General features: G+C 32.6%; 8 protein-coding genes across 9 annotated transcripts in view; 3 read left to right on the plus strand and 5 right to left on the minus strand.

Moving 5' to 3' along the window:
- LOC134229881 (GTP-binding protein GEM-like) overlaps positions 1 to 13,806 on the minus strand; it is an 18,187-nt gene extending 4,381 nt beyond the window's left edge. Inside the window, exons 1-3 of the mRNA XM_062711663.1 lie at positions 13,017 to 13,806; positions 361 to 443; positions 63 to 258 (exon numbers count right to left, since the gene is read on the minus strand). Coding sequence (XP_062567647.1) covers positions 63 to 258; positions 361 to 443; positions 13,017 to 13,566 — 829 coding nt within the window. The 5' untranslated portion in view covers positions 13,567 to 13,806. The remainder of the gene's footprint in view (positions 1 to 62; positions 259 to 360; positions 444 to 13,016) is intronic.
- An 18,394-nt stretch (positions 13,807 to 32,200) lies between these two features.
- On the minus strand, positions 32,201 to 48,823 carry LOC134229882 (high-affinity choline transporter 1-like). The gene is made up of 7 exons (XM_062711664.1): positions 48,658 to 48,823; positions 40,701 to 40,808; positions 40,026 to 40,181; positions 39,705 to 39,853; positions 35,253 to 35,535; positions 34,709 to 34,938; positions 32,201 to 34,406 (listed from the first exon to the last, which is right to left on the minus strand). Exons 1-7 carry the CDS (start codon positions 48,821 to 48,823, stop codon positions 33,858 to 33,860), a joined length of 1,641 nt encoding a protein of 546 aa, XP_062567648.1. The 3' UTR covers positions 32,201 to 33,857.
- A 4,365-nt stretch (positions 48,824 to 53,188) lies between these two features.
- On the minus strand, positions 53,189 to 66,755 carry LOC134229883 (high-affinity choline transporter 1-like). Its single transcript, XM_062711665.1, has 7 exons — positions 66,553 to 66,755; positions 59,536 to 59,643; positions 58,823 to 58,978; positions 58,458 to 58,606; positions 55,634 to 55,916; positions 54,423 to 54,652; positions 53,189 to 53,771 (listed from the first exon to the last, which is right to left on the minus strand). The coding sequence occupies exons 1-7, from the start codon at positions 66,716 to 66,718 to the stop codon at positions 53,223 to 53,225; spliced, it is 1,641 nt and encodes a 546-aa protein (XP_062567649.1). The 5' UTR covers positions 66,719 to 66,755; the 3' UTR covers positions 53,189 to 53,222.
- Positions 66,756 to 74,773: 8,018 nt separating this feature from the next.
- On the minus strand, positions 74,774 to 77,852 carry LOC134229885 (uncharacterized). The gene is made up of 8 exons (XM_062711666.1): positions 77,781 to 77,852; positions 77,333 to 77,528; positions 76,807 to 76,981; positions 76,391 to 76,662; positions 76,226 to 76,292; positions 75,799 to 75,957; positions 75,379 to 75,536; positions 74,774 to 74,954 (listed from the first exon to the last, which is right to left on the minus strand). The coding sequence occupies exons 2-8, from the start codon at positions 77,519 to 77,521 to the stop codon at positions 74,853 to 74,855; spliced, it is 1,122 nt and encodes a 373-aa protein (XP_062567650.1). The 5' UTR covers positions 77,522 to 77,528; positions 77,781 to 77,852; the 3' UTR covers positions 74,774 to 74,852.
- An 817-nt stretch (positions 77,853 to 78,669) lies between these two features.
- On the minus strand, positions 78,670 to 84,639 carry LOC134229886 (U6 snRNA phosphodiesterase 1-like). The gene is made up of 7 exons (XM_062711667.1): positions 84,471 to 84,639; positions 83,085 to 83,233; positions 81,123 to 81,300; positions 80,942 to 80,995; positions 79,585 to 79,690; positions 79,346 to 79,429; positions 78,670 to 79,193 (listed from the first exon to the last, which is right to left on the minus strand). Exons 1-7 carry the CDS (start codon positions 84,608 to 84,610, stop codon positions 79,074 to 79,076), a joined length of 831 nt encoding a protein of 276 aa, XP_062567651.1. The 5' UTR covers positions 84,611 to 84,639; the 3' UTR covers positions 78,670 to 79,073.
- Positions 84,640 to 84,728: 89 nt separating this feature from the next.
- Positions 84,729 to 102,792, plus strand: LOC134229905 (F-box/LRR-repeat protein 8-like). Of its 2 annotated transcripts, XM_062711690.1 has the most exons (3): positions 84,729 to 84,991; positions 85,389 to 86,590; positions 102,760 to 102,792. In XM_062711690.1, exon 2 carries the CDS (start codon positions 85,393 to 85,395, stop codon positions 86,587 to 86,589), a length of 1,197 nt encoding a protein of 398 aa, XP_062567674.1. In that variant the 5' UTR covers positions 84,729 to 84,991; positions 85,389 to 85,392; the 3' UTR covers position 86,590; positions 102,760 to 102,792. The 2 variants fall into 2 exon arrangements, with proteins under 2 accessions (XP_062567674.1, XP_062567672.1); XM_062711688.1 differs by lacking the exon at positions 102,760 to 102,792 and having other exon boundaries at positions 85,389 to 87,163.
- Positions 91,875 to 97,437, plus strand: LOC134229892 (uncharacterized). The gene is made up of 12 exons (XM_062711674.1): positions 91,875 to 92,121; positions 92,551 to 92,637; positions 92,788 to 93,171; positions 93,305 to 93,454; positions 93,731 to 93,937; positions 94,453 to 94,658; positions 94,743 to 94,811; positions 94,900 to 95,173; positions 95,296 to 95,445; positions 96,742 to 96,931; positions 97,067 to 97,251; positions 97,342 to 97,437. The coding sequence occupies exons 1-12, from the start codon at positions 91,915 to 91,917 to the stop codon at positions 97,435 to 97,437; spliced, it is 2,205 nt and encodes a 734-aa protein (XP_062567658.1). The 5' UTR covers positions 91,875 to 91,914.
- LOC134229887 (uncharacterized) lies at positions 99,296 to 100,592 on the plus strand. The gene is made up of 4 exons (XM_062711668.1): positions 99,296 to 99,488; positions 99,592 to 99,625; positions 99,744 to 99,840; positions 99,927 to 100,592. Exons 1-4 carry the CDS (start codon positions 99,363 to 99,365, stop codon positions 100,204 to 100,206), a joined length of 537 nt encoding a protein of 178 aa, XP_062567652.1. The 5' UTR covers positions 99,296 to 99,362; the 3' UTR covers positions 100,207 to 100,592.
- Positions 102,793 to 122,649: the final 19,857 nt, after the last annotated feature.

Raw genomic sequence — 122,649 nt, forward strand, 5'->3', positions numbered from 1 at the left:
TAAAGGAGTTGAAGAACAAATTCAAAACTAAAACATTAGATCCGTATTTAAACAAAGATTACCTTCAGAGGTGATGAGTCTTGATCTGGCAAGTTCACATTTATTGGCCACCAAGATAATCGCCGAATCACTGTGCTCTTCCTTCCGTAAGTTGTAAAGAATATCGACGGCCCGATCAAACGATGATCGATCATCAATACAGTAGACAACTACATAAGCATCGATGCAAGAACAGTTCGGAGCACATCTTGGCTTTACCTATGAACAATAAAAAGCACAATTGATGATATTTTAAGAGTTTCATTGTAGTACAGTGATATTCTATAGTCTTTGGGATTAAAAGCTGTTTATTGCACTTACGTTTTCAGTGTCGGGGTCTATGAAGGACAAGACGGACTCCTCGCCGTTCAGTAATACTGACACCACCTTCTCCTCCTCGCCATCTGAAAACGACAAATACAGACCTCATTACCAGCAAAAACTTCTTGTCATTTCACTATTTTCGATTATGAATCAAAGTTCAATTGCATTTGTCTGATGTCTAATGTATTTAAAACATCACAGAGCCTTTAATTAATATTAATGAAACATACGGAGATAACGAACAGTATTCAAAATCAAAAATCCTTAAAACAATATAAAACAGGTGCAGAGCAAACATGGACCTCCAAAACATCAGAGGTGGGATCAGGAGCCGACGGGTCACACCAGCCGTGTGCACCTTGTCATAATGGGGAATAATGGAAAAATCCGTCGTCAATTCAGTATATAAATAATGGACTAACAATCAGCATGAAAAACATCAGTCAGCATTTTACTTAATGGTATTTGCTGACAAGGTCATTGTATCGACTATAGAACTTACGAAATGATAAACATTCAAAAAGGTTTTAATATATTATTTTAAAGAAGCATATATCACATTAAAGTGAACCTTCAAAAAAGTATACTTTATTCAAGTGACCCACAACCACCACCAACATCCTTCCATTAAAACGCGCATCAACATTTTAATTTTTTTTAATAAATCAATATCAATAAAGGAACAAAGAAATTGTACTTTAACAGTATAGTGATAAATAAACCTAAAATGTTTCAGACCCTAAACCAATTAACCCACGTCTCCGAGTGCCTTTGTTAATTCGTGACAGACTCCGACAGACATTTTACAAATGAATAAACCAAGCCTTATTTTGGTGGCAAATCGTTCAATACGCCATATGATCAAGGCAAATTAACACAATTACTTTAGGTTACGTTAAAGACATTTTTATGAAAAATTTATTGTCATCAGAGGTCGCAAAATATAAAGTAAATACGTTACCTGTAAAAGAAAAAAACCACAGTGGCTGAAGAACAATGGGGATTAATCAATCAGCGAGGGTTTAGATCTTATCATCTTTTGTTCATTTGGAAAGGAAGCATTTAGACGTAGAATAAAGAAAAGAATTTCCGCAACTCACATTTTCTACATGAATGTGCCAAACCGCCTTATCAAATCGAACGAAAGAAATCAATTTTGAAGTACTTAATCCCCAGCAATATTCAACATTTCAATACACGTAAAACATTGCATAGTGATGGAGATAATTCAGAGAAATGTCTGATAACGATACTCATTTTGGATCATCTTTTCCATCGGGATCAATTACTAGTCATTCTTTTTTCAATAAAAGCAATTACATGGTATTATCAACGGCACCTTAATATCCTTGATTCGATCTCAATGTCTCTCGAGCTTCTTTTTGGAGAAATCCAACATATCATTGTTTTGTTTTAGACTTCCAATGATATGTGGGACTCTGATGCGCTCTCAACGGCTTCTTTATTGGCCACAGTTTATGTTTCCTAACGAAGTCGATACGCTAAATACATGATCTACATATAATCAAATTTCAATAGGGACAAGCTGCTGACAGAGAAATTGATGTTACATGTATATGAATTTTCATAAAGTGATAGTGAGATCTTTGCAAATTTTACAGTGGTTACAATGATGAGCCTTAAACACATTATCAAACATTTTAAAGTAAGAAAATTCAAAGAGAACATTCAAATGAATTCTAACTATTTCACTTATCTTGACTTCGAATCTATAACATTTTAATTATGAATCTTTGATTCAACTCCTTACGAAGATATCCTTATATTGTGTTTTTAAGGTCAAACGACAAATTCCTCAAAAATATATAATTTTCCCTAGAATTTGTCATTGTGATTGAGGACACAAAGGGGAAAATTTTTGCATGACCCATGTTAATTTTGTTCAATTCCTAAAAATATTAGGTTTCAGAAACTTACAGGTGTCAGAACCTATAAATTTTAATTTTAAGGAGAAAAATAAAAGTAAAAATAAATTCAGTATGCCCCATAACGAAAATACTGCTTTATATTTCTTCCTCCATATTGTAGACGTGCGCAGGAAAGTTGAATAAGTGTCCATAGTTACCATGGTCTCAAGTATCCAAGAATGAATGTAAGTAGACAAAAATTTTGATGCAATCTTTTTAAAAAGTTGTTTAAAAATATTTCTCACTTTTTCATGCTCCAGTATAATGCTGTTTACAAGTATGAGCTAAAAATAAAAGTGGCCTGACCTTTACAAACACGGAAACAATGAAACGGTAGATACATTCTTTATTTTTCCTGCACTTAAATTGTGCAGTATTTTCTTGCAGTTTAATTGTTATATCTTAGCGATATACTCATAATGTTCATAAGTCTTTCTCTGTATGCGATATCTTAAAAGAAGCACATTAGATTGACTCATTGTGTTACTTTAAACAAGTTTCCTCACAAAAATTAAGGTACTTTACCAGGCATTTCGATACCATTGGCGGATATTTCTTATATATCCTTTATGGGTAATCTTCTGAATGGCTTATATCACAATTTTTGTGATCTTTTGTGAAAACAATGTAGAAATGACAATAGATTGACAATTTTGCATATTTTTTTTATATAATACCAAGATTTACAAAATATGTATTTGAGGAACGTGTCGTTTGACCTTAATAGACCAAAAACAAGTTGGAGGGAATTATATTATTTTGGTGTTTGAACTAAAACTGCTGGCTTTTTTGCTACACACCGTAACATGAAAAAATGACGTCTAACACTTGATTTATCATTTCAAAATGAATCAACATCCTTAGATTTAATTTTCACAGTTTATTTCATTCAAAATATTTAAGGAAACATTTGTTTGTTGAACGTTCCTTTAAAAAAATCACTCATGTTGAGAATCCATCACTTGCCGATGGAGAATGCCATATTTAAACATTCACTTGGTACTTACTGCACTTGGAAAATGAGGAAAACAAAACTGACATTACCATACTACTATAATACTTCAGCTTTGTCATGCTTATCGAACAGGGTTTGATTTAAAATTAACAAAAACTACTCTCCAAATAATGTCGCTAACAGTGGGTGAGACCGGTAAACAGCAGACGATCACTCCTATTTAGCCTGATCCAATCTCTACGCATGAACCCTTTCCAAAACGAGGTAAATTATTGACAAACAAATGAAAAAAACAAGAATATCAGCAGCCTCGTCTTTCGTATGCAGATGACCTTGCTTTAATATCTGACAACCAAATTGATTTGCAGAACAAACTAAATACATTGAATAAATACTGTAATAAGTGGTGTCTAGAAGTAAATTGTAACAAAACAAAAATAATAATTTTTAACAAAAGTCGTAAAGTTCTTTAGAGAAATTGAATCTGGGAATAGTACTATGTTCACCCGGCTCCTTTAAAGAAGCAAAAGAAACATTATTTAAAAAAGCTTTGAAAGCCTCCTTCAAAGTGCACAAAGATTTGAAATCATCAGAACCATCTATAAAAACTCAGCTACACCTCTTTGACCACCTAATCAAACCAATATCATTATACAGCTGTGAAGTTTGGGGCATGACAACTTGACATTTACACTATATACAAAGATTGGGATGCAGAGAAATTGAATATCACCAAATACAATTTATCATTGTGAGAGTGCAAAAAAATGACATCAATAACTGGTATGACACTGTCAAATTTTTATGTAACAAACGACCTTAATTTCTTAAACATACCAATTGTTTATCCAATATTATTTATACATGGTAAACTTGATAAATATTTTTTGTTGAATACTTTTGCCATTGAGAAATATTTACTATCTTTAAAGTCTTTTGAACAGAGGAAAATACTGTGTATTTGCACATGAATTAAGAATTGAACGTGGTAGATATGAATATACAAAAGATATGGGAAAAAGATCCCTCTAGAAAGAAGTCAACGGACATGTACTCTTAATTCAAATTGTATTGAAGATGAAATCCATTTCCTTACAAATTGTTCTTTATATAATGAAGAAAGGAAAGTTTTATTTAACTTTTTAAGTGACAATTATAAAAATTTCAACACTCTGTCCAACAATCAAAAATTTTTATGGATTATGGTGATCACAATATATTATTTAAACTATGTGACTTTTTATCCAAATCAGAAAAAATCTCATTAAAAAATGATAAAAGTAAAAATGCTATACCCCTCCTAATGTACTTTGGAACCTGTACATTAATTAATTGCCCACTTCAATTGATACATATGTATATATACATTGAAGAGGTCTATTTTATGTACATGTTTGTATAGGTTCATGTATGTCTAAATCTTTTGTTTTGCTGTCAACTATATATTAGGCCTTTCTTTTTTTTATTGTTGGGCACTGAATTAGGACTTTTTATTGTTCTATGTACTTTTGATCTTGAATACTGTTCGTTTTCTTTGTTTCATTCCAGGGTACATATTTTTGCACTGCTCATTATTCGTTATGTCTATTTGATTTATTAGATAAATAACTGTTCCTTATCTTCATATTTTATATACAATACAATAATTAGATGATCTATCAACAGAAACATTTCATTGATGCATTTCACAAATCATGACTTTTATTTCTAAATTATGAATGTAATTGCTCTCAGGAATTAATCCAATTCCAACTTTAAAATGCGACATTGTAGTGTCATTCGATATGTCTAGGGAGAATATGCAATTTTCTACATGACATTCATCAATTGCAGTACTTTAAATGAAAATTTTTAGGAACTCTTAACGTTTTTACCAAACATGCCTTAATATATAAATTTATTGATGTTATTCTCTCGGAGGAAAACTGATCTTTAGAATTGATATTCGCGTTGAAGTCAATTTGTAATTTTTGGCTTATATTATATGAAATGTCCTCCAATACTAAAACAGTTTTATGGAGGAACGTTAATGACTTTGAACGACAATAACCATTGTGTCAGGAGTGAAATCAACTACATAATTTTCATACAATCTCATGTATTCAGCAAAGGATTAATCTGAATGTGAAATACAATACTACTACGAGCAATTAAAACGTTCGGTCAAATTTACAAATAATTCAAATTACCAATAACAAGAGATGAAAAATAAATGGAAAAAGGTAATTACTCTTCTCAGATGCTGTTTTTGTAAATCTATAAATACTTTCAAGCAGATAATACAACTTCTGATTAGATAAAGACAAGATGTTTTCATAAGGCATGCACGCACGATTTTGCCTTAAAGTATACACTCATTTGTACCTTGTAAACTAGCAAATATGACACAATAGTAATTCTATAACTTTCATGAATATATTTGTAAAGTGGTCAATTTTATAAACTTATATAAAGTTTCAAAATTAGAGATTTTAAACAAGTTGTCAATTTGTTTAAATCCTTATTCCACGGCACAACTCCAATCATATACAAAGGGATTTTCTGATCTGGGAAAGTTTTTTTCTCAAAAATGCGTCATTCTCAAGCCTCGTTTTACTCCACCTGACTAAAAATTAAAAATCATGAACCTCACTTCACTTATAGACCCATGCGAGTTTTTCTCATGAAGCCTAGGGATAAGGGATCTAATTGGATTCTTGCTTACGTCACTCATTGACCTTTAGTACAACTTTTTAAAGGCGAATTCTAATTATCAAAGTAAATATAACGTAATTAAGATTGAGAAAATGTCTTCAAATACCCTCTTAGACTGAAAAGTAATCGCTTTCCATTGATTAGAAATTTTAAATAAAATCCATGTTTTCCCCCAAGGAAATGACGCCTTAGCTTCTCCGTGTTGAGACGTCTATTCTGATTTATCCCCTTGTTTCACATTTCATTTCCTTTTTTAACATTTAAAGACTTCTTCACTGAAAAAGTGAATTTTGAAACTATAAAAATGTAAATAATTTACCTCGTTTTGGAAATAGTGCATATGTAGAGCATGCTCTTGCAAATCGAATTAACTGAGATATATAAATACCGTATGCAGGTGATGAAGGTACATGTATATTGCTGCATAAGTAAGGGAAGCTGAGTATTGAAAAGTTATAGTCTTCACGTCTATTATAAAGCTTGGTTGTTAGATTACCATTAACGCCTTTTCAGGTAAAATATCCAAATATGACACAGATGTGTCAGACTCTGTGGTATTTTTATCTCAAGCTCGCAGGGATATATCGTATCGACATAAGAATGGGGGAAAACAATGTTAAATAGCAATATGTAGTCGATTTATCTAAATGTCTTTGATCTTTTCACGTATACGATTTTAGACAAAGCCTGCTTCATACGAATATATTATAGGTCTGCTAATAACGGGGCGCAATCGGTACCCATTGATAATAATAATATACTGTTCGAAGAAGACCTGGTCTCCAAAAACCCCCAAAGATATTGTCAATCAGAAATCAATTATGTTTTATGCAAACTTCAGAGTACTCATGTGTACAATCAGATGGTTTTTAACACAATAATACGTAACGTGTGTGTTTTATAAAAAGTATTTAACGTGTTCAAGTCTAATTGGGTGAAGGATTTTAAGAGCTAATTCAATATTTAGAATACAATTGCTGAAAATAAAATACCCTTCTTACTGCGAAATTCTATGATCAAGAGTTTATATAAATATTTATAAGTTCTTCCTGCACTTTGTGTTAACAATGATTGAGTAATGAGATACCGTGATACATGAAATCTAAGGAAAGTGTAAGGAAGAAATCAATATGTCTTGTTATTACTCGGTAAACGCTTCGAATGTAAATAAATCAATTCATTTGTCTTTATTACTTAAGTGTTATTGACAAGCATCAGTAAATAACATGATGACATTACCAGTATTTCTATCGAGCACGGAATACCGAATTTTCCATGTTCATGTTATACGAAGCTGTTCAAGGACCTTTTCGTATTGTTTGAGTCTTACGGAAGACCAACAAATTGTTGCATTAATGACGTTAAATTTGGTTTAAGGTATACTGTTTGTCCTATTTTGAGCATTATTCCTGTTTGTTAACTTCAAATTTCAGCACGAAAGCCGCCAATGCTTTTAATATACTTTTTTGTAAATATTGACGGAACGGTGTTTATATACATAAGGTGAAATCATACTCGTTTGACGTCATATTTCAAACTTAAATTAGGTAATACTACTTATACTTTCTAAAATATAACAACAGATCTTTACAACTTCTTCCATATCCTTAATTTATAGGTTTTTCTTACACATTAATTTGTCCACGGATATTTTGTCCTATCATGACAACGATCAAACAGCGTTTGTGACGGTCAACAGGTGAAACTTACTCTTCCATGGCACCTAATCCCAACTCTGAAGCTTTCCCGTGTTTGCGCTGTTCCTATTTGGCTTTGTTTTAACACACTTCTGAGCTGAAATGCAATTCATTATCTTCATATATAACCGATAGCGGTTTTTCTAATTATTAATAGTAACACTGTGGGTGTGACTGGTCAACAGGGGATGGATACCTGATCTCACCACTGAAATTTCAGAGGAGGCGTGCTTTATTCCATTTTTAGACCTGTATTGTTTGTACATTTGTTTCAAGATGGGTAGCTCTTTCTTATTTTGACTTTTTTTATTTTGCCTAACAAAAATGCTGACAAACATCCCCCAGAAGATATACAATATCAGTTGACCGTGTGACATGTAGATGTGCGCCAATCATCTTCATCAAACTAAGGAAAATTCAATTTCTGCCAAGTGCCTTCGGGAATATGGAACACGTAATTACATGTAACCAGCGTATGCAGATGCGATATACTGAAGAAATCTTTATGCTTTGATGTTATTTTGAGATTTTCGTAGGTTAATTAGTGCTCTCTCTCTCTCTTTTTTTTTCTTTTTTTTTTACTTTCTCTTCCATTTCAAATATCTATGTAAAGTAGACACTAAGTGCTTTTTTCTTTGATAAAGTTTCCTCTGATATTACAGGACTTAAAAAAAGGCTTTATGAAATAAAAGTGTTCTTAAATTTTGAAGAGAATGTGTATATAATGTACGAGTACCTTTCGCTAAGAATTGAATTAAAATCATACCACTTGATCAAAAATTAAGAATGTTTCATGATTTTCAGAAGCATTCAATTACATAATTGGCATATTTTGGATCCCAGGTTACGTTCTTAACTAAATGTTACCAAAACATTAAACTAAAGGCCAAGTTGAAGACTTGAGAAAAACGCAACTCATAATGCCTTTATGCAATACTAAAAAAGAGTATGATTTCCAAATATTCACAGGGCCAAAAAAGGACGAAAATGAATTTAGTCTTTCATAGTGATTTAATTATCACGCACATCTAGTGTTTAAGTACTATTCTCCAGCACTTTTGTATAAAAATGTTTTTTTATGCTGGTCAGCACGCAAGACTGTCCAAATAATATCAGACATATGTTACTTTTGAGAGATTTTGTAATGAAACCTCGCTCGTGATACAAATATGAAAATCTATTATGTTTTACGAGTTATGAAGTGGTAAATCCAATCGATAGATTCCTTACTTATATTCCGCTCAGGAAAGCCAGCTGTCAAAGATAGCGTGTTTCATCAAGTGGATTTGGAATCTGAGATTCCGGTATCATAAAAATTTTGTTTCAACCCACATTTTATCATATTACGATTATGTGGGTATGAATTTTATGAAAGATTCTATATGTTCTACCGGTTTGTGTGAGGAAGTAGAACTTTTTTTTCTTTTGACATTGAACATTTTCTGAAAAATCTTGTTATGGACATTTGCATTCGTTGTATTAATTTGTATCATTATTTCTTCAAAAATAGGAGATAAATCCGCATAAATTTCCCAGTAGAAAGGTTATCTGTAAACCACAGCTGATTATTTTATTTCTATCTGATGAATCAGTTACTATTTAATGACATGTAAAATCTGTGGATATTCTTGGAATTTTATCCAACTTTATTTAAGCTTTTCTCACATATATTTCAAATATGTGAAAACACAATCAAAAATATTTTCACCTAAAACAAAAACCACATCCTAAATCAATATTTATCACCTTAGTACTCTAACTTTGATTTTTCCGCTGGCGATGTAGGTTAAACAATGCATTGCCATTAGATGTTATTACAAAAGAATTCAATACTGCAACTGGAAAAAGCTAACAAAACTAACATCATCAGCGGTTCAGCTTAATTTGTGTTGTGTTCAGGTAAAGCAGATGCATAAAACATAAGAAATATACTTCAAATAAATGTGCATATGCAATTAATTCTTGAAACAAGAAAATACAAAAAGAAACGACAACAAGCAATTGCTATTTTTATTCATATGTCGATTTGAAAATGTTCCAGCGAACTTAGATAGAAGAAACCACATGCAGAGTCTGCCATGTCTCTTTCATATTGGGATGGTTAACTAACTATAGACAACAAAGACTAACAACTAAAAATATGACATCAGCTTGTCCGTCGTCAACATTCTTTACTTTGTAACGATATTGCATTATCACCTGTTTATGTTGTTTATGTCTCTTATACTCTCTGGTACTCAAAAGCATGCTCTGAGTTCGTTAAATGTTTTTGTTTTATTTCAAGGAATATAAGTATGGACCGAGCGTTTTAAATTTTCTGCTGACAAATGCACCTTTTCTTTCATGAAACATACGGAGATAACGAATAGTATTCAAGATCAAAAGTTCACAAAATAGGAGCAGAGGAAACACGGACCTCCAAAACATCAGAGGTGGGTTCAGGTGCCATGGAGGTGTGAAAATCCCCTGCCAACCGGCCACACCTGCCGTGTGCTCCTTGTCATGATCGGAAAAAAGGGGGAAATCCGTCGTTAATTCAGTGTATAAATAATAAACTAAAAATTAGTATGAAAACGCCAGTCAGCATTTGAGTCAATGATAAATTGTATTTGCCAACAAGGTCATTGTATCGACCAAAGAACTTACTTTAAACGAGACTGCTGGTATTATTGTTTCATCAACTTGTTTGTCAATAATTTACCTCGTTTTAAAAATGTTCATACGTAGAGCATCCTCTTGCGTGTCGAAGCAGCTGAGATAAATAAACTCCATATGCAGGTGATGAGGCTATATTGCTGCATAATTAAGGGAAGCTGACGATAGAAAAGTTAAAGTCATCACGTTTCAGATGTCAAAATTTTGAGTTAGATGGAAATTGAGTTTAAAGAATGAAAATCATGAAATTTTTGTGAGCATTATCTTTAATTTTGCTTTTATCTACAATCCTTTTTAGACCTTTTAAAATATTTAAACTCGCAGATTTTTTTTAATAAGTTCTATCGCATATTACTAGCAGTCTAGCACTCAATCAAAAAAGGAGGAAGATTTCCCATTTCCTTTTTCTTAAAAGTTGAAAAGGTATTGGAAAAGAATTCAAACTGGAACTGTTTTTCAATGAAAAAAAAAGAACCATGCAGTACATTAAAAAAAGGAAGCAAGTACATCTACTTTAATTGGTATTTTTTACAATCAAAAAATAATAATCAACTATAATGAATTCAGTTACGCTAGTACTGAAGCAGAATTGTAAATTGAATGAAATACGTAATTAGTTATCATTTAAAATGTATAAATGGCAGATTTGTAAAAAGTTCAGAAATTCAGATTCAAACGAAATTTTATGATAGGAGTAAAAAAAATTGCAAAATGAAGAGCACACACGTAGAATGTGCTATGAACGGAAATGATCAATGAATCATTTCTCTGCGTAGGCATGAAAATTATAAGCATCTTCTGTAAAGATTATCCCATTATTAATATCTATATTGATACCAACAATTAAAAAAAATATTTGAAGAGAAAAGAGGGTTGACACTGACGTTTTACACAGATGAAGTGCGAATTAGTAACTTCTTAGAAGTTAAAGTACATTCATTGATCACCATGCTTCAAGAAGAATGTTTAGGAAGGAATACCTGGCATTACATTTTTTTCGATATTTTTTCTCAAACGTTACACCATTTCTGTGTTAAACTCAACTCTCCAAGCTAACTTTCTTATGAAATGACTTAAACTGATCAAAAGAAACGAAAATGCAAAGTACTTTGGGGAAAACATTTTTTCCATATCATCGTGATTTTATGATTAATGTAATTTACTTTCTGTTCTCATGTCCTTTACTCCACTCCTTATTTGTTTCCTCTATTATTAACGCTAATAGCATACTTCACGCTGCTACCATGACCTTTCTGCACTGTCCCCAGTCCCTCTGGATCAGAGGTTTAATCTAATCACTCGCAAGACGCATTAAACAGGGATACTTTGTTTCATTAGAACCTCCAGGGAAAAAGGATCACCCAAAACTGAGAAAATTTTAGTAATAGACAATTATCATCCCACGTTATATTTTAGTCTGTGTGTCTTGATTAATTACCTTGAATGTAAACTCAGTAATTTAAAAGTGTAAATAACTAAGGATCGAATGAAATGCAATTAAAAGATGGTTTTACTTAATGTTGAAAAAGTCCTTACTCAAAATCAAGAGTAGGAAATAATTATGTCACTTGTTACAAACCAGTTGCCAAATATTTAGAGTATGTTAAAGTGCAAGCTAAATATTTGTCAAGAGAATAATTATTTTGTTTATATAATACAAATGCCAAGAAAATAAGACTAATTTTAACAACTTTATAACTATTATACATGCATGAGTAAAACGTAATTATCGTTTTTTAATGATAATTTGATAGTTTATTCGTATTTTTCACAAAATCAATTGTCTTTGTATGATTTAACAAGGGAAAGCTGAAAGCAATCTTAAACTAATAAGCTAATGAAGCCCCTTCTTTCCATTGTTCGGTGTTTGTTTCTGGGTGTTTTACCTAATTTCAAAAAGAACTGTGTAATGTATTCAAATTCACCTTTTCTTTATTTTCACGTTTACATTTACAATATGTAAAGTAGGTAACACGATCGTAAAGTGGCGCGCTCTGTTTGCGCTTCATACGACAAGGGCTGGGGAGTTTATGAATGTTCAGCAACATATGTATGGAATATTGATCGACACGTCTCCTGATGGTCCATGTTTGAAGGGGTGGTAATTGATTCCCTAGATCTTTTTATTACATCCGTTCTTTGTTTTCCCTCCTGTTATTTACACAGGTATTGCATAACATTATAAAGCGCACGCTATTTACATCGTCTCAAATTGATTAATTTATTGTTTACAGATATTATCTTGATGATAAATATTTCTAAAACTCGATTTTTATACTTGATATGAAAGTGCGACAACATTGAATTTTGCAAAGAGCGATCAAAATAGTAAATTTATCATAAGTATGATATACTGAACAAACAGTGATCAAAACACGACCAAGTTTGTATTGAGATAAACTAATGCGATGTTAATGAATTTCTGGAAAACCTGTTCACTTATTGAGAAGCATTGAAAAGAAATCTTGAATAAGTGTTTGAATTTGTTGTCTCTATGTTGCTTTAACTCTACAATCCCCTGAAATCCTCAACATTTGAGACTTTTAACAATATTATAATCGCATTTACTACATGTTACATTGATGCAAAACATGACCCGTTCTTGATTTTTATGCTCCTGATTACTTGGTTGCCAAACAAAATTTAACTTAAATTTGATTTTAAATTATCTCAAGTGTTACTACATGTATGCCAAAAGACTAACAGTAAATGAAGCAAGCTTACCAATGCTCGTATCAAAACCCCCGAGATATTCCGAGGTCATGAACTGTTGTGTTAAGGCCGTTTTCCCCACCCCCTGTGACCCCATCATGAGGATCCGGTAAGGTTTGTGATGCTCCGTGAGGCTTGTCTGTGATGCCGAGCTCGATGTTTGGGACAAAGCACCATATTCACTTTCCGAAGAAAAAATACTGTTATTACTCCTAGAAATTAAGGAGTCTCCTCGATTGACCAAACCTTTGGCCGTTCTCTCAAAGCTTCTGAGTCTGTACAAATCATGCTCACTGTCTTCGTATAAAATCCCCGCTGATTTGATTGCTAAAAGGTTGGGTTTCTTGTAGCTATTTTTGGAGGGCAGACTGCTGGTTCTAGGACGCATATCATCGAGCTCGAAGTCCTCGGGGGGTCTTACTTTGGGTTTTTTCATTGACGTAGATCGCACGCGCGGTCTTGGTGACACGTGCAGGGCTCTCATTGCGATCTCCGCCATGGCAGGACTGGGAATCTTTTTCTGTCTGTCGTTGTCGGTGATGCTTAATCCGTTCATTGGCATTGATTTTTTAGATCAAAACAAACACATTGGTTCCATCTTGTCGTAAATGCCGCTAAAGTTAATTGCCACACACTCTCCTAAAATTGTGTTTTATTAAAAGTTAGAAACATAAATCATCAAGCCCATGCTAATATGCCATTCTTTTTTGATAAAGCTCATTCATGAAAGCACAACTGCACTGTTATTTAAATTAAGAAATCAGATAAATTAAAGTATAAAGCATGGAAAAATATTTGCCCAAATAATAAACACTATCATAAAAACTCCATGAAATTGCGAGGTTATCATGACAGGCTTAGCTTATATTGCTTTCACGGCCGCGAAGAAACTGTATTGACAGCTGATTGGTCAATTTTCCATTGCAAACTTTTAATATAAAGGGGAGAAAATCAATACAAAAGGTTATAACCTCACGTTCCTTGTGTTTCATTTATAAATACGCAAACTTGTAGAAAGCGGGGTCACACTTAATTAGAGGAGACACCTGACCCGGAATCGATAGAAAACTGAAGCCTTTAATACTATGGAGGTAAGTAATTAGAAAAACACTGACGACATTGACAAGAGAAAACACAGGTACGGGCTTCCCAGGTAAACAAAAGACGAGGAGGCCAATATACTAATTAAATTTAAATGAATTACGCACCAATATGAGTATTGCCTTGTTTTCTTTTAAAATTAAATACGCATTTTCTTAATATTGATTATTAAAGCTTACGTCAACTTGTGTTTTCATAAGTGCGCTTTTTTAAAAGTAATATGAGAGTGTTTTTACTTTCAAATCAACAATATAAGCAATTGTTTACCAACAATGACGAATAGACATTACGGCATTAAAATAATAATTAATAATGAAATGTTTTGGAAAGCGTGCTTAGCAGCTTTTAAAAACAATCTTTCTGTCACAAGCTCCTCCTCAGCAAAACAGATTTCTGGCACTTTAACATACAACCCTACTTTCTTTTCAATGCATTAAACAAAACAAAATTTTTACGGCATGATTATACCCCAACATTTCCCCTTCTCTACCCTTGCTTTTTACGCAGCAAAGAACTAGAAACATGATACATGTATATTCCGAGAAGACCCCCTTAAGGCCGCCAAAGGAAAGTGACTACATTTCTATTTGAAATAGTAGTGATAAAACGAGTTTTCGAGAGGATCGGTACACGTATAGCTATCGAACAAAATTTGAGAATATTAGGTCATAACCATTGAGATATCTCTTCACAATGAAAGGATTTATGGGTTCTTATTCGTACTGGCACATGGATACATATAATATAACCCAAGCATATAGCAATCTTTTCTTCAAAGATAGAAAGTTTGCTAGAAAATTTCAATTGTTTAGATGGAACATATTAAGATAACGAACAGTATTTAAGATCAAAAGTCCATAAAACAATACAAAATAGGAGCAGAGCAAACACGGACCTCCAGAACATCAGAGGTAAGATCAGGTGCCATGGAGGAGTAAGCATCCCCTTCCTACCGGTCACACCCGCCGTGTGCTCCTTGTAATGATAGGGAAATAACTGGGAAATCTGTTGTCAATTCAGTGTATAAATAATGGAATAACTGAATCACAATAAAAAATTTCCATTGATTTTATCAAAAAATAGAGTGCAATAACGCGCATTGAAATGCAGTTGTTCCTGTCTGAATGAAGTATTTTTTACCTTTCCTTTGAAATTTGAAACATAAGGATTATTTCTTCAAATATATACACGAATTAAAATATTAACTTTTTTTAAAATGAAACTCACAATAACATGTATTTTTTATTCATAACATATTTTGCATAATAATGCACAATCAAGTTAATGATGTTGTAATAAAGGTGACAAATAAAATGCTTCAATATCCGTTTTAATTATTTGAAAAAAGAAAAAAAACTACATTTTAAATGACTATCTGATATGTATATCTAAAGGATTATAGTTTTTTAAACTCTAAGACTTGTCTATAAAATTATTAGATAATGTATATGGAGAAAAGCATCAGTATTCAAGAAAAAAAAAATACATTTAACATTTTGGAGCAGAGCATACACGGGCCTCGAAACATGAGTTGGTATCAGTTGTTATGGAGAGAAAAGCACCCCTTTAACTCCATGTCATGATGGGGAAATTACGAAAAAAGCGTTTTAGTGTTTAAATAATTGCATAACAAAAAGTATGAAAACCGTCAGTCAGCATTTGAGTTAATAATATACGAGAGTTGTCCCGTAAAATCGTGGACAAGTTGTCTAGTGTGAAAAATAAACATCACTGCATTCTGAAATTTTCACTATTAATTAGTACATGTTTTAGTAATATACACAGCAAAATTCAGATAAATATATGCATAAATAAACAAATTATGCGATTTTATGCCATGTATTGTATCACCTTACGGCGCATGGATTATAACGTCAAAGTGTCTAAAACAGGGTCACGTTTTATCTTTGCTGAAAATGAAGTTGGATGAGTCCGACTAAAATTTAGGGATTTCATTGATACACATTCTTTAGTCTCCATAAAAAGTCGAAGAACCAAATGGCACCCTCATGCGATCTTCTGAAGATTTATTAGTAAGTTACGGATAATATTCTCACCATCATTCAACTAATAGAAAATCTCATATCGGCGGTCTACTGTGACAGCGTCTTTTGCTATTACATTAGGAGTTTGTCCGTATGTTTTGTACTCCCCAGGGACTCGATCAAAAAAACTTCGCTAAGAAATCTCCTATTTCATTTGCATACTTAAGATATGGTGATATTTTTATGATCTTTTTTCTTCTATGGTCATTTCAAGTCTCTAAAGGTGTCAACATCGAAGGTTACAACATCGAAATAAAACTGAACTGTTCTCCGGTGCGCCGTAACGTCATAAAACGTCGCCATTTTTCGTGTGTTGTGTTTACCACTTTCCTATTTCGAATGCTCGAGAAATGCCAAAAATTAAGCAAATGCCTTAAAATTTTTACAAAGACTACAAAATTGATTGTGGAATTGAATTAGGATAATTTTAATCCAAATCTTATGTATTTAAAACTTTTATTTTGAATTCAAACTTGTGTATTCTTTAATAAAACCTTGGTTTTTTGACCGTGCGCCGTAGGACAATACCTCGTGCACATTCAAGCATAATAAAATGTCTATTTTTGCCTATATTATATCAAAAAAATTATCATGCACTTAAATATGATAAATAAACATTTACTGAAATTTTCAGCTTAATGCGCCTATTACTTTTCGAGAAAAACGCTTTGTCCACGATTTTACGGGACAACCCTCGTATTGCTAGTATATTTGCTGACTAAGTCATTGTATCGACTTTAAATCTTACAAAATGGGGACTTTTAACGAGACAGCTAATATTCTTGTTTTATGAACTTGTTTGTCAATAACTTACCTCGTTTAGAAACGGTTCTTATGTAGAGATTTCTACACCATATACAAATCAAGAACTGATAATATTGCTGCATAATAAATATAAAGGACTTTGATGATTCAAAAGATGAAATCATCATAAAACTTTGCTGATGAGCTACAATTAATGTCTTTTTCTGGTAAATTAGCCAAATATGAAACATAATTATATCAGAATCTGTAGTATATTTGTTTCAGCTCACTGGGATACGTGGTTTATGTAATAAGCATCAATAGCAATATATATTTTAGTGATAAAAACTATTCCATAAATATACTTGAAATTCCAAAAAAATATACGTGGCTTGTCGACATAACTGCTAAACTTAACAAATAGTATGATGGGGTGTTTTTTTTCTACAATAATTGCAATTATTTTCAATAAGGAGAGATAAAGTTTAGTGTCCAGTTGTAAAACAGTTTTGTTGCATGCCTGACTGCAGTACGATTTTATAATTCACTTTAAAATTTAATAATTAAAATGCATTAAAAATCTAACTTGTCTTTATTTCACAAATTATTTCCAATTATTTTACAAAATTTAATTAGATTACAGTAAGAAAAAAAAACACAGTAAGAAAATTTAAAATTTTTTAATTAATAATATGCCATTTTGAATTTATAGTAAATAAAACAATGGTCAATTCCATTCGTACAAAAGTGTTATACTGTATATCCTGGTGAGCTTGAGATTTCATGACACATCTGTTTTTTTACTTGAAAAAGCTTTTAATTATTATTACATAACTTTCGTCTTTGATTATATATTTTAGTATCTTTTCTTATAAAGGAAAATATCATTCATGTCTTTCATACTTATTGTTAGGATTATTTAAACATTTTTCTGTTAGTCATACATAATCCCACCTTTGAACGCTCCAATCTTGTATTGTTTTATATATATTTGTATTTTTTGATTTCATAATAAAATTGGTTGATTGTGTATACTGGTATTTTTTAAAATAAAGAAAACAAAATATATATATGATAAAAGTTTTTTTCCCGGTTTTGTATGCACAAAATTATTTATTTATCAATTAAAAGAAATTCAAATTGATGCTTATTAATCAAGTGAATCTAATTAGTATGAATAGAATTTATTCATCATTGCATTGACCTTGGATGGATCATAATAAATAAGTGAAACACTACTTGCCTTTCCCCCCGGAAAACTGGCCCTAGAGTAGACACCCCCCCCCCCCCGGAAAACTGGCTCTAACACAAGGACTACGGAAACACAAACAGATGCTGTGAATTATAAAACTGAAACGGTATACTACAAACAAACCTTAAAAATTATAATTTAAGTCCTTTTTAAACAGGTAAAATGAAAAAAATATATATGATAAAATATCAAAAAAATTGTTTTTGGTTACCGGTTGTGCATGCACAAACATTCAAAAATATACTCTCATTTTTTATGTCATTATGCGATTAATTTCTTTTGAAATCAATATTTGACACCTTTAAACGGAAAAAAGTAATTGTTTGCACATGGATAATTCTGCATTAACTTTTTGCACAAAATCATTTTTACAGGTGTAGTTCAGACATGGTTTTACAATTTTGAATTCCAGACTTTTTGACATCATAGACAGCTGCTTTGCCAAAATGAAAGGAAAAGCTCACTAATATTTTTATACATTGTCATTATTCATTCAATGAAACAAGAATATCAGCAGTCTCTTTAAAATCATTTTTTATGGACAATAAAATGACCTTTAAAGCAAATATACTTTATCAAAAATTCAAATGCTGACTGCTCATACAATTTATTAGGCCACTATTTACAAATTAATATAATGACGGATTTTTCCGTTTTATTTCCGATTATGGCAGGGAACACGGCGTATGACTGATCGGCAGGGGATGTTACCCCTCTATGGCACCTGATCCCACCTCTGATGTTTTGTAGGTCCGTGATTGCTCTGTTTCAAATTTCTACTGTTTAAGGACTATGAGCTTGAATAGTGTTCACCATACATTTATTGTATATGAGTACCGGTACTTTGGCATTCAACTCCACATTTAGATATAACGAGGGCATAATTATCAATTTAAAGAGGTTTTTTCTATTCGTATGTCGACTCGATTTATCCAGTAGGACATAAAATAAAAGCCTCGACGGGTTGAAACAACTGTCTTAGATATGGATATTTTATTTTTAAAAAAAGGATATTCCCTGGTAACCGAACAACACTTGGCGGGTGTGACCGGTCGGCAGGGGATTTTTACAGTCCAAGGTAACTGATCCCACTTCTGATGTTTTCGGGGGTCCGTGTATGCAGTACTCCAGATTTCTATAGACTGGACAGCGTGTGCTCCCGTGTATCAATATGGTGACTTCTGGAGTTTCAGTGACCAATTATGTGTTGCCTTATAAATTCTAATATCCATTTGTGTGCGATCCTTCATGTTTCGTTGTCTCTTTGTGTGTAATGTAATGAAATAATATGGCTTCTGTAAAGATAATTGATCTAAAAGGTACCTTATCCTCTAATCAAAGTACTTTGTGTAGGAAATTGGAATCTTTCAGCTTATGTATACAGAATTTTGTGATCTTGTTAAGTTTTATGAAGCATTGCAAATAAACCAATGTGAGTGAATGTAACAATTTACAAAAAAGGCCAGTGATTAATCCCATAATTAAAAAAACAACAAAATACCCCAAGAGTTCAAATAAAATTGTACACTTGACACATTTTCCCATCGTGAACAACTTGATTAAATAAGTTTGGGACATATTGCCCTGTACTATAGACAACAATGTCTGCAATACTGCATTTATCAGTAGATTTATATTATTAATTATCCAATAAAATGTATTTTATCAAGAACAAATTAAATAAAAAAGATCTTTTTTACAGAAAATCAATCACTAAGAGTCAGGAAAATTAATCTATGGACACAATTTCCTCCCTAAAGTAAGTGATAATAATGTAGGCGTACAAGTAATGCTAATCACACACCGGGCGAATGATTTGTTTCCTCGTGTTTGAATCAAAGCTCTCTCGTCCTGATGAAATCTACTGTTTGCAACGAATGACAAGATTTTATGAACATTAACTTCTCCCTAGATATAAGCATTCAGAGGTATATGGGCTTTAAAATGAATGTAGGTAAAGAAGGAAGACACATTAATTTTTTTGTTTTGATTTATTGATTCATTGACTAATTTGTACTATAAGATCCCGGAAATTTTATTATGTTAACAATTATTCTTAGCTCTAGAAAATGGTATATATACATGTATATTTGTTGCATTTCTAAGTGACTCTTTTTATCTTGAAAGAATTCGTTCGATTGAAGACAACTAGGTAACCAGATTCTTAATTTCGTTTTTTAAGAGAAGAAACAATGACTAGTTTATAATGTAACAATAACATTGTCTGAGTAGCTTGTCAATCTTTTGTAATATTATTGATAGCTTTTAGAATAAGGCAAATAGGATAAGTGACATTAATGATTTAAGAAGAACAACATTTTTCACTAAATATCTCGTTTAAACACATTAATCTGGTATACGGTTAAATATTCCAGTGTTGCTTTTCAAACCTCAAGTGTTTTAAACTGCTGTAATTTTCAATCTTTCAGAATTCATGTCTTTGATAAAGCAATACAATTTTCAAGCAAAGCAAACAAAGACCTCTTAAATTATCAGAAGTAAAAGCAGTTGTCATAAAGGAGTAAGCAACTCTGACGACAGGTCATGTCCGCTGAATACTATTTGTCTTAACGTCCCTCTCCAGAATTGTACACTCATATGGATTGATTGATTATTGTTCAACGCCCCTCTCGAGAATTTTTCACTAAAATGGAGATGCCACCACTTGCCGGTGGAGAGTTGCAAATTTTGTCCTTTACATGGCACTCAAAGCCATTAAGCAGGGAGGGATCTTTTTCGTGCCAGTACCTATTGCGACACGGAACTCATCCAAAGGACCGGTCTTCACGTCCTTCAGTGAGATTCAAACCCGCGAAATGAGAAAATCCTTACTTCGCGACTCTAGAGCAGACGCTCTTACCACTGCGCCACGCGGGCGACCACTCATACGGAGTAAAGAGATATAATTTGCAAGGATAATGCTAAAAAATAAGAAAATTTGGAAACGCTGAAATCACATCGGTTGTTTTAAAATTTAACTATTGATTTGCGCTTTTCGTCTAGAGCCATTTAACATCCACATCCAGCTTTCTTCTGATAAATTCACTAAGAATATTATAGCTCCTGGACTTTTGTGTATTTAAAAGAGTTAAATCAGGCACAATAACAGTGGTATTGGTTATTTATGTGTCAAAATATGGCATTATTAATATTAGTCCTGCACACATGTATCATATTTTGATTTTTTTTGGGGGGGGGGGGGCACGTCCCCTTACACTAGCATCCGCCAGTGCTACTGGCGCACAGTACAACAGTCAAATGCATCGTGATTGAAATAAAGGTGAAATTAAAGTGTTTTTTCTACGAAATACTATTACGAATGCTACATTTATTCTTGACGAAATCACTGTTTTTTTTGTCTTGTTAATTGTTCAGTGCTTCAGTCTGATGCCTTTTTCAATCTACAGAGACATTACAAAGCCTTGTTCAATTGACTTTACAAAAATATAAAAGTTCTCAATGATTTATTGATGAGACCCAGGGCTGATTAGAAAGAGAGTTATAAAAACTGGTAACTCGGGGAAATAAAGGCGGTATTGTTTTTCAATCTTTTAAGTGGTACCATAAGTAAGTGATAATGTGGGCCTGGTCCTAGCTAACAAAACAAATAAGAACATTGTATTTGTTTGTTGAGCTCATTTTTTATTATGTGGGAACAAGGTTACAATTCTTAAATTCTTCAAGTGGCAGTCTAATCTATACCCAAAGCTCCATTTCTATGAATTTGTTTAATCATATGTCAGTTTTGAATATTTTTACATCCCCTACAACCAACCATATCCTTGTTATTCCAAAACTCCATAAAAAACCTTACAAACAAGGATACATAACAGGTTCCAGAAAAAAATCTACCAAGTCTGTCTTTACTCTTCAATTAAATATCTATAGCAGTAAAGGAGAAAGTCTAAGAAGAATATTGTGCAACAACTTCTTCGAGAAGTGGTTGAATCAAAAGAAGTCCGGGTTTTTTGATATCATTAATGGTTTTTTAGAACAGTTTTTTAATGGAACTCGTTCAATTACTTTATATGTCATTTGCTAAATTTTTTTTTTTTGGTAAAAAAAAAATACATTCTGATTATACACACAAGTACTCTGTAGTTCATATTTAAAAAATACTTTTGTCTGAAATATCTATATCTGGATTTGGAGACAAAGTCTTCCAATAAAATGTGTGAATCTAATCAGCACTAATTGTGTCAGTTATTAGAAGACTTTTTCATTCATATGAACTAAAATTTAATCCAAATCCTACACATGAAAAATAACACTTGACAGACGGATGAACCGATATAATAGTATTCCTGTCCTTTCTACAGAAATAACATGTTGAGATAATCTTTGTCTCAATGTGTAAATAATTGTCTTACATTTAGTATGAAAAAAAGTAAGTCAGGATTTGATTAATGACATATTGTATTATGTTTTCAATTGTCTTTTTCTTTTTGTATATATACTACAGTCGTATGCAGAAATTATTCCTAAAGGCTTTACTGAATTCCAAAGGAAATTATCCAGGTCATTTATTTTATTTTTTCTATCTTCATAAAAGTTTGTCTTTTTTAAATTAATTTAGTCTAAGATTAAAAAGTTACATTTATCTATATTTCTTCTGATGTCAAGGAATATTGCAAAAATATTGCCTCATTTTTATACATAAAATATATCTTAAAAAATTAAGGAACATTTCGTGTGTAAAGGTAGGCTAATTAGTCTGTATGAAGATGATAAATAGCTCGGAAACAAGAAATCTTAAAGAAAATTCAATTATCTTTGGTTGTGTGGCATGCTATAAAATCAAAACTAGTTCTGTTGCATAAATATCCGATTTCTATAAAATATATAGAGATAACGAACAGTATTCAAGCTCAAAAGTCCATTAAACGTTACAAAAGAGGAACAAAGCAAACACGGACCTCCACAACATCAAAGGTTGGATCAGATTCCATTGAGGAGTGAGCATCCCTTGTCGACCGGTCACACCCGCCGTGTGCTCCTTGTCTTATAAAAACCCCTCGTCAATTCAGTGCATAAATAACTGACTAACGCTTAGTATAAAAACTTCAGTCAGCATTTGATTCAATGATAAATTGCATTTGCTGACAAGGTCATTGTATCGACCATAGAACTCACGAAATGATGACTTTAAACGCGACTGCTGATATCCATGTTTCATTATTTGGTTGTCAATTATTTACCTCGTTTTAAGAATTGTTCATACTATACATAGGGCATGCTCTTGTGTACGGAATGAACTGAGAGATATAAACCAAGTATGCAGGTTATGAAAGTATATTGCTGCATTAGTAACGGAACTTGACTGTCATAAAACTTGGTCATAAGATTACCATTAATTTTTTTTTCAAATAAAAGATCAAAATATGAAACAGATATGTCAGGCTCTTTAGTATCTTTTATTTCAAGCTAACCAGGATATATTGTATCGACATAAGAATAGAAATAACCATTGTTAATTGACAATGCGTTGTCGGTATATCGAAATGTCCAGTTGAAGACCAGGGCAAGTGTTTTCTTTTTTTTCATGCATAAGAATTTAGACAAATTCGCTTCATATGAATACAAAAATAGGCCTGGCAATAACGGGACGCATTCTCAAGATTTTTTCGCCTTACACCATCTCAAATGAAGAACTATTAGAAAGAACTAAGATACCTTCAATATCGCAAATAAGACGCTGTCGATGACTTGGTCATGTCCTGCGCATGCCTTCCAAGTGACTGCTAGGGGTAGTCCTTGGATAGACACCCCACGGAAAGAGAAACAGGGGTCGGCAAAAGGAGACATGGAGACAAACTGTCCTCAACGACACTAAGTGCAGAGGTCTAACCATGAAGACAGCACCATGAGCAGCTGCAATCTAGAAATCCGTTGTAGCTGACTCAAGTAAATGATGGCGCAGAGAGGATTTAATGAGTGAGTAAATATTGGGACGCAATTGGTTCCTATGGGGATTCCAATAGATTGCTGGAATACGTGGTCTCCAACAACTACATAGAGATTGTCAATCAGAAACTTAAACATTGTTTCAATATTAACTGCAGAGTACTTGTGTATACAATCAAAATGATTTTTTAACAAAATGAATTTAAAAATGACGAATGACAAGGTGAGTAAATTTCCCATTTAAAAATACATATTAAAAAACTATCTAACCTAGACGAAAACTCTCCAACAAATGGTCAGTTTTAGACATATATCTACATTGTAATGTCAACCTTTTCGTCGTATCTAAAGGAAAACACACAATGGATCAGTTACTTATAAACAAAAAACAAAAAAGGAATATTTTAGAAAAAATATGTATAGGTAAATTTACACATAAATATTCCAAAATAACTATATATTCAGCTTTGCAATCCCAAAACGATTTTTCTGGCATTTTTAAAAGAATTTTGTTTTGGCCTCATTTGACCTTATTTCTTAATTTTTTTTATGGATATAAAGTGTGTCCATTTATAAGTACACCTATTTATATATTTTTATGAATAAAAATTTATTTTAAATGCGAAGGAGAAAGCACTTACTTATGCCCTCTACTCGGCATTTAGATACATCGACAACATTATTAATCAACATTGTTATTTTCATTTATATTTCAACTATTTCTATCCCAGTGAATTTGAAATATTGATTAAAGATACCAAAGCCTGATACATCTGTCTTTTATTTTTATATTTAACTAGAATAGCACGTTAATGGTTTTCAAATAAAAAAAAAATGACTTCAGTTTTTCTAAATTAAAAAATTTCACTCTTATCACTTACACTTGGAATGTATGTCTACTAGTTGATTCTGCGGCTTCTGTAATCTTTCTCCTCTCTCTTTTTTTTAAACAATACTATTATTCAAGAAATGAAATAAAATATGTTGTTGATCGTCCTAATGATTAACGGCAACAAATGTAAAGTACGCCCTGAAGAGCAGTCTCATCTCAAAGTTTTACCTGTAACTCATATATTCTCAAAGTTTTACCTGTAACTCATATATTCTCAAAGTTTTACCTGTAACTCATATATTCTCAAAGTTTTACCTGTAACTCATATATTCTCAAAGTAACTTGTCTTTATCTGAGACGTTTATCATCTTTGTTTCAATTTTTCAAATAAATCACGTGTTTTGGGTTATTGACCAATCATGCTCCGCATTACAATCAATGTAACCCACAACTTTGTCCAAATTGTTCCTGTCTATTTTCAGTGCTATGTAGGAGGTTTTCTTTATATGTTAGCATGAATTCCAAAAAAAATTTTCATAAGACAAATATTTTTCAATCGCAATTTATTTCACTCTAATTAGTCCTGTCTGCAATTTTAACATCTTTGAAAGTAAGAAAAGCATTCCACTCGATAAATTTAAATCAATTTTCTGTCGCATATAGAATTTAATGATTGAATTATGGTCTTTAAAAAGTTTAGCTTTCCTTTGAACAGCGAAGTTCTAAAGGAAATTTTCAATCTGTTTTGTACATGCAAAGCATTATCTAATAGAATTAATGACAGTGTTATCGAACATAGATCTAATAAAGATACAATCTTGGTTTGAAAATAATATTGGGGAATGATTACTATTAATTAAAAACGTGTAAAACAACATCAATTAATATTATTGGTCTTTTGTATTAATGAATTTTCGAAAAATATCTTGTAATCTCGCACATAGTCAATGTGAGGGTGTATCATATAAATAAATTTCCCTGATATCAAGCAGTTTTCTTTTCTACACAATGGTGCAGTAAACATTTCAGTGATTTTTACATGTATATAATGTCAGCCACCTACCTTAAATTCTGATTTATACCAGAAAGAGAGGGGGATTGGATAACTTTAAGGCCGACATCCTCATAAATTTCACCGGAAGTTTGGTTTGATGCTGAGCAGTACAACCAGGCTGCCGCTGCTCACGTTCTTACAAATCACTTTTCTATGTCCCTTTTTTCTTTCTGCGTAGGTAATAATTTACGTCCTTGGTTTCACTTTAAAGTTTTTAGATTTATGATTTGTTTTTGGAAGTGATGGATTCCAACGCAAGGTCATAAATTTCTACATTCCACATAAAAACCTTGGGTAGGCAAAGGCTTATTTTTGGTTAAAATGAATATCTTTCGCTGAATTCTAATTTAAATGTCGAGAAATGTTTCAAGAACAACTGATACATATAGAAAATGAATGTTTGGATCGATAGATATTTTTGAACCTATTTTGATTGAAAATGAAGCGATTTTAAAAATAAAATACTTAAAAATAAATTGTAAATTATATGAGGTTCAAAGTTTTACTTTTTGCCATCATCCTAAGTAATAAAGCTGTAAGGATGTTTATCATTTTGCATGATATTGCAGAAAAATTAAAAGCTATTAATTTTACGTTTTTAAGCCTATCATAGATGTTATTTAAGTTTTTATTAGTTTATATGGATCGAAGACAAACTTTGAAGGTCATAGACACGTGTTGTTATGTTTGGTTCTACAAATATAATTGTAAGGGCGAAAATATTTTATAATTATTTTAGTAAATGCACCAACTCCATGAATGCTGTTCATTTAGCATTTTCATCAATAATGACTCAGCACGCCTCAATAACTTGGGCTAGATATTATGTTTACTATGTATATTTCTTAAGAATCAATATCTTTACTTGATTCAATTAAATGTGGACATTCTTATTCCAGTTATACAGTTCGGAGTGTTTTCTCTCGTTTTACGACACCCTTAATATTTAGAATATGCATTATTAATAATAATCTGCTAATTTCGAGGCGTTATACGGTGAATAATTAAACAACAATTGTCAATTAAGGAGCTAATCATTCGTGAAGAGGTAATAAATATGTAAAAATCACGTGGCTGACCTAGAGAACAAATCACGTGGCTGACCTAGAGAACAAATCACGTGGCTGACCTAGAGAACAAATCACGTGCGCTTTTATCTGTGTTTCCACGGAAGTGCATCAAGTTCATGATATCTTGGAACATCAACACCTGCATGCACTACCCTATAGCACACGTACTCCTCGATACTCAAGAGTGTACACGTCTGTTCTGCAGGGAAAACAAGGACTTCTTAAACCTAACAGGTGGGATCAGGTGCCAAGGAGGAGTGATCACCGCCTGCCGACCGGTCACAACAGCCGAGTGATCCTTGGTATGACTGTCGGCAAATGACGGGAAAATACGTCGTTAATTCAGTGTATAAATAATGACTTTATTTGACAATTAACTTACATATATGTATCTCCTGACAGAAATTGTTCAAACGCTGAGAGTGCTCTAGCGTATAGAATCAACTGAAAAATATAAACTCTGTATGCAGGTGATGAAGGTATATTGCTGCATAATTAAAGGAAGTAAGAGTAAACCCTTGTAATTCAACTGTAATCCTGTTAAATATACGTCGAAAGTGTTAAAATTATTAATGTTAGAGTGTTTCGTGAATTTGAATTTAGCACATGCTCAAATTGATTTCTTCGTTTTCCTCATTCTTACCCTATTTGATGCTGTAAAACGTCTGTAGCTTAATATCGAACAATAAGATCTGTAGGACCATTAATGCAGTAATACATGGGCTTTACGATACATTCCTAGCCTTTACTTCAGTTAATTTAGTTAGTTTTTGTAGCTTTTTCTCTCTGTGGGCTATTTTCCCTAGATTAAGCTGGTAATTACGAATCCTTTAATAAGAGTCTTCGATAAAATGTATTATCCGCGCTACCGCATAAGTGTCAATTAATTCTAAACTTGTACATTTTTATTTTGTTTTCAAGATTCAACAAAAACCTTAATGGTCATTATATATCTACAGTAAAAAAAAAAAAAAACAGTCGTTCACAATTACCCATTCGTAATTTGTTTATTCTTATATTTTACACCAATTTTGGAAGATATTAAGTTTTTAGCAATTTAATCAAAAAAAGAATTGCATAAAAAAAATCTTGCTCTTATTTATATAAGGCGTGTGTCCTCGAACAAAGGTACCTAAATTTTATAATTTCCAACCCTCTACAGATAACTTTCGATAGACATAATTTTGACAAAAGTTATTCCACGTTCGGCGTCATATTTGAGGCCAGCTAGTCCAGATTCCTTCTTTAATTAACCAATACCTCGCACTGAGGTGTAGATAACACTATTTTTATGACCAATTTATATATGTATATGTTTATAAGAGCCATCTTATATTCACTTTAATGGTGTGAAGATACTTTATTGTATTTTTCTGCTATACCTTATTTTTATTTGGTCGTTAAAAAACATTTTGATTTATAAGAAAAGGAAGAAGGGAAAATAAATCGTAACAAAAATATGTCACACAAAAGCATGCCTTTTAGATTTTGGCTTCAATAAACCATATTTTCTGCTGCTTTCAATTCAAATGTAGGTATGACATTTACAGCAATCCATTTAAAGCTGCATGAACACAGATTACTTCTGCTAATATATTCTGTATAATATTATGACATATATTTTAATAGCATTTCACACAAAAATAATTAAAAATCTGAAAGTTATAAAAACTTCAAATTTTCAGACGGGTTTGATTGACACATCCTTGCACTTTCACAAATTTTAATTTTATTCTTTTAAGAAAAGTTGCAATCTTATTGTGTATAAATGAAAAAATTAAAACTATAATCCAGAAAATTCAAAGTAGAAATGCTCGAAAGCAAAACATGCACAATATATTGTCAGTGTGTGCAGTTGTGGTGAGTAGACTTGAATGATTTAACGCACCAGGTGAATCTTCACATCAACAATAACAAGAGCTCGTGCCCTGTCTACAAAAATTGTGTACGTTTTACGGGTGTGATCAATTTGCTAAAGTCTGTAAACAACACTAAGCTCGGAATAACGATACTTGAGAAGGAATTTTGCTTTCAAAAGCCTAGGTCACACTGTCACGTTAATAGACAAGGATTGGAACGGTTCACCCTGATTTTGTAAACCGTATGAAATCGTAATGCTAATACGATATTTTTGGCTATAAAACAAACGAAACGGTTGTTTCAAGATAAGTGAACGGTTCAACAAGGTTTGAACACGTTTCCATCAAAGATCATGCCATTCACATCACAGACACTGTAAAAGGACAAACCACAATATCCCATAGTGCTGACTTATAATGCGACGGTCTCACTAGTGATTGCTAAGCTACGGTTACGACCAATCAAGTTAATGCTACAACGCCCCACGGCTCTTGTTCGAGAATACCACGAATGATGAAGATTTTTTAGACGTATTACGTCTAAGCAAGGAAAAGACATTGGGAAAAAATGTAATCGTAATTAAGGTTCTCTGTACATTGACGCCAGCAATAACATTTTTCAAAAATATCGACGTAAAGAGGAATCATTGTGAAATCAAATGTTACTATTTCATTTCTTATTTTAAAATACAAGTGACTCGCTCTTATTTATTAAATCCTTATAAAAGTTGACTTATTTTCAGATAATTGGTATATATGAGAAATACATGCAGATGTGTTAAGAGCTATTTAAATTTATTCAATATTTCTAGATCTATTCTATAACATTTTAGTTTATTCACTTTTACAATAAAAATCATTTACAATGTTTTCATTCAATACTTTTGTGATTTATTCAGATTATTAGTTACGTTGCTAATACACTCTTCCTGTGTATTTGAGTGTAGTAGCTAAGGTCCTGATATATACTCGGTTTAGATTTAACTGGCGGCTCAGCGGAAGGCGGTGACCACAACTAAGTATCACTTGCCTAAACCATAATTTGGTAACCTCTCAAGAATCTAGAAATGATGTAACGGATGAAAGATATGGAGATAATGAACAGTTTTCAATCTCAAAAGTCCATTCAAACATACAAACCAGGGGCAAAGTATTAGATGTGCATGGGATCAGGTTCCAAGGTGGAGTGAGCAGCCCCCAACGACCGGTCACACCCGACCGTGTGCTCCTTGATTTGATCGGGAAATAACGGAAAAATCCGTCGACACAAGGATGTGTAAATAATGGTCTTTCAGTTGTATGAAAAATGTCAGTCAGCTTTTGACTTAATGATGGGTGAATTTGCTGACAAAGTCATTGTTTTGACAAGAGAACTTACGAAATAATGACTTTAAACAAGACTGTTGATATTCTTTTTTCTTCAACTTTTTTGTCAATAATACGGGTATGATCTTCGATATGATTAAGGACAAGCACTGTGCTTTCGGATACTCAACGTTCTTCTAAATGTCTAAGCAAATACGGGTCAGCACAACAGAACTATTAAGGGGTTCAATTGTAGTCAAGACATAGTTTTCTGTCAACCAGAATTCCAGACATGACACCCAAACAGTGGTGGTTGTCAATTTTCTTTTCCTCTTAAAAATTTGAACTTTGAAAAAATTCGTTTCATGATCTTCAAGGCAATAGGGTCATCTGACAGTACAAAGTGACAGAGACCCTTTGGTTTTCATTAGCTGGGATTGAATGTGTTGCTATGAATCCTTCCTAATACTTTCATAGTAAATGCTTCATGTTTGTCATTAATTAGAGCGAATCGATACAATGCATATGGTTTGACAGTCATCGCGAGGAAGGTCCATCGGCAATAGTTTTCCATTCATTGGGGTTGATGGGTAGACACGTTCTCTTTTGGTTCATTTTTAGATGATGACTTTACACATCTCAGGGGTACCTGAGAGAAAGTGTCAGGAAAAACTCTTAAAATTATACTAAAATGAGTTGTAAATGTCTCCTGATGCACGTAGTAAGGTTATAACAATTTTAACTCATCATACCCAACATCACACTCATCATTTTCTGATTAACAATATATATGTGGTTTTCGGAGACCACGTATTCCAACAATCTATTGGAATTCCCATGGGTATTAACTCCGCTCCGTAGTCAGCAGACCTATTTTTATATTCATATGAAGCAGAATTTATGCAAAATCTTATGGGTAACAATAAGAAAACACTTGCTGTGGCCTTCAACTCGACACTTAGATATATCAACGACGTATTGTCAATAAACAATGGTAATTTCCATTCCTACGTCGGTACGATATATCCTGGTGAGCTTGAGATAAAAGATACCAGAGAGTCTGACATATCTGTTTCATACTTGGATATTCTACTTGAAAAAGACGTTAATGGTATCTAACAACCTCTTGTTACGCATAAGATTTTGCACAAATTCTGCTTCATATGAATACAAAAATAGGTCTGCTAATAATAGAGCGCAATTGGTACCCATGGGAATTCCAATAGATTGTTGAAATACCTGGTCTCGAAAAACCACATAGATATTTTCAATCAGAAACTCAAGCATCTTTTTGATGTCAACTTCAGAGTACTTGTGTGTGCAATCAGAATGTGTTTTAACAAAATAATTTTGCAAATGACCAATGACAAGGTAAGTAAATTTACGAGCTCCATTTTTATTGAAAAAGCAGCTGTCAATGATATAAAAAAGCCACTTTCATTTATCGTGGGGAATGGTTGTGTATAAAGTTTAAAAGTCGTTTTTAAGTTTTTAAGCTATTGATTTTGGTAAAATCTTGTGATTTCAAATTGTCCAAAAGTTCTTTGGAATTTTTGAGTATCCACATCTGATTCACACCACTTCTCGAATATATTGTTGCACAGTACTCTTAAAGTTTAATCTCGTTTAAAGTCAGCATTTCGTAAATCAAATTCGTTATTACATAGTTAGCAAATATAACTTATGCTTGGACCGTGTTTGGCAGACCTGTTTCATGCGAATTGTTAGGCTTTTGTTTTGAATTTAACTAAAGAGCTTTCATTTACCTGGTCAATACATAGAGCACACGGCGGATGATTACTCCTCTTAGTCATCTGATTCCACGTGAATGTTTGTGCTATTTTCATAGATTTGAATTGTTTAAAGATTACTTTAGGTTGATCACTGCTCCATACCTTTAACTTTTTATATTGCATAACGAAAGAAAAACCACAAGAGATTGCTTTTCATGTTTTTGATTTTTTGATTTATTTTGCTTTATATGAAAACAAAATAGATATAGGACACAATTAATACATTTGAGTGACTTGAAAAATCTAAATCGATGTTGTTAATCGGAATTTTGTTTTAATATCAAACTTCTGAAAACTCGTTTGTAAAATCAGAATGTTTTAAATAATTTTTGAAAGCAAATGACAAGGTAAGTTCGCATTCCATTTTTATTTCGAAATCAGCTTTCTTTGTAGCTGTAGTTCTCTGATCTGAAAAATTGGGATGAATAACCAGGGAGATACCGTGCCACCAGTAAAAAAAAAATGTATATTCATTGCAAACAAAAAGTTGCGCTCAATTCTGGATTAATTTTTCCAAATTCTTGTCTCAACTGTGTAAAAAGTCGATTTAAAATGTTCCTTGGATCCCTGTCTACTGCTCTCATATTTGATAACTACATGAAGCGAGTTTTATCGAATTATCTTGCAGCCCTAAATGGCAGTGTCTGTGTTTTCTAGGTTTTAATATCAAGCAGAGGAAGGCTTTCTAGAATTGTTTTGTTGAGAAAAAAGCAGAAGAATGTGTAATGAATACACGGTCAGTAATGTTTTGAGATGGCACTATTGAAAACCACGGCGGAACAAATCGAAAAGCACTTTTGTGTGCTCAATAAATATACACTACACTCTTTTCAATGCTAGTAATTTTTTTCTTTGGAAAGCTACAGTTTTGTAGCTTTCTTGTTGTCAGAAAGCTTAGTGCCATAGGTTTGATGATGTTGATTTTGGTTAAATTTTGGGATTTTTATTTTTCAAAAAATTCCTTGGTGATTTTAAGTATCTAAAAAAACTCAAAATTTATATAAACCATATCGATGTAGATTTTGTAACACAGTACATAAACCGGTCTTTTGTCCAGTATCTCAGCTTAACCAAATAAATGCATATATCAGAGGTGATAGACAGAAAAGCAAACAGACGAAATTCCAGCCTTGAAAGAAGAAATAAGTAAGTTTTGCAGCTTCTTAGTTGTTCAGCTGAAGGCGACGCAAGGTAAGCCGTATCTTGTAAATGGAATCTAATTTTCATTCAAATATCTAGATCCATTCATTAAATAGCTCTTACTTCTACATACATCTCGTGTTCGTTTTTATTAAATCATCCATTTAATAAAATATGAACAAAAATCATGTCACAGTTAAGAAAATATTTAACATAATGAGAAATGTAAATAAAAAAAAAAAGAAGAAGAGATACACTTCCAAGTTTCCAAAACTGAATTGATCAAAGAGGAACAATTCAGGATCCACAAAATATCGTTATGTTTATAACATTTACAAAGCACTAATATTTCTTTTAAAAGATTATTTTTATATGTCTTTCATTATACCTGTACATTTCAGCTTGGTTTATAATTATGTGATGCACAATTAAAAATAGTAATCATCACATTATTGCAAGTCATAAAGTATAAGCACTGTGGACTACATTTATATAAATATAGTGTATATTAGTGGAGTTTTATGAAGAGACTTTTACATTCGACAGCTGATGTTTACATTTTAGTAATTGGAGTTGGTCTCTGTTTAAATGCTAGAAGTCAGTCGTCTATTGTATAAGTAAGTTCTTCATAAAACTCCAATCCCAAGGTAGCCGTTTCATTCAAAGACAGATTATTCTTGGCATACATTTAAATCACCACTTGCAGTTATACATTGAACATGTTGAAGATTGTTTGCTTTAAAAGCTTAGGTTTTTAAGTTGCCGTTTCCTGCTTCGTGTATCGGTCTCTAACGTCGTCAACGGATGACGCAAAGGAAGGGTTATTCTTTCCTTCTTTGACCACGATGTCGACAGACGTTTCGAATTTTCCAGAAAAACATTTAAAGATATCAAACTTCATGGGAATAATCCCTCGTTGAAACATATATCTGATCAGATATGAAACTGAGACAATACAAGTAAATGTAACCAGCATGGAGAATGTTTTATACGGAAACAGCTGAAGTCCTTCCGACTCGATGTACCAAGGGTATTTGATGACCGGATTAATATTTAGAGTGTACTCTCCGCTTGTGAGGCGAAGGATTAGCCCTACTATATAACCACAAATAGATCCATAGGTGTTGCACTTCGGGATATAAATAACTGACAAAAGTTGTGGAAAGCTTATGACGTAAAGGAGGTCAGAGCACAGGAACCAAAGCACGTATATAGATTTTACGACAACCGCGATTACTGTTGCCAAGGCACCAATGCCGAAAATGGAAATCCTCATTGCCCAAAGAACTTCTCTCTCAGAAGCCTGTAAATAAAAATGTAATTCAAAAATTAAAAAAAAAGATAAAATAAGTTTAGACTAGAAGCATGGACTTAATTTAAAATTTAAAAAAAGTAAAAGTTCATGTTCGATAACTCCATTTTCTTCACAATTTTATAATTATCAAGCACAATTTGACACATGCTAAAAAATTGTGGTTCGAATGTTATGGCAAAGATATGAATTCAAGACGTACAGAAAAACCTGACAATTATGCCAATCCAATATATCATCTATCCGAGGATACAAAACAGAGATTTCGTTATTGTTATGATAGTATGATTCACCTTTGGACGAAATATCATCTTGTACACATTGCGAGCAAACATGGAGCTGGCAGAAAGGATGGAGGAATCAGCAGACGACATAACAGCCGCCGCCACGGCACCTAGTCCGAAGAAGGAGACCCAGACGGGGGTCAGGTACTGCAGCACCAGGGGTAGGATGTTGGAGACCAGTTCCGGTGGGATGGGCACAGGCTTATTGTCCTCTGTTGCGTAGCGTGTAGCATTCCAGTCTGTGATGGTAAAAAGATAAAATAAACTGTTCAAATTGGTAGTACATTGAACCTTCAGAAAGCTTCAAAATGTTCTTCATTTCTCCTGACTATATAATATACATAACGACATGATAAAGCTGAGGATAGATAAACACCTTAAAATGAAAACTACATGCATAGTAATGCGCTATATTTTAACAGCAAAAAAATCAAAAATCTAATTAAGCTGTAAAAGTCTTGTATTGTCAAGTGATTTTCAAAATTTTATCATTTTCTTCTGCCACACAAAGAGTCCATTTTAAAATTGTTGACAGTCTTGAAAGAGTATCAACCTGTGTTGGCTGCGATGGCCCCAATTAAAATGGAAGGAATGGATAGGATGATACAGCCAAACCCCGCCATAACAGACAGAATCTGAGCGTTGAATGCGGACTTTGCCGATAAAACCCGCTGGAAGTAGGCTTGCCAGGGGATCCCACCGAATATGAGCAACAGGAAGGAGTCTATGTAGTAGCCTATGTACTTAGGGTCCAGGTCCTTAATCCACACCGTAGAGGAGTTGTTAGTTATGCTGGTGACGTGCGTGTTTGTCATGGCAAATGGAACACTGAGCCACTAATAGAAATTTAGAGAGAAAATGTATTATTATTATTATCTTACAATCAGGAAACAATAACAACGTATTTAACATAAACCACAGGTAAAATTTCTGCATTAGCTTTTGATTAATTCTGGGCAAAATCACTTCGTTAGAAATCATATAACGTTTGAGGAATAAAAATATTAACAGGTAACTTACAAAGGACAAAGTTGGGAAAATAAGCGTTACGCCGACAACGGGAGATAACTCTTAGGAATGTGGAATTCGTTTATAAAAAAAAAAAAAAAGAATCATTTCCCATGCATCGGGATCGAGATTCATGAATTTAAGATTATAAAGGATGTTTTCCGAAAAAAAAACTGTTTGGATTCCGATGGGCAAAAATTGTGCTCCTTCATTACCCGACCTGTTTTTATATTCTTTGAATCAACATTTATCCAAAAATTTCTACATAAGAAGATTAGATCATAATTGGATGGTTTATTGATTGTAGACAATAAGGGCTAACTAACAACAAATTATATGATAATCGAGATGACTTCAGTTTTTCATCACCGATTTTTCTTATATAGATGTGTACTTCTATCTTTTGCTTGTCTCCAAACTAAGCATGCTCTGAGTATAATCAACATTATAACCTTGGCAGGTTCCTCACAGTAAAGTTGATGTAACAAGAATGCCAGCAACCACATATAACGTTAGTTTAACAAGAAAGTCAACAACCACATCGAAAGTCAGCATCTTGTAAATTCCAATGATCTTCTTTGCAAATACAACCTATCCGTTGACTGGACATGGGTAACTTTCTTTCCGATTGTTGGGCCTTTGTTTGTTTAAAAGATATGTTTTAGTAATGCCCCGTCTATTTGATCAATTTACGGCTAACGGAAGGTGTACCTGGTTGACAGATGATGATTTTTCCGCCATTGCAGCTGACCCCACTTGTGGACTTTTCGGGGGAACCTCGTTTATTCCGTGTTTTCAGATTTAAGTTTTGTAGATCGATTCTTTGTAGACGTTTAGGAAATTAAATACAATTATATTCAACCGTCCAGTCTCTTACCACGAACTTTATCACAAGTCAAACAAATTGCAATCTATCTACAAATCTAAAATTTATTTCTTATCATTCACAGAGACATAAAAGTTACTTCTCCAAATCAGGAATGATAAAAAAAAAGTTTAATTGTAGCTAAATGAATTTTATTTATCTTAATTCCCTTAACTGTGTTAAGAAAGAAGGAAATACTTAGTACACGTGCATTTTTCCTTTTTTCCTAATGAAAATAAAATGCTACTGGTCAAAGTCGACAACTTCAATCCAACGTAAGGATTATAAAAAAGCATTCAAGCTCAAAGTCAACTAACACAATACAAATCGGGAGCATCCCCTAAAAATCAGAGGTGGGATTAGGTGCCATGAAAGAGTAAGCATCCTCTGTCAACCGGCCACCCCTCTGTTTGCTCCTTGTCATGATCGGGAAATAGCGGGAAAACACGTTGACAAATCATTGTGTAAATAATGATCTAACAATTAGTATGAAAAATTTCAATCGGCATTTGAACTAATGATAAATTACATTTCATGATAAAGCCATTCTATCGACCAAAGAACTTGTGAAATGATGACTTCAAACGAGATTGATGGTATCCTTGTTTCATCAACTTGTTGGTAAATAGCGTTTTAAAATTTGTCGTTTTGAGTATGGGTCAACTGGAAGACATAATTTAAGAAAAGTCATCACATCCATCATCCGAGTTTTGTTTTAGATTACTACTGATGTGTAAGACTCTGTGGTGTTTTGAGTTCAAAGAAATATATTGAAACATATTTGGATTAAGAATGAATAATTTGCTTAATTGATAAAACGTTGAATTGAAGATCTCAGCGAGAGACGCCCTTTCCTCTTATAGAAGTTTTTAAATATGATATTTCTGCTTCAAATGATACATTTTTAAAATAAGTAAAATAAAACGCTTCGAAAGGGACGATAATAAGAAGGATATGGAGATAAGGAACAGTATTTAATATCAAAGTACAATAACAAAACAAAATAGGAGCAGAGCAAACACAGACCTCTGAAACATCAGAGGTGGGATCAGGTGCCAAGGAGGTTTGAACATCCCCTGCAGACCGGTCACACCCGCCGTGTGCTCCTTGTCATGATCGGGAAATAAAGGAAAAATCCACCGTCAATTCAATGTATAAATAATGGACTAGCAATTAATATGAAAAACGTCAGTCAGCATTTGATTTAATGATAAATTGTATTTGCTGACAAAGTCATTGTATCGACCACAGAACTAACGAAATGATGACTTTAAACGAGACTGTCGATATTCTTGTTTCAAGTACTTGCTTGTCATTAATTTACCCCGTTTTAGAAATTGTTCATACGTAGAGCATGCTCTTTCGTATCGAATCAACTAAGATATATATACTCCGTATGCAGGTGATGAAGGTATGTTGCTGCACAAGTAAGGGAAGTTGACGATAGAAAAGTTAAAATCATCACGTTTATCAAATAGCTTAGTTTTTAGATTACCATTAACGTCTTTTCAAGTAAAATATCCAAGTATGAAACAGATATGTCAGACTCTGTGGTATCTTTTATCTCAAGCTCTCCAGGATATATCGTATCCACGTAGGAATGGAAATTACCATAATGTCGTTAATTGACAATACGTCGTCGATATATCTAAATGTCGCGTTGAAGGCCACATCAAGTGTTTTCTTCTTTTCACGCATAAGATTTTGCACAAATTCTGCTTCATATGAATTAAAAAATAGGTCTGCTTATAACGGTGCGCAATTGGTACCCATGGGATTTCCAATAGGTTGTTTGAAGACCTGGTCTCCAAAAAGCACATATATATTGTCAATCAGAAACTCAAGCATCTTTTTGATGTCAACTTCAGAGTACTTGTGTGTGCAATTAGAATATGTTCTAACAAAATAATTTTGCAAATGACCAATGACCAGGTAAGTAAATTTACGAGTTCCATTTTTATTGAAAAAGCAGCTCTCAATGATATCAAAAAGCCTGGACTTTAAGGGTCACTGATACTCTGATAAAAGAGAGATAACTCTCAATGACATAAATGTCCATTATTCCTTTATACATTTGCCAAGTTGAAGTGTCTTTCATGTCCAATTTTGCCCCGCAAGCTATGCTATAATTGTCAGAATTGTGCTTATAAAATACAATTCTCTTGGAAAACCATTAAGATTCAAGCAACATTTTATATGAGTGAGCAGAGGGTTTATGAACCTTAATTTATCGTGGGGAATGGATGTGTATAAAGTTGAAAAGTCGTAAGTTTATAAGCTGTTGATTTTGATAACATCTTATGATTTCAAATTGTCCAAAAGTTCTTTGGAATTTTTTAGTATCCACATCTTATTCACACCACTTCTTGAATATATTGTTGCACAGTACTCGTTTTTTCATCACTACTGTCAATATCTTAGTGAGGAGTAACAAAAGAGGCTTGGTTGAAATTTACTAGAACCAGCAATGTATCTTTGTTTGTAAGGAATCTTATGAAGTTTCGGAATCCAATATATATAGGGTGGTTCTAATTCATTTTGGCTCTGTTGAAGATTAAATATTCAAAACTGACATGTGATTTTGAAGAATTTCTTCCTTAGAAAGGGAAGTATGAGTATAAGTAGGATTACCACTTGTAGAATCAAATCCAAGTTCTTCTAAAATACAATTTATATAATGAGCCTTACAAACGAAGACAATGTGGTTACCTGCTTTGTCGGCAGGGACCAGTACGTACTGATCATGTAATCTATCTATTTCTTTTTTTTTCACTTCTGAATTATTGAACACAGAAGGATAGATGGTTTTTACATTGCCCCTCAGTCTTTTAAAATGCGACTTTAACATGGATCTGATACATTTAATCCATTGTGACAAAGTGTCAACGTCTTCTTTTTCACATCTGGCCCATCGTCTGGCGTAATTTTCAGAATCCATAATATTTATGAAATTCGGACGCCAGTTAAAGGACCTTTACTTGAAAGCATTGGTTGTATAGCATTATATAAATAGATGTATACGAAAAATTCTTGTTAAAATTTCTAGTACATACATTCCAGTTCCTCAACAAATCTTCCATAAGTGTTATTAATCCGAATCTAGGCAGTTTGATGGAATACATGTATACTTACAAGACCAATAAAGATACAGGTCAACTGCATGATGTCGGTGTAGGCCACGGAATACAGACCGCCAAAGAGAGTATAGAATACCGCGATACAGGACGAGATTGTTATCGATAACGTCTGCTCCAAGTCCAGAATTACCGCCAACGTAGCACCTGTGACGTCATAAAAAATCTTATGTTCACATTTTCAAGTTATTTGCAATAAAACACCCCAAAGATACTAGTACATGATTTCTTAATAATATTTAGGATTTTACAATGCTAGGGTGCTACAGTATAAAACAAGGATCTTCAACTCTCTACGTAAATTGTCTGTAAATCCTACCTAGGGCGGCCAGAATGGCCCCGCACCAGAACACCTCAGCCAGAAGTGCCGGTATGTACAACAATCCACCCATTCTCGCTCCATAGGTTCTACTTAAAGGGTCCAACATCGTGACGTAACCTTGAGATCGCATTCTGTTTGCAAAAAATATCCCGCCTGTAATGAAAATTTGGATTGTCTACGTAAAAAAATTTTCAAATTCATGTAAATCGAAAAGGGCAAGTACATGTACATAAAATTACATTTTTAAAGTGAACTGTAGTGTGCTATTTTACATATTTTTTACAATTAAATAAAAGATGAAAAAAGTAGGATTATGCATAACCAAAACATCATGTATGCTGTTTGCAGCTAGTGCGTGAAAATTGTTTAATTTTTTCTTTTTAATGTATCTGTCATCATGCAAAAGCTATGCTAAAGTCATTAAGGGTCCCACACTACATTCTCGTTACTTTGATTTCTCCTGAAATCTTATCTTTTTATTTTGCACTTCACATAGATTAAAATCACAAAATGACAACAAAGTAAAATACACACTTGTGTGCAAAGTATCAAATTGATATTCATATTCGGAATTAAAATAATTTAATGCCGTTAAAAGGCATTAACTGTCTAGACACAAATAAACGTTTTATTTCCTACAGACCTGTTCTCTACAGTATAAGTTTTTCTTACCCAGCATTAAACTAATGGCGTACCCTAGTGGTGCCTGGCACCATACCAGTCCATCTTTGTACACCGACTCCGCTGTCCCATTGATAAATCCGCCGCCTACCCACGTGGCTGTAATAATAATCATAACGAATTTACTAAATTATTACATGAATTTATATTAAGGGGGATGGGGGGCTACTCCGTCTGGTTGCTAGATAAGATCAAAACATTTTATACATATTGAAATTCAGCATCAATATTATCTTTATCTTAATTGATCTTTACATGTTATTTAAAGTATGAGCATCAACAATCGTTGATAACGTAGGATTATTTGCATAAAGGGTATCAATTATCCCACATTTCCAAAGGTCATTGATGTCCTTGGCATACTCCACTAATTTCACAGCGATTCCTTAAATTTCCATTGCATTGTGAAATAAAACTATAAATTAAAATTTAAATTTTAAAAATATAGACTTATAGATTTAAATTACAGGCGGCCTCCCATATCAATTCAATAGTCCCCGCCCAGTGGAGTGACGTCATAGACAAAGTTAGCCGCACGAGATTATCTGACGTTTACCAGGGTTCTTTTTTACGGTTTTGATATTTTACGTGCCATACAGGAAAATGTCAGAACCAGCGATATTACGAAAACTGGGAATTCGCCGCCACTAAGTGGAGGCGGCATTCTCGGGTTGATTCTCGATACATAAGAACCGAATGAAGTGTCAATATCACAACGATAAATAATTAAGTATAGTACAATATTTTTAGTACTCACCAATATCACTTTATGGCTTGGTTTTAAACAATCCGATAAAAACATTTTATCAGATTGTCGAGATTAGTTTCCATCCCGCAATTTTAAAAGCTTGCAAATCCTGAGAAGTAATGTTTTCTTTTCAGCTACATGTATATTGATGAGTAATTGATTGATTGATTGATTGATTGATTGATTGATTGTATATTGTTTAACGTTCCTCTCGAGAATTTTTCACTCATATGGAAAAGCCACTACTTGCCACTGGAGAGCTGCAAATTTTGTTCTATAGTCAACACTCAGGGTCATTGAGCAGGGAGGGATCTTTTTCTTGCCAGAAGGGTCAGCACCTACTGCGACATGGGACCTCGGTTTGCAGTTCAGTGTAAAGTTTCACGTTACGTCACGATCTAGTTGACAGCTGCTCTCAAGGTAAATTGTACATGCCTCCTAACCGCAAGCTTTACGACTTGAACTTTCTTCTTATCCCTGATTGGTTGCTCGTGCAACAGACTATTTCCGTGTCAATGTTGATAATTTGAGTTGACCAATCAAGTGAACTATTTACGCTGGATGCATCTGACGAAAAAAGATCTTGACGTAACTTAAAACTTTACACTAATGCAAACTATACTATACGGTCTCATCCGAATGACCGGTCTCCACGCCCCACAGTGGGATTCGAACCCCCGACGTGAGGATCAACTCCTTACTTCGCAACTCTAGAGCAGACGCTCTAACGAACTGTGCCACGCGGGCGACGGTGAGTACTTGAAGCATTGTGCTATTGATAAATTGTGATTGTAGCATTTAACGAGGCCGAGTCTAATTCGAGTGCGCATGACTTTAATCACCTTTTCAATTTCATGCAGTCATTTGTGCGACAGTACATCTTTGCCAAATATTTTGATTTTAATACAAAATTAACATTATCTGTAACCCCTACTGATCTGAAAATGTGTTTTTACGACAATAATTAGGAAAAACCGCTGAAATGGTTCTAACGACGTCACCGTTTTCAGATTTTGTAGGCAACGCATGACACTTAAGAATGATGCATGACTCGCTTGTATGTTCAAGACGTCCATGGATATTATACAAAAAACTGATGACAGAACATCTAAAGAAACATACTAGCAATTTAAACATTGCTATTTTTTACCGAAAAAATCGTCTGTATGATAATTCATCTGCACTGATATGTACATGTAGTTATGCCGTAATTTGGCAATTTTAGAGGTGTTTGGACTTGAAAAATAAACTTGGTATTAATTCTTGGACCAAAGTAGAAGGTGAATTATTTTTTAATTTCACAATTTGGTGACTTTTTACGATAACTTTCATCTACTTGCATGAAAAAGAAATCTCTAGGGCAGAAATACAAAAAATATGGGGAAAATGTGAAAAATTGGCGCTTTTCCAACAAATTCCCATAGGGTCCGATAGTAAAATTTGACAACTTTTGAGATTGTCTCTTAAGAAATCGCGGTTGTAACCATTCGATTTTTTAATCATAAAACAATAAATATAACAGTAAAAACTAATTATCAAAAAAATATCAAAATCCCTAGGGCAGAAATAATTAGACTCAGCCTAGTTAATTCGGTTCGCATAAATATCGAAAATCACCCAGGTTGGAGATGGCGAAATTTCCAGTTTTCAAAATGGCGCCGCTTCTGACGTTTTCCTGGCACGTATACTTTAGGAAGTTTCGTGTGAGTTATTGGTGTGTGAATCACATGCACAGACTTGTCAAGTAGGCATCTTTCATGCTAGAGCTTCATGAAAAATATACCTAGCTGTAAGTCGGTGTGATTCTCACACCAATAATTTTCACTAAACTTAAAACCATTCCCTATAGCGAGAGCAGCGAGCGTCGCGAAGCAAGCTCAATAGACTAACGTGTAAGAACAGAGGAAATTCGGAATGAAATCTGTACATTCTCTTTGAAACATTCCCAGAATTCTTTTACTACCCAAGTCCTAAGAAATAAATAGATAATAACGTAAAACATAAAAGGCTATCAGTTTGTAGAAATCTTTCAAAGAAACAAAAAATAACTTTGTAATGTTTTTCGACCAAAATTGCACTTGGTCTATATAGTTTCAAGCATACTCGGCTGTCTACGTAAGCTCCGTAATGTCGTGTGACGTCAGGGCTAGTCAAAATGTCTCGTGCGGCTTGATGTTTGAAGTGGCTGATCAATTTTTCAAGTGTTTTTGATGGTACAACTGCGCTCGACCCAACGGTCACACCGTAAAACATATTAACGAGCAATGCTCGCAAAGCGAGCTCAATAGATTGACTTGTAAGAACAGAGGAAATTCGGAATGAAATCTGTAGATACTTCAGGCAAATTTTGGTATGAAACATTCCTAGAAATCCTTTACTACCCAATGTCCTTTGCGCGAATAAATAAATGATAACGTAAACCATAAAAGGCTTTCAGTATGTAGAAATCTTTCAAAGAAACAAAGTATAACTCTACAATTTTTTCGACCAAAATTGCACTGGGTCTATAGTTTCAACCAGACGCTCGGCTGTCTCCATAAGCTCCAACGAGCTCTGTGACGTCGTGTGACGTCACAGCTAGTCGAGATGTCTCGTGCGGCTTGATGTTTGAAGTGGCTGATCAATTTTTCAAGTGTATTTGATGGTACAACTGCGCTCGCCCCAACGGTCACACCATAAAACAATCAAATAATTTTCATTTTACATGTTTGGAAGCACCAAAAATACACTCCATATTTGAATTTCTAGCTGCCCTATATCGTTATACTTTTACTAACGTCGCTGTAGCCTTATTGTGACGTCACGTTAACGCACTTAAAACTACGCGTGAGTTTACACTAAAATGGTTTTCAAATCAATTTCACAGTCGGCTTAGTAAAAAAAACACAGCAAACGTAAATATTATAATATGAGAAACGTAGAAAAGCATGAGAAACGTAAGATATTTTGGACTAAAGATTCACATGCATAAAAGGCCTCCTTAGCGTCGGATGTTAAGACAGACTTAAAAGACGTACATGCATTTTAGGCGAAATTTGCATCCGAAAGAATGATCAAGAAATTAAGTCAACTAACTTCAAAGAGTCATCATCGCCCTCTCTTGCCTATCGAATCAACTGAGATATATAAACTCTGTATGCAGGTGATGAAGGTATATTGCTGCATAAGTAAGGGAAGTTAACGTTTGTAAAGTTTATAATAAATCTTTGTTGTTAGATTACCATTGACGTCATTTTCAAGCACAATATACAAGTAAAAAAAACAGATGTGGCAGGCTATGTTGTATCTTATTTCAAGCTCTTCGGGATACAGGTATCGTATCGACAAAAAGAATGGAAGTTATCATTGTTAACTGACAATACGTTGTCGATATATCTGAATGTCGAGTTGAATGCCACAGCAAGTGTTTTTTTCTTTTCACGTATAAGATTTTTGACAAATTCTGCTTCATGTTAATATAAAAATAGGTCTGCTAATAACGGGGCGCAATTGGTACCCATGGGAATTCCAATACATTGTTGGAAGACCTGGTTTGTAAAACTCTCATGGATACAGTTAATCAGAAATCCAAGCATCTTTTTGATGTCAACTTCAGAGTACTGTGTGCACAATCAGAATGTTTTTGCAATTTTGCAAATGACCGATGACCAGGTAAGTAAATTAACGAGTTCCATTTTTATTGAAAAAGCAGCTGTCAATGATATCAAAAAGCATGTACTGGACTTTAATTAATCGTGGGTAATGGTGGTGTATAAAGCTGAAAGTCGTAAGTTTTTTAGATTTTTATTTTGAGTTTGGTAAAACCTTGTGATTTCAAATTATCCAAATGTTCTTGCAATTTTTAAGTATCCACATCTGAATTAAACCTCGTTTTGAATATATTGTTGCACAGTACTCTTGAAGTTTCTCCTTTGCTACAGTTAATATCTTAGTGAGGGGTAAAGAAACAGGCTTGGTTGAACATTTACTGAAACCCGCTATGTATCTTTGTTTATAGGGATTTTTATGCAGTTTCGGAATCCAATACAGATATGGTTGTTCAAATTCAAATAGGTTCTTTGAGATTATAAAAATATTCAAAACTGACTTCTCAAAGAGCTTTACAAACGAAGACAATGTTGTTACCTACTTTGTCAGCAGGGACGAGTACGTACTGATCATGTAACCTAATTCTGTTTTCACTTCTTGATTGTTGAATACAGAAGGATAGATGGTTTTCATATTGCCCCTCAGTTTTTTAATACGAGATTGTAACATAGATCTGATACATTTTACCCATTCTGACAAAGTGACAAGGTCTTCTTCTTCCATATTTGGCCAATCGTCTGGAGTAATCCTCTACAGAATCCATAATATTTATGAAATTCCACCGCCATTTGAAGGATCGGGCTTCCCTATATTTAGGACCTTTTAAATTTATTAATCTAAGGTCCTTGTTATTAACTATATTTACGTCGGCAGTAATAACGTCTCCAGCAGGACTATACAGTAAAATTCGCTTATAACGAAGTCACTGGGACCTATGAAACTAGAAATTGAATAAAATGTTACGGACCTGTGTTTTAATTTAAAAAGTATATTTCATTGAAATCATTAAGACTAAATCATTGAAAAGTGGTTTTTTTTTATCTCTTTCCTAGCACCAATGACATTATTTATTGAACAGCCCTCGTATGTATTCAGACGATGAGAAACGCGTAACCCTGATTATCTTTTTACATGCAAAAATTCTTCTAATATTGCTTCTTAAAATAGCTAGTAGTTTTCTTCGAAAAGTTCTAGGCCATTAAATCCATCCTTTACGAGTTACATTTTATTTGATGAAGTTGTCAATGATGTTAAAAAGCTTACATAATAATCTATCCTGTTGATCGAATAACGTCATAAAATCTCCATTTATCATATCAACTTATTAGTAACATATACATATCGCGTTTTTGCAGATGGCAATTTTATCAGATTATATTTCCATTTACTTCGTTTAACAATAAGAACATCGGTGCTAACAATCTACATGAAATGTGAACAAAATGCGATGTGTCGAGTGTCGACCTCCTATTTTCGAAATTAAAATAGCGTTTTCACACGAAGAAAAAATTAATCGTACTATTAAGTCAAAGGGCAAGATAGGGTAAGACCAGTATTTGGCCCCCGATTTTGGGCGTCTTTCAGAATGATCCAACAGTTTATCCTTAAAAACCTGATGTCACCCCTGCCAAAAAATGAGTATTGGTTCCAAGATTTAGAATATACAGAGGTCTCAGTGAGGTTAGGAAATAGGCCAATTTTCGAATTTTTTCATTTTTATGCAAATTTTCATTGAAATAACAAAACATTTTGTTTCGAAAAACATAGAACACAAGCTTGTCTATCTACCAAATTTATATATTTTATGCACTAATATCAGATGCAGTTTATGTGTAAAAATCTCAAATCGGCAATCTTGTGCTCTATGTTTTCCGAAGAGAAAAGTATCTCAAATATGATGAAATTCCACCGGAATTGAGAAAATTCTGCAAAATGTCCTACTTCGTCACCCTCTAGGGGCTTCCATGTAAGATTTGAATCTATATTAGTGCTTGTTTTAAAGTAAGCATCATTTTAACTTCTTAACTACAAACTATCACAATTTTACCAGTGTTCTGATTTTTTCATCAAATAAGGGGCCAGATTCGGCCGTTACCCTACCTTGTTCTTTTAAAAAGAAATCCAAACGATCTGCAAAACAGACGACATTTAAAAAGTTGGCGGGGTTTTCTAATTTTATTTGGGGGGAGGAAAAGTGACCTTCATATTTCTGTATAAAATGTACGTGGTTTTTTTTCTCATTTTTTCATTAAATTGTATTTTGACAAAACATAATGCTGTGTAACTAAACGGATATCTTTTTTAAGTGGACGTAAATTGTGAAAGAAAAAAATGTTTGAATTATTCCTAGCGTGCAAAAACATTAATCTTATCCTTTAGGTAAGCGAGTGAAGTAAAATGATAAATTGAACAGTATTTTTGTAAACAAATTCAAAGACAGAAAAAAAATATGAATTTATTAATTGATGGAAAACAAACTAGATTCCCATAGAAAATTAAAAGGCATCTGTGTATACCAATTGAATAACCTAAAAATCTTAATATTTACTCTTTGATGTTTCATCTTACTTTTCCTGGAGATGACCTTAGATTTACCCTATCAGGGCCGTAAGAACCGGGAGCAATTATGCCGATATATAGAAAACTGTAGAAAACACAGATACCATATACGCTTGTGCCCCTCAATAATAACGTTTGACGATATTTTTATTTTTGTTTATAATATAAGCCAATATAATATGGCATCTATCTCGCCCGTATGGGAATAAGATGCTTTTTTCTTTTAAGCGCAATATTTATGCTTACACTTAACATTCCAAAATTATTTCCTAGATAAATTGCGCACTCGATGCTAAAAATATCCTATACAATCTACTTTTCAAGATATTTATGGAAAGAACTTCACTTTCAGGGCCTAATAAGGTAGTTTTTACACTACTTAAGCCGCCATTTATAATCATCATCGACATCTGCTTGATTACTGTCTGTTTTTTTATTTTTTTTTTTTTTTGGGGGGGGGTGGATTTTTTTTTGAAGGGGGGGTCCTTTTTTTTCTTTTAAAATATTTTTTTTATATAAGTATTAAGAACTAATGAATCATTCTGAGAAGGTTTGCCATGGAATATAACGTCTTGATGAAATTTGAAAAAAGATCGTAAAAAAATTGTGTCTTTTTTTTGTCAGTCAATTCAGAGGCAGTAACATTCACGAACATATGCTTTCGTGCTTATGAATCATATTTTCTATATTTCATTTTAACACATGAAAATTGCAATTATTTGTACAGCATGTTAAAAGATGCAACTAGAATCACAAAATGCAAATGGAAAATTATACAATATTTAGGGAAAAATTAAAAACTGCAACATCTGACATGCCATATATTTGAGTTTTGACAATTTCATTTTTTGCACGCGCATGCGTCATCATTATTGGGTGAGTAGATTATTCTGAGAAGACCAGCCGAGAAAATAAATGACAGGATAGAACAAGACATGTATATATTTTTTCTTTTTATAGAAATGATCATGATTTGATAAATCACTAGGCTCTGTAATTAAATCAGTCGAGTAATACTCTCAATTTTAATGTTAAGAAATCTGTAAATCTAACCCGTCATTGTGAAGACCCCCACTAACAGGCTGATATTCCGATTGGCCAGCATCACATTTTCACTGCTTGTTTCCCCTTTGGTTTTTCTCGCTGCCCATAGTCCAAGGCCGAGAATTAACAGGTAAAAAATAATAACTGCTATCAGGCCAGGAACATTGACAGCCATCTCGTTCAGACAACATTGAAACAGGGACCCTGTTCTGGTGTAGATTTATATTTATAAACCACATTCTATGATTGATAGACCGAAACCGGCATTAAGATTACCTGCATACAGCAATTTAGGATAAATAAAGTGTGGATTCTGGTCTAGTATCAATGGACTTTTATACTGAAAATGAAGTTGGACAAAACAAAAAATGTTAATGTAAAACAAAGGGCAAACTTGTTGTTAATGCTTCAATTCGTCAACACCTTCCATGCAAATAATAACATGGTAACAGGTAGTACTATTTAGGTTCATAGATAGGTTTTGCTACCTACGCCCTCACATCTCTATATTCAAAATTTTTATCCAAATATCGATCATAGGTTGGTTGGCTGATTATTGTGTTGTGTTTTTTTTTTCTAATTTTATGCAGAATGTTAATAATATTTCAAAATATTTGACTCAGATTAAACTAAAGGGTACTTTAAACAAACAAAAATTTGATACATGGATTGATATATATTTTTTGACTGATTTTGATTTAAAATGACATAAATAATAAATCCCTAAAATATAGAGAAATCTTAGGTCCTCCGTGGTGCTTAGATGTGAGACTTTGTTTTGCTTTCTTTATGGTCCCATACAAAATTTTGCACAAATTTTTAACCTTATGAAAAAATCTTATACAATTCCCCTACTATACTTGGTAAACATTATTCAGGTTACCCATCTTAATGTAAATTTATGAGAAATATTGCTGATTACAGTGTTATTTATCCTTGAAGGATGTCTGGTATTACGGTATCAGCCAGACGTATCAGAGATTCTTTACAAACTTACGTGTACAACAGACGTGACATTTATTTTTGATTGGAGGGTTCATCCAAAAGTAAGCCACAACTGTTCTAAAAAAATAGCTACAAACAAAGAAGAGGAGTGAAGATGCATGGAAGACAGAATGGTTAAATATGTAGGTCATGGTCAAGAGATAAGAAATAAATTTAGTATGTTTAAATATCGCAGTTTTGATGACTTAGTCAGAACAGGAAGCTTTGGTTTTGCTAGAATGCACTTTTTGAACAATGTGTAAATGGGTGTATAATTTAGATGGAAATGTGACTCTAGGGTGTTGAGTTATTGGAAAAAAACATGCGCAAGTAAAACACGTCTTAGATAAGATAAGATAAAGATAATATTTATTTAAAGTTGGGTACATCAAACAAAGAACATTAGCTCTGAAGAGCTGTTTTCTGACAACTTTCCGCTTGAGTATCGGAAATTTCCCTTGAATATGAACCAAATAAGTCCTACTTGTCCTAAATACAGGGGAAAAGGTTTTTTTTCAATTCATTACACTACTACCACAATATCTGCCTACGTCCCGAAGGCAGATTTCTGTAAAACGTTCATTACGTAGCTTATCCGCCCTGGCTCTTACGTCAGGCTTGGTATTTTAACATTCTGGACTAGCCACAAGACTAAACTGTTCAGTGTTGTTGTGGGCATTCTCTGTTAGTCTGAGAACTTTGAAGTCGGAATTGCGGTGTTGCGGTGCAAGAACAATGGCATGAATAAGTTGCAATAACTTAAGTGTACATTTGCATATTGAAAACAGAAAATTTGTTATCCTGAGTAGTTCAAGGAAAGATAATAGTGTGGATGACGTCATTGAGAAATTATAATCATGAAAATTCTGCGAACCACACAAGCAATCATGTGTTATTGATGACGCATGGTCTGCCATTTTCGTCATCATTTCTTGTACCATGCTGGTTGTATCTGTATAAGTGTATAGTATTAAACACTTTAGAAATGGTGGTCTGTGCAATATTAAAAATTAAAACATTTTTGTGACGTCACCTTTTGTTAAACCTGGTTCAATAAATTTGTTATTGTCCTGCACCCCGTCCAATAAGTTACCTGTAAGTGTCCAATAAGATTCAACTTATTGGACAGGTACAGGTAACATTCAAATGAGAACAAAGGGCGAGGCAAATAAATAAACAGCACTTAAAAGACAATGACAAATCAAACAATTTAATAATGTAGGAAATTAGTAGCGTTAAATGTTAACATTTCACAAGAAAATGTCACAAATAATCCACAGTGAATTGAGTGTCTCACATTCATTAATGAACACTCATCCGATCATAAATTTCCTAAATTCACCGTCCATTAAATGCTATATATTAGATTCATTTCACAATGATCGATCCATGGAACATATATAGAATCCAAGGGACACAAAAGATGAATGAGAAGCATGCGTTTTCTTACACACAACCTTGGGCTTTTTTGCTTATTTAAATATCCACTTTTTCCGCATTTAGCACAAAATTTCGCTCATGAAATTCCAACGGAATCTGTAGTAATTTCAATCGGTATTCCATGAACATTTTTCCACCTAGGCCCGCGTTGTTTTAGCAAGTGTCTGTCGCTGTTTTAAGGGATGGCTGGAGTAAAATCCTTCCGAGTTCGAAACCTGCATACAAAAGAGTAACCGTTGCATTAAAACAAAAATCATCAGAAATGATCTCCCAATTTAATAGAAAATGCTTATACAGTGGTTGGAGTAAAGTCCTTCAAATCTTATTGCTTTACAAAAATTACCTGTTAACAGAAACTGTTTCTTGCAAATTCCTAAACATAAGAATATATATATGGTAAAAAAAACTTGAACTTGAACTGAGGCATCTTGGTGTAATCGATAAATGGCATCGTCAAAACTGCCGATTCTGAAAGTCTTTTTTCAAAATTAAAATGTACGTCGTCATCCGTGGTGGTTGCGTTATTAAATGAATAAATTGTAAAGAATTTAGTAGAACTGACTTTTACGCATGCGTAGTATGGTTAAAAAAAATGTCGCAATGCGGATAAATAAGACTAAACAAAGTTAATGTTCATATTTATTGATATAAAACACCTCTCGATGATTTCTACTATTTATAAAGACAGAAGGAAAACCAAAACTGGATTTCTTTGGCCTTACTTGATGAACAGTGCCAGGTAGTCATCCAAGCAGAACGAGACCTTATCTGTGACTGTCCAATAAGTTAACAATGGAAGTGTTCGACAGTGGAGAAATGTTTTAAGTAAGTTATAAGCCGAAAACTGACCATTATGTCAAATTTTAGGCTCACCTCGGCGCTACGCCTCGGGTCGTCTAATATCTGACATAATGGACAGTTTTCGGCTTATAACCATTACCAACTTGCAATTGTCAACTGTGATATAGTGTAGACGGGCTTCTACTTTACCCAATTTGCTTTTTGCAATAGCATCATTCAGATGCAACATTCAGCGTCCATTATTTGAAAAACTAGAATTATAAAAAATCGAGAGCCCCAGCCTTTCCAAAAATCTATAGTACACTGAATTGACGACGGATTTTTTTTTTTTGTTATTTCACGATCATGACAAGGAACACACGGCGAGGGTGACCGGTCGGCTGGAGATGCTCAATCCTCCATGGCTCTTGATCCCACTTCTGATGTTTTGGAGGCCCATGTTTGCTCTGCTCCTATTTTGTATAGTTTTATGGACCTTGATATTGATTACTGTTCGTTATCTCCATATCCTTCATGTAAAAATTAATGGTAATGGATAGACAAGCAAACAGACTTAATTTTTTTGCAGCTTCTGAGTTGTTCAGCTGAAGGCGTCGGAAGGTAACCCGTATAATTCTTGCAGATGGAATCTAATTTTCATTCAAATATCTGGGCCCATTGATTAAATAATTCTTCCTTCTACATATATTTCATGCTCATTTTTAATAATTCATCCATATGATAAAATATGAACAAAAATTATGTCGCAGTTAAGAAAATATTCAACATAATGATAAATGTATAAAAAGATACACTTTCAAGTTCCCAAAACTGAATTGATCAAAGAGGAACAACCCTCGATCCAAGCAATCTCGTTAATTTTATAAAATTTATATTGCGCCAGTATTTCTTTTAAAAGATTATTATTATAAGTCTATCATTATACATGTACATTACATAAATGATTACTGTATACAGGGAAATTTTCGCCCCAATCGCCCTGCCCTCATTTGGGCGAATTAAAAACTGGGCGAATTCAAATAATGCAGTATAATTTCTTAAACAAAACTATGACTGGGCGAATTTTAAACGGAGCAAAATTGTTTGCAAGTGTGAAAGGCGAAAATAAGACGGGGCGAAAATAACCGTGTATACAGTATGTGATGCACAATTAAAAAGAGTAATCCTCACATTATTGCATGCCATAAAGTATAAGTACTGTGAACTACATTTATATAAATATATTGTATATTACATGTAATCCTAATGAAGTCGTTTCATTCAAAGAATATTTTTGGCATATATTTAAATAACCACTTGCAGTTATACATTGAACATGTTGAAGATTGTTCGTTTAAAAGCCGGGGTTTTCAAGTTAATGTTTCCTGCTTCGTGTATCGGTCTCTAACGTCGTCAGCAGATGCCGCAAAGGAAGGGTTGTTCTTTCCTTCTTTGACAGCAATGTCGACAGACGTTTCGAATTTTCCAGTAAAACATTTAAAGATATCAAACTTCATGGGAATAATCCCTCGTTGAAACATATATCTGATCAGATATGAAACTGAAACAATACAAGTAAATGTAACCAACATGGAGAATGTTTTATACGGAAACAGCTGAAGTCCCTCCGATTCGATGTACCAAGGGTATTTGATGACCGGATTAATATTTAGAGTGTACTCCCCGCTCAGGAGGCGAAGGATTAGTCCTACTATATAACCACAAATAGATCCATAGGTGTTGCACTTTCGGATATAAATAACTGACAAAAGTTGTGGAAAGCTTATGACGTAAAGGAGGTCAGAGCACAGGAACCAAAGCACGTAAATAGATTTTACGACAATCGCAATAACTGTTGCCAAGGCACCAACGCCAAAAATGGAAATCCTCATTGCCCAAAGAACTTCTTTCTCTGAAGCCTGTATATAAAAAAAGTAACACAACAATTGAAAAAAAGGATAATATTAGTTCAGACTAGAAGCATGGACATAATTTAAAGCAAAAAAAAAAAAAGAATTAAAGTTCATGTTCGATAATTCCAATTTGTTCAAAATTATTTTTTAAGGAATAACTGTCTTATTTTTCGATTTCATGGTGTCATAATGTGATAATTTGCATAAATGATTGGCGTTTTGCATAAAATGATAAAATTATCGTCATGAAATTGAAAAATCTGACAGTTATTCCTTATATTTTCATACTTTGATTCCGCCAATCTACGTGTTCCAAGCTCTGCTTCTGTCTAGCTGTTTGTCTTCCCCTACACGTAGTTTTTTTTTTTTTTTTTTTTTTTTTTTTTTTGAACCGCGCTAATATATTGATGGGGAAATAAAGTACATTTACAATTTGCAATTTTATCTCGGACAAAGACATTGGAAATGTAAATATATGATTATCAAGCACAATTTGTCACATGCTAAAACATTGAGGCTCAAATGGTATGGCAAATATATGAATTTGTGAAGACGTACAGAAAAACAAACAACTATGCCATTCCAATATATCTTCTACCCTAGGATACAAAGCATATGTAACAAACATTTCGTTATTGTTGTGAATGTATGATTTACCTTCGGACGGAATATCATCTTGTATACATTGCGAGCAAACATGGAGCTTGCAGAAAGAATGGAAGAATCAGCAGACGACATAACAGCCGCCGCCACGGCACCTAGTCCAAAGAAGGAGACCCATACGGGGGTCAGGTACTGCAGCACCAGGGGCAGGATGTTAGATACCAGTTCCGGTGGGATGGGCACCGGCTTATTGTCCTCTGTTGCGTAGCTTGTAGCATTCCAGTCTGTGATGGCAAAAAAAGATAAAATAGACTGATCAACTTAAATTGAACCTTTAAAAGGCCTCAGAATGCTCTATATTTCACCTATCATCAAATTTACTCAATTTTTGCTAAAAAAAATCAATTTAAAACATGCATACACGACAACTTAAAAAATAATTTATCAATCGGCTATATACTACGGAGTTCCGAGTACAAGATATCTACCAGTATCTGCCAAATGCAAAAAATAAATCGGAGTATTATCTATATTTTCAAATACAGTATATTAAATTCTACTACGATTATTGCCGAGATCAAAGAAATGCCGCGGACATTATTCTCCAATAAATCACGACACGTCATTAAAAAATGATCAGATCAGAAAGACGTATCAAACCTGTGCATTTGAAATGTACATTTGACTTCAGAATGAAATACTTATTTAGACCACATCGATGTGTCGTTTTTTTTGCAATTTAAACACTGTGTATTGCAGAAGGTAGCTGATGAATGTAGTTTTCTAAAGCGAAGCGGGGCTGTTTCACGGACCTCCCTACGCCGCATTTAAACTCTGTGATTTTAGTGATAAAGTGGTGACATAGGAAACTGATTTTCTTATTGTATATTCCAGAAGATTAATCTATATAAGCTACAAACAGATTAATATTTAATAAAAGGCTGATTTTAATGCGGCGAAAGCACAATTCGTCTGCATTCTATTCACAAGTAAACACACAAATTTACATTCTGGTGCTAAATGGAACAGTTTAATGCAGCATGGTGACCTAATTCTTTTCCCTATAGAGAAACGATCAGTCGTATTTTACTGCTGTAATAGAATAGAAATAAAGTCGTGTTGTTGAATGATGCAGAATAACCTCCTCGGTCTCGAAATTATGTTTGAAAAATAAAAGACGGTCGTTTAAATAAAAATGTACGCATAGTATTGCTCTTATATTAAACAGCTTTTACATTTCATCAAAATAAAAAAAAAGTATCAACCTGTGTTGGCAGCGATAGCGCCAATTAAAATGGAGGGAATGGATAGGATGATACAGCCAAACCCCGCCATAACAGACAGAATCTGAGCGTTGAATGCGGACTTGGCCGACAAAACCCGCTGGAAGTAGGCTTGCCAGGGGATCCCGCCGAGCATGATCAACAGGAAGGAGTCGATGTAGTAGCCTATGTACTTAGGGTCCAGGTCCTTAATCCACACTGTGGAGGAATTGGTAGTGATGCTAGTCACGTGCGTGTTTGTCATGGCAAATGGAACACTGAGCCACTACAATAATTTTAGAGAGAAAATGTATTCAGGATACAATAACAACATATTCAACATAAAACATAACTAAAATGTCTGTGTTATGGTTTCTCTTAAAAAGGAGTCGTCTGAAAGAGTATTGTCTGTATAAAATAGTGATGTATTATTTGATGAATCAAAATTCACTGTCACATTTTTTCATTGAAATTTTAAAATGTTTTATTGGTCATCAGCAAAATCACTTCGTTAAGAATCACTCAGCACACATTAATACATTAAAGATTATAAAGGATGCTGAAGTTACTCATTGACAACATTTATCATAGTCTTCGGAGATCAAATTTTAAAAAAAATTTGGGATTCCGATGAGCAAAATTGAGCTCTTTCATTACCCAACCTGTTTTTATATTCTTTAAACCAACATTTATCCAACAATTTCTACATAAGAAGATTGGTTCATATATGGATGGCTTTTTGATTGTAGACGATAAGGGCTAACTAACAGCAAATTGTATGGCAATGGAGATGACCAGTTTTTTCATCACCGATTTTCCTTACATAGATGTGTACCTCTATCGTTTTCTTGTGGCTTTAATGTCTCCAAAATAAGCATGCTCTGAGTATAATCAACATTACAACCTTGGCAGGTTACTCACAGTAAAGTTGATGTAACAAGAATGTCAGCATCCACATATAACCTCAGCTTAACAAGAAAGTCAACAACCACATCGAAAGTCAGCATATTGTAAATTCCAAAGATCTTCTTTGCAACCTATCCGTTGACTGGACATGGATAACTTTCTTTCCAATTGTTGGGCCTTTGTTTGTATAATAGATGTTTTATTAATGCTCCGTCTGTTTGATCAATTCATAAGGTTAACAGCGGGTGTACCTGGTTGACAGATGATGCCTATTCCTCAATTGCAACTGACCCAACTTGTGGACTTTTCGGGGGACCTCTTTTATTCCGTGTTTACAGATTTAAGTGTTTGTAGATCGATTAGTTGTCTTCACATTTTCATATTAACGTTGGTAACTTTTGAAATATGCGAAGTAATAAAACTTACAGTATTCTTATCAATTTGTAATTTTATTACAAAGGCAGCATTTACTTTAACAGAATGTGACTGTTTGAAATACATTCTGTATCAGGAGATGTACAAATTGCGAGGAGTGAGGGATAGTATCTCTATATAAATTTTGACAAGGTTAACTGGGTAAAAGTACAATTCTGTATTTCCTTTTTAACATCATTTTGTCAGGAATTGCTGAAGCCAAGTAATAGTGCAATACTTATTTTCTTAATGGTAAAGAGCGTCCAATCTCCTACCACAAACTTTATCACAAGTCAAAAAATTAAATTATTTATAAATCTAAATTTTTTTTGTTTTTTATCATTCAAAGGGACATAAAAGTTATTTCTCCGAGTTAAGAATAATCAAATGGAAAGTTTAAACAGCTAAATGAATCTTCATCATCTTTATTCTTTTAATTGTGCTTAAAAAGAGGAAAATACTTAGCACAAGTGCTTTTTCCTTCTTTGCTAATGATGATTAAAATGCCTCTGGTCAAAGGTCGACAACTTCAATACATTATATTAAACAGAATTCTAGCCTCAAGTCCACTTAAACAATAAGAATCGATATCGGAAGCAATGCGAACACGGACATCCCTTAAAAAATCAGATGAGGGATCAGGTGCCACGAAGGAGTAAGCATCCTCTGTCTACCGGCCACCCTGTTGTGTGTTCCTTGTCATGCTTGGTTAGACGGGGATATTTGTGAACAAATCAGTGTGTAAATAATGCCCTAACAATTAGTATGAAAAATGTCAATCAGCAGTTGACCTAATGATAGAGTATAATTGACGATTAGGCAATTGTATCGACCATAGAATTTGCGAAATGATGACTTCAAACGTGAATGATGATATCCTTGTTTCATCAGCTTGTTGGTTAATATCGTGACTCGTTTTAAAAATTGATCGTACTGAGTATGGTCTTGGCCATTTGGAGGACATAAACTCCAAATGACGGTGATAATGGTATATTGCTATATAAATAAGTTTACTACAGAAAAGTCATCACATTCATTATCCAACTTTTGTTTAACGTTACTATTAACGTATTATCCAAATAAGGGGCAGACGCTTCAGACTCTGTGGTGTCTTAAGTTCAAGGATATATAACCAACCATAGTTGGAATGAAAAAAAAAATTGTATAATTGAAAAAAGTTTGTCAAGAGACATAAAAGTTGAATTGAAGGCCTCAGCAAGAGACGTCCTCCCTTCCTATAGAAGTTTTTTAAATATGAATGCTGCTTCAAATTATACATTTCAAAAAAAAAATAAATTAAGTTCTTCGAAAGACAAATCCCTTTACTTGAAAGCATTGGTTAAATTGCATAGTATTATACATATTGATAACGTTATGTATACTCAAAATTGATGTTAAAATTTCTAGTTTTCCAGTTCCTCAACAAATACTCCATAATCTTAATTTTAAATGTGTTATTGATGAAAATCCAAATGTACACAGTTTGACGGAATACATGTATACTTACAAGACCAATAAAGATACAGGTCAACTGCATGATGTCGGTGTAGGCTACAGAGTACAGGCCGCCAAAGAGAGTATAGAATACCGCGATACAGGACGAGATTGTTATCGATAACGTCTGCTCCAAGTCCAGAATTACCGCCAACGTAGCACCTGTGACGTCATAAAAAATCTTATGTTCACATTTTCAAGTTATTTGCAATAAGAATATCCTAGGTATATGATTTCTCAATTATATTAAGGATTCTACAATGTTATGGAAAAATGTGTTGACTATAGAACTTCTCACCGAGATACTAGAGTATTAAAAAAAGGAACTTCAACTCTCTAATTGAAATGTCCATTAGTAGTTATAGAGGTAAATCATACCTAGGGCGGCCAGAATGGCCCCGCACCAGAACACCTCAGCCAGAAGTGCCGGTATGTACAACAATCCACCCATTCTCTCTCCATAAGTTCTGCTAAAAGGGTCCAACATCGTGACGTAACCTTGAGATCGCATTCTGTTGGCGAAAAATATCCCACCTGTAATGAAAATTTGGATTGTCTACATAAAAAAATATTTATACATGTATATCGAAAAGGGCAAGTACATAAAATTACAGCATTTTTCAAGTGAACTCTAGTGTGCTATTTTACATATTTTTTAAGATTAAATGAAAGATAAAAACAAGGTAGGATTATGCATAACTAAAACACCTCGATGGCATCACTGAATAAATGAATCGAGAGTATTGAGAGACTATGATGTTTGCAATTGGCGCATGAAACTTGATTAATATTTCCTTTTTCTTTTTTAAAATATATTTGTCATCATACAAAAGCTATGCTTAAGTCATTAAGGTTCCCACACTACATTCTCATTACTTTGATTCCTCCTAAAATATTACCTTTTAATTTTGCACTTTACATGGATCATAATCACAAAACTTCAACAAAGAAGGAAAATACACACTTGTGTGCCAAGTATTAAATTGAAATTCATATTCATAATTTATCGTTTAATGTCATTAAAATTAAAGAAACAAATAAATGTTTTTATTTCCTATTGACCTGTTCTCTGCCGTAGAAGCTTTTCTTACCCAGCATTAAACTGATGGCGTACCCAAGGGGTGCCTGGCACCACACCAGTCCATCTTTGTATACCGACTCAGCTGTCCCATTGATAAATCCACCTCCTACCCACGTAGCTGTAATAATGTAACAAATTCACTAAATTATGACATGAATTCATATTTTAATCCCGCTGATGACCTGGAGATCCATCGGATTCCGAGAGGTGGACTACTCCCTGTGATTGCTAGATAAGATCAAAACAATTTATACATATTGAAATTCAATATCAATATTATCTTTATCTTAACTGATCTTTATATGCTATTTAAGGAGGTTGGAGCCTGAGGTTTTGAGCAGATTTTGGTCTTCAGTTTTTGTTTTTTTTTTTTCTAAAATTCTGCATCATTTTTCAGTTCTTACATTAAATCTGGATTATAAAAATGCAAATTAAACTATATCCAATGAAAAAAAAGTGATTAAAGAACATTCAAATAGGACCAAGTAAGGAACTATATTTTGTGGCAGAAGGTTTTTTTAGAAAAAAAATAGATCAATTTTTCCCTTTTGAAATAAATACAGTACTGTTAAGTTTAGATTCCTATTTTTCCATGCTGGTTGCACACAGGGCTGTTTTGCAGTGAAATGTTTTATGCTGGTTCTGTAATATCTATTTGATTATTTCTGTTGAATTTTTTCATTAAATTGTGACAAATATATACTAGTAGTAAAAAAATTATTTAATTCCAGGAGAAAAATGAGCCATTTTCAGCATAGAATTAACATCTTTTAGTAATATCTAGATACGTTGATTACATTTTTTTTCCAGTCTTATATCTGGCATATATTTGAAAGATATGAATCTATTAACTACGAGTACTAGTATTTAATATTCAATAAACGAGTATTTAATGTGCCCTTAGCCTTCTGGAAAGACTTGAGAAGATGTGATTGTTTTTGTTTTACTGGTATATTGTTTATGAATTTCTGTGTACCTTTACTTCGTGAAATTGTTATCTTATTGAAATGTTTATCATTTTTAAAAGATAAAATAGTGTTAATTTACGAGTATGCTGCATATGTATATTAAGAATATCTTTTGTGTTTGTTATTGTTATGCAGGATTTTTAGTCATTCAAATGTTTATATAATTCACGAAAATAAACTCTTTACATATATTCTCTTAAAAACGTTTTATGCAATAAACGCTTTAGCAAAGAGTTGTATATCGTAAAAAAAAATCACTATTCTTAAAATACAGGAAATAAAAAAAATGGGATATTTGGTTAACATACACATGATACAGAAGAAAAGAAATATAGAAAAAAAACTTTACATATTAGTAAATTATCATATTTTGAAACATACAAATTTTGAAAATTGCCGATAAAAAATTGATGACGTTATTTTTAAATAGCGAGGCCATGCCGTCAAGCGCGACTTTTGTGGAAGATCATGTCATTTTTAAGAGGCTCCTGACAAAAAACTAAAAGTGGTATCGGAGAAATTTAAACTGTTTTGGAAAATATGTATTGTAGACATCTTTTGAAAAATCCCTCATCAGATTCAATCAAAGGGCCGATTATAAACCATAACGACTCTTCTTCTTTACATCATAGACGTTTACTTCTACTTTTTGTTTTTTCTTTTCGAGTAAATAAGGTAGCTTTGATCAATCTGCATAAATTCAGCAAACGTTTAAGACTTTAAAATATTTTTCTCGCTTGTTTTAAAATTTTCAATGCCAGAAAAATCACATTTTGTGAGTGCAGAAAGGTCAAATAAATGATTTTGCAAAGCAATTAAAAAATTTTCCTAGTTACAATTTCAAAATTCCTTTTTTTTTTATTTACTAATAGTTTATTTTGTTCCATGCTTTATTTGGATTAAAAAAAATTGAAGGGAAAACTTAACGTCGAAGATGTGATTTTTATTATGACACACATTTCACTGCAAAAAGGTCATTTTAAATATATAGCGCCTAAAGAAGCATATTGACCCTCGTGTTTTGTTTTTTAAGCATATTGACCCTCGTGTTTTGTTTTTTAATTAAGTCATGTGTGTAGAAATTAAAAATATACTTGATAAAAATGTTTAAGACTTTAAAAATCAGGATCCAACCTCGTTAAGGGATCACTGTCTAGTTAGTAGAGTATACCAGGGCATCAACAATAGTTAATAACGTGGGATAATTTAAATAACGGTCATCACTTATCCCACGTTTCCAGCATCCGTTCTTGGCATACTCCACCAACTTGACAGGGATTCCTTATATTTCCATTGCACTGTGAAATAAAATTGTAAATTTAGATTTTAAAAAGTAGACTAATAGATTTAATTAACAGGAGATCTTCAATGTCGATTCACCGTTCACGGTAGCTCAGTCGGTAGAGCACTCGCTCCGTTATCGAGAGGTCGTAAGTTCGTATCTCGGGCGTGACTGTCCTGAGTCGATAAAAAATGGGTAGCAACTGTTTCTTAACCATGCGCTCGGCATTTTGAAGTAACAGTTGCGGGTCCTTCGGATGCGACTTTAAAAACCAAGGCCCCGTGTCAGCGGCAGGCGTTGGCACGATAAAGATCCCTCACTGCTCAATGGCCCTGAGTGCCGAGTAAAGGTCAAAATTTGAAGCCCTTCATCGGCATACGGTGACGTCTCCATATGGGTGAAAAATTCTTGAGAGGGACGTTAAACAATATACAATCAATCAATTAATCAATGTCGATGCAGTGACGTCAAAGACATAGACAGCCGCACGTGATTATCTGACGTTTACCAGGCTATTCTCACGGTTTTGATAAATTGCGTGCCAGGAAAACGTCAGAACCAGCGACATTATGAAAACTTGGAATTCACCGCCACCAAATGGAGGCGGCATTCTCGGGTTGATTTTCGATACTTACAAACCAAGCGAAAGGTCAATATCACAACGATCAATATAGTACATTATTTTGAGTACTCACCAATATCGCTTTATGACTTGGTTTTCAAAATATACAATCCGGTATTTATCAGATTGTCGAGTTTATTTTTCATTTTGTATAGTTTAAAATCTTGCAAATCCTGAGATGTGATGTTTTCTTATCAGCGATATTGGTAATTACTTGATTGATTGATTGATTGTATATTGTTTAACGTCCCTCTCGAGAATTTTTCACTCATATGGAGAAGCCACTACTTGCCGGTGGAGAGCTGCAAATTTTTATACTCGGCACTCAGGGCTATTGATCAGGGAGGGATCCTTTTCTTGCCAGAAGGGTCAGTACTCACTGCGACATGGGACCTCGGTTTGTACGGTCTCATCCAAAGGCCCGGTCTCCTGGTCCCACAGTGGGATTCGAACCCGCGACGTAAGGATCAACTCCTTTCTTCGCGATTCAAGGGCAGTCTTGACGCTCTATCCACTGCGCCACGCGAGCGATAGTGAGTACTTGAAGGACTGTGCTATTGATAAATTGTGATTGCGGCATTTAATTCGGTTCGCATCAATATCGAAAATCATCCCGGTTGGAAACGGCGATATTTCTTTTCATAATGGCGCCGGTTCTGACGTTTTCCTGGTACGTATACTATAATATGAGAAAAGAAGAAAAGCCTAAAAAATCTAAGATATTTTGGACTAGAGATTCGCATGCATATAAGGCCACCTAGCGCCAGATGCTAAGACAGACGCAAAAGATTTATATGCATATTAGGCCTCCCTAGCTTCTGGCCTATCGCTTTGCGAAATTTTCTTTCCGAAAGAATGATCAAGTAATCAAGTCAACTAACGTCAAAAAGTCCGTATGCAGGTGATGAAGGTATATTGCTGCAAAAGTAAGGTAAGTTGACGTTTGTAAAGTTAAGTCATCACGTTTACAATAGAGCTTGGTGGTTAGATTGCCATTAATGTCTTTTTCAAGCACAATATACAAATATAAAACAGATTTGTCAGACTCTGTGGTATCTTTTTATTTCAAGCTCTCCGGGATATATCTTATCGACATAAAAATGGAAGTTACCATTGTTAACTGACAATACGTTGTCGATAGATCTCGAGTTGAAGGCCACAACAATTAGTTTTTTTCGTCTTTTCACGCATAAGATTTTTGACAAATTCTATTTCATGTTAATACAAAAAAGGTCTGCTAATATAGGGGCGCAATTGGTACCCATTGGAATTCCAATAGATTATTGGAAGACCTGGTCTCTAAAACCACATGGGTATTGTTAATCAGAAACCAAGCATCTTTTTGATGTCAATTTCAGAGTTTTTGTATGTACAAATAATTTTGAAAATAACCATTGATAAGGTAAGTAAATTTACGAGTTCCGAGTTCTATTTTCATCGTAAAAGCAGCAGTCAACGATATCAAAAAACCTGGATTTAAATTTGTCGTGGGGAATGGTCGTATATAAAGTTGAAATGTTGTATGTTTTTAAGCCTTTAATTTTGGTAAAACCTTGTGATTTCAAATTATCCAAACGTTCCTTGGAGTTTTTAAGTATCCACATCTGATTTAAACCACTCCTTGAATATATTATTGCACAGTACTCTTGAAATTTCTCCTTCGCTACTGTTAATATCTTAGTGAAGGGTGAAGAAGAGGCCTGGTTGAGCATTTACTGGAACCCGCTATGTTTATCTTTGTAAGGATTTTTATGCAGTTTCGAAATCCAGTATAGATATGGTAGTTCAAATTCAATTAGGTTCTTTGATATCTTAAGAAATGTTCAAAACTGACATATGATTTTGAATAATGTCTTCTTAATGAATCTTACAAACGAAGACTGTTGTTACTTGCTTTGTCTGCAGGGACCAGAATGTACTGATCATATAATCTAATTCTTTTTTCACTTCTGGATTGTTGTATACAGAAGGATAGATGGTTTTCATATTGCCCCTAAGTCTTTTAATACGAGATTGTAACAGAGATGTTAAACATTTAATCCATTCTGACAGTGTCAACGTCTTCTTTTTAAAAATATTTGGCCCATCGTCTGGCGCAATCTTCTACAGAATCCATAATATTATTGAAATTCCTACGCCAGTTGAAGGATCAAGGTTCCCTATATTTGGGACCTTTTAAAATTATTGATCTAAGGTCCTCATTATTAGCTATATTTACGTCGCCAGTAATAATGTGTCCAGCAGGACTATACTGTATACAGGGTTATTTTCGCTCCGTGTTATTTTCACCCCTTCACACTTTTAAATTCGCCCAGTCATTGCTTTGTTTAAGATATTATACTGTATTCTATGAATTCGCCCTGGGGTCAGGTTAAAAAATACAATGAAATTCTTTTCACGAGTACACCTGCAGATGGACGTCACGTGATGAACTGTAATACCCGTTATTCAACAGGTCAATCGGAGTCAAATGTATTAAGTGTGAGCGCAGTTTTGCCGGCTCTTCTTTAAAATGACAATATTTTGTTCAATATACAACTACAGTTTTCTAAAGAACAACGGACTAATAAGTGCTGATTCAGATGATGAAAAACGTGTCGATCGAATACCGTCATAAATTCTCCATTTATCATGTAAAACTTACTAGTACTATATACGTTCACATCACATTTTTGCCGATGGAAATTTTGTCAGATTATATTTCCATTTACTTCGATAACAGCATGAGCATCCGTGCTAACAATCTACATGAAATGTGAAAAAATGCTGTGTGCCGACCTCTTTGACGAAATTCCCGACAATTTGCAAAAAACTTTTTAATTTTAAGACATTATTTTGAAAGTTCGCGGGATTTTTTTTTGGGGGGGGGACAACCCTCATATTTCTCTATAAAAGTGTAAAGTTACTTTTCTCATTTTTTTTTCCACTTATTTGTATTTTGGCCAAACATTTAACGTTATTTAACTAAACGGATATAACTTTTGTGGTGAAAGTGCAATCTATATTTGAAATTTGGAAGAAAAAATTGTTAGAGTTATCCCTAACGTACAAAAAATGTAATCCTATCGAGCCTTTAGGTAAGCGAGTGAAGTAAAATAATAAACTGAACAGTATTTTTGTAAACAAATTCAAGGACAAATCCTGTTGCCTCTAAGAAAAAAATATTGATTTATTAATTGATGGAAAAACATATTCATAGAAAATTAAAAGGTGTCAGTGTATAACATTAAAATAACCTAAAAGTATTGATATTTACTCTTTGATTTTTTTTATCTTACTTTTCCCGATATGACCTTAGATTGACCCTATCATGGCCGTAGGTGCCGGGGGGGAATTATGCCGATATGTAGAAATACTACAGAAAACACAGTTACCTTATATACGTGGTGCCCCCTCAATAATAATGTTTGATGACCTTTTTATTTTGTTTATAATATAAGCCAATATAATATATAATATTAATATAATATACTAGTATTAAGCCAATATATGCTTACACTTAACATTCCAAAATATTTCCTGGATAAATTGCGCACTCGAGGCTAAAAATATCCTATACAATCTACTTTTCAATATATATATGGAAATAAGTTCACTTTCAGGGCCTATAAAGGTAGTTTTTATGCTACTTATGTAACCATTTGTAATCATCAGCGACATCTACTTAATTACTGTTAGGTCTGATTGGTTTTTTTTTTTAAAGAATATCGTAGAAAATTGTGTCTTTTTTCGACAGTCAATTCAGAGGCAGTAACATTTGCGAACATATGCTTTCGTGCTTATGAATCACATATATTTTCTATATTTCATTTAAACATATGAAAATTGTAACTATTTGTATAGCATGTAAAAATATGCAATGACAATCACAAAATGCAAATGGAAAATTATACAATATTTAGGGAAAAGACTGCAACATTTGACATGCCGTATACTTGAATATTGTCATAATATCATTTATTGCATGCGCATGCGTGCACATCATCATCGGGTGAGTAGATTATTCTTAGAAGACCAGGCGAGAAATTATATGACAGGATAAAACATAATCTCTTTTTATTAATGAACATAATTCAATTAACCACTATACTATGTAATTAAATCATTCGAGTAATATTAACACAATTTTAATGTTAAGAAATCTGAGAATCTAACCCGTCATGGTGAAGACCCCCACAAATAGACTGATATTCCGATTGGCCAGCATCACATTTTCACTGTTTGTTTCCCCTTTGGTTTTCCTCGCTGCCCATAGTCCGAGGACGAGAATTAACAGGTAAAAAATAATAACTGCTATAAGGCCAGGAACATTGACAGCCATCTCGTTCGTGCGACACTGAACCAGGGACTCTCACTTGATGTAGATTTATAAACCAAATTCTGTGATTGATAGACCGAAACCTACATTGAGATTACCTACACAGCAATTCAGGATAAATAAAGTGTGACTACTGGTCTGATATTAATGGACTTTTATGAAGATAAACTCGGACAAAAGAAAAATAAATTTGGGGAAAATGTTAATGTAAAACAAAGGGCAAACTTGGGTTGTTAATGCTTCAATTTGTAAACACTTCATGCAAATTATAATACATGGTAACATATACTACTTTTTAGGTTTAAGGATGAAATTTATTTCCTACTCTGTCACACCTCCAGATTCGAAATTTTTATCTAAATATCAATCATAAGCTGATTATTCTTTTTTTTTTCTTTTAGTCTGACACATCTGTTTTATATTTAGATATTTTACTTGAAAAAGACGTTAATGGTATTCTTATAATAAAGTTCTGTGTTAAACGTGATGACTTTAACTATTCTATCGTCAACTTCCTTCACTAATGCAGCAAAATACAATGTATCTTTATCACCTACATACGGAGTTTATATATCTCACTTGATTCGATACGCAAGAACATGCTCTACGTATGAACAATTTCTAAAACGAGGTAAGTTTTTGACAAACGATGAAAAAAGAATATCAAAGGTCTCGTTTAAAGTCATCATTTCGTAAGTTTTATGGTCAGTACAATGACCTTGTTAGCAAATTATTTATAAACCGAATTGACAACGGATTTTTTCGTTATTTCTCGATCATGACAAGGAGCACATGACGGGTGTGACAGGTCAGCAGGGGGTGCTCACTCCTCCATGGCACCTGATCCCATCTCTGATGTTTAGGAGGTCCGTGTTTGGTCTGCTCCTATTCTGTTTTGTTTTATGGACTTTTGATCTTGAATATTGCTGTTCGTTATCTCCAGATGTTTCATGCATATTTTATTTTTAAAAACATTAAAAAACATTTCAAAATATCTTATTTAGATAAAACTTAAAGGAAGAATATGGATTTCTGGTCAAAGAAGTATTTCTGATATTACGGTGTGTGGTGGACATCTCAGAGATTCTTCTTTTTTGGTTAAAGTGAAAAAAGAATTAGATAGATTACAGATCAGTATGTATTGGTCCCTGCTGAAAAAAGCAGTAAATAACATTGTCTTCCTTTGTAAGGCTCATTATATATATAAATTGTATTTTAGAAGAACTTGGATTTAATTCTACTGTTGGTGATCCAACTTATATTCATAGTTTCCTTTGTGAGGAAGACATTAAAAATAATTTGTTAGTTTCGAATACTTTTAATATCCCTAACAACCAAAATGAATTTGAATCACCATGTCTATATTGGATTCCGATACTTCATAAAATTCCTTGCAAACAAAGATGCATAGCGGGTTCCAGTAAATGTTCAACTAAGTCTCTTTCTTTACTCCTGTCTTAGATATTTACAGCAGTGAAGAAGAAACTTCAAGAGTAATGTGCAACAATATATTCGAGAAGTGGACCAGTGTAAATCAGACGTGGATACCTAAAAATTTCAAAGAACTTTTGCACAAATTGAAATCATAAGATTTTACAAAAATTAATAGCGTAAAAACTTTTCAACATTATACACAACCATTCTTCACGATAAATTAAAGGCTAGGCTTTTTGATATCATTGACAGCTGCTTTTTCAATAGAAATGGGACTTGTAGATTTACTTACCTGGTCATTGGTCATTTGCAAATTTATTTGTTAGTAAACATTCTGATTGTACACACAAGGTGACATCAAAAAGATGCTTGAAGTTCTGATTGACAATATCTGTGGTTTTGGTGACCAGGTCTCCCAACAATCTATTCCTTAGGGTTCCAATTGGGCCTCGGTGTTAACTAACGGACCTATTTTTCTATTCATATGAAGCAGAATTTGTCCAAAATCTTATACGTGAAAGGAAGAAAACACTTGCCGTGGCCCTCAACTCAACATTTAGATATATCTACGACGTATTGCCAGTTAACAATGGTTATCTCCATTCTTATGCTGATACGATATATCCTGGTGAGCTTGTGATAAAAGATACAACACAGTCTGACATATGTTTCATATTTGGATATTTTACTTGAAAAATGACGTAAATGGTAATCTAACAACCAAGCTCTATGACAAACGTGATGAATTTAAGTTTTCAATCGTCAACTTTCCTTGCTTATGTACGAGTATAGTAGCAATATACCTTCATCACCTGCACACGGAGTTTATATCTCTCAGCTGATTCGAAATGCAAGAGCATACTCTACGTATGTACAAAACCTAAAACAGGTCGATTATTAACAAACAACTTGATGAAACAAAAATGTCAAGTCTCTTTTGAAGTCATCATTTCGATCATTTCGTAAGTTCCATGGTCGATACAATGACCTTGTCAGCAAATACAATTTATCATTGAGTCAAATGCCGACTGGCGTTTTTCATGCTTATTGTTAGCCCATTATTTTAAACTGAATTGACAACGGATTGGTCCGTTATTTCCTGATCATGACAAGGAGCACATGGCGGGTGTGACCGGTCGGCAGGGATGCCCCCTCCTCCATGGCACCTGATCCTACCTCTGATATTTTGGACGTCCGTTTTTGCTCTGCTTCTATTTTGTTTTGTTTGATAGACTTTGATCTTAAATACCGATTGTTATCTCCATATATTTCTGTAATGTTAACTGGAAATATGGCTCAAGAATGCTGAGTTGCTAAAAAGACGTGCAAGTAGGACACCTCTTGAGTATCAACCGGAAATTTCCCAATCAGTCCTATACTTGTCCTAAACGCAGGAATTTTTTTTCAATTCCCTACACCTCAATCACCACCATATCTATCCACGTCCTGGAGGCAGATATCTGTTAAACGTTCATTACGTAGCTTATGCTCTCTGGCTCTAGCTTCAGGCTTTGCTGTAGGCCTAAATCAAATCAGCAGCGTTGTTGTGACCATATTCTCTTAATCTGAGAACGTTGAAGTCAGTTTGTGCGGTATGTGACAGAACCATGGCATAAATAAGATGCTGTGGAACGCCATCACTGCCTTATAGCATACAACTATGCATTTATTATGTCAATTTATCATTACGTGATGTGAACATATCTTTACGTTATGTCCATTTTTTATGAGATGATGTAAATATATCTTAACATCATGTCAATGCTGCATTACATGACGTAAATACATCCTTTCATTATGTCAGCACTTCATAACTTGAAGTAAAAAATTCATTATGTGAAGTGATAATGTGTTTACATTGTGTTAAAACTTTATTGCATGATATGAATTTTTTTGTACATCATTTCATTTCTTAAATATGTGAGGTCAAAATTGCATTACGTCAAGTAAATTGTGTTTTATAATTAAACTTATCATTACATGAAGTCAAAAGCCCATTCCTTTTTGAGAGTGTATATTTCTATTATATCAAAGCATTACTACGTGATATGGATGTATCTTTATTTTACGGCGAGGGCATCATGATGTGAGGTGAACACATCGTACCTTTATGTCAGTGCTTTATTACGTGGTGTAAAAAGTGTGTAACATAATGTGAACATATCTTTATATTACATCAATACTTTATTACATTATGTCAAAACTCCATTCCGTGATGTGGATATACAATTACGTTATGTCAACTCTTTCTTATGTGATTTAAAAATATCTTTATATTGTGTTAACTCTTTATCATGTTGATTCCAAAAGTTCATTACCTGATGTTAAAAAACATTTACATTATCTCAAAGCTGTATATCTAGTATATAATGAATGTTGACGACCGTGTTTTAATGACTGGTAAGAAAGGAGGGGGGGTTCCTGATTGATTAGGACAAATTACAGGCACATAATATCAACCCCCCTCTTTTCCCAGAAATAACTTTACTATAGAAAATGTAATGTTCATTGAAACTGTACAGCCCCCCACCCCCACCCCCACTTTTTGTTGAAGTATAAGCCCTAAGGGTAATGTAATATATCTGGAAAAAAATAGGACTTATCTGGAAGTTGGACCCCTCTCCCCGAAACAGGATTTTCGGGCTTAAACTTTTTTTTTTCTTGGCTTGTCAAGTTTTTTCGGGTAAATGATTTTTTTTCTGGCTGACCTCCTCTTTCAAAAAAAGATGCTACGTCACTGGAGTTAGTATTTTTTTAATCATTCCAGGGTCAGTATTCTATTACAAAAATCTACCAGTCGCTCATCTAAATCAATTGAATATGCCTTAGTAAGCATGCATGGGCACATATCAGTGGCAGATATGGGAATCTTGAACAAGGAAGGGGGCGGTATATGGTTGGAGACCAAGGACGGAAAGCGGAGAAGCTCTCAGGCTTTATAGTTTTATAGAAAAAAGTTTTCAACTTAATTCAGCTAAGCTTATTGTAGACTAATGCAATGTCCTTCAAAGGAGATGGGTGAACTTAGCGTGCAAAAAACCCACAAGCTTCAGATATATATAAATCATATTCAAATTTTGATTTTAGTATTTAGAGTAAAGTTATCATCATTGATTTTTGTAAAATCATGATAAACAAAAAGTTTTGAGGAAAATTTTTCGCTAAAATTTATTCTTTTATAAAGAAAAATAATTTGGTATCCATTGGGTTCGAACCCTGGCAATAAAAATCCTGAGTTGCATTCTCTTTTGAGACTAGCAAGTTAACCAATATGCTACACAAGTCCTGATGAAGTGTGGCATTTAAATCATGTTTGTGATATGACCATTGACTTAAGGGACTTCAAGTATTTCTCGAAAAGATACCAAAGTTATGTCATAAACTTATATTTTTAAGTGGGTCATTGCACCGTAATTTTGGAAACCAAAATATGTATGTTTTTATGCAAACTTTGAGAATTACCTTTCAAAAAAATGGAGAGAAGGCCCACTCATAACGAAAAATAGTGTTACAGTGTGAAAAAATGACTCGTTTTGTCCTCTTTCGTGTGTGTATAATATTTCATAGGCAAATAACTTCAATTTTCATGAGATTTGTGCAAGTTGTTCAGATTTTACATAAAGTATACTTTAATGTTAGATGAAATATTAAGGAAAATTTTGATAAAATTGAGATTTAATTTTTCACCTTCATGTTTGTCGCGCTATGGGCTTATCTCTCGTCATGTTCACCCATCTCCTTTAAGACTTTTATTTAAAAAAATTCAAAAGAAAAAGAAAAAAAATGATTGCTGCACGACTCATAATATTTGATTTATTTAATTATGAGATTAAAGTAAATACCATTGAATTTCGACGTGACTTTAATTCACAGTCGCAGTGTTAAGGCTTTGCACGTTTCAAGATTGTCAATCATTTGTCGCTTAAAGTTTTCATTTAAAGATGTCATTCCCAAATCGCTGAGAATCTCTTCTACGACAGTTTTCTCTCCCGCCATTTTTAGTGCTTGCGGAACGCGGAAAATACGTTGTGCTCATATAAAGGCCGAGGATACCCGTGTTCGCATAACGTAATAGTGAATCGACATAATGTAGAAGAGTGCGCACAGTATGGCATGAGCTTTTCACATCAGTTAATAAAAACTAAGATCTCATGAAAAGTAAACATAACGAAATGCAAGTTGACGAAATATAATTGTAGTATGTGTAAATGTCATATAGAGTTGACATAATGTAAAGGAAAGTTAACACAATGCAATAGTAGTGTGGGTTAATGTCATAAGGAGTTGACATAATGTAATGGAAGGTTGACACAATGCAATAGTAGTGTGGTTTAATGTCATAAAGAGTTGACATAATATAATGGAAGGTTCACATAATGCAATAGTATTGTGGGTTAATGTCATAAAGAGTTGACATAATATAATGGAAGGTTCACATAATGCAATAGTATTGTGGGTTTATGTCATAAAGAGTTGACATAATGTAATGGAAGGTTGACACAATGCTATAGTAGTGTTCTGCTATAAGGCAGTGACGGCGTTCCATAAGATGCTTTAATTTCAGTTTACTATGGCTAATTGAAAACCGTCTTTTATGCTATTCTGTACAGTTCATGGATAGATAATTGGTGCAGATGACATCATTAATGTGAAATTATAATCATAACAATTCTGCGAACCACAGAAGCGATTCAGTTCAGTTCTTTATTCCGTGGGACATACATCCCATAAGCACCATAAGTACAACATTGTATTTATCAATTACATACATAGTACAATAACATGTTATAAACTTACCAACTAGTAATTCAGTGACGCATGGTCTGCCATTTTCATGGTCATTTCTTGTACCCTGTTATTTGTTTCTGTTTAAGTGTATGACACACGTTAGATATGGTGCTTTGTGCAACATTAAAACTCCTTGACATTGTAGTGATACAGTGAACACGGTCTTCCCCTTACCCAATTTCCTTTTTGTAATAGCATCATTCAGATGCAACATTCAGCGTCCATTATTGGAAAAACCAATATTAAAAAAAATCGAGAGCCCCAGCTTTCGATAAATCTTTAGTACCTGAGGAATGTGGATATGAATCAAGCAAAAAAGTATTAAAAGACCAGCTTTCAACAGTTTGCAAAATCAAGTCTTTTTGTTAGTGAGATTTGGTTAAAAAAATTGTGACTAAACTATTTCATTTTTTTCGGGGTATTCTTCCTATTATGCATTTCTCTTTTATTTTAACAGTATAGTTTATCGGGTTTTAATGAGGGTTTTTTGTAGATACGAGCTTAAAGTGTTTAGAATTCTTCAGCCTCAAAACACTTTTTAACAGGATACATGTAATTTGACAACAGCGATGCGATCGTAAACAACAGATGTCCTTTCTGGCATATTATATTTTATTTTATCAAATAAAATCACAATTGTAGAATTCTTCGATAAAATAAAATGTGCCATATCGCTTATGAACTGATCGGATACCTGTAGCAGAGAAGATAAAGAATAGTATGAATTATAATGAATTATTTTAAAGAATGTTTCGATTTATTTTTTCCACATAAAATTTTGAGCCGCGTCTCCACCTCTTGATCTGTTCTTGTTAACCCCTCCCCAGGCAAAATGAAACCAAAGAATAGAGCCATATCCTCTTAACAGGTATTTAACACAGTTTTTAAGCAGAACTTCTAGAACTATTTTCTCAAACGACCAGTTTCTGCATTTCTATAAATCTTCTAACTTTGCAAGGTCACATTATCTATATCTTGTTTAATCTCTAAATATTTGGATTAGAAGCTTACAGTCTGTCAACATAAAAACACCGAAAAAGGATTACAAGTTTGCCACAAGGTTTTCATACAGTGTTAAATCCTGTGTTCATCACATTTTCCAAATAAGATTTTATATCATGTCAATATTGCTGTTATTTACAAGTTTGGGGAAAAAAAATATTGTCAGTTTTCACAAAATTGTCAATACGTTTCATTGCGAATTTCATAAAATAAAAGATACTCCTTCGTCCAGATATGGGGTTTCTTTGGGGTTTTTTTTTATATTGAAAAAAAATGTAATATAAATTATCTTTTTATGATTACTTGATGTGGATCTAATAGTTTCGCTTATCAATATTATTGATAGAGAAAAAAAATGAAAACACCTGCATGAAAAATATAGTTCTATAAATTACTTAGAATTCTTGGAAACAGTTTTGTAAAAAAGAATACCTTTCCACTCCATGAATGTAGGAACATTGAATTTTCAATGATGTTGACTTAAATAATGATATTTACTAGCACTAAAATTCGACTTGAGTTGATCCTTACGTGGCGAGTTTAAATCTGCTGGACTGTAAGATCAGTTCTTAGGAAAAGACGTCTAAACCGAGGTCCCATGTAACAGAGGATGCTGGCATAAAAAATGTCATTCACTACTCAAAAGCCCTTTGTGCAATTGTTGGCGCCTCAATACGAGTGAAAAATTCTCGGTGGGACGTTAAATAAACGAAAAAAAAAAACCATCTTCTTTATTCATCTCTTTACTAGTAAAAGGAATGGTGAATTTTAAATAATGTCCTATGAAACTCTGTACCCTCTAGAATAATATTGATCAAATCAGGCAGAATCAGTACATCGCATGCCTTGACTGAGTACCTCATAAAGAAAATACCAGATGTGTGTTATATAATTTATTTAATTCTGGTGATCGTTACAGGCCCGGTCCCTTGTCGGCGACACTGACCACGACTTGGATCCCGTAATGGTCGGAGGGACTGACAGACTGGTCAGGTAGTAGGTGCTCCATCACCCTCTACAAATGTCAAAAAACTTTAAAAATAGATGATTGATAATTTGAATAAAAATATCATTTCTTTTCATGCTCGACTAAAATATGCTGATTAAGAACATTAAAAGCAATTTTTATTTGAAAAGGAGCTAAACTAAGAATTCTATGAGACAGACAGTATTTTTTTTATTTTCACCTAAAACCACATTGGTTCCGGAAAGATTTTTTTTTATATGCAGAATTTGTGATGTATATGTGTGGATGCATTTAATAAGACACTTGTGTCTTTGATCATAAAAAGAATTCTATTACACAAATATTTTACTCTCTACTAAGCCATACAATGTGTAGTAAAAAGTAGGCCTATTTAAAAATCCTTTTCTATCAATGATAGTCCCCTTTTTTGTATGATAGCCCCCTTTTACGTTAGTGCCAGTATAAACCTTACCTGAGCCTGTTCCGCTCTCGGGCCTCTGAGTAAGATATGATCCAGAATCCAGTCTGTTTTATAAGGCACCAGATTGTTCCCAGAACAAAACGTACACAGCCCACAGAGGTCAATGTACGGCGTGGAATAATTAGCAGACTTAAATAGTTCCAAAGTCTCTGAGAAGAGAAAAGATACGTGTATCCTCAAATCTAAATTCTTATGGAAACAATTATATACAATAAATTTTAAAATAAAAGAGGGGGAATGTATTATTTATGGAAATTAAGGCTGATGTATTTGAAATGTTAAATCAAATTGAAGTGAAAAGTCATATTTAGAGACCTCCATTCTCTACTTGCAAAAATCTAAGTTTTACGATGGTATGAATGTAAAATCAAGATCACTTCATTGAAATCCTGTAGACCTGTAGTGGCTTACCCTCAAAATCTCCCTGAATCTGTTTGCTCGGAATAGAAGGGCTAGTGTTAAGGTCCCCCATGATGATAGAAGATGCAAAGGAAGACAAGTCTCTCATAAGAATCCTGGCGTCCTTCATGTTTTCTTCTTTCCAGCTGTGAAATTTGGATTTCAGATTCGCTGAAATCAGAAGGAAATAACGGCACCAATTATAGCCGAGGAGGAGAAAAATGCGACAGACTATGAGGATGACTCGAACCCGGGCCCGCTGAACCCAGCCAGGCTCTACATCAGCTGAGCCACTTGACCACCGGCGATTGTACCAGTCTGACCGCCACGCATTACATTAATCATAAGTCTGTGATTTCATTGCAATACTTAATTTGCAGTATTATTTTGAAAATCAATCTATGAAATATGCATTATAACTCCGTGTACCTGTACTTACGTTCATAGTATATCTTGCCTAAATCAGCAGTTGTATGTGTGCATGCAACCATACCAAGTCCCCAAACCTACAGAAACAGAGAAATTGTGAAGAGTACGTATATTTTTATTCGTAACGTGAACCTAAAACCATGAAATACCGCTAGAGGTGTTAAATGAAACTCGCCTCAACCATAAGATAACCTCGCGGTAAGATCTGCTTCACATTGGGTCGGAAGTAAACCATTTTGTGATGACGTAATTTCCGCTTGCTGAGAACCAGCAGCCCTGGGACGTTCATCTGGTTCTCGACAGCGCCCAGACAGTCGCTGAAGGCGGTCCGCGCCGTGAAGGAGCTCATCGTGATACACGTGATGCACGGCTGACGTAGGTCCATGAACCCAGCCTTCTCAGTTACGCAGTTCAATCGGGCTATCTCTCCTTTTAAGGACATACAACCTGTTTGATGATTAAATTAACTTTTTATATAGTCTAATAGTTTCATTTTTCAATCATGGAGCGCTTACATACGCCTTTAATTGTAATTAAATCGGTTGTTTGATGGAAGCCTTTTTATCTAATATACATGTATAACCAACTTACCGTACCACCACATTTTAAAGAACATTTGGATGACGTCACTTCGAGCACAAGCTGGCCAGTGTAGACCATTGCTGTTCAGCAAGCCGGTGGTATCATTATGGATAGCACTAAATGAATACGGGTAGGTGGCGCTATTTTCTTTCACAATTTTAAACAGATCTCGATAATGCCAAACCTGTGAAATATATAGAAAAAGTATACATCATTAAAAGCCGAGAGATTTTAGCTTACTCTGCTCTCCACTTGTTTGTAGAGAGCGGAGTGGACTGAAAATTTTTGCTTGCAAAAAAATAGCAAGTAACGTATGTACAAACGTTCAAGCTGTATACTTGATTAAGTGTTCGAGCTGTATACTCGATTGCTGTACACTTGATTAATACAAATTGAAGAAACCGTTTCCCTGCGTCTGTGTTCGTATGTTTTGGAGTAATTATTACAATCATCTCAGACAGAGCTATTTTACTAAATCACACATACAGACTAGTAGTGAGTAGTGACCTTTTAATGAGATAGTAATAATACGCACCTCCTGGAGACATATAAAGTCTGGTTTACTTTGTGATACTTTCTCTGCAATATACTGAGATCTCTCCTTGTAATACGGAATCCGTGAAGTCAGGCCCGTGTTGTAGGACATCAGTTTCACTCTCCTCTCCCCTGGATCCGCCACACTGACAGCAAACACGCATATCATCCAATCGAACACCCGTTTCATGTCGATTCTATTGTGTATTAACATAAATTATACAGTAAAGTGTATTTTAATTTCGACTGTGTATATACTACGGACATAAATAAACATAAAACATCAAAAAATGAGTGTCCAGACTCTTGAGCCGTCTAAGACAATAAGAAATGCTGATCTCGGTGTTTGGTTTTTAACATGTACACATCTGACGTCGACTTGATCTGTTTAAAGTTATTGTACTGTAAGCATTTTGAAAGTATTACTCCACCTGTTTATAATTCCTTACCTGGCTTCAATGCAGTAATTTCTACAAAAAAGAAAAGACCGGTCCTTTCTTAGACTTATTTATCCGTGCTCACGGTGCTGTTGGTGTGTTATCTAACAGCCTTTGTGTCTTATTTTTCCGGTCACGTGATTTGTCGAGTTATACATGAACGATAAATCCAATTCTTCCAAACTTTATTTTTCTAAAATAGTATGTGGTAGAAGGGAAAACATTTGAAAATACTCCATTGACCAACCTATAAAGATACGTATATGTAAAAAAAAAATGAAATGGCATAATCTGCGAATTAGAGAAAAGCCCTTCCATATTTAATTACAGGCCCGTAGCTGCGGTTGCAAGAAATCTGACAATGGGGAAAACTTAACTAAGCAAAAAATTAGGGGGGAGTCAAATTTCTAAAATAATCTGACAAGCAAAAAAAAAAATATTAACTATCCATATCCTAGAAGTTGTCAGTGCTAGACCAAAGGTGTGTGTGTTGTTGGGGGCCAGGGGGTTCTAAAGGAAAAATTTAAAAAGTATGGCGCGTTCTACAGGCCTGTACTAGCATGTTTCTGTATTGTAAGAATAAAATTTCATAACCAGAAGGGCTGAGGGGGCAGTGTGTCTTCAAACCATAATTCCGTATGATAAAATTCTGTTTGAAGTCAAGATTTTTCAATAAAAGTAAATTAGAGTTGTGCCACTGAATCCTCTCTCATGCATAGTATCCTCACAACTGCTGGCGTATCTTCCAACTACGGTTGTTTGGCTAGACTGGACAGAAATATTGAAACTAGGGCGACAGCCGAACTTTTATTTTTCAATTCTTTAAAGAAGACTTCCCGCTTTAAAGCTATGTTTTTCTGCAGTGGTTGCAACCGTCAATTTTGCATTGAAAACAAAGAAAGATATTTTATTTTTTTTAATACATTATTTGGATAAAGATTGCTACATTCATCTTATACATCGCCTATGTCTGTACAACAATCTTCTGTTGTATACAATGTAGTTCATATTTGAAGAGAGTTAATTTTTTTTCTTCCTCTGGATTTAGTCATACTCTTTGTAGCAAGGCTACCACTCTACCCTCTAGATCACATAACAAACAACACTGCCATCTTCTATTTCATGAAACAGAAACCTTACCATTAATGTATTGCACCTTTTAATATAACTTGGAATCACATAATAAATAAACCAAGTAGTGCTAGTATAATAACTTTCTCACATTTTCCATTCCATCCCGTAATCAAAAGGCACCTGTCTACAAATTTCATTTCACATGAGCTAGTTATTTCTCACAAAATCTCATCATCCATATCCTTTGCTTAACTCTATCAAAAATTGTTTATTTCCAGTTTTACAGATAATTTTTTCAACTGTAAACAATTTTAGATCTGTGTTTTCCTCCAATGTAACATCAAGTATTTCCTAAAAGATAAAGAGGAGACAGAAATATACAGAATATTTATAGACGTTTCCAGAAAATCAATATCATCATTAAGATATAAATATTTTTATGCCTGTTGTATTTTTTATTAGAATGTGATTTTTTCAGACTGAATCCAGTTTTTGTTCACTACCTGTAATTTCTGGAGAGTTTCTTTGTTAATTTCTGGGATAACATCATGTAAACACCAACCTATGCTGATGTGGAAAGATGGATCCTGAAACAGAGAGAATAGACAGCTTCTTCATCCAATCACAAATTAGTTACCAGTATATTAAGTATTTCTATTATAAGGAAACAACTTTCTAATACATGTACTCTGTTTGATTTTGAGTATCTTATTGCACAAATTTCTACTATATATTTGAATACCTTGTAGTACTTTGGAAGGTTGTACTCTTGAAAGCATTCATCAACAACTTTTGTGTAGTCCTGTAGAATACTACCAGGGGCTGACACAGCAAGAGATATAAACGTCCTGGGGAAAAAATACAACGTAGCTAAGTATCAAATATCAGACATAGTCAAAAAATACAACGTAGCTAAGTATCAAATATCAGACATAGTCATAAAATACAACGTAGCTAAGTATCAAATATCAGACATAGTCAAAAAATACAACGTAGCTAAGTATCAAATATCAGACATAGTCACCTTTATTAGAAGTATCCTCTCTATATAGTTCTGACTAAATGTCAGCTTTACATGCATCTGCAGTGAAATTGAAAATTTGAATTTCTTAAACATTAGGCCTTGAGGGACACCCAAGATATGCAGTACAAAATGTACCTTCTTTTAAAATAAGTTGTACACCATTTCACTAAACTAGTAATGTGTGGGGTTTTTTTTAATTTGCTATCACTCTTGACTTTTTCTGCCAGAATAAATGGGACCATTGTCAATAAACAAATTGTCTTAAACAATTCATGGGTAGAGAGAATTCAGTTTTCTTGCACATTCTTTTGAAAAAGAGGATATTTTTAAAACAGGAAATAAGATGCCTATGAGTTACCATAGTTTGTCTGATTCACCTTTGCTTTCCAATTCTTTGGATTTTTAAGAGATTTTTTCCCTTCTTTATTTCCAAGAAAATGCTGGACCTCGCTATGTGTCCTAAACCAAGCCTCAGAGGGTTCAATTAAACTTGAACTTGAAACCAGTTGATATGGAGATGCTTCAATATTTCAATGTGACTAAAATTACTTTGCTGCTCTGAGGGAAATTCATAACTATTTGGATCAACTGGAATCTACCATCCAAATAAATGCTTTGTGTCAAGTTTAGCTTAAACTGGTTAGATGGTTCAGGAAAATAAATTAAAAATGTGAATTTTTTTCAGATAATTGAACAAAAGGATCAATGGACAACATATGATCAGAAAGGCTCACTTGGCAATCAATCAATGGGAGCTAAAATACTGAATGATTTGTTACAACTTGAAATGATAAAATGTATTTTGAAAGAGGAGACAGAAGATGACTATACATACATGTAACTGGAGCTTTGATTTGAAAACACTCTTATCAGAAATCATAAAAAACACATTTCTAAAATGCCTCATAAAATCATGCTATGCTTATTCAGGTATATTAATTTAAAATATATAATCATATAATAGTGCTTTATTCAAATTTATCACTAAGGCAATAAATTAGGTACATGTTTAATTTAGATTAAAAATATATTAGACCAATACTGCTATTTTATATGAATCAAAAATAAAGCATACCTTGTCTTTTCATCATTTGTGTACAGTTTAACAGAAGAAAATTCACAGCAAGTTCTGTAATATGAGCAATATGGTTTTAAAATAGTTAGCAAAACATATCATTCTGGGGGGGGGGAGGGGGGGGGGAGTATGAGTCACTGTATGACAAGTCATGACATTGATGTTGTATTGTTATACTTGCCTCTGCAGGGGCCTAAATCTGTTCTGTAAACTGTCGGTCAGAGGTTTGATCCAGTGGTGTCGGATAGCAACAGTCCGGGACAAACTTAAATGAAGCTCTTTCATTGGTTTAAAATCAAGTGGTCTTAAACACAGTAGCAATTCTTCAATCAGTTCTCTCATTCTTTCATCAGGATCATCTAAATTTTAGCAAAAACAAAAATTTGACAGAATATGAGTCTCTGGCATGATCATGATTATATAACAAGTATAATAAAAGAAAAGTTAAGATATACTAAAAACATCTCTTTTACACAATGGCAAACCAGGAATCCACCACAGATATAAACAAAACTTGGGTATTACTTGTCACCCTGAGGGCCTTTTGAAAGGGATTACATGTAGATGACCAGTTGGGAGTGCTGATGCAACCCCCCACCCCCTCCTTTCCCAAAGTGTGAGGGGAACTGTATGGCCACTTTGTGAATAAAAGAAAAGATCTGTCAATTCATTTATTCTAGAGATGAGAGACAATTTGATTGTTTAAATGCTAAAATTTCCTTCCTTTAGAAGCTCTTAACTTACATCAGAACCTAATAATTTTAATGAAATTCACGGAATTGGTTCATGTCACAAAAATCTACCCCCAAAGTCAAGGAACAAACTTGTTAATAATCAAAAAATTGAAGCCTGACTTAAATAAATGAACGTTGCAATTATCAATGCTCAAACAACCTGCAGATCTTAAATGTAATTTACTTTTATGTAATAGGTAGGGGAGAAAAATGTGATGGATTAGACCAGGACTCCAATCCAGATCTTTTGTGTCACTGCTCAAGTTTTTTATAGACTGAGCTATCTGGACACAGTTTATCAAACATGCCTGACTGCCATATTCTCCACCCTTAATTATTGAAATTTAATTAGCATTAAAGAATCTGGGGGGATTAGGCGAGTCATATGCCCACACGGATTTTGTCACTCCGTAAGCATATCGGAATAGTCATACGTTTACCTAAACATTTAAACTTTGTACAGCACCGTCCAAATGACAATATCTACATTTTTACACCTTGTTGTTATCGTTAAAGTATTTTTAACGTGATGCTTTTCATACTGCGTGTTAATTGTTCTATAGAATATGTTTTCAGGGGTTGGGAGATGGTACGCTTTACCTTTCCTTTTAACTGTTTTTGCATAAGGAACAGCCATACCGTGCTGGTCCATCCATTATTGTTTACATTTCAGTTGTGCAATGTAGTCTTGAACTGAATGCATTCAAAATGTTATACATCGTGAAAACATGTTTATTATAGGAAATTTGTTAATTGACTGTAGATAAATTTATCATTTTATTTCTTCACTTTGTTTTTATTGAAAAAATATATTTTTCTATAAATTTCAACCTGAACTTAAAAAAATCGTGATTCGAACACTTGCGACAAATAACTGGGTGCTTCAACACCGCCGCTATGACTACTGAGCCACGAAGTCACATATACATTTCCCTTTAAATAACAAACAGTTCTATATGTATAGCAAGCACACAATTGGACTTTGAGTTTTTGAGAATATTTTCCGAAATTTAAGTAGGAAAACTAACTTTTTTATATAGAGTGGGTCTTCATACCATTTTTTTGAAAATGGTAAGAGATACATCCTTCCATACCCTTTCAATATTTGTTTACCAAAAAATGGTACGAAGACCCACTCTATATAAAAAACACATTTTAACATTCAATTTCTATCATTTTTATGGTTACTAAAGCATGTTACCATTTTGGTGGGTTAATTACAATCAATTTCTGAGTCATTTGATTCAGGTTTTATCTTTACTGTATGCAGAGGATTATAAATAACTCTCAAATTTTACAAAAAGTGGAATTTGTAAGAATTTTTAAATTCGATATTTTACCTGCCCTTGCATAGGCATATGACTCGCCTAATCCCCCCAAATTCTTTGAACTCAAACTATAGTACTCACATGGAACACTGATGTGAGTGGCCCAGTTTCCTTCTAAGTGTTCAAATGACCTAGTTCTCCCCTCGTGTTCCTCGGGGTTATCTAGATGTTTATCTCCATTAGAAAACAGTGATTTTATGGTGTCTGGCAGAGGAAGGACTTCACTGGATCTGTCAGATACATGTATAAATAATATATATATGCATGTATATATACTTGTACATCTCTTTAAGAATAACAGACAACAGGACAAAATCAAATCTTTTAAGAAATAAGTAGAGCACATATCTCGGGCTACTATAAATTTAATTAGAAAAATCGTTATATCAAAATATGGTAATGTGTCTTATATTACTATTTTTCGTAATATGTTAGTGTTATATTAGTTGAGAGAGACTATATTACGAGTTTTCGTAATGCAAGACAAAATAAAGCATTGAAAGAAACTGAATGATGTTTATGGAAGTATCGTCAGAAATACATTATGCCCCAATGGTACTAGTATCACGTGGTTATTTTGGACAATGTTTTATAATAATTGTTAGATGAAAGTAACAATGGTAATGGGTGAGTGAACATTTTGTTTTATTATTATATATAAACATTTTCCCAAGGATGAACAATTTTCCATAAAATTTCATGTATCCTCTTGGTCACTTGGTGTATATCCATTCCCTATATTTTTGAAGTCTACCCATATAAATCAGACCCTCATCTCAAACAACGAGATGCAAGGTCATAGACTCTCACTAGGCTCTAAATCCGCTTGCACTTGGATCAAATGCAAAAAAAAGAAAATGCACTAACCATACATATCCACGATATCATAATGATGAAACCAGAGAAATATCTCTGATGAAACATAACAAAGAAGTTTATATAAAAAGGGAAGTAACTCTTAGAAGAGTTAGAAATTGCTTATATTACGAATTTTAGTAATATTACGATTTTTCGTATTGGACTGGACTGTATAACTTTAATTAGAGTTATATCATGGTATGTGTGGAATAGATTGATGTTAGTGTTATTTATAGACTATGTTATGTAAAAGTCAAGGAAAATGGAATATGTTGAAAATCTTTTTTTTAAATATTCAACCATTATTTTAGTTTACGGAAAACTTTACATTTATATTGTTATATTTATCTCTATATAGTCTAATTAAGTCATGTGAATTTGCCTTAAACATTAAATTCATTAAATGTCTTGTCAGTCTTTACTTTATACATATAAGGCTATTTTGGTGGTTGGAATGGGAATGTCAGAGCTAGGATATTATTGTCAATAAAGAAAGAAAGTACGCAAATTGTAAAATTATCATAATCAGTCTAGAATAGAATGAGTTTGAAAAATCAATTAAAATGCCAAAAATTGATTAATTTTCAAATAAAAAAATTTGATGTTTACCTGATCTTTTTCACATTTCCAACACTGTTTTGACTAAGTGGTGACTGCTTGCGCTTTCTTGGATCACAATCTACAGAGGTGACGTCACGATCATCTGAGTCCTCACCCTCACTATCTGAGTACTGCACCAGACTGCTCATATTACCTTCTTTTTAACAGTTCACGAGATCGAGCCTGAGGTAAATGTGAAAGTGAAACAAGATACGGTTATTTTTATCTTCAAACATTGAAGAGTTCCATTGTTTATATTTTTTCCTTTCAAGGTAAATATGAGCAGGCTGACTAATCGTAGGTGCCCAGATCTAATTTTGTAAATGACAAACGAGATATGACCTTATATACTACAAATCACCTCTTTTATAGTATAGAGAGGTACACTTAAAGAGACATCCATTAAACGACATAGTGGACAGGTCCTGGTGGAGGGAAGCCTTTGCCAGCTCTCGGTCTAAGAATGTCAGCTGCTGCTTTATAGCCTACCTTAGCCAGTAAGGGTAAACCGAGCTGTAAAATAATTATAGGTAGGTAGGGTCTTTGTTGTTTGTTCATATGAATTATAGTTTACTGATCAGGGTTTCAACAAATATTGCTTAATTGCTTAATTTAAGCTACTCGACCTTACTCTAGACTAACATAATTATTATTTTGCAAATTTGGGAAAAATGACAGTTTGTGTTATAAGCTTGTTTATTACTTTGTTTTTTTTAATGTCTTCATTTTCCCCCTAATGTTTAAACACCACAGCTTAAAAATGCAGGACTACAAATTCATACCTGTATTCGACTCATGGGGAATTTCAGCAGTGTTGAAACTGTTTCGTGATACTAAGCACTTATTGCGACTCAGATGTGGCCCATAAACAGAATATTTTTGTCAAAGTAGCTTTTTTTTCATAAATTTATAATTTTTTATTTTCAGGTTAATGATGGGGGACACAGAGGAGGAAAATTTCCTGTCCTGGAGTTCTCTACCTGACCATATTATTGTCAAAATATTTTCTTACCTGAGCCTCCATGACAAATTCCAGGCATCCTTTGTGTGTAAGTCTTGGAATGACTGCTTCCATTTCCCTGTGCTGTGGGCAGACTTTATTTTTCTCATTCAAGATGACAGTGATAAGCAGATCAGTAGACACAAGAAGTGCCTGGAAATGCATGGTAGCCATTTAAAGAATGTTCTGATGAAAATTGATCAAAGTAAACCAAAATGCAGATCAGCTGCCTGTGATATTTTGAATGGCATTGCTAATTTTCCCAACAGGAAACTCTCTTCCATAAAAATCTACTTTACGGGTGAGAATCCTCTATTTTATGCTGGTGCTGAATTTGTGCAATCTCTTAAAAAATTATTTGGGTGCAATCCTGAAGACATTGAAGCAGCTTCAACGTCTTTAGTCAATGTTGACCTCAATGGAATGCCAGTTCCTTTTAATGATGAGGTGATTAACCTATTGTCCTCCAACCATCCAAACCTGGAGAGTCTAAACATTTTAAACAAAGTCTTAGTGTGCAAAGTATCGCCAGATTCCATACTGCAATTAGTCAGAAAATGCAGGAAGCTGAAAAAGCTGTTTTTGTTCCACTGCAGTATGTCTGACGAGACTTTGGTGGCCCTGGCAGAAGACAGAAGAGCTCCACTGGAAGAACTTGGAATTTCTTGTCGAAGAGAACAGAAATATGGGAGTGACCTAACCTCTGAGGCATGGCAACAGCTGGTGAGGAAGTTACCTGAACTGAAAGTGATGCTGTCTTTTGACCACACCTGTCCACTGCATCGGGTCTCCCAGATCATGAAACCAGAAATCCCCGTCCATGTTCTGAATCTGCAGACCTTTACTATGATTTACGAGGAGGTTAACCAGGCTACGTCCTATTATAAGAACACACTGGAGGTGGTGGTTCTACAAACAAGGAATTCCCCAGAGCTGGGGACAGCCCTCGTCAACCTGGCCAGGAACTGTCACAAGCTACACACTCTGATTGTGTACTGTGTACTGAAGAAAGAGGTAGTAGAGGAAGTTCTGGCACTGAGGCCAAAAATGAAAGAAGATGGAACTTATATCTTGAAGTGGAAGCCTCAGGCAGAACCTTGGGTTGTTGGGTTGGAAGAAGGGGACTGAGGTTGTTAAACGCTGTTTAAGTTTATTTCATATATCTGTAGCTTAATCTATATAGATAGGATTTGCTTATTGGATGTTTATAAATAAATTTTATGTCTACTTACAACCTGATTATTGTTTAATGATATTTATTTACATTTTTTTTAATGAAATATACATGCAGATACTAGTATATAATATCATACTTGTTTATTATCAGCTAGTCTTGTACTTTAGAGAAGAATATAGAGCTACCTTTTTTTATTTTGAAAGATATTTTTACAATATATTGTACAATTTAAGTTTTCCACCAGAAGACACTAACTTAACATCCAATATTTTGTTGAATATTTTTTTCAGTTCTGACCTCTGTAATACAGTGCCAAATTCCTCAAATTGTAGATAATGTTGAAATGATGTTACATTGGTCAAGACTGATCAGTTATTATTTGGAATGAACCAAATGGAAATATTCAATGCTTATTTAGTGGTTGTGATTTGGACTGACTATGTTTATTATTTGCTGCTTTTAAGAACCTTAGATCTCTTAGTCGTATAAGAAGATAATTTGATCAATTATGGAATAAAGATAAATAAACTACGGCATTGGACTTTGATGAAATTTGAGAAAATGAAAAAAATGTACAATTATGTGAATCATTTTGATGAGCTCTTCAAAGAACTAATGCTATGGCCATCTATGCAGTGTGAGTCAACTTTTTGAAATAAGGGCCATATCTCAAGAACCCATTGGCTAATTTTTGTCATTTATAACAGAGTATTCTTTGCTCAAAGACTTTCATTTGTCCAAAAAATAGCAATGTTACCCTAAAACAAGGAGAGATTACTCGGGAAATAAATAAAGTAGTGATTGCTTAGAAACCTTCTTCTCAACAACTGATTATCTTTAAATTTATGCAAAACAATAAGGATGATATGTCGAAATTAAATTTATCAATGCATCACTATACATCACCCTGGGACAAATGTACCCTATGAATGATCAAAGAGACATTCCGTAGTCAAATCCAGTACAAAAAGCAAGGTCTATCAGTTACCACGAAACAAGTCCGTCAAACGACCCATTTAGTAATATGAACTGAAAATTTACTATATGTGACTAAAAATCGTACAAAAAATATCATATAAGTACACTGAAATGAATGCTATTGAAGTGTAAAATTGTATAATTATGTGTGTAGAAATCCAATTTTTCTAGAAATAGCGTGTGAAGTTCATTACTTGTTAAAGGAACTGGCCCAGAGAGTTGATTTTAAATATTAGTTTTAAAAATATAACGGGAAATGACTAGGCGTAAGAAAAACATCATAGAGGACTAACGAGCTATTGGAGTTATTTTGTAAAATATGATTTTCAAATACTAAAAAGAACAACTTTGCCTCCCTGGACCATACAGTGTGGTTTTGTTTTATTTTTTTAAGTAAAATTCACATATAAGATGGAATACTACGCAAACATTGGACATTTGAAGTTTCTGTCACGTCATTTTTTACTGTTCTTGTTGATTGTATTATTTAAATCAACGAATGGTGAGTCTTTTTTAACAAACTTTTATCCTTATTTCTTCAAATTTCTGAATTTTTTATACATGAAAATATATCTTTATACTTTTATGGATTATTTTACATCGAACTACGAAATTATTTCAGTTCTTAAAATCAATTTGTTTCTGTTTTTTCAAAACTGTAAGACTGTAAGATTCTTAAAATAAAATTCTTGTAAATAATGGCCTAATATGTGGACGAAAAACGTTATTGATTTGAACATATTTTATTGTATATACTTTACAATTGGGATTGGGCAAAAGTTATAAAAACTTATTACGCCCTCTCCCTACATATATATTATACCAAACATATTTACATACATGGGTTTCAGCTTAAAATGAAATAACACAGAAAAACATAATATATAATAATCAAAGTAAACGTTATTCAATATTCGACTAGCCTTATAACAGATTTCATTTGCTAACAAATTTAGAATAACTAGTATAATGGCATACCTTGAAAGAACTTGAAATTCTATTTTTAAGTACGAATTATATTTTGAATAAATAATAGTTATTAATTACATGTAATAATTAATCATAATTATTTTACTTATTAAGATATTTAAGATTTTTGAATTTTGTACATTAATTTCAGACTTAAGAATAAAATTATTCTCATAAACTTCCTTGTCCTAAGGTCTCCAACTTAAAGCTGAAGAAAGAATGTCTTCAAAGGTCATTCTTTTATTACATTTGATAATTATAAACCAAAGGTATTTAAATGAATTCTAGCGTATTGTTTGCATGCTCAAACAATACCTGCGCAGGTTGATAATTAAGATATTTTATGAACCATATTCGTGTTTAGAATATTAACTCCCAGCCAATCATTGGACAAAATTCTTATCACAAAAATATATCAGTGAACAGAACAACAAGGCTATAAATGTCTGTTGGATTCTGATACTTACCCTTCACATATTGAAGATTTGTGTTGTAATGTAAAAGTTTGCATGCGCGTGCAAAAAGTAATAAAAATACTTAATATTTGATAGCGTAAAAGTTTAGTATTTATTTGGGATGTGTTTGAAAAATACTAATGCCCCCATGACGAAGGTTCAAGACTTTTTTTAAGACAAGTCAGATTCCTAGGTCAAAAAAATAAAAAATGATGGTATTGAGAGAAAAATATTGTCACAAAAATCAAACCTAAGATATAGGAAAGCTCTAGCACCAACCGTTCACAAGTTATGGTCAAGGTTAGTTGATTTTTTTAAATAGGTCAATATCATGATCAAGGTCAAAAGATAAAAAAAAATAATAGAATCGTCTTATGGGAAGGATTATAAATGTAAACTAAGCATTAACCGTTCAAATTACATGTATGGCCAAGATTTTTATTAGCATTTAGTAAAAGATAGTAAAACGTTAAGATAAAAAAAATGTTGGTACATGTGTACCTCCGAAAAAATATCTTTTGCGGACAAACAGATTAACAAACAGATATACGGGCGGCCAGGACTAAATCATATGTACCCCGAATCTTCCTTTATGAGACATTAAAATAAAAGAACAAAACGAGTTCCAATCAAATTGGTTATTTATTATATGAAGCCATGAAACATATGGAGATAACGAACAGTATTCAAGATCAAAAGTCCATAAAACAATACAAAAAATAGGAGCGAGCAAATACGGACCTCCAAAACATCAGAGGTGGGATCTGGTGCCATGGAGGAGTGAGCATTCCTGTATATTTGCAACATCTAATGTATACGGGAATTTCTTATGATCAAAGTATTTTTTTATTTCAGGTGTTTTCATTGGCGAATCAAGTTGTCACACTTTTACAAAGTACGTGGTTCCTGAAAACAAGGCCTGTCTTACAATGGAGGATATTAAAGCTATTTATCGTGTGTATATAACTTATGATCTTAAATTGGTATCATCCAACGGAAGTTCTGTGTTGTTGTCAACAAATCCGTGTTCCTGTCCTGGATCGCTATATATCAACGGTAAGTATGTGAATATTGATTGCTTGATTGATTGATTATGATTATTGATTGATTGATTGACTGATTCATAATTCAATGCTTGAAACAACAACGTATGTTATAAGGCGCTTTATTATAACTACCCCAGGTATATTTTGAGAAAATTGGTTCTACGTCAGCAATATACCTTCATCACCTGTATACGCAGTTTATATGTCTCAGTTGATTCGATAAACAAGAGCATGCTCTACGTGTGAACAATTTCTAAAACGAGGTAAATTATTGACAAACATGTTGATGAAACAAGAATTTCAGCAGTCTCGTTTAAAGTCATCATTCTGTGGTCGATACAATGACCTTGTCAGCAAATACAATTTGTCATGGAGTTACATGCTGACTGACGTTTTTCATACTAATTGTTAGTCCAATATTTATAGACTGCATTGACGACGGATTTTTCCGTTATTTCCCAATCATGACAAGGAGCACACGGCGGGTGTGATCGTTCGGAAGTGAATGCTCACTCCTCCGTGGCACTTGATCCCACCTCTGATGTTTCGGAGGTCCGTGTTTGCTCTGCTCCTATTTTATATTGTTCTATGAACTTTTGATCTTGAATACTATTCGTTCTCTCCATATGTTTCATCTTTACGTTCTGCATCATAAGAAACGTAACCGTAGGCCGGTGAAGGGATTCAAATTTAGACCTTTACTCGGAAGTCTGGGTCGTTAAGCAACGAAGAATCTTTAAAGGGTAATTTTTTTTCTTGACTGATGTTGACCTTAACCACAGCCATTCGAGAGAGCTAGGACTTGGATATAGTGTCGGGAGAAATTTCAAACCTTAATTAAATGTTCTATTTTTCTTCTCTAGATACAATGCCTACTCCAAATAAAAAGAAATTGGTTGATTTACATCCATCTGGTCTACTAGGGATATTTAACTGTGGAACCTTTTACCTTTATACTTTTTTCAATATGGAATATTATATGAAGAAAGAGAATGCTGATTTCTGCTTGGGTAATATTTCAGTTTTCTTGATATACAATAAACACCTTTTTGTGTAAAATCAAGTTCATATTTACGAAGATATTTTCGTTTTCTACTTTTAAGCTGTGGCAGAAACATCTGAAAGTCAAACTACCTCTGAATCAAGTATAGGTAAGACCTCCCTCTCTCTGTCTACCAAACAAACATACACCATCATATCTACTCATACGCATACATACCCCAACACATCCTAGTACAATTCTCAGTCATCCTTGGACTTTCAGAAAGGCATGGCATTCTCGGGCTAAATAATTAGCGTCTCTCAAATGGCGACATAGATTCTCATTGGTAAAGAAATTCAGAAACATCAGGAACTTAAAATTGTGGTTAACAACGTTCAGACCCACCTCTTTGCCGCACAAAACGCTGTCATTTGATCATTGCTACACTCCTTGACATTCGCCCGAATTTCTATCCCATGTATGTTTCAACAGTGACGAGACACTGTGTTTTCAGAAGCTTATTATGTGACGTCAAGAATGCCACGCCTTACTGAAAGTCCAAAGATAACAGAGAATTGTATTAACACACAGACATATGGTCAGATAAAATAATACACGAAAATAAACTTAACTGCACATTTACAGACATTTTTATTTAAAATAAAATTGTATTAATAAGTATCCTTTTTATGCGCTAAAAATAAGTAAAAGTCGAACTGAAATTGACACAAGTATGAAAAGTCTCTTTCTCTCCCTCCCTGTCTCAAAAGAAATCTTTAATTTTTTTTATAATTAAAATTTACAGATAGCCTTTTGAAAACATTTCCAGTGGTTAAACCAGTCTTAATGGAATCAAAGAACGGCGTTTTCTTGGAGCCCGTGTTTTTATGTATATTTCAACCTCTAGCAGGTGACATCATTTATGACGTGTTATGGTTTATCAACGGTGATGAACTGACGTGGACAGCATCATACAATGTATCTTTTTCTGATCTGAATTCTACTGCTTTGAGACCATCTTACTGGACAGGAAACTATTCGCTGAATTTTGAGGTAATTTATCTTAATATTTTGAAAATTCTTCAAGAAAGCGCTGAGAGTTTCTGTTGAATTGCTCTTATGATTATTATTTCGATGAATAAAATGTCATGAAAATGTGAATTTAAAAAAACAAAGATCGATTTCAAAAAAAGAATCTATAACCAAAACAAACAGAGAATTAAACGGAAAATCCAGAGGTGGAACCAGGTGCTTAGAGGGAGAAAACATCCCTGTTGAACGCTCACATCCGGCTTGTATTTATCAAGTAGACGGAAAATTCCATAATCATCCCTTAATCATCTCCAGTAAAAACAAAGGCCTTACCGATCGTATGAAAAGCCAATTTTTACATTCAAGTGACCGATGTAACAGTAGTTAGAGATCATTTAAATAATAAACGTTATAAAGTTCCATTGAAATGCTCACTCTTTTATTCCTTAGATCGACTGTGCCGTACGAGCATACGACCCATCAGCATCTGTGTCCGGTTCAGTGCAAAGGAGTCCGACATTTTTTGCTGGAATTACGGTACACTTGCAATATTATTTGCATTTTATCTGTCATATTTTGGCGAATATTTTCCTTTACATTTTTTCAAATTATGTACCATTGTACCATTAATCATTTATGCAAAACGTTTCCTAAAAAAAAAATTAAAATTTCTCTTTTACATGTTAGCCAGAACAAACAGAATACTACGTTGTTGAGGGAGTTACATCACGAATTAAACTCACCAGTACTATACCGTTCAGTTGTCCTCTGTCTTTAAGTGAAGAAATGCGAGAAGCCTTTTGTACGTATTACTTCTTTGTGTGGACGCCATCAGAGGACAGCTGCAAGAATGGGATGGCTAGTAATGGGATAGCCCTGACAAATCAGCCCTGTGGGGTGACGTTTAACTTTAGGGACTGGGGCAACAGAAGTGTTTATATCAATGTGACGGGTTATGTAGATGGCATGATTAACTACAACGACAGGACTACGTATCTACACATAGCGTCAACAAGAAACCCAATGGATCCACTGGGAATCTGGAAAAATCTCAGTATTGGAGGAATTAAAGTACCATTTTTCTTTCATTTATACATGGGCCTTTTTTTCCATTTTTCATGCTGACTTGCTTTTACATTTTAAGTATGTTGTCTAGCATAATAATCTTTTATCGGTAACATTGGGAATTTTAAATTTCTTGTAGGTTAAAGTGGGTGACCGCGACATTTTGGTCACTGGTAGTCAATGTATATCATCAAACGACCCACATATGACGACATTCGATGGGCGGCGCTGGGAAAACCAGAGAACTGGAACATTTGTTTTATATCAGCACAAAACATTACCATATACGGTGAAGTTTACAAAATTTATAGCGAACACTAATTTTATAGCTAATTTTATTTTTAAAATAGTAAAGTACGATTATATGTTGTTTCTAGAAAAATTAAAATCGCTTATGATATCTGTAACGCAAGTAAGAGTATTATCATCAATAATTTATCGTTTTTTAAGCAGAATACCGTTATATAAAGTATTTTGTCCGTCGTCCGTCCGTCTGTCCGTCTGTCTGTATTTGCTTTTAATTTAATGGACCCAATAAAAAAGGATGCGATCTATATTTCTTTAGGTCCATGTTATTTATTCTGAATGTGTCCCAAGGCGTGCAACCTGTAACTGTGGAGTAGCAGTCAGAAATAGGTTTAGCTACTACATCGTCAGGACTTGTGAAATAGTTTCGTTACATAATACCAAAATACTATCAATTCCATATGAAGAAGAACGCCTTTGCAAAGCTGCTGATCTCCAAATTGTGAAATCTGGAAAGCATTACACAGTAAGTACAGTGATAATAATAATATCTTTATCCAGCCTATAAAAAGTCTTCTGACTATGTTATGGATTATATAAGGATTTTGTCGAATTTGGTTGAAATTCTACCTGCTCATCGTCAGTTGAAATCCTTTAATCAATTATTTTTAAAGTTACCAAAGTTGTACGATTTCATCTTGCTTAAAATACATCTACACTTGTTTGTACTTTTTAATGATTTTGAGCTTGATTACTTTAATTTCTTCATCTCTATATTTCGAAAATGTTATTCAAATATGTAACTGAACGAATTCCTCACTCCTCCATGGCACCTGATTTTACCTTTGATGTTTTGGAGGTCCGTGTTTGTTCTGCTCCTATCTTGTATTGTTTAAAACTGCTCATTATCTCAACATATTTCATTCTTACAACAAGTTCATATTTTGAGGTAGGCGGTTATAGATCCCGATGTATATACGAAACGAATTTGCTTTTCTGTTCAACCAAATATTTGATTTTATTATCTTTGTTACCCTAAAGGTAACCTTTCCATCTGGAACACAAGTCTCCTTCTTCATCTCGTCATGGAATAACTTTATCGGGAGTGTGAAGATCCGGGCTTCTGTGTCAGACATCGAGTCTTCCCTAGGTTTGTGTGGATTAACTAATGGCGATACATCTGATGACTTCATCTTGAAAGGCGGCAACAGCCCCACTGACTCTACCACATTTGCACTGTCATGGAGGTAGTACACATAACTATTACATTGATCTGAATTGTTTTCTTATATTTTCACTCAGAAGATTACAGGGGCGTATCTCTTTTACAGAATTTCAATGGATTCTGGTGTTAGCCTATTTTCGAAGCTATCGTCATATTATCAGGACACATCATGGATGTATGTATTTAATGGTGGTATTAAATTTAAAAGGAAAAATAACCTGTTTTACTATTGAATAAGCCTGTTCATTTTTTTGAAATTTAAGGTATAATGGTGGCGTTCAACCAGAACCTGGTGATACATACTGCACATGCGCACAGAGAGGGCCAATTGATACATATCAGTTTTCCTTACCAAACACAGTTCATTGTAACATGACGTCACCAAGTCAATTATGCGAGGATGGTAACTCCACTCTGGTCTTAGATTCATGTTCCAGTTCATTTGATCGCATGAGGTCAACAGAAGATACAGATGATGTGGATATAGAGAGTGAATTAACATATGATACGGACTACAACGAATCAGCTGTTATTGAGGTAGAATTCCATGTACAACATCTGCATCTACAACACGAAACATTAGGTTTTATACATATATTTAACAAATCAGAATATTAGGGAAAAGACATATTATTGTATGAATTATTAATATATTTAAGGCTGCACAGTGGATGAATGGCTGGGATGAAACATCGGCAAGAGAATTCTGTACGAAACGATTTGACCATGACCCAGCTGTAGATGTTTGTGACCAACTGGTCAACATCAGCAAAGTACCCTTTATTGATGAATGTGTCGCAGATATTAAGGTATTATATGCAATATACTTAATAAAAACAGTTTAAGATTTGTGGTTTGATTTATTTTGAAATTTTAGGTTTAAATATGAGAGAATGTTTTTTAGCTCACCTGAACCGAAGGCTCAAGTGAGCTTTTCTGATCACATTTTGGGTCCGTCAAAGTTTTATATAGTAGATATATAGGAAACATTTTCGAAAATCTTCTTCTCAAGAACCACTGGGCCAATTTGACCAAACTTGGTACAAAGCATCCTTGGGTGAAAGGGAATTTAAATTGTTTAAATAAAGGGCCAAGTCCCCTCACAAGGGGAGAATCAAAGTTTTATATAGACATAAATAGGGAAAAATCTTTGAAAATCTTCTTCTCAAGAACCACTGGGCCAGAAAAGCTGAAACTTATGTAGAAGCATCCTGGGGTAGTGTAGATTCTAAATTGTTCAAATCATGACCCCCTGGGGAATGGCGGGGTCACAATGGGGAATCAAAGTTATACATAGAAATATATAGGAAAAATCTTTGAAAATCTTCTTCTCAAGAACCACTGGGTCAGAAAAGCTGAAACTTATGTGGAAGCATCCTGGGGTAGTGTAGATTCTAAATTGTTCAAATCATGACCCCCGGGGAAAGGGCGGGGCCACAATGGAGAATCAAAGTTTTACATAGAAATATATAGGAAAAATCTTTGAAAATCTTCTTCTCAAGAACCACTGGGCTAGAAAAGCTGAAACTTATGTGCACATGAAAAGCTGAAACTTATGTAGAAGCATTCTGGGGTAGTGTAGATTCTAAATTGTTCAAATCATGACCCCCTGGGGAAGGATGGGGCCACAATGGGGAATCAAAGTTATACATAGAAATATATAGGAAAAATCTTTGAAAATCTTCTTCTCAAGAACCACTGGGTCAGAAAAGCTGAAACTTATGTAGAAGCATCCTGGGGTAGTGTAGATTCTAAATTGTTCAAATCATGACCCCCAGGGAAAGGGCGGGGCCACAATGGAGAATCAAAGTTTTACATAGAAATATATAGGAAAAATCTTTGAAAATCTTCTTCTCAGGAACCACTGGGCCAGAAAAGCTGAAACTTATGTGCACATGGAAGGATCCTGGGGTAGTGTAGATTTCAAAATGTCTGAATTATGATCAGTGGGGTAAAGTGGGGATGCATTATGTATTACAAGGGGGAAATCTGGTAAAGAACAGAATGGACAAAGCTTCTCAGGTGAGCGATGTTGCCCATGGGCCTCTTGTTTAACGAATAACGAGCATTTTTTTCAGAGAAAATCTTATTTTATCATAATTTAGATTTCTGGAAATAAGACTTTCATAGAAGATACATTAGCCACATTGAAAGGCGCTTGTTTGACAGAAGCAACGAGAAACGAAGCTTTTTATGAGATTCAATCGTCTGATACCAATGGAGTGACACTCTTTGATTACGTCTCATCATTTTTATGTCCTGGCAATTGTTCTGAAAATGGAGTTTGCGTAAATGGTAGATTACTTGCTGAATGATACAAAGTCTTGAAATATACTTGATTATTTCTTTTCATCTCCCTGACTAAATTTCATTTTATGAAGAAATAAAATAGTATCACGTTTAATGTAATTTTAGTTTTTGTTCTTTTAGCCACTTGTTCGTGTTTTGATGGTTTTCTTGGTTCCGATTGTTCTGGAAAGCTCTCTATTCCCCCAAAAGATTTTCTTCTACCTTCAAATGGATTGTGTGATATCAGTTCCAGGGAATGTCTTAAAACAAACATCTTTGGATTTTTCGATGTTGAAAATGTCACAGCTAAGTTTGAATACTTTCAGGTAAGAATATCAAGAAATGGAGTACATGTCCAGGAATACATGTTTTTTTTCATTATGTACGTATAATTTACATGCCTTATCTATTAAAAGGTGAAGAATAATGTGATCCATACAACAAATCACTTTAAAATAGAAAGCACAACTTACTATCACTACAATAAGATAAAAAAAGCGACAAAGATTTAGCAGAAAAATTCGCCGACTTTTTCATGGACAAAATAGACAAAATTAGAAAATCATTGAAAACGTTCGAAAATTTTGAACCAAAACATAAAAACGTACCCTTACTTAGCGAATTTCAGGAACTTTCCCAAGCTGAAGTAACAAATTTGATCATGGAATTACAAACCAAATCTTGTGAATTGGACATTCTACCTACCAATATTCTAAAATCTTTTCTAAACGAACTTTTATAAAACATTACAAAAATTGTAAACCTTTCATTGAAGCATGGTGTATTTCCCTCAACTTGGAAGCAGGCGATTGTTTGACCCCTGTTAAAGAAAGTAGGATTGGAACTCGAGTTGTAAATTACAGACCTGTTAGCAACCTGTCGTTTCTCTCTAAACTCATCGAAAAATCAGCTCTTTATAGACTCAATGTGCACGTGGAAAAATATGATCTACTCCCCAAAAATCAGTCTGCATACAGACGTTTTCATTCATGCGAAACAGCTCTACTACGACTTGTAAATGACCTTCTTGACGCGATGGAAAAACAAGAAGTTACTGCTTTAATTGCAATAGATCTAAGTGCTGCATTTGTGTGGTAGATCACGAAATTTTGCTGAATGTACTTCAAAAACAGTATGGAATATGTGGTTCGGCATTAAAGTGGATAGATTCTTATCTGCGGCCTCGTGGCTGCACGGTGTGCGTTAACTCCGTGACATCATCGGTACGTCAACTGCAGTGCAGCGTTCCTCAGGGCAGCTGCCTGGGACCCTGGCTTTATTTAACATACGCAGGGACCTTATTTGATGTCATTCCTTCAACCATATCGGTGTATAGCTTTGCAGACGACCATACCGCAAATAAACGGTTTAACCCAACGTCAAAACGCAATGAAATTAACGCCATTCGCGAGCTAGAGGAATGTGCTATCGATATTAACAATTGGATGAATGCAAACAAGCTTAAAATGAATTCATCAAAAACAGAATTCATCCTCTTTGGAAGCAAACGGCAACTAGAAAAATGTACAACAAAATCTATAAACATTAACGAAAATGAGATCAGAATCTGTTAAATGTATACGATATTTAGGTGCTTTTCTGGACGAGAACTTAAATTTTAAAGATCATGTCAACAAAAAATGCCGCACAGCTATGTTTAATTACCAAAAAATCAAATGTATTCGAAAATATTTAACGACCGAAGCAACAGAAGTCTTAGTTTTATCTTTAGTTATATCCCATTTGGACTATTGCAATGTGATTCTATATGGTATATCGCAAGGAGAAATCATCAAAATGCAAAGAATTCAAAATATGTGCGCAAAACTAGTTTTGAACCGCAAAAAATATGACAGTTCTAAGAAAGCCCTTTATGATCTTCATTGGCTACCAATCAAATGCAGAATATCTTTTAAAATTCTAACATTCATGTACAATTGTTCTGTTGGCCAAGCATAGTATTTAAAAGAACTGTTAACGAAAAAAACATCAAATGTCAATTTACGCTCTTCAAGAAATTCTGAAAGTCATTATAATGTTCCATTTAATAAGAGAAAAACCTTTAGTGACAGAAGTTTTAGTACCATCGGCCCCAAACTGTGGAATGAACTGCCAACCAGTGTTCAAAACTCAGGATCAATTGACATTTTCAAAAACAAATTAAAAAATTACTTCTTCAGAGACTTCAATTCCTTGTTTTAATTTTTCGTATGTATGTAGTATTATGTGTAAAAAAAAAGGACTTTATGAATATGTATAATTTATGTATATATGTAAATATCTTTTATTTTCTTAATGTACAACGCCATTGAATACGTTTTATGTAAAAATAGGCGTTTAATTAAATAAACAAGTTTCAAGTTTCAATAAGATATCCGCTGAAATACCCAAACCTCCTGGGTCACTGCACCGAAGAAGAGCAGCAGGTGTAAACTCAATGGTGTACGGATGGAATATCTCACTCAGCTATGACGGGAAAACGTACAGCAGTCACGTGACCATGTTAATATTTGATGGACAGGTTAACAAATGTGACGCTCAAACGCTTGTTTGCAGTTCTTTTGTGAGTACAAAAACGTTATGAAAGTGTAGTTAATGGAATTTTAGATATTTTTTTTTATTGTGAAATGTCTGAAATATTCTGGGTTTTTTTTAATTTGTACCAGAATCAAATGACTACGGATTCCTCGACTGACACCAGTATGTAAAACTTGTATTTTACAATTAAGGAATTTTCAAAATAAATCGTCTATCCTCAGATACGAATCTGTCACTTTCAGATATGTGTGATTCGTATAATATATTTGAATTTTCACAGACGCCAATAAACTTTTGCTGATGGTTGGTGCCACAACGGGATTGCTTGTGGTTGTCATTATAACGACAATTATAGTTGTTTTGAAAAAATCGAATCGGTATGATCAAGTATTTTTTACTTAGATATGAATTATTCTTTGAATTGTATTAAACAACTACTTTAACGATATATTATTTTTTCCAGGTATAGAAAATCGGTCGTTTCTACAATCAACGTGTCGAGGGATCCTAACCTTCCCATTCCGAAAGATGAAACCATGTTTTCAGAAAAGATTCAAAATGATTTATATCATACAAAAGTTGTTTCAGAGTTAAGTGAGAAGTCTGAAGTGAGTGGTTTACCAAATGTTCATGTCTTTTTGACTCCCAGTTCTTCTAGATCTCCCAAAGTCACCATTCCACCTCTTGGCCACTGCATGAATCTCAATGAACATAATTCTTTAACTATTGAGTCCTTTGACTGACAATCCTCGATTGCTGTAGACATTTTTTGGACATTTTCCTATGAACCCATTACAATACAACCTTTAACTTCATGGTTCTATTGAAAAGGATATTTCATCGAATCGATCCCAACTTTTTCACAACAGGTTCTTATACATCATGCACTCATAAAAAACATCTTAAGCTGGGGACGTCTCATCCGTGTTGAAGCAGGTTATCTGACGCCAGACAAGGATTTGAGCAGACACCTGTTATCGGGTTATTAGTAAACTCAATCCCTAATGTGTCAGAAGATTTTTTTCTGTAATCAAAACTTTTGACTGATGTTTCCTTCATGTTGAGCTGATTGTAAAATTTTAGGATTTTTTTAATATTTCACCACGATGGTCAGGTTTTTGCAGGTCCAAGTTAACGAGGCCCGATCTACTTGATCTGCGCATACGTTTTAACGCAGTGTCGACTCAGGCACGTCACAATACCCTTGACTGCCGTCACAATTGAACATAATAACGTCACAATTAAAATGACGTCAAATTGCGCTAAAATGTTTCGCTGATCTTGCTTACCTAGTTGCTCTACAGACTATGCATTGAAAGCTTGCATTTCTATTATTTTTTTTTTAAATATTTAAATAAATAAACAACTTTGGAACCTAACTAATTTTGAGGGATCAATTTTTTGGTACAGACTTTTATTAATTTTATCCCGTTTTATTTCAATTTGTGAGTTTAAAAAACAAACACTGCAACTTAAAGTATACGATTTTTTTTCTCATTGAACATGTTGAAGTGTTTATACACACTCTTTTCATTGCAGACTTAAATATGCATGGATAATCTTCCGTTTTAAAAAATTAATAAGTCTATAAATCATTTAAATTGAACCCCCGAAATATTTTAATTTTCTAGTATGTATTACATGATAGAAAAAATCGCAATTTTGACGCCTTTACACCCCCCCCCCCCCCGCTCCCACTACCCCTTTTTTCCACGTAAAACAACGTCGCATGCTAAGAGAAAAATAAAGCATGTCGAGAAAATTATTTCATAATGTAAAAATTATTTATTTTTTAGAAATTAATACAGTATTGCAATTGTTTGTTGGTGTTATGTAAACCCATCGCGACCTATAGAATACGTAGTTGGATAGAATAAATCCAAATTTTGTGTTTTGACATGCCCCCTTTTCACTGCAATAAAGGCTACCTCCAATTTTCTTTTCATTTTTTATAAGAAGAATGAAAATTGCATGATATATGTGAAAAACAAAGAATTTCATCGTGTATTATTTTTTATTTGTAAATTTCTTTGTTTATTTAAGAGTTATAGTATGTAATTGTGTATAAAAACACGAAAAATGGTCCATATCTTGACAGTGCCCCCATTTCACTACAATAAAGGCAAGGTAACAAAATTTCATTTTAATTTTTCTATTCATAAAACATGCAAGTATCTTTCCAAGAATTAATTTTTTTTATCATTCCGTTTTTGTAATTTTCTACTAGATCGGGCCTCGTTAAGTAATGTTCTGCTTTACCACACAAAATGCTTTTCAACACTGTATAATTCACTAGAGAGCAGGAAAAATTGAGTCAACCACCCCTCTTCCAAGCTACCCACCTCGCTTTTCTGTTGAAATCCAGGATGCTTGAGTTTTTTTTTTACTTTATTTCCGTATTTCCATTCCATATCAAATGAACTGTCTTCCCTATTTTTATGCCTCCGTAATCGAAGATTTGGAAGTCTATAGCTTTTGTCCTGTCCATCCGTCTGTCTGCTTGTACATAAAAACTTTAACCTGATAAATTACTTTTGATTGGGCCTCAATATTTCACAGGCGTATTCCTTTTGACAATACTTTTCTTTTGGAACCTGGTGACCTTGACCTTGAAGGTTGACCCACTTTTACCAAAAATTTCAAAATAATATCCATAACAATCACTTCTGAATAGTTACTGCTTAGAGTTTTATAATTCACCTGTGTATTTATTGTGACAAAACTTTTCATTGGGTATTAAAATATTTGAATTTTACCTCAGAGTTTGATCCGCCTTTGAACCGTTAGTGCTAGAGCTTTCCTATTTCACAGGTATATTCCTTGAGACAAGACCTTCCTTTGGATACCAAAAGGTTTTACTATTTGAAATTGACCTTAGAGTTTGAACCAGTTAAAAAAAATTAACCTTGACCATATCTTTTGAACCGTTAGAACTAAAGCTTTCATATTTCACGAGTGTATTCCTTGTGAGATGACCTTTCTTTGGGTATCAACATTTTTTTTATAATTTTTTTTGACTTTGACCTTGGATTTTAACTTACATTTGAGAAATTTCAACCCCTGCCATACGGGGGCATCAGTGTTTCACAAACACATCTTGTTTTTACTAATGAAAATACTTGATTATTAATAATCTTTATGTAGATACATTTTATACCGAGTAGTTTGTTTTTTATTCATATTAACTTATGGAGATAACGAACAGTATTAAAGATCAAAGGTCCATAAAACACTATAAAGTAGGAGTAGAGCAAATACGGACCTCCAAAACATCAGGATGGAAGAAGGGGATTGAGGTTGTTGAAGTTTCATATAACTGTAGCTTAATCTATAAAGAGGATTTGCTAATTAGATGTTTATAATTTTGTATGTCTACTTACAATCTGATTATTGTTGTGTAATATTTATTTACATTTTAATGAAATATACATGCAGATATATCATTTTTGTTTTATATCAGTTATTCTTGCACACCAAATAATTTTTTTTTACATTTTTTCTTTGAAACAGGTATTTTTACAACGTGTTAGACAATGTTAGTTTCCCAGAGGACACTTACCTCCAAAAAATTATATTTTATTATTTTTTTCAATTTTCACATTTGTGATCAAGTGACAAAGCCCTCTGATTTTTTGATAGTTAGAATGGTGTTACTATGGTCAGTACTGTTGGGTTGTCATTTCAATTCAAAGGCTTACTTTGTTTTTATAATTTGGACTAAATATGTTTATTATTTGCTGCTTCTAAGTACCTTAGTTTTCTTATTCTTTTTCAAGAAGATTATATTAGATTCATTATGGAATAAATTCAAAAACTGGAGCTTCTTCTTTTTAACAACTTTGGAGAAAATGTTTTTAAAAAAGAACAATATCCTGATTCCCCATATACATTCCCAAGTAAACAATTGAAAACTTATGGTGGCCCCAACCTTTTCGTATACTTCAATACTAATTTCTACAGTGACCCCACCCTTCCTTCAGGAGGTCTTTTTTCTGACTCAATGTTTCTTGAGAAAAAGATGTTTTAAATATGCCACAAAGTATTCAAAATCTCTTAGTCATTTCCCTTTGGATATGACCATTTTCTTGTACAAATCTAGATTACATTCACGCACTGATGATTTGTTGCAAGTTTTGTAGAAATTGGAAAAGTGTTTCTTTTTCCTAAATATGAAAAGAAATTGAAGAATGCTGGAAACCTTAACGATTAAGACATGAATATATTAAAACTTGGCTCAGGTGAGCTAAAGAGTAATTAAACAATTTTAATCTAAAACATAATTTCCGGCGATATTAATTTCTTTTTTATAGAAACCTGCAGAAACAAGTCATGTTAATTGCTGTTAAACCCATCCCCCACAACCGAAAAATGCTTTGGTACATCCCTTCCTTTTATGTAAATGAACGAATGGACCTAGAGTATATGTGATACAGGAGTTAGAACCTGTTTTTAAATTTTCTTCACCTTAAATAAAAATTCAACCTTGAAATACTCATTATTTCGTGACGTTAAAATGAAGATAACAAGAAACTCGATCAAGCTGACATATAGGCTTTCTTTCTGTATTTGCATTGCAAAAAATATAAGACTACAGTTCTATATATTTTAAACACACTGAGGTGGAAATATATTTAGACTCAAAAGTTACCTCAGTAATTGACATGCAAAAGACGAAGAGAGTTCCAAAAGGAACATGGACCGGTATCTTTTACTGATTATGCTGGTGAAAACATTTGAGACAGCAAATGGTAAGGCATCTAAATTTCTGAACTCTTTTTATAAGAAAATTCAAGCACAATTTTACATAATTAAAAAATTCCCCGATATTATTGAATTGTTGCATGTATTGACAATGTATCTTTTTTTTAAACACTTTTTTAAAAAAGCATTATGTCCCCCTCATTCTGCAACAAAATAAAGCCATACACCTGTATACATTCTCAGAAAACTATTTACATCTTATTTAGGTATAAATACTTGTAATTGTATGCTTCTATAAGTTTGTTTTTAAATTACAATATATGAATATATGTTAAAACATTGAAGCAAGTTTTATTTGGTTCAGAAAAGGAAAATGTTCCATTACACCTTCCTGGTTCAGAAAATTTGTACAAATTCATGTCTTAGTACGTACATTGTTTAATCTTTGTCTCAAATTTCTCTTATGTAATTTTTAACAAAAGGAATTTAAATCTTACTACACGAAACCAATGCATAATCAATATCTAAAATTGTGCAACTACTACAGTAAACACTGGAAGCTGATACTTAGTCGAAGGTGACCCGAGGGTGGTTTGTTCAAAGACGATTTATATAGAGCCTTTTGAAAATTTTCAATAATCTTAGGAGTAAATTATTTGCCAGTAGAGTGTATTTTCAGTTCCTTACTCGGCACTTATGGCCAGTGTTCGGTGCAAAATATTTTAGGCGTGAAATCAAGTTTAATATATTTTTTTCCTAAACCATGCCAAAATAAGACATAAAATCACTTAATTGCAAAATTGGAAGGAAAAACACTATTAAAACTGTAGCATATTTACATTTTGTTTTGTAATTCCAAATAATGTATGTTCTGTTTTTACATCACTGCATACTTGACGATAAATCTGATAAATCATGCTCTTTTTCAATAGGGTTTTCTACGCGAGTATAGTTTTTCCTACAATGAAGTCAACAGACGAGTGTTCAATACCAAACACTTTCTTACACGAGACATTAGGACATCGACTTCAATATACAGTTCCGGACTCCAAACATCCATTCTCAAGTGTGCAGTAACATTGCTAACACCCCTTTTAATTCACCTCTCTGACACCAAATTAACGTGTCCCTTTACACAGAGGCTTCATTACCGTTCATCAATGACCAATCCCGTCTCAATTTTTAGACTATTACAGTTGCTCAGTATTTGAATCAACAACCAGAGATAATTGTTAATCGCAAGGTATCCTTGTCATCGTCAGCGAAATGAAGTATCTAGATAAGGATAGTATTCAAGTTAACAAATGTTAAAGGATGAGAAAATGATCTTTGTTGTCTTCTTTTGTGTGTGTGTTCCATTTCCGAGCTAGGCAAATAATTTCAGTCTTCGTGAGATTTTTGTAAATTGTAGAGATTTTACATAATGTATACTTTAATGTTAAATGAAATATCAAAGAAAATTTTGATATAATTGAGATTTTATTTTTCACTTCATATTTGTCGCACTATAGGCACTTTGCTCGACTAGTTCGCCCATCTTCTTTCCCACTACATTTTCATAAAATATTTTCAAAGGAAAAAGAAATTCAACAAATTAATTATAAAAGTTTAACATTTATGGAATATGGTTGTAAAAGAATGTTCTGCGTGCTTTGAGGCCTGCATCTACGAGATTTTTGAGTACCCTTTTCTCTCCAATTCCTGCACTGCAACGTCCAAGGATGTTGCTAGCAGTTTCATTTGCAGTTTGAGACATGGTCCTTTTCTGGATTAATTAAATCTGTGTCCTAAAGTCCGGTTGCTCCTGAAGACGACCTCTACTACCGACTTGTATTGTATAATGTTTAAATAAGGGTATATAGCAACATAAGTAAGGGGAGTTGACGATTGAAAACTTGAAGTCATCACTTTTATATTATTTGCTTAATACTGAGCATCTTTTCTTTTAGGAACTCACATCAACTCATTCTGGTGTCATCAGTTTACTACATACGTAATTGATGATGAAAAAACTTGTCTCAACAGCGCAGATGTCACTGCAATTCATTCTTCATATGTCAATGATGACCTCAAGTTTGTTTACACTGACGGGGAGCCAGTGGCGTTGTCTTTAGAGCCCTGTTCCTGTCGTGGATCGCTGTACATAAAAGGTGTGTATTGTAACACACACACACACCCTCACACGTGCACCCTCTCACAACCCTCTCATTCAAATACACCTACCCTTTTCTTGCCTACACACCCTAACACACATGCACAAAGAGAAGTAGGGGAAAACAGAGGAATAGATAGAGGAGATAGATGAAATTGGGCCAAGCCTTCTTGAAAGTGACGAGGAAATATGAAAATAGTGGAAAAACTTTGATTTGGCACATGCACTTGTACAACTATTCACAATAATCATTTGAATATAACTCTTTTTCAGAGATGTCGAAAATCTGACGCCTCTTTCTTCGCACTGAAAATACTCGAAGATTAACTTCATAAAAACTTGATTTTTTATTCATTTATTTTAAATTTCTTTTTAGACACCATGCCAGGTCTTTATACACAGAAGTACGTAAATGTGCACCCATCAGGTCAGCTTGGAACATTCGACTGTGGAAGTTTTTATATTTATTCTGTAACCTACTTGAACTCGTTGATCAGAAATGATGCTGTTTAGGTAATTTAAGCCTTTATTTGAAAAAAATCTCTACACACTGCACACTTTGAGGTTCCGATTTGTTATATTAATCTGCCTATCTAAAATAAAATACATATAGATTTACAGTGTATTACTTAATATGAAATCATTTAAGGCATTAGTAAAATTTTATAATGCAAGATAAACAAATTCATAACTTCATTCGCATCTATTTTCCCTACTAGCGACAATAATGTAGGCTACCCCTCTCTGATTTTTTTTTCTAAAGAGGGCTTTAATTTAATGAGAACTCCATGATAAAGCATCATTTTTTACAGGCCACTTTAGGCACAAAAAAAATTTGCTATATATCGTACTCAACGTTCAAAGAATAATACACTGTATATCTGAAGAATTTCAGAGTATGTTATTTTATTTTCAGATATGAAGTCATCTTGTAAGGAACTTAATTCTTCAGATACAAATATAGGTTAGTGTTGAGTGTTTTTCATAATATAATGAACTTACTTATCACTTTTTTTCATATTCCATATCCGGTACAATGTTTTTTGTAGATCGTAATTTAAAAACTTGTTCGGAGGTTCAACCCGTCTTAATGGAATCAGAGGACGGTGTCGCATAATATTCGTTCCGGGTGTTTCGCGTTCCGGCCGGAACCTTAAAATCATAATATTGGTTCCGGATTTTACTGTAATATAGGTTCCGGCCATGAGTTCAATCTTCGAATCGCGGTATCTGTCCAGATTTCATTCCACATTGAGTCATGGAAGTAGTGTTTTTTTTTCTTGAGGTTTTAGCATGACGCAGCGACATTCTATGTTTTGTACTTACCAATTTTAAAAAATAGATGAATAAATAGCCTGATGATACTCTTTCTGATACATATGACTGGTCGAATTATAGGGCTTTGTTTATCTTATGTATACAAATCGGTTATCTACAACTCAATTCCTTTTGTTTATTTAGTGCATGCCAGGTGTGAATCTCTCGCTTCAATGCACGCAAACCCGTAAAGACAGGTAAAGAGCATAGTTAGGAGATAAACAATTTAAGACCGGGATTACGAAAGACTAACATTTAAAGAAACACAATGTCAAAGAATTAATTGATAAATTTATTATTTCAGAATTCGATAAAAGTAAAGAACAAATATTGATAATTTATTAATTATATATTTACGGAATGAAATTCTCTGTTTAAATGATATTACACGTGTTGACATTTCACCAAGTCGAGGCTCAAACACGGCTTCCATTCCTCATAATTAAAGATTTTTTTTTCATAATTAGATATTATTGATGAAATGGCATGATAATATGGTTCATATTCCATTTGAAATATGTATATGATTCACTGTTGAAGAATGTTACGTATATGGTTTATTTTCTTCTAAATTAATCTTCATACTACATGTAGGTACAGTACATGTATTTCATGATGATGTGATTTATTCTGTAGTGAAATAAACATGAAAACATAAGAATACGAGTATGGTTTATTCCCTTTAATACCAAAAAAACCAAGCACGTGTAATTAATGAAAATGATAATTTTTTTTAATCGTCGGAAGAAAAAAAAAATTGTAATTGAGATATGAAAAGTAAAGACAATATATGTTAACTGGCTCGGCTTTTTATTTAATACGATCAAGTTAAAAAAAAATCATTTTTTTTTCTTTTACAGAGTACTGTTCTTTCGTCTTTTTTTTTTTTTTTTGCTATTTGTTTGTTTTAAACGAAATAAAATGCACATTAGTGTTACCTCGAGGAATGTCCTAACCACCAACCGCTTAAGATATACGGTAAAAAAAATTATTTCTGCATGGGTGTTTGAATACATAAAATACAAGGAAGTTGGTAAAAATATGATCGTTTTATACATGCCATTCATAGGCGTCGGAACCGGAGGGGGTGGGGGTAGGGAGGCTTAGCCCCCACTTTTTTTTGCAAAAATAGACATAATATAGACATCGTACATTGGGGCGTAGGTTTAACCCCCCACCCACCCACCCACACACACACACACACGCTTTTTCAACCGACACGTTGCAGTTGAGTTTTAAAAAGGGGAAATGGTAGTGTTTGGAAAAATACTGGCACTGGAAGTTCTATCATACCCCCCCCAACCCCAACCCCCACGAAATAGAATAGAATAGTGTTTAGACAATTGACACATTTTCTTTTTTTGCTTGTCAAGAATTTTTTTTGTAGGTTTAATTTTTTTCTTTCATTTAAGCCCCCCCTTTCCCTTTCAATTTGCTTCTGACGCCAATGTCATTATGTTGAAATAATCTCAACTGCTTCGGAGAAAAATATTAAATAAATACATGAAGGTTACAAAAATGCACCTTTACACAGGTACATGTAGGTTAAAGGTAAACTGCAATAATGTTCATGTAGCTGCGCTACGTGTTTTAAAAATCTTACCCCTTCTCCAACTTAAAAGAAAATGATTATATTTCAACAGCCCCACAAAATGAAAAGTTGTTTATCAATATTCCAACATTTTGTTATGGGGGAGTTTCAATTATAACAGTTGCAAAAATGTAAAAGTTTTATTTAATTTTTAATTATTAATTTGCAAAACATGGAATAGAGTTCTATTTATTTTTTCTGGAGCATCACTGTTGTAAAAAAGAAGAAAATTACGTAGCGGATCATGGCATATTGTAGATGCTTGTCTGCACAGATCGTGGCAATTGAAGGTAAGACGGGACCACAATTTATAGGGAATAAAATTATATTTTTTAATTAAAATATTATACATGCAGAACAAAATGGATCCGTAGAACCACCTGGGATAGCGGAAACAAGTGTCTAAGGGGAGTGATTTTTGGGAAATACATGTGTAAATAAAGAATGTTTTAAAATGTTCTCATTAATACCCAAGGTCATGCAAACATGATTTATAAAACAAGCTAATTCAGAGAATCTATGTCCCCCGCATTACGAAAAAGAAGAGCATGCACGAACCGAAAGGGGGGGGGGGGGTTAAGACGGGTGTGTGTTAGGGAGTTATGGTAAGACATTTCATTGCAAAATCGTAAACGCTTCTTGAGATATCGCCCATGACCAGAAACGAAAGTTTTACACCCAGAAAGAATATACAAATACATGTATATGAATTCACGATGTTGACCTTTGAAATTTTGACCTCAAAACCAATAGTTTAGAGGCCTTCCTCATAATTAGGACATAGGGAGTTGTGGTATAAAATTCCGCTCAAAGGCTTCTCTCCATAGATATCGCGTGGAAACGAAAATGTTAAAAATAATTTATGAATTCATTACCTTGACCTTTGACCTCAAAATCTTTAGGGCTTTCTTTAGGCCATAGGAGGTTTTTAAAATTTCTTTCTTATAGCTCAAAGGTTTTTTGTCTGTATACCTGTATTTCGGGCTGCCTGTCTGTCTTTTCCAATCTTTGACTATGATTACTCAGACTGGAACCCAAATTATGGTCATATTTCTGGGTGACTACCGGTATTACTGAGAGTTATTTTAAAAATCTTTTGCTATTTTGAAGTTCCTTTTCCACTTTTCAACAATTTATGCTACTTTAAAGTTCTCTTTCCTTTTCATGACGAAGATAAGTTAGCCCGGAACAAAAATTATGATCATATTTAACGTTCCGGGTTAGCATCACTGGGCGCATTTTCAACTATTTTTGCTACTTTGAAGTTCCTTTTCCACATTATGACGAAGATAAGTTAGCCCGGAACCAAAATAATGATCATATTTAACGTATCGGATAAGCATTACTGGGCGCAATTTCAACTATTTTGCTACTTTGAACTTCTCTTTCCTTTTTATGACGAGGATAAGTTAGCACGGAACCAAAATTATATGATCATATTTAATGTTTCGGGTTAGCATTACTGAGTGCATTTTCAAGTATTTTTGCTACTTTGGTGTTTCTTTTCCACTTAATGACAAAAATAAGTTAGCCCGGAACCAAAAATTATGCTCATAATAAACGTCCCGGGTTGCAATTACTGAAAGATATTTCATATATTTTTGCTGCTTAGTTGTTTCTTTTTCATTTTGTTACGAAGCTAAGTTAGCCCGGAACCAAAAATTATGCTCATAATAAACGTTCCGGGTTATAATTACTGAAAGATATTTCATATATTTAAGGTACTTAGTTGTTTGTTTTCCAGATTTTGACGAAGCCAAGTTAGCCCGGAACCAAAAATTATGCTCATGATGAACGTTCCGGGTTGCAATTACTGAAAGATATTTCATATCTATTTGCTACTTAGTTGTTTCATTTCCAGCTTTTGACGAAGCTAAGTTAGCCCGGAACCAAAAATTAAGCTCATGATAAACGTTCGGGGTTGGAATTACTGAAAGATATTTCATATATTTTAGCTACTTAGTTGTTTCTTTTCCATTTGGTTACGAAGCTAAGTTAGCCCGGAACCAAAAATTATGCTCATAATAAACGTTCCGGGTTGCAATTACTGAAAGATATTTCATACATTTTAGCTACTTAGTTGTTTGTTTTCCAGTTTTTGACGAAGCTAAGTTAGCCCGGAACCAAAAATTATGTTCATAATAAACGTTCCGGGTTGCAATTACTGAAAGATATTTCATATATTTTTGCTACTTAGTTGTTTCATTTCCAGCTTTTGACGAACTAAGTTAGCCCGGAACCAAAAATTAAGCTCACAATAAACGTTCCGGGTTGCAATTACTGAAAGATATTTCATACATTTTAGCTACTTAGTTGTTTGTTTCCATTTGGTTACGAAGCTAAGTTAGCCCGGAACCAAAAATTATGCTCATAATAAACGTTCCGGGTTGCAATTACTGAAAGATATTTCATATATTTTTGCTGCTTAGTTGTTTCTTTTTCATTTTGTTACGAAGCTAAGTTAGCCCGGAACCAAAAATTATGCTCATAATAAACGTTCCGGGTTATAATTACTGAAAGATATTTCATATATTTAAGGTACTTAGTTGTTTGTTTTCCAGATTTTGACGAAGCCAAGTTAGCCCGGAACCAAAAATTATGCTCATGATGAACGTTCCGGGTTGCAATTACTGAAAGATATTTCATATCTATTTGCTACTTAGTTGTTTCATTTCCAGCTTTTGACGAAGCTAAGTTAGCCCGGAACCAAAAATTAAGCTCATAATAAACGTTCGGGGTTGGAATTACTGAAAGATATTTCATATATTTTAGCTACTTAGTTGTTTCTTTTCCATTTGGTTACGAAGCTAAGTTAGCCCGGAACCAAAAATTATGCTCATAATAAACGTTCCGGGTTGCAATTACTGAAAGATATTTCATACATTTTAGCTACTTAGTTGTTTGTTTTCCAGTTTTTGACGAAGCTAAGTTAGCCCGGAACCAAAAATTATGTTCATAATAAACGTTCCGGGTTGCAATTACTGAAAGATATTTCATATATTTTTGCTACTTAGTTGTTTCATTTCCAGCTTTTGACGAACTAAGTTAGCCCGGAACCAAAAATTAAGCTCACAATAAACGTTCCGGGTTGCAATTACTGAAAGATATTTCATATATTTTAGCTACTTAGTTGTTTGTTTCCATTTGGTTACGAAGCTAAGTTAGCCCGGAACCAAAAATTATGCTCATAATAAACGTCCCGGGTTGCAATTACTGAAAGATATTTCATATATTTTTGCTGCTTAGTTGTTTCTTTTTCATTTTGTTACGAAGCTAAGTTAGCCCGGAACCAAAAATTATGCTCATAATAAACGTTCCGGGTTATAATTACTGAAAGATATTTCATATATTTAAGGTACTTAGTTGTTTGTTTTCCAGATTTTGACGAAGCCAAGTTAGCCCGGAACCAAAAATTATGCTCATGATGAACGTTCCGGGTTGCAATTACTGAAAGATATTTCATATCTATTTGCTACTTAGTTGTTTCATTTCCAGCTTTTGACGAAGCTAAGTTAGCCCGGAACCAAAAATTAAGCTCATAATAAACGTTCGGGGTTGGAATTACTGAAAGATATTTCATATATTTTAGCTACTTAGTTGTTTCTTTTCCATTTGGTTACGAAGCTAAGTTAGCCCGGAACCAAAAATTATGCTCATAATAAACGTTCCGGGTTGCAATTACTGAAAGATATTTCATACATTTTAGCTACTTAGTTGTTTGTTTTCCAGTTTTTGACGAAGCTAAGTTAGCCCGGAACCAAAAATTATGTTCATAATAAACGTTCCGGGTTGCAATTACTGAAAGATATTTCATATATTTTTGCTACTTAGTTGTTTCATTTCCAGCTTTTGACGAACTAAGTTAGCCCGGAACCAAAAATTAAGCTCACAATAAACGTTCCGGGTTGCAATTACTGAAAGATATTTCATATATTTTAGCTACTTAGTTGTTTGTTTCCATTTGGTTACGAAGCTAAGTTAGCCCGGAACCAAAAATTATGCTCATAATAAACGTTCCGGGTTGCAATTACTGAAAGATATTTCATATATTTTAGCTACTTAGTTGTTTCTTTTCCATTTGGTTACAAAGCTGAGTTAGCCCGGAACCAAAAATTATGGTCATAATAAACGTTCCGGGTTGCAATTGCTGAAAGATATTTCATATATTTTAGCTACTTAGTTGTTTCATTTCCAGCTTTTGACGAATAAGTTAGCCCGGAACCAAAAATTAAGCTCATAATAAACGTTCCGGGTTGCAATTACTGAAAGATATTTCATATATTTTAGCTACTTAGTTGTTTCTTTTCCATTTGGTTACAAAGCTAAGTTAGCCCGGAACCAAAAATTATGGTCATAATAAACGTTCCGGGTTGCAATTGCTGAAAGATATTTCATATATTTTAGCTACTTAGTTGTTTCTTTTCCATTTGGTTACGAAGCTAAGTTAGCCCGAAACCAAAAATTATGCTCATAATTAAGACTAGGACACTTCCTAAGATGATCTTAGGACACACCGTAGTCCTAAGATAGCTTCGTGAACATGCCTGCTGGTTTGGAGTCGATTAAAGTTTTTATTTTCCTTCTTTATTAAGAACATTTCTGAGTTAATACTTCTTTATTGTGTGTATCTCTATTCCTTTTTTTAGAAGCATGTTTGAATTTTAGACTGATATGTTTAAGTATTTTTTTTAATTCATTTTAATCGATATCTATTGCATACATATATCTTTAGCAGATTAGTCCATTTTTATCCAAGTTTTGTGTAAAAAAAAAAAAGAGATTAATAATATAATAGAGTTATTTGTGTACAATCTAGTTTTCATTTAGCAGAAACAGAAAAGCGGAGTTACATGACAATATACAAGTAACTTTTCTTTTCATAGTTGTTTGTATTATTGGATAAGTATTTTAGAAAAGATATTAGGCATACATGTAACATCTTTTCTTGTTCTTTGTCCAAGTTGAACAACAAACTCTCTCTCTCTCTCTATTTCACGAAAAGGAAGTCACCTCTATAAACTTTCTTTAATTTTTTGAATATGTGTTGTTTCTCTGCTGTTTTTATTATTTACATCAGCTTAAACCAATAAATGCAGCAGATTGGTTTAAATCTTTTGAATGTATCCCCCCTATCCCTCCGTTTTTGTCCCAATAAAAAACAATAAATTGTATATTTTTATCTACTTAGAAAAGACTTGAATAAATCTTTTTCAATGTTTTAATCTTTAAATGCATATATGTCAATGAGCACATTCTTATTAACTGTTCTCTCCATTTCTATTTGTGCAGGTATATACATATATTCACACGGTATGATGTTCATAAATGGATTTAGTTCATTAAAGAAATCATTAATTTACAGTAAATAGTTGATTTATTTAAACGAAAAACATTCTTAATTGTTTTCCTGACACCAGTGTTTCTTAAAATCACCTAAGATATGACATGTCCGCAGTCATCTTAAAGTTAGGACTAAGATTAGGAGGTCTCCTAAAATAGGATAGCTTCGATGGCCTCACTTAAGACTAAGATATGTCGTAAGTTCGTCCTAAGAGATGTCTTAGTCCTAAGATAGCTTTTAAATTAAGAATTTACATTCCCATCGAGTTCTAGAGCGGAAATACACATTTTATCAGAATTAAAGAGAAACGTTTTCTTCTTTTCCAAATAATTATAGTTTTTGAAAGTTCGTAAAAAAAATCTATTATATCTATAGGAAAAGTCACTCAAAGATGTCTTTTGAAAAATCAGGTAGGCGATAGAACAAACGTTCGCGGTTGCCTTCCCCACTAAGATTCCTTTGTTTGTTGAACACATTCAACAAATTGTTAAGAGTCAAAATCAGCAAGCATCGAGCATTTAGTTAAAAAATGTGGAAAGTGGCATAGAAACAGATTTGGTTAAAACTCATATATAAATTTTCAGAACAAAGGGTATAATAGAAAAAAGCAAGCCAAAAATAATTTTTCGCATTGTTGCTATGGAAACCACGCGCCTTTCAAATAGCGTGTTTTGTACTTTATCATGACACTTGAATTTATGGAGCTTTTTTTGACAACAATTGGGGAAATTTAAAATTAAAAAAAAAAAAAATTTTTCCCCCTTTTTCCCAATTTTTTTTAAAAAAAAATTTTCCAAATTTTTAACCCAACAAAATTTTAATTTTTTTTTTTTTGGGTTTTTAATTAAAAAACCCTTTTAAAACCCAAAACTTTTTTTTTTTTAAATTTTTGTTTTTTATTTTTTTTTTTCCAAAAATTATTTTTTCATAAAATTTTTTTTACTTTCCGTTTTTAATTTGGGAAAAAAAAATTTTTTTAAAATTTTAAAATTTTTTTAAAAAATTTTTTTTAAAAAATTTTTTTAATTTTTTTTAAATTTTAATTTTAAAAAAATTTTTTAGGAAAAAATTTTTTTTTTCCTTTAAAATAAAAAAATTAAAAAGAATTTTTTTAAAAAAAAAATTTAAAAATTTTTATTTTTGAATTTGAAAAAAAATCAATTTAAAAATTTTCTTTTTTTTTTTTGTTTTTTAAAAAATTTTTAAAATTTTTCCAAAAAGTTTAAAAATTTTTTTTTTTTTTTAAAATTTCCCCAAATTTTAAAAAAAAAGGGGTTTTTTTCCCTTGGAAATAAATTTAACCCTTTAAAATTTAAAAATATTTAAAAAAAAAAAATTTTTTTTTATTTTATATTTTTTTTAAAAAATAAAAAAAAGGGAAATGTAAAGTTCTTAAAAAAATTTAAAAAAAACCCTTTTTTATATAAAAAAAAAAAATTTAAAAGGGTTTTAAAAAAATAAAATTTTTCTCCCCTTTTTTCCCCCCCCTGGCAAGGGGGGGTTTTTGCGTTTTCAAAGGCTTTTGAAACAAATTTAAATTTTAAATTTTTTCCCCGTTTTTTTTTGTTTTTGGGGTTTCCTTTTTAAAAAAATTTTAAATCCAAATTTTTAAAATTTTTTTGATTTTCAAATTTTTGCCCAAAAAATTTTTTTAAAAAATTTTTCATTAAAATTTTTTTTGTTTTTTGGGGTTAAACTTTTAAAAATTTCCCTTTAAATTTTCCAAAAAAATTTTTTTCTTTAAATACCAAATTTTTAAAAAGGTTTCTAAAAACCCCGGGTTAAATGGGGTGGGTTTTTTCGCCCTTTTTTTTGGTGGATTTTTTTTCTAATTTTGTATTTTTAACTTTTTTATTTTTAATCCCGGAATCCGGGCCCGATAAAATTTTGGGGAAACCCCCTTTTCCCTTTTTAATTTTCCCCAATCTTTTCCCTAAATTTTTTTTAATTTTTTTAAATTTTTGAAAAAATCCGTTTGAATTTTTTTTTTAAAATTTTTAAAGAATGGGGGAAATTTTTTCACTTTTAAAAAAGGGGGGCCCAAAATTTAAATTTAAAATAATTTCCCCCTTTTTCCCAAAAAAAAATATAAAATAAAACCCCCTTTTTTTTTTAATCAAATTTTTTTAAATTTTAAAATTTTTTTTAAAAAAAATTCCGAAAAATTTTAAATTTTTCTAAACTAAAAAGGGGTAAATTTTAAAATTTTAAAAGAAATAAATTTGGGGTTAAATTTGGGAAAAATTTTAAAATTTTTAAAAAATTAAATTTTTTTAAAATGGGGTTTAAATTTAAAAATTTTTTTTATTTAAAAAATTTTAAAAATTACAAAATAAAGCTTTTTATTAAAAAAAAAATTTTTTTTTTTTTTTAAAATTTTAAAAAAAAATTTCAAACTTTTTAAAAGTTTATATTAAATTTTAAAAATTTTTAAACCCCAAAAAAACGAAAAATTTTTGTACAAAAAAATTTAAAAAAAAAATGTTTTGATGTTTTAAATTTTTAAAAAAAGGGGCAAAAAAAAAAATAAAAAATTAGGAAAATTTTCTAAAAAAATTATATGTAATTTCCCCAAATTTTTTTAAAATTGGAAAAATTTTCAAAAAATTTTTTTCTTTTAAAAATTTTATTTTGGGTATTTTTTTTAAAAATAAAAAGGGAAAAATTTTGGGAAATTTTTTTTGGGGGAAAAAAAAGGCCCTTTTTTTTTAAATTTTAAAAAGAAAACCCCCCCTTTTTTTAAAAAAATTAAAAGTATTTTTTTCCCCCAAAAAAATTCCAAAAGAAAAATTTGTTGGGGAAAAAAAGGGAAAAACTTGTTTTTTTAAAAATTTTAAAAAATTGCAAAAATTTTTTGAATTTTAAATTTTTAAAAAAATTCTTTTAAAAATTTTTTATTTTAAAATTTTTTAAAGTTTTTTATTTATTTTTTTTTTTTGGGGGGGAAAAAATTTTAATTTTTTTAAAAATTTAAAAAAAAATTTTCTTTTTAAAAATTTTTTTTGAAAATTCATTTCTTTTTTTCCAAATTTTTTAAATTTTTACCAGATTTTTTATTTTAAAAATTTAAAAATTTTTTGGGGGGTTTTTTAAAATAATTTTTAATAATTTCCCAAAAATTTTAAATTTAAAAAAAAAAAGGGTGTTTTTTAAAAATTTAAAAATTTTTAATTTTCCAAAAACCCAAAAAATTTTTAAAAAAAAATTTTTCCAAATTACTAAAAATTTTTTTTAAAAAAAAAAAAATTTTTTTTTTAAAAAAATTTTTTTTTTTTTTTTCCCCCTTTAAAAAATTTTTTTTTTCAAAAAAACGAACTTTTGGGAAAATAATTCCCTTTAAAAATTTCAAAAAAAAATTTAAATTTTTTTTAAAAAAAAAAAGCCCAAAAAATTAAAACTGTTAATTTTTGGAAAAGGGAAGAAAATTTTGGGCCCCCGGTTTTTGGGGGAAAAAGCCCCAAAAAAAAACAAAAATTTTTAAAAAAAATTTGAAAATAAATTTAAGAAAAACCAAAATTTTTAAAAACCCCTTTTTATTTTTAAAAAAATTTTTGAAATTTTTTTAAAATTTTTTTTAACATTTTTTCCAGCCCTTTTAAAAAATTTTTAAAAAAAATTATTTAATTTTTCGCCTTTAAAAATTTTTAAAAATTTTTTTTTGGGGAAACCATTTTTAAAAGAAATTTAAGGTTTTAAAAAGGGGAATTTTTTAAAAATTTTAAATCCCAATTCCCTAAGGTTTTTAATTAAAAACCAAATTAACCTTTTAAAAATTTTTGGAAAAATTTAAAAAGAAACCCTTTTTAAAAAAAAAAAATTTTTTTTAGAATTTTTTTTTAAAAAAAACTTTTTTTAAATAAATTTTTTAAAAAATTAAAAAATTCCCTTTTAAAACCAAAAAATTTTAATAAAAAATTTTTTTTAGTTTATTCCCAAAATTTTTTCCGTTTTTAAAAATGGGTTTTTTTTGGAATTTTTAAAAATTAAAAATTTTATTTTTCCCGGCCCCTTTTTAAGGGAAAAGGTAAAAATATAAATTTTTTCAAAAATTTTAAAAAATTTAAAAATTGGTTTTTTTTAAAAGGGAAAAAAAAAATTTTTTAGGGAAAATTTAAAAAAAAGTTACGAAATTATTTAATAAACCCCGTTGGTTTTTTTTGAAAAAATTTTTTAAAAATTTTTGGGGGTTTTAAAATTTTTTTTTTAAATTTTTTCCGAAAACTTTTTAAAATTTAAAAACGTTTTTTTTGGGTTTTTTTTTTTAAGTTTTTTAAAAATATTTTAACCTAAAAATTTTTTTTTTCGTGGTTTTTTTTTTTTAATTTTGGGGGGGGTCCCCTTTTTTAAACTTTTTTTTGGACAAAACTTTTTTTTTTTTAATTTTAAAAAACCCCCAAATTTTTTTAAAAAAATTTTTTTTCAAAAAAATCTTTGTTTAAAAATTTTTTAAAAAAAAATAATTTTGTTGTGGAAAAAAAAAATTTTTGAAAATTTTTCAAAAAATTTAATTTTTAATTTTCTTTACCCCAAAAAATATTTTAAATTTTTTATTTTTTTTAACTTTTTCCCTTTTAAAATGTTTTTTTTTTAAAAAAAAAATTTAAAATTGAAAAAGGGGGTTTTTTTTAGTTTTTTTTTAAAAATTTTTTTTTAAAAAGGGTTTTCCTTAAAAAAAATTAAAATTTTTCCTTTTAAAATTTTTTTAAAAAAATTTTTTTTAAAAAATTTTTTAAAAAAGGGGTTTTTTTTTAAATTTTATTAAAATTAAAAATAAGTTTCAATTATTAAAATTTTTTTTGGGGGTTTTTTAAAATTTAAATTTTTTTAACCCCCGGGGTTAAATCCCAATTTAAAAGAAAATTTTTAAATAAATTTTAAAATTTTTAATTTTTCCAAATTTTTTTGAATTGCCCTTTTTAAAATTTTTTAAAAAAAAATTGATTTTTTTCCCCCCAAAAAAAAAAAAAACCTTATTTTTTGAAAAGTTTTTTTTTTTTTCCCTTTCTTAAAAACATTTTGGGGGGAAAAAGATTTTAAAATTGAAAAAAAAACGGGGGAAAAAAAAAAATTTTCAAAAACTGATGGGGAAAAAACCAAAATTTTTCAAACCTTTTTAAAACCAAAAATATTTTTAGAAATAAATTTTTTTTTTTTAAAATTTTTTAATTTTTGGTGCTTTTTTTAAAAAATTTTTAAAAAAATTTAAAAATTTTTCATGATATTAATTTTTAGGGGAAAAATTAAAAAAGGAAATTTTTTAAAAGTTTTAAAAAATTAAAATAATTGGGAAATTTCACAAAAAAAGGGAAAATTTTTTAAGAATTTAAAAAAAACCCAAAATAAAAAATTTTTTTTCCAAAAAAAAAAAGTTTTAAATTTTTTCCTTTTTTAAAAAACTTTAAAAATTAACAAAAAAATGTTTAAAAAAAGGGGTTTAAAATTCCAAGAAATAAAAAAAAAGCCGGGAAATTTTTCATTTTTAAAAAATGAAAATGGGGCCCCCCAAAAAGTAAAATGGCCCCTTTTTAAAAGACGGTTTTAAAACCCCTTTTTTTTAAAACCCCGTTTTAAAATTTTGGGAAAAAAGGGGGTTTTTAAAAAAAAAACAGAATTTTTCCTCAATTTTTTTTTAAAAGTTAATTTGTTCCCCAAAAAATTTAAATTTAACGGGGAAAGGGGGGCCCTTTTAAAATTTTTTAAAAATTTAAAAAAAAGGGGTAAAAACCAAAATTTTTGAAAAGAAAATTTTTTTTTTTTTTTTAATTTAAAAAAAATTTTTTAAAAAATTTCCCAAGTTAAAATTTCCCTTTTTTGGGGTTTGAAAATTTTTTAGGGTTTTTAAAAAATGATTTTTTTAAAAAAAAAGGGGCTAAAATTTTTTAAATTAATTTTAATAAAAAAAATTTAAATTTTTCGAAAAAAAAATTTTTTTATTTGTTTTTTGGGGGTTTTCCCCCCAAAAATTTGGGGAATGGGTTTTTTCCCTTTTTTTAAAAAAAATTTTTTTTTTTTAAATTTTTTAAAACCCCTTTAAATTTTTTTTTCGGAATTTTAAAAAAAATTTTTAAAAAAAAAAGGAAATTTTAAAAAAGGGGGTTTTAAAATTTAAAAATTAAAAGGGTTTAAAAAAACTAAAAATTTAAAACCGGGAAAAAAACCCCCTTTAAAAGAAAAAAAGGGGAAAAAGGGGGAATTTCCCAATTTTTAAGGGTTTTTAAAATTTTTAAAAAAAAAATTTTCGAAATTTTTAAAATTGAAATTTTCCCCTTTTTAAATTAAATTTTGGAAAAAAAATTTTTTTTTAATTTAAAATTCCCCCCCAAAAATTAAAAAAATTTTCCCAAAATTTTGGGCAAAATTTAAAATTTTTTGAAAATTTTGGTTTTTTAAAAAAAATTTATATAAATTTAAAATTTTAAAAAATTTTTTTTTAAAAAAAATCCCTTTCCCCTTGCCGAAAAAGTTGGGAAAATTTTTAAAATAAACCCAAAAGGGGTGGGGTTTGGGTTTTTTTTTAAAAAAAATTAAAAAAAGGGAAAATTAGAAAAAGATTAACACCCCAAAAGGTTTAAAAAAATTAAATTTTTTTCCCCCCCAAAAAAAAAATAAAAATTTTTTTTAAAAATTTAAAAAAGGAAAAAAAAATTTTGGAATAAATGGGAAAAAAATTTTTTAGGTAGCCAATTTTCCAAAATTGGGGTTGGGGGGGGAAAACCCCCCAAAAATTTTCAATTTTTTTAAATTTAAAAAAAACAAAAGGAAAAAATGGGTCAATTTTTTTTAAAAAGGGGAAAAATTTCCCCAAAAAAAAGACCCCCTTAAAAAGGTTTTTTAAAATTTTAAATAGAAATTTTAAAAACCTTTAAAATTTGGGCCCCCTTAGGGGAAACCAACCCAAAGGGGGGGGTTATAGTTTTAAAAAGGGTTTTTTTTAAAAATTTTTAAACGTTTTTTTTTCCCAAAGAAAAAATTTTTTTTCAAAAAAAAATCATTTTTTAAAATTTTTTTACCCAAAAATAAATTTTAATTTTTAAAAATTTTTTTAAAATTTTCCTTTTTTTTTTAAATTTTAAATTTAAATTTTTAAAAATTTTGAATTAATTTTTTTTAAAATTTTGGGCTTTTAAGAAAAATTTTAAAATTTTTTCCCCTTTTTGGGTTTTTTTTTTTTTTTTTTTTTTTAAAAGGGTAATTCCCAAATTTCCCATTTTCTTCCTTTTATTAGGTTTTTTTAAAAAAAAATTTAAAAACCCCTTTTTTTTAAAAAAAATTTTGATAAAAAAAATTAAAAAGGGGTTTCAAAAGGAATTTTTCCAAATTTTTAAATTTTAAATTTTTAAAATTTCAAACAAGAAAAAGGGGAAAAGAATTTTTTTTTAAAAAAAAAAGGAAATTTTTTTTTAAAATTTTAAATTTTTTTTTTAAAAAAAAATTACGGGCCCAAAATTTAAATTTTTGGGGGGGGTTTTATTTAAAATTTTGAAAAGAATTTTTTAAAAAAAAAAAAAAAAATTTTTTTTAAAAAATTTTTTTGGGGGTTTAACATTTCCTTGAAGGGGTTTTTCCCTTTTTTAAAATAGTTCGGGAAAATTTTGGGGAAAATAACCCGGGGGGGGGCCCCAAATTTTTTTTTTGGGTTTTTAAAAAAAACCCCCCAAAAACCCAAAAATTATTTTTTTTAAATTTTGGGGTTAATTTAAAAATTTTTTTAAAATTTTAACCCTTTGTTTTGATTTTTTTAAAAAAGGGGTTTCTTTAAAAAATAAAATTTTTACCCAAAAAAATTTTTATTTTTTTTTATTTTAAAAATTTTTTTTGATTTTAAACAAAAAAACTGTCAGTAAATTTTTTTTTGAAATTTGGCATTTTTTTTCCCCCCCTTCTTTTTAAAAAAAATAAAAAAAATTTTTTATAAAAATTTTTTTATAATTTTTTTTAAAAATTTTAAAATTTAAAAAAAATTTTAAAGTAAAATTTTTTAAAAAGTTTTAAAATTTTAAAAAAAAAATTTAAATAAAATTAAGGGTTTTTTTTTAAAATTTAATTTAAAAAGGGAAATTTTCCTATTTTTTTAAATTTTTTTT

This window comes from Saccostrea cucullata, unplaced genomic scaffold (assembly GCF_032062105.1).
Source record: "Saccostrea cucullata isolate Sc308-1 unplaced genomic scaffold, CSIRO_AGI_Scuc_v1 ctg1443, whole genome shotgun sequence".
NCBI lineage: Eukaryota > Metazoa > Mollusca > Bivalvia > Ostreida > Ostreidae > Saccostrea > Saccostrea cuccullata.

Excerpts from the sequence above, each read along its gene's own strand:
- LOC134229882 (XM_062711664.1), bottom strand. The coding sequence starts at position 48,823 with ATGGCTGTCAATGTTCCTGGCCTGATAGCAGTTATTATTTTTTACCTG. Across the intron at positions 39,854-40,025 it reads GGCCATTCTGGCCGCCCTAG|GTGCTACGTTGGCGGTAATT; the intron begins GTAGGATTTACA and ends ATGACGTCACAG. Across the intron at positions 34,939-35,252 it reads GGCCATCGCAGCCAACACAG|ACTGGAATGCTACACGCTAC; the intron begins GTTGATACTCTT and ends TTACCATCACAG.
- LOC134229883 (XM_062711665.1), bottom strand. The coding sequence starts at position 66,718 with ATGGCTGTCAATGTTCCTGGCCTTATAGCAGTTATTATTTTTTACCTG. Across the intron at positions 59,644-66,552 it reads GGGGGTCTTCACCATGACGG|CTACGTGGGTAGGAGGTGGA; the intron begins GTTAGATTCTCA and ends ACATTATTACAG. Across the intron at positions 55,917-58,457 it reads CCTGTATCTTTATTGGTCTT|TGGCTCAGTGTTCCATTTGC; the intron begins GTAAGTATACAT and ends AAATTATTGTAG.
- LOC134229885 (XM_062711666.1), bottom strand. The coding sequence starts at position 77,521 with ATGAAACGGGTGTTCGATTGGATGATATGCGTGTTTGCTGTCAGTGTG. Across the intron at positions 76,982-77,332 it reads ACTTTATATGTCTCCAGGAG|GTTTGGCATTATCGAGATCT; the intron begins GTGCGTATTATT and ends TATATTTCACAG. Across the intron at positions 76,293-76,390 it reads GAGGTTATCTTATGGTTGAG|GTTTGGGGACTTGGTATGGT; the intron begins GCGAGTTTCATT and ends CTGTTTCTGTAG.
- LOC134229886 (XM_062711667.1), bottom strand. The coding sequence starts at position 84,610 with ATGAGCAGTCTGGTGCAGTACTCAGATAGTGAGGGTGAGGACTCAGAT. Across the intron at positions 83,234-84,470 it reads GGAAATGTGAAAAAGATCAG|ATCCAGTGAAGTCCTTCCTC; the intron begins GTAAACATCAAA and ends TGTATCTGACAG. Across the intron at positions 79,691-80,941 it reads ACAAATGATGAAAAGACAAG|GACGTTTATATCTCTTGCTG; the intron begins GTATGCTTTATT and ends TTTTTTCCCCAG.
- LOC134229905 (XM_062711690.1), top strand. The coding sequence starts at position 85,393 with ATGATGGGGGACACAGAGGAGGAAAATTTCCTGTCCTGGAGTTCTCTA.
- LOC134229892 (XM_062711674.1), top strand. The coding sequence starts at position 91,915 with ATGGAATCAAAGAACGGCGTTTTCTTGGAGCCCGTGTTTTTATGTATA. Across the intron at positions 92,638-92,787 it reads CATTTTTTGCTGGAATTACG|CCAGAACAAACAGAATACTA; the intron begins GTACACTTGCAA and ends TTTACATGTTAG. Across the intron at positions 94,812-94,899 it reads TATCAGGACACATCATGGAT|GTATAATGGTGGCGTTCAAC; the intron begins GTATGTATTTAA and ends TTGAAATTTAAG.
- LOC134229887 (XM_062711668.1), top strand. The coding sequence starts at position 99,363 with ATGGTGTACGGATGGAATATCTCACTCAGCTATGACGGGAAAACGTAC. Across the intron at positions 99,626-99,743 it reads GGATTCCTCGACTGACACCA|ACGCCAATAAACTTTTGCTG; the intron begins GTATGTAAAACT and ends GAATTTTCACAG. Across the intron at positions 99,841-99,926 it reads GTTTTGAAAAAATCGAATCG|GTATAGAAAATCGGTCGTTT; the intron begins GTATGATCAAGT and ends TATTTTTTCCAG.